At 35.6% G+C, this 144,179-nt stretch overlaps 1 protein-coding gene across 2 annotated transcripts; it reads left to right on the top strand.

Annotated features, from left to right (window-relative positions):
- The first annotated feature begins 55,575 nt into the window (after window positions 1-55,575).
- On the top strand, window positions 55,576-133,668 carry Rspo3 (R-spondin 3). 2 transcript variants are annotated; one of them, XM_077801895.1, is made up of 6 exons: window positions 55,576-56,131; window positions 86,365-86,556; window positions 88,285-88,431; window positions 93,021-93,218; window positions 131,771-131,940; window positions 133,365-133,668. In XM_077801895.1, exons 1-6 carry the CDS (start codon window positions 56,035-56,037, stop codon window positions 133,398-133,400), a joined length of 840 nt encoding a protein of 279 aa, XP_077658021.1. In that variant the 5' UTR covers window positions 55,576-56,034; the 3' UTR covers window positions 133,401-133,668. The 2 variants fall into 2 exon arrangements, with proteins under 2 accessions (XP_077658021.1, XP_026237054.1); XM_026381269.2 differs by having other exon boundaries at window positions 131,771-133,668.
- Window positions 133,669-144,179: the final 10,511 nt, after the last annotated feature.

The raw sequence follows: 144,179 nt of genomic DNA, 5'->3' as shown, positions 1-144,179 counted from the left end.
TGTTTGCTCTTTATTTTATGTTTTATTCCTTCTCAAGTTCTAATATTATTTCCTTTCTCATCTAATTTTTGTTACTTTTGCCATTATTTAAGGATAGGTATTTCAATGATACATTCTCAGTTCTCCTTTGTCTGATAAGGCCCTGCGTAATCTTCAGGACTGTTGAGCTAATGAATTTTACTGTCATGACAGGTTATGGTATGTTACACACTTAAATTTAAGAAGGAAAAATTTATCTAAGTAAACCTGATGTAATTCAACAATTGAAAATTTTCTTCAGCTGGTTATGGAGATTTGAAACTTGAGAATGATAAAAGACACAGCATTGTTGGCTTGGAGGAGGGAGCCAAGTGTCAGAAAATGTAGGTAGCCTATAATAGCTGAGTGTGGTCACTGGCTGACATGAGCAAGAAACACCAACTGCAGTCCTACAACTACAGGAAATTAAATTCTGCAAACAATGTGCTTGGAAGGAGATATTTCCTCAGGACTTCAGACAACACTCAGCTCAGAAACACTTTGATTTTGATACCCTATGTCAACACATTTTAACATCCTAAGCAGAGAGCAAGTTTATTTCAGTCCCAAATTTTTGAGTGTTTTGTGAGGAATGAATGTTGTATTTTGTCAATTTTTTTTAATCTCTTACATGATCACTTTTTCTCTTTCCAAAAGCTAAATAAATCAAAAGTTAAGCTGTCCTAAAACTAGAGTGAATTCTTCTTAGGTCTTCAAAAGTAAGAATGTCTAAACTAAGGCAAGGATCTCCTTATCTTTTACCATTTCCTCAAGTAGCTTAGAAACATACCCATAACCTCTTTTTTGGGCTTCTTTAAACACGTATGAGCATTTGACCCCCTGGCAAGGTAACACTGGTAGGCTTTAAAAGGGACTGGAAAGATAGAGGAGATGGTTCTAATTTGACTATCATCCTCCTTCAGCTTTAAAGCACTGTGATTTAATAAAACGAAAAGCATATGCTAATGAGATTCACAATGAAGTTTGTGAAATAGGCCAAGTAACTGACGTACCATCCCATATGATATGTTTAATGTCATCAACATGTTGCACAATCATGAGTCAAGTCTTGGTCTCTCTAAAATGGGTAAGTGTTTTTGATGCCGAATATAAGAGATGTTTTTAAAGGAATGATCAGAGAGCATGAGCTGCTTTATGAGTGAATTAGTTTTTCTGATGTGGTCTTCAGCAGTAAACTAACTATATATTGAAAATGTGAAGCAAATCATCTTACAGCATGGAAAAATCTCACACAGCAGTTATCTTTGGTAGAGAATTAAATAAAAGATAAAATTAACTTAATGATATATTTTAATCCTCCCACCCCAAATTATCAAATACAATTCAGTTGAAATTAATATTGTGAAATTTAGGTAGTTTTTAATCATAGTATCCTAATAATTATTTTTCATTATACTATATATATATATATATATATATACACACCATAATATTCATTTAATTAAGTTTTACCCTAGTATTCATTTGATTAAGTTTGTCTTTGTCATTATGTGTTTGGGAGAGTTCCAGAGAAATCCTAGTAGAATATTGAAGCCTTATCTGCTCTCTTCATTAACAACAGACTGAATTTTTGTTCTATACATAACTGCCAGCCTAGTCTATCTGAAATGCATCTGTTAAGTTATTGTTGTTTTCCTTGAATCTCTTCAATATGTCCCATTGGGCACAGGATGAAGGCCAGAATAGTTAGTTTTATATCCAAGGCTCTTGAGGATCTCTTACTAAACTACATTTCCTATCTTAACTTTTCAAGTTTGTTTTTCTTTTAAAATTAACAACTCAATTTTAGATAAATTGGAAGAGGCATTGCATCTTTTGAGAACCACATTTTTCACAGATTGGTGCCTTTGATCCACTGTTCTTTCTTCCTGGAGTTCATTTATTTTCCATCATTTTATGACAAAAATCTATCTAGACTGCAGATCCTAGTTCAAATGATATGTCCTTCAAACACTTCCTACCCAGAATTGCCTAAATATTTATTGGATAATTCCCCATCAGCTCACTGGGGCAGAGAACATTTCTGATTTGTCTTCACATTCAGAAGAGAATCTAAAATGAGAATTTCAGGTCATTAAATCCAATCAATGCTGCTATAGGGATATGTGCTTGAATATCTAATACAAGAATTTATGGATTTCTATCTAAATAAACTTATCTCTAGCAATAAATTTTATAAATCCTAAGCAAGACCTGTAAAGGAAAATTATGAAATTCTATTAATAAATAATAAAGAAATCTCTAGTTCTCTGCTAGATGACATAATAGGAATGAATCAGATTTAACCTACCACCTGAAACCACCAAAATGTGAGCAAAGTATATGAAATGATGTTTTAAATACTAAGATCTCAGGCAAAAGAATGATGAAAGGCCAATTTCCTTTTTATCTAAGTATTCTAGCTAGTAAAAACAACCTTATTAGAAAAATCACCATTTTGTGACCCCTACTCCCCCCAGTGAATTAATGGAGTAAGAAGACAATGTCCTTCTCCATCAGGTCTGGTTCTCACAAAATGGATTGATAAATTGAATCTTAATCTAATCTGTCTTCTAAAAATAAAGTACAATTTACAGGAAACACAGAGTACAGAGGAGAATGAGAATATAAAACTGTGCAACTAGAGTATAATCATCAAACTTCAGACGAGGAAACCCTGGAAGATACTTTCTTCAAGGTATAAATTACAAGGTGGAAAAAGAGAAACAGGAAGGCATTAAATGTCAAATAGGCAAATCAACTAATCAGAACTTATATGTATCTTATTTAACAAAACACTAAAAATTAAATGAGTTTTCTGAGACATTTGGACTTTTTATGAAAATATAATTTGTATTTAGATATTTCTATTGTGACCATAGTTATTTTTGTGTGCATGTGTCCTTATCTCTTAATGATTCATAGCGATATTGTTATGAGTAGGAACTATGGATTTTTATTTTAAAATATTAGAGAAAAGAAGAAAATGGGTAAGAGTATGAATAAAACAAGATTGAACTTTGTCTTAGTCCTTTATCCATTGTGGTAACAAAATAACGGAGACTGGGAAATTCTAAAGAAAAAATTTATTTCTCAGAGTTCTCTACACTGGGAAATCTAAGATTATGGCACTGATATCTGGCAAGAGCCTTTATGCCATATCATATTATGGCAGAGACCATCAGATGACATTAGAAGCATTCAAACTCAGGTTTTTCCTCCTCTTCTTAGTACCAAGAAGAGCAAAGTCTACTTAAGATAAAAGTATCTAACTGGGAGGCAGTTATACAGACACATTCCAGCTATACAATCATATCCATAAATGTAAAGATCTCTCAGGGTCTATTCAAAACAAGTACAAATCATAAATCACAAAATTGGTTTTGACAGGCTGTCCTCAAACAATTCATGAACCCGTGGTTACAGAACATAATTTATTATTGGTTAATATATTCTTTAGTATTGCCCAAAGGTGATTACAATAATCCAGTCAGTTCTGGATATAAGCATGAAATTAATCTAAATTTGCTGAAATTATCCCATTCTTTACACTATCTGAAAGAACTTTTGTGATGTTTGAAGAACTTACTATAAGTAAAGCCCTAAGAAATGTGCTAATTCCTCAATAAATACTAGCCATTTTACTTATATTTAAGATGTGATTTCCATAAGTATAAATAATTTTGTTCTTTTTATTCTGATATTATTTACCTTTAACTAAAAAGTTTGTTCCATTTATATTTATTGGGATGACTAAAAATTTATGGTTTATTTTGACATTGTTGTCCTTTTATATACTAATTTTTCTTCTCATTACTCTCCTCTCATTATTGTTTGTATTAGTTACATATTTCATTTCATTTCTATACCCCCCCAGATTTTTAATAGTTACACTAATATTTAACATAAACACATTTGCTTTAGTAATGTCTGCTATTAGTAAATAAGTGTGGAAATAGAAAATTATAAGCCCAAATCTTGCAATTCAGCATTAGTTAAAATTGTAGTCAATTGCATTGAGATTGACCGAAAAAATAATAATTTTAGAGAATATTTCTGTACCAGTTCTCAGAAGGGTATTAAAACTAAAAAGCATTTTCCAGGCAATGTAAAGCTTCTAGTTGAATAAAATCTTTTTATGTTCTATTTTAATATCATAAAATTAAATTTCTAAGTTATTTTTAAAATGAAAAAAGTAAGACATCTTACTATGTTTGCTTGCTATTAACTACAAAGATTTTATCATAGTTTTATGAGAATCTCAGAATGGAAAATGTTATTTGTTTGAAAATCTAATTCATGTTGCCATCATATGTGTTTGGATAAAGCCAACTCTCTTACTTTGGCCAATATGTGTGGCAATATCAAGTCTGGTGTTTTTTGAGTCAAAAATATTACACCAATCTTAACACTACTTGACATGACAAAATAAAAATCCTATCCTACCTCATAAAACTCAGCTTCCCAAATGTTGCCTTTCTAAAACACAAAATAACAAGATGGGAAAAATCAAGTTTATTCTAGTTTGAAATTCAATTTTTTTTCCTCATTGATATCTTTGGCTAATGTAAGCTTATGTGTGTGTGTGTGTGTGTGTGTGTGTGTGTGTATACACACACATATATATATGCAAAACAGACTATTCATGTCGTTTTCTCATCATATAATATCTAACTTGCTGCTTTCTATATTTCTGTTATGAAATGGTTGTAATAATACAGGTTGTAACATCTGACTAGAGCTTCTATTTAGACATTTGATGTCTTTAATTCACATGAAATGAGGAACTACTAAATTTTTAAACAAGAATTACTAAATAAAAATCTTCAAATACATATGGTTCCAGAGTGATATGTTAGTCAGCCATATTCAATTATAATTTGAGTCATTATTACCAAAAATAAAGGAACAATACCCAATACATACTCTAATAGTATGGGCATCTTTGATACAACCCTGCTATATTCTATGAAGCTATTGTATCTTGAAGCATAGTTAACAAAGTCTTTATGTAACTTTTGGTATATTCATATATAAACTTTTTATAATCTTTCTTTGATTAGGCCACATATGTTAACACACACAAACACTGCTTTGGAGCATTTCTCTTCAACTTTATATTAGCTATGCATCTCTGTCTAGGTAATTACCAAATTAATAAATAGCCCTCCTTAACTGTTCATTGGTCACTTTATATCGTTATGTTCTCTCATTCTCTATCTCTGTATATCTCAGAGATAGTTCTTGGCAATGAAACATACTCAATAAATAGGAAATAAAAGAATCTGTCCCTTAAATACTTGTTTTTCTTTTTAAAAACAATTGCCTGTATCACCACTATTCACAATAAATACCTAGTTTAGACACTGAAAACTTGTTCATTATCAGGAAACATTCCTAAGTTAATACCATTAATCACCACCTGGTCCACGTAGTAGCCAAGATGGAGAACTATCTGATTTTGTATATCACCTGGCACCTTTAAAGGTTTTGAATAGTTGGAAATGAAAGTTTTCAATAACAGCAGGAATGGTAAGTAAACCCCAGCAAAATCCAAACTAGGTCTTGGATATCTATACACCTGGACCCTTCTGTCCTGGGTTTAGATCATTCAATGGGTTTTTGAGATATTTGTCTACAGGAAAGAGGACACCAATATCAGAATTCCCAATCTTAAATCTCAAATCTCCCACTTACTGTCTGAACAACTCTAGAAGTTATTTAGCCACCCTATGTCCTCTTTTTCTCTTCTAAAAAATTGGAATGTCCTGTGTGGAACTTCCTAATTGTAATTTTGCACTGAAGATCTTGTGAGGAATAAACAACTCATGTGAAGATTATCACAGTATCTATTCCTTAACCACTGAGTTTTGCTGAGCTAGTTTGTCTTCCTGACTGATGATACTGTTCATTCAGGCAATTTTTCTCCAGTTTAGGTCCTGCTTTCCAGTTTTTTTGGTTTTTGTTTTTCTAGTGGGTTTTTGTTGTTGTTGTTTGTTTGTTTGTTTGGGGTTTTGTTTTGTTTTATTTTGTTTGCTTTGCCTGGTCTAGAGTCTGCCTCAGACCCAGCTGGCCCAGTTCCCTTTATAAGTGCAATGCCTGTCTGAGCATCTCTTCCCCAAAACCTACTTATTTGCCTGAGATTATTTGGTCTACAGTGAAGTTCTTAAATTTTAATTTTTATCAAAATATAATTGATTCTACATTGAAAGCTATTTCTTGACTATAAATATGCCACTTTACTATAAATATACCAATTCTCATTCTCCCATTGCATGTTGAGTTTCTTCAGAAAAAAAGTTCTCAAGTATTTCTCCTGTTCTTTTCTTCTGTTCTGTAGTTATGATTGATAAATAACTATGGGTCAGTAGAACATTGCTTATATGAGGAAAGAGAAAGTTTAAATATTTTAAATAAAATCAGTCCTAAATTCTATGAATGCTGTTTGTCTTTGAACACCTTGAAAATATCTATGAATCTATTAGCACCAAAACCTGCCAAACTTGCCATTGTCTAACTTCCTGTCAAAAGGCCATACTTGTTGCCAATCATAAACCTAATCATCACCTCATAGGATAAGGCAGTCAAATGAACTTATGATACATGACTCGCTTTTAATTCAGGAACAAATAGAAGAAGAATAAATATAATACTTAAACTGAATTGTTTGGGTCTAGTTCCATCTGGTGTGTCCTCTGTTATCTAAGTTAGTGAGTAACTCTATCTTTGTCTTTTTCCCCCCTTCCTGGTAAAAGAGCTTATGTCTTAAACTTTGGAATGATGACAAGAACAGACAATAGCAGAATCAGGTATTTCTCACTCAGATTCCACTGCACATATTCTTAATATATATTTAAATATATTATATATATGGTTTATGTTACATATGTTACTTAGCAAGACAGTCTTTTGTTGATTGGGTTGTTCATTGTCTGCTGGGCACTTGAAATGTCATTTATGGAGATGTGTCACTCTAACAGGTCAGGCTATGGGAATGCACTGATTTGTTACCCTCATTCAAGAAAGACAATATATCCTCCTATATGTTCACTCTCTTCCTATTAACTGCAGCTGGACCAACATATGATTTAAATGGATTGGTTTGTTCCCAAATTGGACATTCTTTTATATATCATGGACCAAAATCTGAAGTCCTATTTCTTTCTGATTTTGTTCACTGCCTTATCCTTTGAGGAGGTGATTAGGTTTATGACTGACAACAAGTACGGCCTTTAGACACAAAGTTAGAAAATGACAAAACTGTCTGCTAGCCTTGCCTTGGTCCTCTCAGAATATACTGTCAACACCTTCAGTACCAGCCACTGGGCAACTAGTTCAGATCTGCTAAGGTCACAATAGTTCCTGTAAGGTCTTTCCGTCTTGCAGGTCTTGCTTTGGAATATAATACGGAGTTTGAGAATATAGATTAATATAGTCTAATATAGACTATTAGAAATTAATATAGTCATAAGATTTTGTGGTGTTGGGAGTGTTTAAGTGTCAGCATTGTGTAGCCAAGGTCTCACATTGCACACATGAAAGATGGAACTTGAAACAAACTTTTAATGATAACTCTTTTAATATCTATGGCTAAGGTCCTATTGTGAAGTGCTCATATTTGGTATTCTGGGTTCCTCCAGGTTCTGTTAGTTTACTACCTACAACTGGAAGATTTTTTTAATTGTTTCATTTTTCTAAAATTACAAAAGGAAATTTGCACTTCTTCCTGGTGAGTTCTCACTACTTCAGGGAAATATTTTTCCTTTAAATTAAGCCTGCTTTAGAAATGCTCAAATCCAGTATTCATAACACATATGCATTCACTCAAAGCATTTTTTACATGTCACTCAAATTATGCAACTCTGAAATACAACCTGAGTCCCACTCTCAAAAAAGGGAGACAACACACAAACTCAATATGACTAGACAACAACATTAAATTCACATAAATACAAAAATAAGATAATATGCTAAATCTGCAATCAAAACAGAGGATTCATTTTCAGGAAACAAACTGAAGAAGGAGTACTAAGTGTTGTACACGTCAATACTGGATAACATGAGAATTCAAGCACTCTGGTGAAGGAATCTATAAAAGGAAGGCAATGAATTATTTGTCATTTGCAACCAAGGAGTGAAATGCAGGCTTCCATGTTACACTTGAAAAAAAATGAAATATTTCATTCATTAATATAAAATTCACCCAAATAAAGTTTTTAAACACAGAAAATTACCACTGGTTTCAGAGTAGCTAGTGATGATATCATTATAAAACACTAGAGGAAATATTTCATTACTTGGTTTGCTGTAGACTACTCAGTACAATCTGACATAGAAAATAATTTTAATCTTGTGAATGTTCTGAAAGTTTAGGTGGTTGCAGATTCTTTATTATGTTAAAATATAACACTAGCAAAAATTTAATTTGGAAATGTAATCCTGGAAATTACATATTAAGTGATACAATAAATAAGTAAGATAAATGTTCCAGTACATGAAACTTAGGCAAGAAAATGAAGCTTTGGGCAAATCATCAGCAGTATCAATCAAATAAACAGAAGGCCCACTGTGGTAAAGCACAACTACTAACATTTTTGTGGACATAGCAACATGAATTGATTAATCTAGCATCACATTACTTCTAAACAGCAGTACTAAATAGCAAATTTTTTCTAATAGCAATAGATAATGACTAAGGACCGATTTTAAAAATAATTGATATTTGAAGAGTTTTCCAAGCTGAAGCTAGTTTAAGCTCTGTTTCAATCTAGGAAAGTAGAAATCCAGAGTTCTCATAGGAGACTGGGGAGAGTTGACATATCTTTGGAAAGTTTGCTAGCCCTTACTTTGACCTACTTGATTTAAGGTGCTACTATTTAAGATATTGATTTCTCAAATCCTACAAAAATTATTGCTTCCACATTCCTCTTAGTAGGTGGCTTTTTGAGGGCTTTCCACCTTAATCTCCATCATTCCTACTACCTACCACCCAAGGAATAATTACTTCATCTCGGTTCCCCCTTGAATCCATCTCTATCATAACAGTATCACACACGGATACATATTAACAGTGAATACATAACGTTGGCAATAGATTGGGAGCAATGATCATTATATCTCTATTATCTTAAATAATTTCTGGCATCTACTAGCCATGCAAAAACCTATTAATAAAGGAAAAAGGAAGTTTAAAGTTACTCTTGAAGGGGTATTAACAGTTCACATACAGTTTATTGAGATTCTTCATAGCATCTTGGATCTTTCTTTTTGTCCCTTAACTCCTTAACGAACTTGTCATTGAATATTTACCAATGTAAGTATTTATTTAATGAGCATTTACCCACATACTGAGATGCATGGGAACCATGATGCTCTACCTTGTACACTGTTGTGAATCTCTAGTTTCTAGGTCCATTTAATAGAAGCTCAATAAATAACTGAATAAAAGAACAAATTCATTAGCAGATGAATTAAAATGGCTTTTAACGACTTAATATTGATTTTTCTTGTTATTAAAATATATGTATGTGTGTGTGTATATAATTATTTAAAATTATAGGATACATTTTAAATTATGTAGGCTGGACCAACTACATAATTTGTGGACAATGAAAATGAAGTTCCTTGTTCATTGAGCAGGAAAAAACTGCCATTAAAATTGCTAAAGTGGAAAGCTTTTTCCTTTATCTGTGGTTTCCTTCTAAAATGTTCTTGGAGTTTTATTTACTATTTATGTGACCCTGAATAAAGAAAAACTAAAATTTTGAATTATCAGCATAAATATTACTTTTCATTTTTATTTTGTACCATGCCAGTTTTAGATGCAAATATAAAAACGTCTAACTTGTTTGCAGAAACATTGAAATAACACCATTTTTATTTTGCAACCCACACATATGTAGGTGTTTTTTTTTCTTCTTAGAACCATTTAAACTGCCCAAACTAATTAACAAATTGTTATTATTATATTTCTTGATACACACGTTGTAACAACACACTCTACCTTCAGCTTACCAGATCAGGAAGGAAAAGGAAAAGAAACTATGGGTTGCCCTCTCCCTCCCTTTCCTTGCAGGATCTCTGTCTTGTTGAACCCTTCACATGTCATGAGTCCAGTGCAATTCTGTATTAATAGGGCATCAAAAAAGCAATGTCCAAGTGGAATGACAAGGACTATGGACACTCATTCTGCTCGTACCTTCTCTGTTCATGTGCACATACATGTTTGTGTTTCACCTACAAGACACAAATCTAAGATAAAATTATTGGGAATTTCAAGACAGTCACATCAGAGCATAAAGCCAAGCATCATGACTGAGAACATTTGTGACCTGCACAGGTCATATGCCCATGAAACCAGCCCTGTAAAGGCTCCCAGTTGCCTGTCACACAACAACTCTATCAATGTAAATAAACCAAGAGATTAAACACAATTGTCTTATAAATGTCACCAGCATCAGAGGGCAAGTGAGTTTTGCCTCAAGTTGGAACTTGATGACTTTGTTTTTATTTTTTATAAGACTTAATTATTTTTGTGTCCAAAAATAATGCTCTCTGGCAGACTGTGGATTCTTCAGCATTTTCCAAAAATCTTGTAAATATGAAGCTTATATATTATTTTTGTCCTAACAATCATAAAATAGGTTCTGTTACATATACATTAAAACCTGAAGTAGAGAAAGTTTTTCTAGATTCAAGATGGCTTCTTTAGTGGATTTATTCATTCATTAGTAGATCTGAATATCCAATTATAAGGTTTTACCCAGTATTTTTTAAAATAAACAGACTAAACAATAGTAGAAAAGATCAGAATATTTTGCATATAGAAAATATATGTATGATTTTGTAAAATTCCTGTTACATGTATACATATACATATAATACATACATGTGTACACACATATATGTACACATGCGTGAATGAACATACTTGGTTGCAAATTAGAATGTTTTTCATATTGTGTCATCATTAAAAAACATACTGTCATAAAAATCTATATTCTCGACTAATGTCTATGGTTTTTAAACTGAGCAAACATCTTTCCATAAGATACACAAATTAATTTCAGAAAAGGAAGAACATATTTACATAAGTCATCCTGACATTTTTAACTAAATATTGCCTTTACAAACTTAGCTTTCTGCAGATGGTTCTATTCTCCATGATTTTTTGATAATCTACCCAGCATTTCTTAACAATTTCAACCTCCACCAAAGACTGAACATTTATAAGCAAAAAAAAAAAAAGGAAATCATTTATTTATTCATTTCTATTATGTGATTCAATTGCCAAAAGAGGTTCTTAAATTATTATAATCAGCCTTCTTCTATAGGTGAGGAAGCTGAAACTCAAAGAATTGAAGCAATTTTCAGAAAGTCACAGATCATATTAGTGGCAAAATAGGGATTGGAACCTATGTTGTTGCTATCAAAGCCCAGCATGTAAATCTCCTGAGGTGTTATAATCTTATAAAAAATGCTGAAAAGATTAAAATTAAAAAGGGAAATAACATAACTGGTGCACAAAAATCAAGGTTTGATTGTGTTACAGTCTAGTGAAATATAATTTAATTTTAGACTCTATTTTCCCACTGAACCATACCGTAACTAATAGGCAATATTCTTTTGTGAATCAGAGCCTCAGCATTTGCGTTTTCTTGTGGTTACATTATAAGAAATAATGTGCAATGTTTTGATTTCTCTGTACCCACAATCTAAGCCATTCAAAAACAACAAAATTCCACAAAAGAGGAGACAAAAATAAATCTTGGAGAATTTTGGAAAGAACAGTATCAACTTTTTATAGCAATCATAAGAAAATCATCTACATTCGTATCAAATATCAGGTTTCCAGCACAGGAAAAGAAAACTGCAGTACCTGCCATTTTAAATTACTCCCTGTCATGTTTTTATTCCTCCTCCTCCCCTGGGATGTTAACGTCTTGAAGAAATATGTGTGCACTCTGAAAATATTTCCTGAAGTCAGTGGATTCCATATGTTCCTAGGGAAACAAATTATTCACTCCGTGGGTCATTCCTGGCGACATTTAGTTCTAATCAGTACATTTAGACCCTATGCACTTTGGATTTTCAGAGCTCTCTTATGTAGTCCTAGACAGAACTCAGACATTTCATTGATTCAAACCTTCCTTTAACCTAAAAGAACACAAAGGAACCTACACATGCACACACTCCCCATCATACACATATGCACATACAAAACATAGACACGCAATATATATCCTTTGTATTTTATATTTTAACTACATTGGACATTGGCATAAGAAAGATAAAACAACTATTTCAAACTATGTAAATGACTGTTTTAAATTCAAAGGCAACATTTTAAATGTAAAAGAAAATTCACTGCATAGCCTTAATTATAGTCAGAGATGATTAGAAAGGGGAGGGATTGTTTTTGTGTTTATTTGTTTGTCCTACAAAAATAAAAATGAAAGAATTGGAGAATTTTGCTTTCCTTGAACAACAACCACCAAAAAATACAATAAGAAAAAACAAAAGTGGTTCTTATACTACTTCCTTTCTTAGATTGCACTATTCTCTTTCTGTTCTCTGAAATATCTTTTAACAATTCTATTTTCTTACTTGATGTTAGAATGTACTCAGATTGTTTCATTGATATTCTTCTGTGTTATATTTAGAAATTTCACTGTTATCCTCATCTTTAATTGCTAACACTATGCTGTAAACTCCTAAATATAGATCTCATTCACTTATACAAATTTGTTGATCAGTAACTATGTGCCAGGAACTTATGTTATTTAGGACAAAATAGTCATGGTCATTACCATTTAACTCACACAGGCTTCCCAGAGCTATGTACTAAATATGCAAATACAACAAACAAGTTAAATAACCAAATGAATAAGAATTAAATGTCAATAGAAATGGAAAGAAACAAGATAGGATAAAAAGTAAGAGAATAAGGTAGAAAAGTCCCTGAGGAAGTGACAAATATTTAAGTTGTGATCAAAAGTAAAAGAAAGACCCAGTGTGGCAAGCATTTAGGAGAACACTGTTCCAGTGTTTCTGGCATGGACCCTCTCACACCTTAATCTCTCCATGAGCTCTGAACACACTCCAACAGTTGACCACTACACAATCCTTTTGCGTAGGCTCTAAATTTCTATAATCTTAAGAGGTATACAACAGAACTCTAATTTCTCACAAAAACACAATTGCTCTGCTTCTCCTCACTGTTGTTTGTCTTGGTCAAAGAACACCACCATTCACCAAAACTAAATATGTCAAAAGTCCTTGCAAGAATCTTCCTTCTTCTTCACACCTTACATTATCCCTTACCAAAACTTGCACATCTCACTCTACACTGCAAGTGTTTACTAAATATTTTTAATTTGAGAATCAACAAACCAATGAGTGGAAATATTTTTGGGTTTCTGACAATTGAGAAAAATTTCTGGGTATCACCAACAAACCTACCTTAATAATACACGTTTTCCTCATTGAGAATGTTAACTTTGACTTTTAAAGGAAATTGACTACTTTTGTTGAATTCATCACAATATTGAAGAACTGTGAATAGAAACAAATTCGTACTTTGTCACCCAATCTTACACAGTCTGAAATCGGGTCTTGCTAAAGGGTCTTGCTAAAGTTTCATTTTTAGTGTGAGAAATAGTGTTTCTGGGAAAGAACATTTGAGAGGGAGAGAGAAAGCAAAAATGTTCTTGCCTCATCTTTTACTACCTAAACATAGACAACTCACAGTTTTATATTCCTGCTCATCTCTCTTCCCTGAAATACTTAACTATAGACATATATGTTAAACTACCTACTCAACATTTCCACATAGATGTCTAACTTCTTAAATATAAATATCCAGAATGAATTCCAAGCCCATCTCCTCTGAAAGTCTACATCTACACTGACAACTATTTTTACCATTATGGTTTCTCAGGACAAAAAATTTGGAGTCTCCTTTCTGGAGGCGTCCACCCCTCCCCTCCCCTCCTCTCCCCTCCCCTCCACCATTCCCACCCTTCCCTCCACCATCCCCTCCCCTCCTCTCCCCTCCCCTCCACCATTCCCACCCTTCCCTCCTCCATCCCCTCTTCTCCTCTTCCCTCCCCTCCCTCCCTCCCCTCCCCTCCTTCCCCTCCCTTCCTCGGCTCCCCTCCCTTCCCCTTCCCTTCCATTCTATCTCTTCCCCTCTCCTTCCTCCCCTCCCCTCTTCCCCTCTCCTTCTCTCTCTCTCTCTCTCTCTCTCTCTCTCTCTCTCTCTCTCTCTCTTTCTCTCTCTCTCTCTCTCTCTCTCTTCCTTTAAATATAACTTTTAGCTACTGAAAAAAAAATTAAAACACATTGGAGTCGCACTTAACTGTTCTCTTTTCCTTATATCCTACATCCAATCCTGTGGAAAATATTTCTAGAATCTGACCAATTATAACAATTCCATCCACCATCCCTTGATCTATCAATATTGCCTCACTTTATAATTATTGCAAAATCTTCCTAAATGTTCTCATTTCCACTTTTTCATCCTTATATTTCCTTGTCCATGCAGAGAAATATTTTTTCTACCACTTTCCAATAGTTCCATCTCAACTGAAGTAATATCTTAAATCCATACAATGGCCTAATGATCCCTCTCTGACCTACCCAGTTACTGCCTGGTTACTGACTATGCATCAACTGGATTTGTACCCCACTTTGGATCTGTACCTCTCCTGATCTAACTCAAGCCTCCATGCTTTGTCAACACTCTCAACTTTTTCACTACACTATCTGGAACTCACAACTTGTTATCTCAATAAATCCAATATTCACCACCTCTTCTCTACTGGTTCCTTCACCATCAAATCCAGCATACTTTGTTTACCCTTTGGTTGATGGCCTTTTCTTCCACTAACAGAGAGGAGGTAGATATTCTCTCTGCCCTTTATTGCCTCTTCTAAGTTCCTCCTTCACACCCATATCACATAGCTACTTTTAAGTACATGCAAACAGACTCTGCTATGTGATAACCTCACCTCCTCACAGATGTTGTTATCATTATGATTATAGTAAGTTCTTAAATGGCAAGGTTGCTTCTTACTCATGGCCACATGACTTGATGAATCTAAAATAGATTTTTTTTCCCCTTAAGTAGGTGCTCAATAATTCTTGTTGGATTGAAGAATTGTAACTTCTTAGTATTTATAACTTTTGTTGAATAAATGAATTCTGTTTTTGTAAGTCAGAGTTTTCTATATCTAACACATTCAAAGCAAGACATGCCTAAGCAAGAGACAAACAACGTACAAAAATCTTTCAATTTTGAAATAAATGTATTTATACACACATACATGCATACACACACACACTCGACAGAGGGACATACCTTTGCCCCACCCAAAAAACACTACTTAGAATTTCTGGAAGACAATTTTGAAAACCGTTCTTGCAGGAGTTGTGGCTGAGAATTCTCTCCACTTCTTACCAGTAGACACAATTTTTATACTCCATTCATGGAGAGATATATGTAGATTATATTTGTAATCTTCTCCTTGAATTAATATTTAGGAAATATAATTCAAGAAGTAGAATTGGAAAAGCCTGCAGATCAGTGACAATTATAGAAAAAATGTTTAGTAAAATGTTTTAAAAGAAAATAATTTAAAATGGATCTACTTTATTTAAAATTGGTTTATATCATACATTTAATGTGATTTGGATATATGAAAAAAGAATTTCCAATCTAGTATTTTTCCTAAGATTGCTGAATACAAAAAGACCAGGAAATATTAGTATGCATTTGATATTGTTAGTTCTTGGCCCATCATGTATATTGTGTCATATGAGTAAGTGCCAGCCAAATAAAGATAACTTAACAATGTAAAAATAATATGACAGCTCTAGAAAGATTATTTAAGGTCACAAAAGAGGTTCAAAATGAATTTTTGTTTGTCAATCTTGGTGTTAATCACAGTGGAATAGCACTAGTTTTACTTAGCTAATCCATGTCTCTTCCATTTTCAGAGAAAACTAAGAAACCACACCTTGTTCTCAGAAAAGATTTAATAACCAAGAACTGAAAAGAGATTGAAATGTCAAGTAATATTTTTCATATTAAAATGAAAAGCACTGGACAAGAGGCAAAAATACTGAGCACTGCTGAATCAACTTATTTAAGTTCTTGTATTAATTTTACCACCAAATTGCTATAGGGAAAATAAAAAACTGTCTTTGTAAAATAAGCCTGTTCTGAATTTTGACAGATTTGTCCAGCCAAATAATAATTAATAATAATAATTAAAGATGAGTGAATCCTTGCTTTGAATGTGTTATACATAAGAACTCTGGCCTACAAAGACAAAAAATAATTCACTCATTCAGCAAAAATAATTTTAATATCAAAACACTGTAATAGGTATTCAAGACTACTACCTAACCCCCCACACCAAAAAAATTATGTCACTCTAGTCCATTGGATTTATGGTCTAATAGAGAAGACATGAACATTCAGAAATCAAAGTGAATATATTTATTAAACATCTTTTGAGTAAATCTCCAAAATCTCTTTTGGAGATTTCTCTGTGGTTTTTTTGTAACTATAAGAAACTTTAAGGAAGAGAGAGAATCTAGCTGGGCTTGAACAATAAATAGAAAAATAATGAAACACAAGAATCATTCTTAGAAGTGTTCTGAAGTGGACAAGATAGTTTTTTTTTTAATCTTAACCACAAGATTTCATATTCATTGCATGTCATGTGATCCATGCAATTTTTAATATATGTTTACCTCAAGCTTTCTGAGTGAGAAATGGGGAAAGTATGATCTTATCTATCTGTTATAATTATAGATATGATCATATAAAATAATAAAAAGTAATGCCTACAGAAGTACTCTGGAAACTGCAAAGAACCTTGAATATTCTCCAGGCACTTTTAGTGTGGAAAAATGATGTAAGTTAAGGTCCAGAGGCACCCACGAGCCCAGTGTAAGGAAGGGGTAGTGCTGACAGTAAAAACTTGAATTTAATTGTTATTAGAGTAACGTGAAATCAAATTAGACAGATCTAACTGGAGTCAAATGATTTTGTTTTCCATCTTAGAAAAACAGTTGGAGTTATTTTAATAAGTAATATAAAAGTAGGCTAAGCAGTTGCTGTTGAGAAAAAAGAGACAAGTCAAAGAACAATGTTTTCCTGCTAAAAAATATGCAGCTTAATGAAGGCAAGAAGAGATTGAATAGTAAATACTGTAAGATTTCAAAAATGATTTGCTAAAGATCTGTGCTGAAATACTGTCTACAGTAATGGGAAGGAAGTAAGTTTGAGAGGTTTGTGATAACAAGATTAACTTGGCTGAATGGCTGCACTAATAAGATCATATATTCCAAGAGGATATCCAAAACATCATACTGTTTTCATGCATGTGAGAACAAAAAATTACTTGAAACTTTTAGGGGAGTTTTATTAGTACATCTTCCACTTCTCTAATGAAATACCTGAAACTGGGTGTTTCAGTATTTGGAAAACGAGAGTCCAAAATTAGGCAACCCCATTGATTTGTCCTCTGGTGAGGGGCCTGCTTGCCCCATCACAACATGGCATCCTGGCAAGGGTACCTGCAAAAGGGAGCAACCACATGCTGAAGCAGAAAGCCCTCAGAGACCAGAAGGGGCAGGTTTGTTCTTTTTCTGACAGTACACTTTCACAGGAACTAACTCACTCCTCAAGACCAGCCTCAATTCTTGCCTAGGGCAGCCTCCCCAGTGACATCATAGCCTGCCTTCCACTCGGCCTCACTTCTTAAAGGTTTCACCACTTCCTTGCATTTCTGAACTAAGGAAAAAGTTTCCAACACCTGAGTCCTCAAGGGAAAAAAATACATCCAAAGGACATTAAGAGTAGAAAGCCTAAGGAGACAGAAAATGAGAAGAGGTCTCAAAATGACAAAATTTGTTTCATCGCATTGATATGCTTAGAAAAATGAAGATAAAGTTTGAGAAAAATAAGAATATTGAAGGAATGAACATAGGATTATAATGGAAATGTTAAGACACTGTGAATTATTTGTGTGAGAAACAGAGGGAAAGGTTATTCCTACATATTAGAGAGTTATTCAGAATAACAATGTTTAAGAAATAAGTGAAGAATGAGAAAAGGGACATAAGCAAAGCTACTGCTTCTCTTTCAGTTATTTTAGTAATTTTAAACTTAATAAGACTATTGAAATAGCAATGATTAATATAAGGAAACTTTTGAATGAATCTTCAAAAGTATTCAGATAACAAATGATAGTACCAATGTCCAGTGAAATGGAAAGCAAAAGAAAAAGAATCAAGGAAGAATTTTTTAAAGAAAGAGGGACTAATTGAAAGAATGAGATCAATGCATTTTTTTGTATTTTTTAGGATATAAAACTTCCTCTTTCTCTCTTTTGTACTATATGATGCACTTTTTTTTGTTTTTCAATGTGGCACATTGAGGCTCAAGGAGGTATTTGAGCACAAATGAATAAATAAATAAATAAATAAATACAGGAATTGCAATTCTTCTTAGAGAATAGACCAAACCTCCAACAGGCACAGGCACCATTGCTGACTGGGGATGTCAGAGGACCTTAGGGAACTTGGTGAGATGGAATTGGACACTTTCAGGAAGGATCAGATATGTAAGTGGGTGGAGAATTAATATTTATTAAATGCTCATTAGACTCCCTCTAGTTACTTTGTGTCTATCTTACTGAGATAGATAGTGTAAAAAGCGAATCCAAAAATCTGACTTCGAAAATGTTCCAAAATATAAAATCTTTTCAGGGTCTACATGATGCCACCAGTGGAAAATTCCACACCTGACCTCATGTGCTGGATCACAATCAAAATGCACAAAAATATTAAAAATATTTTCATTAGAATTTCGTTAAGGCTATGTGTATAAGGAATAAGTGAATCTTTTCTTTAGACTATATCCCATCTCCCAAGATATCTCATTATGTGTATGTAAATATTCTAAAATCTAAAAATTCTGAAATCTGAAACAGTTCTGGTCCCAAGCATTTCAGATAAGAAATATTCAACTTATACAACTCTCACTTTTTTAAAGAGTCCCAAACAAATAATTTTCTAAAAGAAAATGCTAATGTAGCAATGTAGGTATTTATATTTGGATATGAGAAACTCCAAAGCCTATGATATTTCCAATTACATTTTTAAAAATCCTTTTCTCTAAAATAGAGCTATGGGAATAGATGTTCTCTAAATTTTCTTCTAACTCTAACATTCTTCATTGAGTGAGTCCTGTATTGGTGAACTAACTTACTCTTTCATTGCTGGTGAAGTAGTGTTTTTAAATAAGCCTTTAGACCAGTACTAGCAATACCTGCTATTCTCCAAGTTTCTCTGCTTTCTCAACTCCCAAATACCCTATCCTTGCATCACTGTAAAGGAGTATTCTTAATTTCATATATTTGTCATATTTCATTTTGGAAAAAAACATCTTCCTTGTCTGAATATTTACTCATTCTCTGAACAGTAGTAGCAGAATTTAGGCCTTCAATAAGTAATGATCCAGAAAACAATAAATATGCATTGGAAAATTCAGGCAATATGATTCCACTACAGAGGTAAAGAACACCCAAACTGCAGCTTCATGAGTTCTATATTATACAAAAATTTAAAAAAAGAAAGAAAGAAAGAAAGAAAGAAAGAAAGAAAGAAAGAAAGAAAGAGAAAGAATCAAACTACAAAATGATAGGGTTTGAAAAGCCCTTTTTAAAATATTATTTATATATTCTAAATTGTTATATATGGCAGCAGCATGCAATTCAATACATATACAATTCAATACACATATAGAGCACAATTTTTCAAGTCTCTGGTTGTACACAAAGTAGAGTCACACCATTTGTATCTTCATACAGGTACTTAGGGTAATGATGTCCATCTCATTCCACCATTTTTCCTGCCCCCACACCCTCTCCCTTTGCCTCCCTCCCCTTTGCCCTATCTAAAATTCCTCCATTCCTCCCATGTTCCCCTCATTCCCATTATGCATCAGCATCTGCATATCAAAGAAAATATTTGGCCTTTGGTTTGGGGGGACTGGCTAACTTCATTTAGCATAATATTCTCCATCTACTTCCATTTGCCTGCAAATGCCATGTTTTATTCTCTTTTAATGCTGAGTAATATTCCATTGTGTAAATATACAACAGTTTCCCTAATCATTCATCTATAGAAGGGCATCTGAGTTGGTTTTACAATTCAGCTATTGTGAATTGTTCTGCTATAAACATTGATGTGGCTGTGTCCCTGTAGTATGTTGTTTTTAAGTCCTTTGGGTATAAACCAAGGAGAGGGATAGCTGGGTCAAATGGTGGTTTCATTTCAAGTTTTCCAAGGATTCTCTATAGTGCTTTCCAGATTGATTGCACCAATTTGCAGTCCCACCAAAAATGTATGAGTGTGCCTATCTCCCCACATCCTTGCCAACACTTATTGTTGTTTGTATTCTTAATAAATAGCTGTGTCATTCTGACTAAATGAGATGAAATCTTAGAGTAATTTTGATTTACATTTCTCTAACTACTAGAGAGGTTGAACATTTTTATATCCTCTTCTCAGAAGTATCTGTTCAGTTCCTTGGCCCACTTTTTGATTGGGTTATTTGGATTGTTTTTGTTTGTTTGTTTGATGTTAAGATTTTTTGATTGTTGAAAAGCCCTTTTTGAGAATACTCACCAACCCTTGGACTGAAGTAGCCAAGGTAGAGGAACATTAGTCAGAGGATTGAGTAAATGCATGAGTTTGGAAATGAGGCTATCAGGACAAAACCTTGGCTCTTAATATCAATAATTTCAGGTCTTATTCTGAGTCATCTCATCTGTAAAATGGGGATAATTATAGCACAATTATTGAAAGGACTTAATAATTTAATGCATATAAAGCACTTACCATACTGTCTGGCCCAGAGTAATTACTCAATAAGATCTTGTTGCTACTGCTGTTATCTTCACCATTGTCAGCATTTTCCACACCATCATTATTGTCCTTCTTGTTATTCAGGGTTAGTCAGCAGGAACACTGGAACCTGGGACTCATGAGTCCCAATTCAATATTCTTTCACTTTCATATCAGGCACTCTACAGAACTTCAAGTTACTGTCAGTGAACCGGAATGCAACTCAAAAAGTGTCATTTCATGGGGATATCCTTCAACAATGGAAATTCTCTTTCAGTAAAAACCATCATGTATGCACTTACACATCATATATGTACATATATGTACTGACATATATGTACCATCATATATGTACTTACACAGCCCTTAGGACAGTATTATTATCTGCTCTACAGATAGCAGTGTCACAGTGTTGAGATAGTCAGATACACAATCTCTTGGAAGCAAATTGAAATTGATATCTTTTAATCAGTCCAGTTGTTTGTGGCACCAACTCTTCTTCAATTCTCCCACATTCTTCAGATGGTAATAATGAAAGCCTCCATTTCTATAGACTATATGGTTTACAGAAAAATCTTCATGTAAATTCTTCCATTTGACTCTCACAGATTACTATTCAGCAGGCAGAGTATTATTGCACTTACTTTACAAGTGTGGGATATTGAACCTAAGAAGTGTATTAAGAGCAGCTGAACCTATATTCAGACTCCAAATTCTGATTACAAAATTCTGGTTCTAAGTACATATGTGCTCTTCCTACTATAGAAAGCTCCCCTGAGCTTGATTTCTTACATACATAGACAATCCATTATGAAAAAGTCAAAATGATTTTTATTTTCAGATCGGGTCCAAGTGTGAAAGATTTGCTAAGTGAAGTCTTAGAGTGACTGACACATATTAGCATCCTGTGAAATAAGTTAATAGACCTACAGAGATAATCAGTCTGGTCTTCCGGAGGTCATTAGTTGCGTTCCTGCCAGACAGAACTAAACACCTGGGAAGATAGAGCTAGGACTCTTTCCTCAAGTCCTGGCAGTATAGATAGTAAACTTTCTAATAAAAAAGAAACCTGACAGAGCAAGCAAGCAGTGATCATCTTTCTAACTTGTTATCAGGACTTCTGTGCAACATCTGATTCTGCAATCTGTCATTACCCAAAGCCAAGAAAGGAAGAGACAGTGGGAGTCAAATCCCTTGTAGAAAGCAGTGGAGTTGTTGGGGGCTTTGTTCCCTTCTTTGTGCCAAATGGGATGGGACTCTGGCAGCAACACTTTGAATAAATCCTGAAAACAGTTCTAAGGGCCAAGAAATTACTTCATACGGGAGAGGGAGGAAGAGAAGGAGGCGCTGGATCCCTGGGGCAATCAATTTATGTGCTGTGGTATGAGATTTGATTATCTTTATCTGATTTGTATAACTTCAAATGCTATTGGTCACAAAACACCCTGAATTTTTAAGATCTGTGACTCACTTTTTAACCTGGTGACCTGTCTCTACATACTGGTTATGAGTTCAATTTCCTCAAGCAATTCAGCATGAATTAGCTCCATATTCCCTGAGAACATTATCTTGTCTTTTCCTAAGTATCATTGGTTTTCATTCCTGAGTTTTGCAACATTAACTCATTTTCAAACAAGCCAAAATAATAACAGCAGGTTATAGTATAAAAAAAATGTTGAATTTGATATAGTGGGATGTAAATTGAGGTCCTGGTTTTGTCATTAACCAATTGTATGGCATTGATCATGTTATTTTCATCTCCTTGGTGCTCAGTTTTTTTTCTTTGTTCAAAAATGTTTAATTTCTGTCTTTAATACATTTTGAGATTCTACAAATTTCTGACTGCCAAACAATCCACAGGATTTCTCCTAGTGTCAAACTCTGAGGTACTATTTCTAAGTACAGCACGTCTCTTTGCATTCTGATAAAAGAGTGAAAGAATCCAGAATCTCTGAGAAATATAGTTAAGGCCATATTCTCTTCCAATGTGTTTGATCTCTGGTGAATTGAATAATTAGAAAATCAGTGAAGATTTTATGTTTTTGTACCAAACTTGCTTTAATTCATAACTTACAAGAATAAACAGAATCACATGGTAAAATTGAAATATCAAAAAATCAAAATAAGAAAATTATTAATAAAATAGAATATTAAGACCATACAGGGAAATAGAACAAAGACATGTATAGATTGAAAATTCTTATGCAATCACTCACATTGGACTTATGTCAGTCCTCAGACTATGCTTTCTCCAGGCTTAAATATCACAAATTGTTATATGAGAGTATTTTTATGGGTTTTGTTGTTGTTGTTGTTGTTGTTATTTTTATGGTTTTCAAGGTCATGTATTTCAAATATTAGTGGTCTTTTATTATCAAATATCTATATAACTCAAGAAAAGCTTTTCAAAAACCTTCATATTTCTAAGAACCCAAGTAATAGTTGAACTACTTACAATTGGGCAATTTGCATGTCTTATGAAAATAATAAATGTTTCATACCTATTAATACATCTCGTCCATTAGAAAAGTTTCAAATCCATGGCCTGGGTCTTGGTCAAAATCGTTTTCAAAATACACTTCCCAAGTGCATATTACAATTCAATATTTGTCACTATATTGTCAAACCAGAAGATACAAATCAAGTAAAAGCTCAATGGCCATCTGTTGGGAATCTTTATAGAGGATGTTCATGCTTTGGGAAAAGTTTTACTTCTTTTCATAAAAGCTAGTGAAAACAGTGTGAACTTCAACCCTGTGGAGCAGTTTTCAGGCCTGAGATAGAATCCAGGAGCCTGGCTCGTTCAGATTTGTTTTGCAGAGCACCGAACAACAGATACAAGCCAAGCAGCAAAAACACATATAATCCTGGGATTATCAGTCACTATCTGAGGAATATTATTGGGCAGAAGATGTAAGAAACAAAAGTGAAGACATAGACAGGAAATGATACAAAAGGTCAGAAGCTGAAGAGATCACGAAGAGGTCAGAAACTGGAGTAATGAGTAGTGTGTCATGAAATGTTTATGATAGTGCTATATTGTCTGTGAATGGATGAAGCAAGGCTGCTAGAACCATTTGGGGGGTTTTGAACGGTAGGTAGATTGGTCATGTTAGAAGAATATTAGGCTGGATATTATTACCACAGCTATTCAATAGGGACAGGTAGAATCACTTACCAAGAGAAAAAATATCAAACCCTCTTATGTCCTACAGCCTTAAGAGGCCACCATAGTACCACTGTTCTGTCAGAACTATGTAATAAGCTTCTCAGACCACTCGATGACTTAAATGTAGGGTATCTAGAGGAGAGGCATTTTTAAGTGTAGGGTATCTACAGGAGAAGCTTTTTTTTTTAGACTACTGTTTTAATTTTTATTTCTTGTATTATATTCATGTACTCTGAGATATGCTGGAGAAAGGTCACACTGACTCATAAGAATCCATGATGTACATCCCTTCCCAACTTTGTGTCCAATGACATCACATTGGTAGCTGGATATCGACTTTGTTAGGCAGGGAATTTATATTATTACAAAAAAAAATGGCAAATGCCAAAAATCAGGGCTTCTCATTTTTAAAATCAGAGTTTTTTTATGTTTTACTTTTTGGAGAAACAGTTATTAAACTTCTGTCAGCATACCACTCACTAATGAAGAGTTAAATAATTTTTATGCTCTTTAACCCACAAATAACAGTCTAAAAGTGAAAACCATGTAGCTTCCAGTTATGTATGATGGATAGAAGATATGTGTTTATCCTTTCTCCTGTATAAAATCATACACACACACACACACACACACACACACACACACACACCATGGTAAAGGAATAAAAAGGACAAAAGAAAAGGAATAATTAAAGCCAGAAGGAAGATCTCAAAAAACTTCCAAAAATACAAAACAGATGGATGGTAGTAACCTTCCTAGCTGAGTGGAGATGGCAAACTCAACCACACTCAATCTTCCAGGTTGGCATCATTCTGCCGCCTGGAGTCCTACTGATAGTACACTTAATTTAATTCCTTATGAGACAAATTGAACAGATTTGTCTCAGCTTCTGTTGATCAGATTGATTACAGGGGCCATTCAAGTCGCCTACTCATGGGAAAATTAAACAGAAGCCAAACTGGTGTCAAAAACAGGGTTTATATTATTGGAAGATAATTCACAACTGAATTTCTTCCATTTTTTCACATCTGTGAGCAGAGTAATTTTTACAGACTATGATTTAAAAGATATTTGTAAAACAGGGAGCATGGGTATAGACAGACAATGTTTCTTTCTGACCAAAGGAGAGGGCAGTTTGGTTATTGTCCTGTATGGCTACCTTCACAGTAGCCGTTGTAGTTCAGGGGAATGATTACTGCATACGATAAAAGACTCAGGTTCCCTAGTCTCAGGACCTTTACTTTTAATGTGTCACTGTATGTACAGGTATTACCTAACTCCTATTTGCACTGTCTTCTCAGAACTGGAGCATGGGAAACCAGCATGAAAAAATAAATGTTGATAATCTGTCCATTGCTTTTGCTAATAATCCAGTCCTTTGTCTCTGAAACAGGAATCCTACGTCTTTTGCCTGCATCCATGAAACTGACAAACTAATTTGTTAGCTTCCAAGTAGGGCAAAAATCTCCACAAGGATTTTAAAAATAATCAAAAATAGGTTGCTTATAAAAGCTATCATAACAGACTCACCTCTGTTCTTCGAAGTACCTTCAGGAGCTAAGTGATACTTAGACTTACAATAGATGTGAGAGAACTTAAAAGGGCAAACTAATCTATACAAGTGCTACAGGTAATGTTTTTCTATTATATTTTAGATACCAAAACATTGGCCTTCTATAACTACTTTCAAAAACTTCTGCATATCTACTAAAAATAAACTCAGTCATACCTAAAGATACATTGAATACGTTAACTCTATCCTAAACCAGATTTCCCTAGTTGATAGAACTTGGGTTTAGAATTCCTATGCTTTGTCCCCTTTGACTCAGTTTCACATCAGTTATACTGGATCTCTATTCCAATTTGCACTTGGTTTTTATTAATGTCCTTCGGATGTTCAGCAGAGTTGCAAATCTCAAAAGGTAATACTGTAAATCGGGTTGTATGGACATGTTGCTTTTCACTTATCACATCAGCAATACTCAATTCATTTATCCTGGTTAGTACTGTAAGCCTTTTAAAATAAATGTAGAGGGGCTGGGGTTCTGGCTCAGCAGTAGAGCACTTGCCTCACACGTGAGAGGCGCTGGGTTCGATCCTCAGCACCACATAAATAAATAAAAAATAGAGATATTGTGTTCAATTACAACTAAAAAATAAATATTTTTTAAAAATAATAAAATAAATTAAATGTAGAGACCTTGAACCATGCTTATATGGCATTCCTCAAAGGGGTTCTCTGAAATATTTTCAAATCCCTTTTTAAAAGGTTATCAGCATTAAAATTAGCTTGGGGCTGCCATGCCAGAATATAGATGAAGAAAGATGCAGGGAGAGATGATGAAGTATCCTAACACAAAAATATTAGAAAAGAAACTAAATGTAGGGACTCTAGTTAAATATCAGGCAAAGAGGAAAGGAAGCCAATAAATTCAGAGAGTCTGTAAGAGAGGAGGAGACTGAGAGGCAAAGAGGAAGTAACACTGCACGTGGTAGACTGAGACAAGAACCCTAATATTCACCAAGTTTAAAGTATTATGTTTTATCACTTTTGTGTTCAATCAACCTGATCAATACAAATGCACCAGTCTATTCGCTTCAGCAAATCTCCGCCAATACTCAGCAAGCTTCAGCTTAAACACATCATGGAGATGTTTACATTCAGTAGGGAAACTTGAGAATTTTCATCAGGATATACAAAACTTGAGCCTGGAAGTCTGTGGTCTAACAAGTCCTCCCACTCAAAAGCAAAAGCATTATTGAGAAGAGGCTGCTTAAGCAGGGACAAAAAGAACTGAGTCATTTCAGAGACAAAGGGAAATGGCACACCCTTCCAAACCAATCCATGTAATGCATCAAACCATCCTCCCGGCCACACCAAATTAGCCAAGACCAGATTTATATACTCACTTGACTCAGTGTCACAGAAAAAAGGAAATTGTTTATTTCAATAACTGCATACTAGAATTTGTGGTCATGGTATTATTCCGGGCTTCAAAATAGTATGATTATTACTATCAATAGAATTTTTTTCCTAGAATTTATGATATTTTAAATTGTAATTTTCTTTTTAGTTTATAGTATTTCCTTCTGTATTGTTTATGCTAGGAAAGTCATTGATCATCTTCTATATTTAAATCAGTGTTCTCCGCAAGGCATACAAAGAGAATGAGTAACATAAAATTTCTGCCCTAAAGGAGCTCAGAGTGGGCAGTTATCTTTGGAAACAGACCATCACAGAAGCAAATAGATATTACCACTCCAGAAAAAAATATTTAGGTTGTTAGTTGGTTTAGTTTGCCATATTTATTAAGTGATTTGACCAACCTATCAGCATAAATGACATTTTATAAATATGTATGTTCATGTATAATAAGTATACAATTGCTACATGTATAGTAAATATATAATTACTACTATTCTTTTACAAGGTTGAAAGTAAAGCAAAATTACAAGTGGCTAAATTCATTCCTGTCATTCACTGTTATTAAATTATAAACTTACAGACATATAAGAACTATACTGGACTAAAAATTAATAGTAATAATAACTTGTGGTTTTTCTATAACTACTATAATCCTCTTCTCCAGTCATGCATCTACTTGGTCACTCACTTCCGCCTATGCAAAGAAGCTGCTAAGTCAATCTCATTATGAATCCATTGTCATCATGAGATTAGCATTTTTTTAAAAAGTCTATCCAAGTAAAATTTCAACAGTATGGCCAGTGTAGAAGGTTAATAATAGATGTTGAAGACCTGTCCTTGCAGTCATCACAAAACATCTGACAGTCATGTGATTTCTTTATTGTTGGGGTGTATCCTTAAGATAGCCATCTCTGTTGCTCACAAGATGGTTATTACACTGAGATATCAGGCCATAGACAAAACTGTGACTAAGAAATATACATCAGAGCTATATAGGTAGTCTTGGCAACATGAATACAAATGGAAAGATCCTATCTAGAAGACAGTAGACTTTTTTTCAGACAGTAAAGCCACTTTATGTTCATTCATATATGATCTGTACTTAATATTGGGAGCATTCTGAGATGGGAAAACAATGAGTAAGTGAAATCTAAATATAAGGAACAAATTTTCATAAATATTGCAAATTTTATCTCTTCCAAACTTATTTCACAAAAGCTAAGACACCCAGTCTTCAGTCAAATTAAGGTCACTGATCCCTTTTTAAGATCACTGATCCCTTTACCCATCTTTTCTTCCCTTGAATGTTAACGACCCCACCCCACATGCATTGTTTCAGTTGCTGCTCTGCATAGCCTACACCTCTGTAGTCCAACACTTATGTTGTTTTTGACAATTCCAAGTACCTGGTCTTTTTGCAGTATCTAGAAAACCTCCAAACTTGTTTAATGAGAGAGAGAGAGAGAGAGAGAGAGAGAGAGAGAGAGAGAGAGAGAGGGAGAGAGACTGACTCTCAAGCATCTGCTATTAATACTGAGGAATAAGGAGAAAATCCTTTATTTTGAAAGTTGTTACCTACAAATTTAAGGGTTCTGGTTTCTGGTCTCAACTGTGCCTGGTTTTTGTCCCCCACCCTCACCCTCCTTTGCTCATGTTAGCCATTCCAAATCTTTGCAACTTGCCTTGAGCTCTGTGTTCAGTCCCACCTGTCACTTTCCAGAAGATGAGTCTTCCTAACCACCTCCCTACCTTGTTTTTGTCTGTGCATACACAGCAAGCTTTCTGAAATGTGAACCTTCCCTCCATCTGGTTTGTTACTACTACTCTGGAGTAGTCAGTTATCATTTCTTCTGGATTATTTTAATTTTCTACTGATCCACCTACCTATATTCTTGCCTTTTCCTGGCATCTGTCCCTTCATATGCAACATATCCATTCATTATTGCTGGTAACTCCCAAACCCATATCTCTTACCCTGACTGATCTTCTAAATTACAGGTCCGTCATTGTAGTTACCTCCTGAATATCTCCAAATGGACATGCTGCAGACTCCACATGTCCAATATATCAAAATCTGAAAATTTTAATTTCCTGCACTAGAACCTACTCCACCTCTGCACTAAGTTATTGAATCAATAGTGCAAGTTGGAATCTGTTAGTCATTGTAGGCTTTTTCCTCTTATTCATCAATCTCTCCTAGATATCATGCATAATTACTAAGTACATCTATTTTATTTTCCAAATATCTATTGTATATCCTATTCTCCTCCAAAATCTCCTCTTTCCAATGTCCAAATCTTCATCACTTTGGGTTAAGTTTGTTAATAAAACCTACTACACATCATGGCTTTCTCAAGCTCAGTGCCTATTGGTGTATCTTTCCTGGCAACACCAGAGCAATACTTCTGAAATGTATATACATGACTCAGTTAAAAAAAAAAAAAAACAAAGGCTGGAAGTCTCTGATAAACTTCTTGCTGATCATCGTCAATTTAAAACTGAAAAAAATGGGACTGGTAATTAAAACTGGCAGGAAACTAACACCACAATTTAGAAAACATTTAGAAATAATTCTCAATAATGCACTCAACGGTACTACCAGAATCCAAATAATCCTGCCCACCAGAAAGAAAATGCCAGGACTTGCATTTGTTGAGCACTTAACACATGTCAAGGAATGTACATATTAGGTAGAAAATGAATTCATCACAAATTATTGGATCAAAAATGAATGATTAAGAGGGTAATACACTATATCCCTGGTGTCAGATACTGGGTTTGGGATCAGACTGAAGCTTTCTCTCACATTCACTTCTCCACCCCACCATTAGGACCTTCCTATCCATCTCTTGTCTAAGTCTGCAAACTGTTGCAAACAAGGTATAAATAGAGTATGAATGATGAGGTCACATTTATTTCTAAAAGCTATACTTCTTCAAGTGAGTCATTAGAGTTATAGGTAGATACAAGGTTTGTGGAAGAAGGGAATATTGAAGATTGTAGTATTTAATGTACTCATGTGCTCAAAATTACTTACAGCAGGCAATGTCATGTAAGAGTAGATTACATCTTAAATAGTGACACTAAACAGCTGCAGACAGTAAATATTGGGGACAACTCTGCACCAACCAATGATTATAGTTATGAGTCTGGGAATTGGAATTAATCATCACTAAATGAAATAAATTCTGAAGGCAAAGGGAAACACATACAGACAGTGCATTGCCAAACATCAAAAATAGATACAAAGAAAAAGAAAAAAAAATCTTGAGCTCTGAAAAAATAAGTAATGTCAATGTGAGGAATGTTACATCGAATTAAATGTCCAATGAAAGAGATAGAACTTTGAAAAAACAATGTTTCAAATGTAAACATTTGGTATCTTAATTAGGACACAAGAAGTTACAACATTTATGAAACAGAAGAGAAAGCCATAAAATGAGATGAAAATCCAGCAGAATCACCAAAAAGGAGATATAGATGAAATGAGGGAGGATTTCTTTCTTAAGTTACACTGCTTTAAAAGACTTAAAATACACATCAGAGAGCATAAATGACATCTGTAACCCTGGAGGAATTCAAACTAATGATGCAGTGGACATGCTTGAAATATTCTCACAAAATACTGTGGAAAAGAAAAGAAGTAAATGCTAGATATGTAGGAGAGGTAATGAAGATCTAATAAGCAATGACAGTTGACAGAGACATCTTTCAAAGAACATTACAAACATTTGCATGTTTGAATTCCTAGATAATGCATGCTTTTATTTACAGATATGGCAGCTGAGTAGAAAAAAGTACAATGGGTAGTAACCCAAGGTCACAAAGCTGGTAGAGAAAGAGAAGATTGCAAACTAGGTCAGTGAACTTCACAGTCTGCTCCACGACTATGCTGTAATGTCCCTCACAAAGAACTTCTAGGGGAAAAAAAGGAAAAAAGGAGAGAGAGAGAGAGAGAGAGAGAGAGAGAGAGAGAGAGAGAGGATTTAACTGAAAGGATTTGAAAAGTAAAATCAAATCAAATATCAGAATAAATCCATAAAAATAAACAACTATTTTTTGTTTATATTTAATATTTTTAATATTATTTTTAATATTAATATTTTATATTTAATATTTTTACATGATGAAAATAAAGGAAAACAATAGCTTACATAAGCTTTCTTTCTGCAATAATAATTGGCAAAAGCAATTGAGAGAAACTTTTTGACCCAATAATTTAATATTCAGCCAAGTTATTATTCATCCAAGAAGACAACTAAAAAACATTCTTAAATATTCAAGGGCTCAGAAATATATCACACTGAAACATTTATGAAGAAAAGAAATATACTCAAAAATGTTTGAATTATACAGTTAAGTGGGAAAGTAGGTTGTAAATTAATAAGTATTAAAATATTACATTTTACCCCATGAATATGTCGAATTATCATTTGTCTCTTAAGAACTTAAAAAATAAAACAACAGGTAGTAAGATATTTAAAAAGTACATTTGTATAATATAAAAATATGCAGAGAAAATATCTACAAAGCTACATGCCAAAACATCATTAAGTATGAAAATTTCTGGTTTTGCTTTTCTAATTTGGCTTGTTTTGTTCTTATGTTTTTCTAGGAACTAAGAATTAGTCAAGCCCAGAAATTTAAAAATTATGATAAGGGTTGAACTCTATTAAGCATAGAACTAAATTTAAATACTCATTTGATAATAAAACTGAGTGAGAAAAACATAAAAATTATTGCTGTTATGTGCTACAAATGACCTCATATAACAATAAATTTCCAAAAATCAGTACATCAAATAATACAAAAGGCTAAAGAGAGTAAAATATTCTCATGTATTTTATCATTCATTCATGTGAGCCCAAAGATACCATAAGGAAAGAGTAAAAATGGGTATTTTTAGATGTTTTAGTACTCAGTAAACTTAGAAAGCTGTTTGTTCTTCTCAGTTAAGGAAATACAAATTAAAACAATAAATGAAATGTCATTTTCACAGATGAACTTAGCACTATGTAAAGATTTATAATATTCAGTGCTCCTAGAAGTGTAGCTGAAATTGATCACAGAAAAAAAAATGCGAATTTAAAAGATATAGAACTTGGAGCTTCCGGTAAAACAAATGTTAACATTATTCTCAGCAATATTATTTATAGTATTTCTGTCCCAGAAGATATTTAAACATAGGTACATGAAGCATTAAAAAATATTTATTGCAGCCTTATTTGTATTGGAAATTACTGAAAACATATATTTTAAAGGAAATGGATTAAATCAGTCTGGTACATCCTCATGGTACCATCTTGGTAATCCGTAGTGTGGAATGCTGTGTTTAGAGGCAGGAGAGCACTCTGTTGTTATAGGGCAGTCTCCAAAATCCATAGCTTCCTGAAGAAATCAAATTGCATGAAAAGGCATACATGATTATTCCATTTATAGAAAAACTCCTCAAAGCAAAATGATATGTATTATTATCTCTTCTAAATATATGAGAACATATATTAAACATCTTGAGTAAGGGAATGAAGAAAAGAGAAAAGGAGAGCTATTTTTTTAAATTTCTACATTTTTATAATTCTAAATGGGATTCATTTAAAAATAAATCAATATTTGTCAAATTTTAACTTTCCTAGAAGGCAGAAACTAAGGTAAAGCTTGTATCTTCATCCTTTATACAGGGTGGTGGCAGGTTGGAAAGAAGATGTGCAGTACTAGTGCAGTAAGTAAGAAAAATAACAAACGAAAGCCAAGGAGAACAAAAACAACATGGAGTGGTATAGAATTGGCAAAGTGGTAGGTGGAAACATAGTGAGGGGCATATCATAGCAGGTCAGAAGGAACATCTGTAATTTGGAACAGTTGGTCAGGTTCAGATGGAGAGCGGGCTAGAAAATCAGCTCTCTCTCATGTCAAATTCCTCATTGGTCAACTATTTCTCACAAGTTAACTCCCTTGAACTTCTGGGTTGTGTTAATCATCCCCTCTGAATAGTATTTGGGAAAGGCATATCTCATGCCTGACGTTCAGTGCTCATCTGAATGTACAACGAGTGGAAAGAGAATTTTCAGATTTTCAGATAAGTAGAGCCCAATTTAGATTATGCCACAAATCTCTCTTCACCAGCCCACCTTCTTGCCAGGCAGCCTGAGACAGAAAGTAATATTTGGGATAACTGCACAGTAATACAGACAAAGATCTCCACTGAGCAAATGGCCAAGACCCGAGAAAGCAAGTGGGGCCAAATGAATTGAGGAAAATACATAAATGTTTAATTCTATAATGTGTTTATTAAATTATGTAAATGTAGTAATTGTAGAAATAAAAAATGAAAAACTAAATGAGCAAAAGTTACTAATTTATATTCTCTGTTCAATAATAAGGGAAAAAAGAAACGAAATCTATTTTGAGGGGAGGGGTTGACAGGGGCACTTGACCGCTGAGCCACATCCCCAGCCCAATTTTGTATTTTATTTATAAACAGGGTCTCACTGAGTTGCTTAGTGCCTTGCTTTTGCTGAGGCAGGCTTTGAACTCTTGATATTCCTGACTCAATCTCACAAGACCCTGGGATTACAGGCCAGGCCCAGCATTAAATCATTTGTGTGTGTGTGTGTGTGTGTGTGTTTGTGTGTGTGTGTGTGTGTGGGTGTGTGTGTGTGGTTCTGGAGATTGAACCCAGGGCCTTGTGCATGCAAGTCAAGCACTCTACCAACTGAGCTATATCCCCAGCCACTAAATCATTTTTTATCACTAGTAGAATTCAAAAATGATACTTAATTATCGTATTCCTAGACAAGTTTAAGCTAAAATATAATTCCTAACAGAAATAAAGAGATGGAAAACAAGCATAAAAATTAAGTATGAAACAAAGAACCAGAAAGAAAGATCACACATTTCCAATATGTCCAGTGGTTAACATCCCACAAGGAGACAAGAAGACATAGATAGTACTAAAACAAGATAAGACCCAAATAAGAAGTCCTCATCAATTCTTACTCATCTCAGTGCACAAAGATGTTACCCTTCATCTAAGGCAAGGTATCTCTAGTCTTGAATAGAGAACCCCCAAATGCAAAGGTGAATATGAATGAATATTCTTAGAGTCTATATATAAAATCTGATGACAAGAGTTGAGCAATTTGGAAGCCTGAATTCAAAGGCCTCATGAAATAATTTGTAATGACACCCAAGTTATCCACAGTAGTAGAATAATTTATCTATTACTTTGATATCCAGCATAAAGAAATAAAAAGTATAATTTTCATAATCACAGAGAGCACATATTTTTTTGGTGCGGTAGAGAGAGGAAAAGTAGAGAAAGAATGCAAACACTTATTTTTGTGAAAAAGATCCTTCTGAAACTTCGACTCTTTGTGTTTTTGCTTGTTTGTTGTTTGTTTTGTTTTGTTTTATTCTGTTTTACATATCTTGGCACAGGACTGAACACAAATATAAAGGCAACAAAAGAAAACTACCAATAATCACACAAGTAAAACTTAAGAGCATTTGCTATGATAAATCCAAGTTCCTTATTTTCTGCACTTCAGTCCCCAATGTAGTTTTTTTCTTTTTCTCCAATTTTTTCCCCTCTATTTTGACATTACTATAAATGAAATAGGTTTTCCTCTCTATAATGAGTTTTCTAAAATTAATATTTAAATGTTTGAGGGCTGAGGATGTGGCTCAAGCGGTAGCACACTCGCCTGACATGTGCACAGCACTGGGTTTGATCCTCAGCACCACATACAAATAAATATGTAGTGTCCGCCAAAAACTAAAAAATAAATATTAAAAAATTCTCTCTCTTTCTCTCTCTCTCTCTTTAAAAAAATATTTAAATGTTTGAGATAATTATTGCAATATAGAAATATACATCTGCTCTCCACGTCCATACCATTTAACCTTAAGAAATTTTTCAGTTAAAATAAGATATTTAATTCTTTGGTTTATCTACTTCTATTCTTAGTAAGAATCATACCCAGGAACATACACAATATGAGGAACACAAACCATACTCTTGCCATAAAGATAGAAAATGCTATCAGAAACATGTTTGAGGCTGTAAGTAGCCCACAGTTTACTATGAAGATTGATTTTATGGCACTAATTTTTTCCTGCAGAAATGATATTAGTGCTACACTTATGTGTGTTTGTAAAAACATAGAGTAGCCATGGTATGTTCAGTTCTAGATTCTAAAAATAATTTTGTGACATAACCACCTCTCTTTGAAGATATTCAAACATTAGCATCATCGGTTTTAATATTAGGAGCTCCGAAAAAGATTAGAGATCATCACAAACACACACATTAACTGGTCAGTTTTTCCATACTTTCCAGGCATTAAAAAGAAAAGATTGACAGAAGAGGGGCAGGAAGAAAGTAGGGAAGGATGGAAGAAGGGGAAAAGGGAAGGAAAGGAGGAGGGAAGAAAGAAAAAAAATGGAGGGAGACACAGTCTTAAAATCCTGAAATCTAAGCTACCATGGTCTGAATGCCTGTGCTCCTCTAACATTCCTCTCTGAAACCTGCCCCTTAGGTCTTGTATCAGGAGGTGACTGAGTCACAAAGCCTTCACTCTCATGAGTGGGGTTAGGTCTCTTCTGAAACCCAACTAAAGGAGCTTCTCTTTCCTTTAGCATGTGAGAACACAGCAAGAAGTCCCCAGCTATGAAGAGCCATCTTGATCTTAGACTTGTAGACACTGGGGGAAAAAATTGTTTTTTGTAAATTAACCTATCCAAGGTATTTTGCTTTAGCAGCCCAAACAGACTCTACATTGAACATAGGTCAATTCTATGATAACGTCATAGGATCTGGCATTTCACTAATTTTGGCCATAGAGATGTTACATTTTACCATCACTTACATCATTTTTCAATAGCAAAAACAACCAGCACGTAATTAAAGTTAATTCTAAAACCAAAAGAAAGGACTGATATCAACCATGTTCTAAGGACTGACAATACTCAAAATGTTTCTCCATAATTTAAAAGCACAACTCAAGCTATGAAAAGAAGACAAAAACACTAAGGCCACAAAATCAGAGATGTTGCTAATTATTTTTATTTTGAAATTCTGTTCAGGTAAAAATAGGTTTTGTTTTCTGTCACATCTTTAATCTGATTTTATTTGGAAGCATCCTCATTCTACAACAGAGAACTAAAAATTAACCTGGCCAATTACTGATTATAAAGTTTCTCCTATTTCTAGATACTGCACATCCTACACTGCTCAGTGTAATGCGACCCCCCAAATAGTATCTGAATATGCATCCAAGGGGCACAGCAAAAATGCAGGCTACCCTGACCCCCAATCCTAGGTCACTCTTGAACATGACATTCATCCCTCTCTAATCCAATATTTCTATCTGGCCTTTGACACCAATCTCCTCAATGTTTCAGACTCTGTGATTGGTCAGTAACCCTAGTCCTCTGTATTACCAGTAGGGTTTATTTTCAGATATATCTGTAGATGACAATTAAATGTGGCCACCCCAAGTTTTCCTACCCAGCATCCCAGAAGAGGTACAAAGGCCTCAACATAAGAAAAGTAAGCAACACGAATGTAATTCAATTGTCAGCCTGGAGCTGAACTGAGAGGTAAGGAAGCCATACCTAAGTTGAAGAAATTCAGCATGAAGTAGGAGGGAAGAACTTGCCCACACCCATTGATGAAGCCATACACATTCATAACATGATACTATGTAGGGAATGACCTGTATAAAAGATTCATCCATACCACTTGACATTTATCATTAGGGATTTAAGTTTTTACAGCCACTAGGAAAGTGGCTCCCAGAGTGTGGGATACCTTAGAGAAGAGAAATGGCAGCCAACTGGAAAAAAAAGGCAGAAGAGCGAAAATAAAGGATGAAGAGTTCAGGATGGAAGAGGCCTCTGAGAGAATATGTAACTGGAAGCTTAAAACAACAATGAACTCCACATATGTCCACACATGTCACTTTTTTCCCTAGGTAAAATTTTATATGGTGGTTAAGGGAAAAAGAATAGTAAGAAAAAAATCAAATAAAATATGTATTGTGAACCTACTATATAAATCTGGGTAACTATGGGTTGTGAGGAAGGAACAAAAAGCATAAATGAAAGTAAGGAAGACAGAAAGAAGGAAAAATAACAAAATATACAACAATAACTAGGAAACTGTTGAACAAAGTCCTAATACACGTCTTATACCAATGTGGGCATGTCTGATTCCACATGCATCTTTATTTGGAGATTTCATTCTTTTTATGATACAAAAATAAATTAGTAGCTTATGGGAAAAAATGCTGACCACTCCTCACCTCCAAGGATTATAGAAGATTTGTGAACATTTTATGCAATTCTTTTTTTTTAAAGTATGCACTCACAGTCTGCTTCTGATACATATCAACTTCCAGTCACCAAAGAACACTGAAGCTATATGAGTTCTTAGAAATAAGCATGTAAACTACAATTTTTAAAAAAAAAAACATATACCAAGTATTTTTTCCTCCTTCAATTCCTATGGAGAAAATTTCCTAAAACCAACTCCTCAGAAACTTAGGCATTATGGAGCCTGAGGAGTTGAAATTAGTGATCTCACTAAAACGAACTCTATGCCTACTTTAACAATTTTTCAAAAGTTAAGTTTCTTTTTTTTAAAAAAAAAGTATCCTTTCATTCATTTTGTCAGCTTTTATGGCACATATTCTTGAGCACATCATATTACTTAAAATTGAGAATATAAAGATTAGATCACTTGATCCCTGGATTTAAGGAACTTGAACATTTGTTAAAAGATTAAGACATGTCAAAAAAAAAAAAAAAGCCTGTAACACAAGGCAGGATTTGATAGTGTCAAAAAGAGAAAAATTTTGCTTGAGACTTTGGGTCCATTCCTGAGTATTAAAAAGAGAAAGACAAAAGGAAAAAAATACAAATTGAAGTGAAATTTAGAAGAAGCAGAAATCATGCCCATCATGTTGAGAAGGAACAATGATTTTTTTTTTCACAGATCACATACACCTCAGTTGAGGAGCACGTAGGATGTCTACAAGTGTCAATAGAAGTTGAAGGAATTTCAAGTGAAAGAAGTAGTACAATAAAAGAAATAAATATTGGAAATGCACAGGAGGTATTTGGGGAGTATACATGCAGTCCGATTTTGTGTATGTAGTGTTGGCACAAAGATATTAAGAATGAAATGACAGACAACCAAACTTTTTCTAACAGATTCTGGTTCATACCCAGATTTTCAAGACATGTTTTTATACAAGTAAACAACTATCTGCTGTAAAAATAATATAAAATTTAGACCTGTGACCGTCTAACTCAACTTTTCATTTAAGCAGAATTGAAAAGCTGAATTTCCAAGGGGTTAAGTGGTTTGTCTAAGTTCAAACAGCTACTTATTGACACCCCTAATTGACAATTCTATAATTGGAGTTTGTTATTCCTGTTGGGGAGGAAGGATTTTTCCTGGCCCTGAGTGTGCAACCTTTCCCCCTCTCCTCATTCATGCCAAATTGTGCACTGGTACATGTGCTGACCCTAGTGGGCTGTGACCAGAGAAGAGAGATTTTCTCTGTAAGATATTCACCCAAGAGCTCAGTGTCTTCCTTGGTCTCATTAGCTTCACGTTCTAACCAAGGACTGGGGGTTTATTAACTAAGAGGGTCAAAACAGATTGCTACCAAGAGAAGGAACTCATAAAAAGAACCAACAGTACTTGAAATGCATCAAACATAACTTTCTTAGATTTGACTCCCTCTAGAGTATGTTGAAGGAAAAGACTTGATCCAATAAATTCTTTTTTCAATACACATTTTAAAACATGGAAAGTTCAATCTTCAAAGCAACCCGCCTCCCAAGAAATAACTATAAGAGAAAAAAAGTCAAAACAACTCAGAGTATTTCCATGGATGGATCTCAAATGTTTCTGTTGCATAGACTACTGATTTATATCTCTAACTTATTCAGTTACTGGTGCCAGAACCAAAGATCTCTAAGGTCAAGTCATTAAATACTGCCTCTATGATTTAAAGTGTTAAAATTCCAAATTCACAGTAATCGCTTTAGTACAAGGCAGATAGTTTCTTTTAATGAGCTTACATTTAATAAATGCTATCAAATCAAATCAACCAAACACTAAGCCTTTATTTCTATAATTTAATGTTCACTAAACCAATTCAATGAGATTCAGTCTTTCATACTTAAAATGAATAGATATCTTAAAATGAATAGATATTCATTTGCAAATGTTTAATGTTCCTTTAGGGCAAGATATATATATATATATATATATATATATATATATATATATATATATATTCCATATTGCAAAAAACAAAAAGAAAGAAAAAAAAGAATAATATTAGGGTTTTATTTACTTCTAAAATTTTAACATTTGAACATATTTAAGAGTTATTTAATTTGCTTTGCATTTTTAATCTCAGGTAGACTTATTCAATATAAACATTTCCTCAATTTGTACCAATTATACAGAAGTAGTATGAAATCCTTCATTGAAATAACACTCACTCTAGGGTTATCAAGTTTCATCAGATCATTTTTAACTTCCCATTCTAGTAGGAACACTATAGGTAGAAAAGAAAGTCAAAATGACTCATTATTTTTAATGGACATATTTTTATGAATAACAATATTTTATGTATATATTTATGGATATAGATACTTTAGTGAGTTCGGTTTGATGGGAATTGCCATCATATGTTGATAAATTCAAATATCCTGTTATTTTAGTACTGACAACCCCCAACTTTAAATACTTACATAAAGAAACTTGGAGATAATATAAGAAACCATCAAATTTTAATGTGAACAATATCTTAACATGTATCCGAATTTAGTCAGGAATTCTTCTACTATGTAGAAAACCACATTTCATTTTTGGCAAAATGACCACTTACATCATGTTTTTCTCAGTAATGTTCCTCCCAGTAAAGAAAATTCTTGTTAGGCCTTGAGACCCCAGCTATTAGTTGATTAGCAAAATAATTTGACTTGTCCACAAATACTAATAATTAACTTGATTGATTCATATTCATTAAAGGAGTAAAGAAAAGTCATGCTGTGGGAAACTGTAATGGATTGGTTATTTATTTGAACACCATTGTGTGTGAGGAGTTCATTTTGACTTCCTTGAATACTGGGAAGCAGATAATTGCTCACCTTCTGTAGAACTGAGGGAAAATCTCCAGTTTTTCACAAGTTGCAAAATAGAATGACTAATCCTCATAATATTGTATTACACAGTCATGCAATGATTCCTGATATCAATAGACAGTTTCCCATTCCACAGACTGGACTCACTTGACTTACTGTTTATTTAAGTGACACTTGTTTAAAATGCTTGGTGCTTCTTATCCCTTTGAGTCACACACTAGTCTGGGAGCCTCTGGTCTGACACTTTTAGCACTTCATTAATTACTGACTGTAGCAAAGTCCTGCTGTTTTGCAACTCCCCTCCCTTTGTTGGGAAATCAGGACCCTTTGCTAGAAGGAGAAGGCAGACCAATGTTATCAGCCAAATGTCCAGTTTGGATGTTAATTACAAAGGTGCTCATTATCTTAGGGTCTTGTAATTCCTCTAGATATTCACACAAGATAAGATAACTCATTGTGTTCCTGAAGTTCTCTTAAGTTCAGCAAGGGAAATTCAGGAAGAATTTTCTTTCTTTCTTTCTTTCTTTCTTTCTTTCTTTCTTTCTTTCTTTCTTTCTTTCTTTCTTTCTTTCTTTCCTTCCTTCCTTCCTTCCTTCCTTCCTTCCTTCCTTCTTTTTTTCCTATTGTATTTTCCTTCAACTAACTAATATTGAGAGAAAGTAAATAATTGTTAAAGTCATATAGCACAAATTTGTGATAAAACAGAAAGTAGCCCCCTGTTACATGGCACTTTCCATGTAACATAGCATCCATAGGCAGCACAGCACTCTCAACTTCTTCAGTATGTCCTATCTGAATTTCTTATTTGGTTCTCAATCCATGCTTTGCTCCATTATTGTTCTTTTTTGTGCATACAAGTCCTGACCTCCAACCAACCACTCCCTAAATTTTTAAACCCTTTAGAAACAGGCACTGTATTCTCTAGTATCTTCTCTTTGTAGCCCCTAACAGAGTGTTCCACATACTTCTGATATGTAAATACTTAAGATACTACTACAAATACTATATATATATATATATATATATATATATATATATACACACAAATAATTCTATACAGCAAAGTACAATTTTGAAAAGAAGACATTTTTAAACAAAATCTAACATAATCATTTGAAGAATCACTCTGTCAAATCAACCTGGTATTCTATGTTGAGATGGCTATTATACAGATGTAATAAATATAATCCTTGTAAGTCTTAGAAATGTATTATTGGTCTTTGTGTCATATATACCAATAAAAAATACACATTTTTGAAATAAGTATTCCTCAATCTGAGGATCACATAAAAATGTAAGGAATCCAAAACGTAGCTTTGCACCAGTCTGAAGAACATGTTCTTATTCCCTTCTCACTGAATCATAAGACTATTAACTATTAATCATAAGACATTAACTATTCTGATGACTTTTCCCTCTTCCCCACAAACTCTGGTTATCTTCTCTGAAATGTAACCTTTCAGCACCAAACCTTTCCCAAACAGAGATTTAGAGTTGTTGAGAATCATTCACTGATCTAGGTACAGCAACAGCTCTTGATAATGATAAAGTGGTGTCAGCTGATTGGAGACCCACCTCCACCTCTGCCCCATTCTATTGGATGTTTTGGGACCTATATCTCATCCCACATTCTCTCTTTTCCATGTTTGTCTCCCTGCTTTGTGAATCTACTTTCTCTTATCACCTGATGAAGGATGTAAGGATACAGATAAAAATTAGTTCCCCCAAGGTCACCAGATGAAAGGAATGGAATCTGAACCATCTGTTAAATATGCAGAAGGACAACTCTCTCCTTTAAAAATTCTGATTTCTGATTCAGTAGACCCTATTCCTAAACTATGGAATATTTTTTTTAAAAAACAAGGGCTTTAGGTGATTCTTATCTTTAGGCCCATTTGGAAAAGAATAGAGCAGCTAGTCTCAACCCAAGGGCACCCTAGAATCTCCTGGGCAGTGTTTAAATCATGATGATACCAGCTTTTGATTTAAATGTGTTGAAATTCAATCTATTCATTGGTATCTTTAAAGGCTCTCACAGATGATTGTATCAGGAAGCAGCTTTTCCAACCTTAGTGTGCATACAAATCACTTGGAAAAACGTTAAAATGGTGGGGTAGATTGTGATTTAGAAGTTCTGGGGTGAGACATGAAAGTCTGCATTTCTAACAAGTTCCTAGGTGATGTTGGTGCTGTTGCTCTGAGGATACCCTAAGCACCAGGCCTATTGAGCTGAATATACTTGGGAATGAAACCAGAGCTAGAGCTGGTATCCATTCACCCACCCTTCTCAACACACACACACACACACACACACACACACACAATTTATGTGTTTTAGATTCCAGTGATGAGTAAGATGCACAACATGGAAGAGAAGATTAAGAATAACTTCCAACCTACTCAGAAGGAAAAACGATTAGGTATATGGATGCCAGGACATGCCATAGTGCCTGAGCTCTCAGGAATTGCTGCAGAACACAAGGCTGAACATTCTGAAGGGACAGCTGACACTGGCCATTCAACTGGCCTTAGAGGAGGGAATATGAATTCCTACATAAGTTTTTCCCTTGAACAGAAATATCTTCAACACTTGCACTGCTCAATTCCTGTATCATGAGATTTAGACTTCATTTGCTTCAAAAGCTGGCTTAACACTCAAGTCTTCAAAAACCAGTATCTTATTCAAACTGGCCTTGTTCTTAGTTATCTATAGTCTAAGAGAGTGACTTTTTTTCCAGTAATAAGAAAAGTTATTCTCACTACACTTAATACATCGTGCTTATTGTCCACAAAGTAGGCACTCAGCATGCTCACTGATTGGCAGCGAGGAAGTAGAATTAAAGTGACTTTTATACATTACAGCAATTTGAAAATAAATGAATGGATTTCAGCAGAACAAAAATAGAATAATAATGTAAACACATGGCCTTATTTGAGGGGTTTATGTTTTCCTTAAGTATGACTGAAAAATAAAATTGGGATCAGTTTGTACAGAAAATTCATATGGAATTCTTTAGTTATAAAAACAAATATGGGTTTCAGTTACAAAGTAAATGCAGAAATGTTAGGTCTTCTTTTTAGTATATTCAAAACTCACCTGACCATAGACTTTGAAAATAAGAAGTGTAGCTAAGTCAGTGAGAAATTATTAAAAGAACAAGAATTAAAATGTTTAACCAAAAGAAAATGGCTACATTTATAGTTGTTTAAAACTTTTTGAAGATTTCTTAGTTTGAAATAATGATGAAGGTGAAGGACAAGGCCAAACAAAGGTACATACTAAAGGAATGTTAAATAAATGTGAATCAATGAATGGACTGATTAATAAAATAACTGTTTTCATTCAGGGATATGGACTGATGAAAAGGATTTCTAAAACAGATTGAGGGATAAAACTCTGAATGCTTAATGCACAGTATTCAGAATTCTGGTGTGTTTAACAGTGTCCCAGCTGTACCAAGGAAAGAGTTTTAGCCTCAACCTTGCCAGGACAGCCTTGGCCATTTATTCTTTCACTTCTCAGTTTTCCATATTCAAAATAAAAATAATCTACACTGGATGAGCTCTGCTAGTACTTCCAGTTCCAGAATTCTTGACTTCTGCAAATCCAACTAAACTAGAGCCTCCCTTAAACTTGAATGTTTTACCAGTTTCTAGGCAGATATTCCAGCTTGCTTTTGAAATTTCAGTTCAGTGCAGAAACCTTATGCTGTCCTGACTTGCCATTCGAGGACAATGAAATTTGCTTTCTATTTTTAAAAGCTTATGAAAAAGACTTGTAATTCCTTCTCTGCAAAGTCTTTAAGAACAGCATACACTTTTGTCTCTCAAGGATGCTTAAATGTTTCCTTACCTCAAGGTCAGGTGGAAAATAGGTTTCCTTATTGTGTTCCAGTTCCCATCCACTGGCGGGGACTGCATGAAACACTTGTAGGAATGATTTGAAAGCCTCCTAGGATCTGGTGATGCAGAGTGCCAAGACTGCCTCAATAATGTGCACTGCTGAAGTAGGGATACAGCACCACACTCAAATATTGGACAAGTGTGAAAATTTTAATTAAAAGATCCAACAAGGACTCTTCAAGTTCTTTGAAATATATGTATCTCAACCTGGTTTTAAAGATAATTTCTGAGATTTGTATGTGCTCTGTTCCAGAAAACTTGTGTGTTAGAAGCTCAGTCCCTAGTGAGGCTGGATTAGATGGCATAAAGCCTTTAAGAGGTGGGACCTGGTGGGAGATCCTTAGGTCACTGAGAAAGCTGACCTCAGAAGAGATTAAGATACATTTTGTAGGCGCCCTGAGCTCCCTGTACAGTGACAGTGAATTATTTTAAAAGCACGCCTGGTTCATCAATCACTCTGGAAATGTGATCTTTCCCTCTTGCTCATTACTACCATGTACAATGAGGTCCTCACCAGAGCTGAGCTAAAAAAAAAAAAAAAAAAAAAAAAAAACTCTCTTGTTTTTATAAAGGTGATTACCTAAGGTATTTCATTATAGTAATGAAAAATGGACTAGCATAGAAAAATCAATATTGAACAAAGAACAGAAAATGAAAGAGTCCATTTAACTTTTAAGTGCCTATTAATTCAGCAACAGCAAATATATCTTATTTCAGTGGACTCAGCTGCTCCATCATTCAGTCATTTTTGCCCATTCTCAATGAGGTCCTTTTGAATTTCTTCTGTAAATTATCCATTACTTGTCTCTTTGACACTTTGATAGAAATTACCTTATTTTTAATGTCTTTTTTATTCCCTTTCTGATCTGAACAAATGTCTTGATTTATACATGCTAGAAACTACTCTGACTGAAGGACTCAGAATCTGACTTAAGGGAGATCTCAGTTGCTCAATAACTACAAAGATGAGTTTCTCATTCACAGATCAGGAGGGGAGTGGGAATGAGAAATCTGTGCACTGTGGTTACTCAGGGACCTCAGGTAAAGGAGGTTTCATTCTGTCGTGTACTTCCTTGGTCACAAAGGCACTAGACAGAGAGTGTGGTGAATTCAAATCTGATTCTTCAAACTTTTATCTGGAAATGACTAGTACCATTTCTGCTCTCATTTCTCTCCATTTATATATACCAGGCCTAACCTTAAAGGGGGTGAGAAGGCACAGGAGATGCAATCTCTATACGTGTCCAGAAAGCAGCATGAAGAGAGACAGAACTATGTGCTAAACAGCTCTGTGGCTGCCACACAATGTCATGCCAGGGCCAGCATTACAGGGAAACTCCTTTGGTTACTTTTCATTCATACTTAAGTGCTAAACAAAATGTTTCTGGTCTCCAAGGAAATTTACTCTTAAAAAAATTATATTTATTCCCGCCAACAAAGGGATGAATTTATCTCATCCTCTGACCTTTGGTTCTTTATACACATTTTACACAATGCCCTAAATGTGTAAATCCCATCTCTTGTGTAATTCCATATGAATGATCAGCCATCAAGAAATTAGAAGCCAGCAGGGTGGCACATGCCTCTAATCCCAGTGGCTCAGGAGGCTAAGACAGGAGAATCACGTGTTCAAATCAAGCCTCAATAATGGCAAGGTGCTAAGCAACGCAGTGAGACCCTGTCTCTAATAAAATACAAAATAGGTCTGGAGATGTGACTCCATGGTTGAGTGCCCCTGAGTTCAATCCCTACTACTAAAAAATAAATAAATAAATGAGAGAGAGAGAGAGAGAGAGAGAGAGAGAGAGAGAGAGAGATTAGATTCTGCTTTCTTTGTCCTACATTCTCACTCTCCTCCCTCCAGAAGGGTTCTCCATTTCTTCTTCCCTAGGCAAGGATCTCTTTTAAATTTTGATTCCTAGATAACCGGTTTTCAGTGAAACTGTCTATTTAGACTCATAACTTTGCTAGTATATAAAAAGAAAATTTGACATTAAAAATATCTTACTTTTCTCAACAGATCCATTGCAACAATACTATTACTAGGGATTGAAGGAAGACAGCTTTGAGACTTCAAAGCAACACAATGAAATTGCAGTCTAAGATGCCCTTTCCTCCAAAAATCAATGGCCTTAATTCAATGGGTAATTATACACAATCTTTTTTTTTCTGGGAATGAAAAACGCATCTGTTTAACATTTTGAAAACTACTATCTTCAAATTAAACAATGTGGAATATTAAACTTTGGGGTATAAGTTAATATATTTTTCACTAGTTGGGGTAATCCTTAAATTAGAATGTAACATACATACTAGCATCTAATCATATAATTCTCTATTGCCATTGAGGATCCCCCAAGGAAGCTGATCATGGCAGAGAAAATCCTTTCATATAATCATTACTACTAACTACCTATAACAGCATCAATTTTGATAATAATTACTTTAAAGCAGAAAATGGATGAAGAGCAAAAATGATATTCTGTGTTTTTCCTCACCTCCTTGTGTTCAAGTGTACTTATTTTCAATCATTACTGAATATTCTGGATAATTTTTCTTCATTCCTATCTCATCGGATATGTCAAAGCTCAGGTGAATCTCTCAGGGATTTTAAAATTATTTTTAGAATAATTCATTGTGTAATATTGTATACAATCTCCATCTATGTTTAAGAGATTGTAAAAAGGTGTTAAATTAAACTTTTCTGTTAATGCTTCCTAAGGCCATCTTTAAAACACTTGTTTCATCCTTGAAACAGTCACACCTTCTCTTGTGTTTCTGCTTTTTCTGGTAGCTTCTGTTTCTGCCCTCATCTTTGCATCTCCCATACTTACTCAGCATCCTTATAAGACACAGCTATTCCACACATTCACATTCAGAGTACCCTGCACAGATCATGCCTTCTTCCCTTGCCAAATATCAGAAATAAAGAAGAAAACAATCTATTAAAATAACTCACTAGCTCTTAAGTTTCTTAGTCGTATTTGTTTTAAAATAAACTTTGAGGGTTTTGAATGGTACACATACTGATATGAAAACATTCATTAACTAGAACAAATAGGAGAAAAATACCAATACACATGCACTCACAGAGACAGAAAAGAAAACCAAGCTGCATATTAATATAATTATTCGATAGAGAAATCTTCAAGGTATTACTTATTGGAATCTAGGTTGAACCTCAATTTCTCAATATTACACTATGTTTCAATCTATTCCTGCTGCTATAACAAGCTACTTTAGACTGGGTAACTTTGAAACAACAGAATCTTATTACATATAGTTCTGGAGGATGAGAAGTCCAAGATGAAAACATCAACTGAGTCAGTATCTGGTGAGGATTTGCTCTTTGCTTCAAAGTTGGCACCATCTTGCTATACTCTCCCATAGTAGAAGGGGCAGGGGTATTTCTTAAAGCCTCTTTCATAAGGGAACTAATTGAATTTGTGAAGGCCATATCCTTATGACTTAATCACCTTCCAAAAGCCCCACTTCTTAGTACTATCACATTGGGGGTTCAGTTTCAATACAAGAATTTGGTGGGGACATGTTCAATCCATAGCATTGTGTGTCTTACTCCACAAAATGTCCAAGACTGGATAATTTATAAAGAAGAGAGATTTATTATGACTTATTGTCCTAGAGTTATAAGAGCATGGCCTTTACATCTTTCAGGCTTCTGCTAATGGCTCTATACTGCATCATATCAATCTTAACAGACAAAAAGAAGAATTCCTTTCAATGAGAAGAATTCTTAATTGTAGCTACAAACCTTGAGGAATGCTGCCTGAGTTCTTACCATAAGAGAAAGAAAGGAAATAACAAGTTAAAGTTACCTTTCTATGAGGGAAACCCTTGTGCTTTCCTCAAGATGAAAATGACACAAAGATCTTTCTCTATAAGTTCCAAATCAAAATTGTTTTTACTTATGAACCTAAAGCCAAACTGTGTCCCAGAAGTGGCCTGGAGCATTAATAGTTTGATATTCTGAGGTTTTAAGTCTAGTATTGAAAACCCAGTTTGGAGGAAGAACTAACTAATCTAGAACCAAACACTCTATAGGTGGTCCAATAGGGCATATAATACCTCAGTTTTGCTTTCTTGTTTTAATTCAGTGTCAATTTACAATTGGTTGAAGGGCAATTCAAAATCTTGACTTCATACAGAAATCAGTAATCTACTCATTGGTTCTGCGGTAGATTAAAAGTAGACAACAATTCTTTGCAGCCCTTCCTATCAAAAGATGAGGTTTATTGGGTAAACCATGGAATCTGAACCAGCCCCGTCACTTGCTTTGACCTACAAAATGCAGTATAAGTGACACTGGAGGACTTCCCAAATACTTCTCACTGGAGCAATCCTGCCTGTAAATAAAGAACATTGAGCCAAATATCAGGACCACCAGCCAATCAGAGCTTTTACTCTTCCTCATGATGACTTGAAGTTCCCCATACGTGAGACATAACCTACAGTACAATATGAAATCAAAATGGGTTTTTAGAAAGAACAGACCCTATTGTGGAAGAGAAGGAAAGGAATTTGAACCAGCCCTTTATCACTAATATGTGAGCAAGGGTTAAGTTTCAGAGTAGGGAACTTTTAGGGTGGGGAGGGCCAGTGTGCCAAATGGATGAGACTCAGCAGGGGACTTCTGATAAGCTTGGATGCACAAAACCCCTCTGGGGAGAACATGTCCTGAAGGAACACAAGAAAGTATGGAGAGAGCTTTAGCAGGTGAGTGGGAATAGCCAGACCCCTGGGAAGGCCAGTCCTCATTTCTTTGTTAGTTACTCCAAATCTCTTCAAACACTTTCAAGAAATAGGAGAAACAAAATAGCATTTTTTTCTCATATGAGAGGAATCTGCCCACAGAGTAGCTACAGTAAAGTGGTCCAATCATTAACCTACACAGACCTCCACATGGGTGTCAGCCATTAACAACACTCCCACATGGTCAACACAGCCACAATGAACTGTTGGGAGGACAAGGAGGCTGATAATACTTCTGGGATAGGGCTGCCTCTTAAGCAAGCAGGCAGCCAGCTGCAACCAGCCACCTCCACCAAACACCACAAAAGAGGAGTTTCCCCCTCCACCTCTGAACCAGGGCCCACCTCAAGCACAGGAAGGAATCTGAACCCTTCTTTATCCTCATGAGTACTTACCATTAGTACCTCAAACATTGCACATCTTAGACAAAAAGTTCCCCTTTCCTCACCACCCTCCCATATTGTCCCTCTTTCCTCTTCCTTTATCATCAGCATATCCCTTATCACATGGAAGCTTTAATGGTTTATGTAGAGAGAAGTTTTGTTGTCTTGGTTTTAAATATGACTCTTGGAGAGAGAGTTCTTAAAACCTGTTGTTGAGTATGTCCTTATGTGCTTTTATATGTTATTTTATTTCCATCATAAGCAAAGGGTTTTTTGTTTGTTTGTTTTGGTACCAGGGATTGAACCAAAAAAGCAATATCCCAGCCCTTTTTTAAATATTTCATTTAGAGACAGAGTCTCACTGAATTGCTTAGGACCTTGTTAAATTGCTGAGGCTGGTTTTGAACTCATGATCCTCCCACCTCAGCCTCCTGAGCCACTTGGATTATAGGTGTGCACTACCATGCCTGGCAAAAGGCATGGCTTTTAATCCAAGCACCAATTCAATCCATAAAGTCATCCCCTCAATATTCTTGCCTTATAAGCTTTACATAAAACACTGCCTTTGTGTCTGTACTGGAGTCACCCATAGAAGACACTGTCAACAAATATTCATGGGGATAAATGGATGTCTGATTGACCTCAGATACCACTTTGTTCCCTTTCCAATGAGGTACCCTTACTAGCTTGCGGATTACGCAAGAATCATTTTAGACATAGCTGGAAAAAAACAGTGACCTAGTCAAAACATGCCTTAAAATCAACGTCCGCTTTCACTTTTGCTACTGCTGTTTCCTGACTACCTTGCTCTTTCTTTTCCTGTTTGTCTCCTTGTTTCTGATTGCCTGGCTGTAACTTTGAACTTTGCTTCATTTCTTGTCATTCTCATTCTAGTTCTTCACTCTGGTTTAACCAATGACCTGGCTCTGATGTCTGTTGTGTGTCTGCTTCCTTATTTTATAAGCCTTCTCGCCTGCCCAACCTGACCCCCAACTCACTTTTAATCAGCCAACTCACTTTTAATAAGCATGCATTCTGCTGAAAAGGCAGGATGACATGGTAGTAAAAGCACTAGCTTTAAATCAGACCACCTCATTTCAAGTTGCAGCTGATGCTTCTGTGTACTTAGAGATGCAGCAAATATTTTTGGAAGATACTTCTATAAAATGACTATTTTTAATGGTGCAGATAGGGTAAAAAAAATCAATAGGAGGTGTTGAGGCATCTCTGGACTAGTTATAGTATGAAACTATTTTTATTGCTAGGCCCAAAGATTCGGGGAAGATAAATGATGGTATTGAAATCTATTTGAGAGCTAGAGCTATGGAAAGAGCATTGCTTCACACAGCCATAGTATCCCAGGGATACAGACACTTCCAGAATGATGCCAAAGCAGGAAGGGAGCAGCATCATTCTTTTCTCCCACGCTCTGATTTTCTGCATATACCCCCTCTGGCTGAACTTAACAGGAAACCAGAGGAAGGGAGCTCTGGTGACTTAGTCCATTGCAATCAACATCCTGAAGAACAAGGAAGGCAGAGAAAATACATCTTGGGGAATATAAACTATCCAGAATACTTACTACATAAGCTTAAGCAAGTGACTTTACCTTTCTGGCTTCAGTTATCCTATTGAAGACACAATGTGTTTTGAAGCTATTTTGAGGTAACACATGCAAATGAAAATGCAAAAATGGTTCATTAGTATTCTCTCAGTTGAATATTCTACATCATAAAATACTTCATTCCTCTGATAGTCATTCCTCAATCTGAAGATGTGACCACAGTCATTCTAGCTTTATTGCTGATCTTCGAAGGGTATTCTGGGACAAAAGAGACTGGATATAAATCCTTATAAATATGATATGAATAGAAAAAACAAAAAGTACTTTTATTTCTGAACTTTTATTCTGAAAAAGTAAGGAATACCATGAAATGAAAATAAAGGCCCTTACTCAATAAAGTTCATGTTCCTCCCTCACCTATGATTCCTGAAAACAAACTGAAATAAGTGCTATTTCCATGAGACATAGAAGTCCTTTACCCTACTTTCTCTAGGAGTCTGCCCAGAATCCAGGGCTTAACATTTGTTCTTCCTTGTTATCCCAAAGTCTACAGACATCTAGATGGATTAAACTAGTCCTGGATTTATCTTTACTGGGCTAGAGTCATCTAGGATTCTTGTAATGGGTTAGGCATTTCCAGAAAATCAACGCATTTAAAAGGAAATTTCTAAATCTGGACCTATTCAATTAAACACAACTCCGTAAGTGAAAGCTGTGATGTCACACAACTAGAAATAGCTTTGACATTTACAATTACAAGTCTCTCTTTCTTTTTTTGCAGATATTGCCATTATTTTCAGAGCTAACAGGGGCTTGGAAAATCACTTAGTTGAATTTGCTCATTTTTCAGATGGAGAAACCTGGTACACAATAATAACACAGAATGAGGACTCACCATGATCCCCAGATTCTTAATCCAGTGCCCTCTTACTGCAACACATATCCTCTAAACATTAAAGCTCTTTAATAATGCAAAACTTTCTGAGTTTAGATTTTTTATAGTGAGTACTATTGAATATTCACTTTTAAAGTGATCCCAGCAGTTAACTGTTTTGTGAAAGAAAGAAATTTTAAAACAGGCATGCAATTCTGTAAATGCCCCATAACTTCATAAATGGGAGGAAGAACATTTTTTCTTGTTTGAGAGAAAGTGATCTACCTTGGGTCTTGATCTTCTCATTTTCTTAATGCTTTGTAGATATTGAATCACTTTTAAATGGCTATAATCATTGTAACACCTTTCTTTCTCTAAAAATATTAGTTGTCCTTTGTCTACCAATTTCAATAGCTTTGAAATACTGCTGTCTGCTCTGGGTTTCAGAGATGACTTCTAGCTACAAAAGTAACACAGAGCCAGCCAGCACCTTATTTGACTTACACATTCAAATGACTCCAGATCTGAGCAACTGGAGAGCTGAGCATTTTCAGAATGTGCATATTAGCTCTGTGGTATAATGACTGATGTCAGCCCCAACTTTGCCAAACATCTCTCATCACTATTAGTTATATCCCATTCCAAACTATTGGGCTTGCTCTCTGTTTCTGGAGCTCAACCTCTTCTACATATTTGCTGTATGGATTCAACAATATGAGAATCATTTTTCTTTCCTTAAAGTGCCACTGCTGCAATGGATAAAAATAACTTGTTACTGTTGTCACTGCCTTTTGGGGGGAGGAGGTAGAAGAGATATGAGAAATTGTATTAATTAGTTTGCATATGTTTAACCCTCTATTTTTATCCAAAACTGTTTGATTCTCCTGGCCTGAGTCTCTTAGATTCTTGGGAATCAAAAATTTCTGGGACTTATTTTTTTAGAGAAAACTAAGAAGCAATTGTCTAACTCCATGCTTAGCCTATCTCTTTTAATTTGCTTTAGGTTTGAACTCTGAAATCCACTACCAGCCACAGGCTTTCCTGAGTGTTGTTTATTGAAGGAAAAAAAATAGGTACTATGCTGGACAAAATAAACCATGGCATGCCTTATGTAAGATCTTAGAGCAGTTAAGGGAATGCAAGACAGCCAGACGAGTAAACACACTTTTAACAGTAAGGTAACATAGATCAGGCAAAAAGTTATTCTAAGGCATAGCATCAAGAAAGAAAGAATACTGAAACATTTATTTAATGTTTTCCTTATGTTTCCTCTGAAGAGTGCTTACTCTTTGACAAGTTATTCCTGCCCATTGCATCTAGCACTTCTTTTCTGGGATGGCTCAAGAACTGGAGCTTCTCTCTGGGTTTGTTTATTTATTTGCACTGCCATTCCTGTTCTCATCCGAGCTAACATATGTCTGCCCAACACACAGTGAGAAGTGGCTTCATGGTTTTTTCCCTGAAGTTTTTCACTAAATTGCATTTTTACATCCCTTTTGCAATCTCATCCCTTCCGGCTCAAGTATCCAGGATTAGAAAGACTGTCTCTGGAGTCTTTTTCAAAGGGAGCCTCCCATAGCCTTTAAATCCCCCACATTTTATGGTGCAGATATTCAAGATCTGAGGTATTAAGCAAGAAGGAAAGCAAAGCTGATGGGGACAGGCACAGAAAAATAGAGTGGCTTCTTTTCTAGATAATCATTATTGGGATTGTCTGGTTATCTGTAACTTTTCTGGTTCAAAGTGATAAACTCAGTCATTTACAACTAGACATTATGCAACAGATGGGGGTGGCTATGTGCATGTGTTCATGCTCACTGTGCATTCACAGGCTGTCCAGAAAGACAGTCCCACCACAGAAAGAGGAATGTTGTACATGGAAGTTTTTCAAAATAAGGCAAAAATCATACCAATAGGGTTACTGCCCTCATAATACCAACACTAAAGAAAATTATACCTACTGTTAGAATTCCAATACAAGTCTGCAAAAGAATAAATGACATTCAAGTAAGGAATTAGCATCAAAAGGCCAGTCTAAGCTTCTAATTTTCATAACCTTAAAAAGAATGAATTATTTCCAGTTCCCTTCCATTTGCATCCAGGCCATTACCCTCCTCAATCTTCCTTTTGGGGTATTTAACAAATAACTACTAAAGCATTCCAGAGGCATAGAAAAACCCGGGAGCATTGCAAGTTTGCAAAATGGGACAGATATGGCTAATAACCTTTGTTTCTCCTCTGCAAATTGAAAGCAATCTTGCAAGTCTTGTTTGTTTTCCAGGAAGATTTGGGCGATTTTCAAAACCTAAATTATTGGAGCATAAGAATCTGTAAGGTATCTATGAATCTGGCGGATTTTTTTTTTTCCAGAGTGGCCTCCCAGAAGTTTGGTCCCGTCTAAAGCTGCAGCGCTAAAGACTGCAGTTCTTCAGGTATTCTATTACATATACATAGATCAGTTTTATATTAAAAAACGCTTTGGGGGGTTGCGATCTTCAACTAAATACTTCTTCAGTAACTACTGAAAGCTCCTGGGCTTATGCTACTGGAGAAAAGAGATGGGAAGCTCAACGTTGACTAACAGCTAGGGTTCACACCGCCTAGAAGCGCCAGCCCTTGGTTCTCCCACCTTTCTGGGGGCCAGGCAACCTCGTTCTTTCCTGCTAGGAGCCCCCACTTGCGCTCGAATAGAAAGTCATGGAACTTCTCCTTCTCCCCTAAGACAGGGGAAATCTTTCCATATATTATTCCCAGTAACCCAGTTGAGAAACCGAAATGCCAACAGATCTCACAAGAACCTTGGGAGACAGAGGGAGGGAGGGAGAGAGGGAGAGGGAGCAAGACCGAGCGCGCGCCAGAGTCTAACGAGGGCGAGCTGACTACTGAAGGAATTGCCTGAGGGGAGGAGGAATCTTCCAGAGCCACAGTAAAGGGTCGGTTTGGAAGAAAGCCGCAGCACAATAGCATTCCCAAACGGACGGTCCTGAGCGCTTACACCTCTGAGTTCTCCCCCTTCCGAGCAGGTAAACCACAGCCAAGCAGACCCGCAGAGCCCTTTGAGTTCCCTCCGATCACTCGACAGACGTCCAACCGCAGCTACTTTTATTGAAAGAAAGGAAGGAAGGAAAGCAACTGAGGAGGAGAGGCTAAGGAGAACTGGGAAGGAGTCCGCAGCCAGAAACCCTCCAGCTATCTACCAAAGGGGCGAGGGGCGGGCCGCCAGGAAGCAGTCGAGGGTGAGGTGGGGGTTCAGTGGCGCAGGGGAGAATGGCCACAGAGAGCAGGGTTAGCCCAGCCTGAGACCCCGAAATCTGCTGGACTGGGGAGGTGGGGGTGGGGGACTCCCGCCCGCTGGACCCTCGGCACCAATACCCCCAGTGCCAGGGCGCCCACCTCTCCCTGCTGGAGCTGCCTTTCTGAAGGGCTCTTGTCCGCAAGCAGGGCCTCCCCCAAGTCCCTCCCCTATCCCATCCAGCCCGGGTTCTCCAGCCGTCTTTGCAGTGTCCAGAGATGCTCCTCCGCAGACCCAGGACCCCTTAGGCGCCTCTTCCCTTCCCTCTGCCAAATCGCAACGCCTGTACTTTTCCAGCTCCCTCTTTCCCTCTTGAAATTGAAAGTTATTGAGGTCGCTCAGGGTTGTTGCTCCAGCAGTTTCCTTCCCCGCCCCCGAGCTCCCCCCCCCCGCCCCCTGCAGCCATCCCCCTGTCTCCCCCTCCTACCCCTCCTTCCCCTGCTGCCCCCTCCCTCCCCCTCTCCCCCCTCCCTTCCCCTCCTCCCCTATGGGGTGCTCCCCGGAGCCCAGCCCAACACTGGAGCGGCTCCTGCTCGCGAACGCCAGAAGCAGCTCGGGGTCTCTCCGCCGCCCCTTGGCCATGGCCACAGTGCCGACGGCGTCCGCTCCCCTGCGTTCCCGGGGCCCCAGCCGCTGCCGCAGCCGCCGCAGCCTCTGAGCCCTAGGGGCCGCCTTCGCCGCCGCTGCTCGCCCGGATCCCGCCCGCGGCCGCAGCCGCCGCGCACCATGCTACCTGCGGCCGCCGGGGCGGCTCCTGGAACCTTCGCTTGCGGCGATGACAGCCACCCCAGCAGAGCCGTCAGTGTTGGGTGTTCGGACAATTTGAAAGTACAATAGTTGGTTTCCCCGTCCACCCGCCCCGCTTCGCTTGCCATCACAGCACGCCTTTTGGAACTGAGTGGAGAAGTCCCGCTGCTTGGGTTCTCGCTCGCTCGCTCTCCATATAGATACGCCTAACACCTACATGTACTTTTAAAACATTAAATATAATTAACAATCAAAAGAAAAAGGAGGAAAAAGAAGGGAAACATTACTGGGTTACTATGCACTTGCGACTGATTTCTTGGTTTTTTATCATTTTGAACTTTATGGAATACATCGGCAGCCAAAACGCCTCCCGGGGAAGGCGCCAGCGAAGAAGTAAGTGCAGGGGTTTTTACGCATTTGCTCCCTTCTGCCGCGTTCACCTGTCGGGTCGCTTTGCCTGTCCTGAGTTCTGCTCCCAGAGTTAACAATTCTCCCACCATACACCCCACGCCTCCCAAAGGAGACGATATAGTTTGGGCTCTGGGGACATTGACGAAGCTCCTCTCTTAGCATCCTGGAAGATGCTGGAGTTGGGCAGACCGAGCGCTAGTGTGGCTCCCGCCCACTAACAACTTAAGGTTCTGGGAAAGTTTCATCCTTCTTTAGACTGGCCCAAAGGATTTGTGTGTTATCTTATGAGGCTCCCATGGAGGCTTCGCGCCCCAAGCCTTTGGGAGCCCGGCCTGCAGAATACCCTTGGCAGCTGAACAAACGCCAGGAAAGGCGCGGCCGCGGCACTGGCTCACCTTGCATGGTCGCCTGGAGCGGGAAGACCTTGACTGGGTCCCCAGGCTGCGCTCGGGTAGTGAAGCGCCCCCCAGGAAGGCCAGGAACTAGCTAGAGAGCGGCTGAGTTGCCGCTCTAGTGGAGCAGGCATAGGGAGTTCACGAGTTTGTTTGCAGAAATGACCGAAGTCCCACGCCTGGGGGTCTGAACACAGGGCAACCCCAGAGATGCGGGTTTCCATTTACTCTCTTGTCACCTGTGAGCGCTTTAGCCATCTCAGACTCTTTCATGTGGGTCCCCTGAGACAGAAACATGTTGAGGATGGGGTTCCCCCTATAGACTCGAGCTCGCCTTCTCGCTGCCCCTTCTTCAGTTATTTAGGAACTGGTCTGTGATGGCTTCATAAAACAGTGCCCTAGGTGGGAATAAAAGGGTATCCCCCTAGGGCAGTCTCAACCAAAGTTGATCCTTCTGAAAGGTGGCGTCTTCCAGAGGTATGGACAGATGTGAGGATGAGGTTTGCATCTTACTCCTGGGGTCGCCCCGCGTGCGCGCTGTTCTGCTGTCTGTGCCTACGTGGGGAGTTCCTTCGCAGATCAGTAGAGGCAAGGGCAACTTGGGCTCCATCATTGGGGGCGCTGGTGGGAAAGGGGAGGGAAAAAATTTGTCAGGGGGTTCTCGTGGCTCAGAGAGCGATGCTATTGCCTTGGCAGCTCGGACCTCCGCGGCTGCGCAGCCTAAGATCCGTGCGGTGCCTGGTTCCCCGGGGCGGATCCCTCCCCAGCGTCCAGCTGGTGAAGCTCCTTGGGGCTGACTTAGGGGCAGCGCGTTGGACACAACACCCGCTTGTGTGAGATGGAAATTTAGTAATCGCTTCTCGGCCGCTGTTTGTCTCTGCCCTGCCCATGGGCATGAGGGTCCCCTGAAAGCTCCCTTTGTACCACTAGCCTCGGCCAGACAAGGTTTGATTCACCTGAAAATTGCCTTTAAAAAACGTGGCTGGGCCCTAGCGCCAGGGGCTCCGGCCTGGCTTCATCGCCTCTAGGATCGCGAAGCAGGGTGCAGGAGGTTCTAAACTAAACATGTCAGGGCATCCGATTTATTATTCTTGGCCTCTTAATGGTTTGTGTTCTTCGCAACTCTCCCACCCACTCTTTTTGCTCAGGCTGTGCAGCAGCCTCGCGGAAGGAGCCGTCCCTGGACTCAGTGGACCCCTTTTGGTCCTTGAACGGTCTCCCCACAGGGTCGTCTCAGGGAATTGAGTTGTACAGTGAGTGGGGAAACCGAGGATGGACTGAAGCTCAGCCTTTCTCTTTCCATCCTTTCTTACAATAGGTGCCTATTGGGTACTCACAGCCTGTTCCCTCCTTCACCCCACGGGGGACGCCCTCCCCCCAAATCGGGAGCTACACACTTGCTGGGGTAGGGCAAGGTCCTGTCAGTGTCACTGGCGTCTTCTTCGTTTGCGGGTTTGGAGCCCGAGTTTCTGAAAGCTTGTTGTCCATTAGTCCCCATCTTCCCAAACGAGTACCACCATGGGGTAGGAATCCGAGGCGGGGTGAGACAGTGCACCTTTAGGCTTGGACTAAAGGAAGATTGAGGAGTTGGAAAGGCAAGTTGATTTTCGACCCGCCTTAATCTTCTCAAGGCCGAGTCAAAACTCCCTCTGGTTGTGTTGTCGGAATGAAAGAGGGAATGGGTGGATCTGGATTGAAATCTCAGTGATTTGTGGGAGTGGGTCTGGGAGAGAGCTCTGCAGGCGACGCTCCTTGCACCTTCGCACTTAAGTCTGCGTTTGCGGCTTGGTTTGCTAGTGCAATGCTGGGAGAGGAGCGACCCCTTGCGTCCTCTGAGAAGACAGACGAGACTTTTGGCAGGTGCAGCAAAACTCAAGAGAATGGGAAAGGAGTAGAGAATAGAAAGATCCTTTTTGAATGCCCAGAAACTCAAAGTCAAATTACACATTCACAAACGCATGTGGATCAATTCTTTGGAAATCTCTCTTGTGGTGGGGGGGATAAAAAATTTAATAAGAACTAGGAAGAGGTGTTTAAAATTAAAAACAAGTTGGTATCAAATCTATTTTCTATTTTTCTTCAACAGGACTAAAATACTAAAGTGGATATTTAAAGTATCCTTTTTTTTTGCCTTGTAGATAAATAGTTTCAGTTTCCTAAACTTCCTACTAATGGCTTAAAACCATTACTAAAAATAGAGATAGAAAATAAAGGTGTAATAATTGTTTTCCAAAGTTTTTTTTTTTAATGGTTTCTTCATTGTTGAGTTAGCAGAGTTCTTGTAAGTAAAGACATTCCCTTGCAGTGTTAAACGCTGAAGGATCTAAAGAACCATGGGTTATCTCAGAAATAGCAGACAGAGCCATGTCAGCATTCTCCTGTTTCACTTAAACAACCATTACTCAGTTATCTATACTTTGTTACAGACTAGTGATCCTAGTTGTTTCAAATGGTGTTTCCTCTTATAAAATAAACAGGTTTTAAAACAGGAGTCTTGTATCTTGCAAATATTTATGTAACTATGGTTAATAAATGAGCAATAACATTTTATCTATTTTGATTGATATATAGTTCCTAACTGAATTTATTCAAGATAAAAATTAAATGCAATTCCTATTCAAAAATCCCCTTATAGCAATGTTTTTAGAGATAAGCATTAGCTTTAAGTACAGGATGCTCAATCAAGAACCCTGAATTCAGCTTTTGACTCATTTCAAATTTTGCCTTTGCAGCTTGGTAGTGCCAACTTTGGAATTCCAGGTTGTGTGCTAAGAAAAATAAAAATAAAAAATATCTTTTCCATAATAATAATAATTGTAATCCCTTACTGTTACACCACATTTTCATTTGCATGATATGCTTGGGTTTCAGAATAGTCACTTGAAGTATAGAAGCAGGTTTTGATCTTCCTATTTTACAGATCTCCTCAGTCATAGGGTCAGTAAGCAGAACTTCTTTCGGTCATGGGCCTCAATTATTCATACAATTTATACTATATGCTGATCCATGTCATGGAGAAGATATCAGGAATAAGTAAGATATTTGATTCTCTCCAGATTATCACTTTCCCAATATGTTTGAGAAATAAGCTGTTCGGCTTGACTGGGAATTTTTGAATTGATATTAGTGTGTATTATACAAGATGACCATTGTCAAAGAATTAACTATCTAAAGTGACAGTGAAATTTGCTAAATATAATATAATATAATATAATTTACTTATCCAGAAGACATTGTGGGATATTACTGGGTCAGAAGACTATTGTTAGAAGCATCAAATACCAGTTAATATCCATTTTATTTATTACCATTTATTCATTGGGTTTTAATTGTTCAGATTCCAGATAAATGCAATTTTTGAAAAACCATTGTGTACATAATACAATACACCCTATTGCAGAGTCTATAAAACTTTTAATGTTTTTCATAAAGAAGACTGGAAAAAACGAAACAAGAAAATAATATTAATAGTTATAAAATTTAAAAATGGACTTACTGGAATATACCGGTCATTGCTAATGACACTTTTTCAGATACGAAATTATTCTTTGAGATTCTGATATGTGCTTAGCAATCATATTGCTAATCTTGGAAAATAACAAGTTATCTGATAAAACAAAAAAAATCTTTCACTCTACTATACATTTTATAATATTAATATTAAATGAAAGGTTGGTTTGAATATTGACTATGAAATTTCTTTTTCTACCTATCAACAATTTTCACCAGTCTAACCTGTTTTTGAGAAAAGGATTTACAGATTGAGACATGAACAAAATTTTCTGGAGAGAGTGTATTCTGTAACATATCATGTGGTATCCATTTAAATCAAAGACAAATTCAAATTCGCAAACAGTAGTGACAACATCTAAATACAAGCAAAAAACATTTATCTTTGTGAAACTAATTTAATCATCATTACATTTTCAAGCTTGTTTCCTAAAATATCCTGTTGTTATATTATTTTAATTCATTGTTTATTACTTCAGTAAGATTTTTATTAAGTACATTAGAAACAGTAATTTTGAAATGCTGTCATTTTAGCCCCAAGTTGTTGAAATAATTAAGAATATAGGAATGGGTGTAAAAATGATTTAATGTGATTATTTAAATATTCCTTTAATCAAGAAATATGAACAGTATTTCAACTTATAAGTAGATAAGCTTTGCTAAATCCTTTCTCCTTTAAAGATTTCCCTGGTATTTAGTGTTCTACAAATTAGGTCCCCAGAAAGCAATGAATAGAAATTACAACCTGTAGTAAAATTTGATTTTCAAGTTATTATAAGAAAACTCTTGCTATGCTACTACAAAATGAGTTTATTAGTCACTTGATCATTTTAGATTATTTAAATCTGCACAGAGTTCTCCAGATTGCTACTAAATATCTAAAATATTTTCTAGTTAAATGCCAGATCTTTTTTAGATGCAGTGGATTTTTCGAATCCTAGATAATATAGAGTTTTTAATATGTTGAGTTGAGATGGAAAGATTTCTTTGCAATTATCATAATGAACTACAAAAAAATAAAACTATTATAGATATGATGATTTATTAAATAATCTTTTCCCTTTCATCTCTATCCAGAAGTATCATTTTAGACATTGTCATGGCCTTTCTCTTCTCAGTTCCTCACTATTTAATCACACATCACATCCCTACCTCCAAAAATATCCTTTTCCAAGTAGTGAATTCTTGAAATGCCAGGACAGTGGATATTGTATTTCATGAAATGTAAGAATCAACTTTGGTTATCATTAGGAAAACATCATTCAGTTTTGAGAGCATGGTAAGGATCAGGCAAGACAGTGTTGAAATTGTATTTTTGACTTGGTTATGACTATTTATTCTCCTACTAGTACATTGTACACTGGCATTCTTTCAAAAATGATAATTTGAAGAAATGTTATGTCATAAATTATATATTTGGGGGTATTGCTTTAGATTTTGAGAGGAAAATATAGATTTTTTCTTTGTTGTGAATTTTTCTCAAGGATTAACATGATTGGGTTGTCTTAAAATTTACCATCTGTTGGGGAACCTGGTAAATTTGAAATGTTTTGCTATTATTTTTTAATAAAGGGCTGGGTATGTAGCTCAGTGATAGATCACTTACCTGGTATGCACAAAGCTCTGGGTTCAATCCCCAGTTCCACCAAATAAGTATATATAATACATGAAGTATAAAATATACATTTGTGAAAAGTGCTGCCTATATTTTTCTGTTTATTTAATTTATCCCTTTAGATCTTTCCATTCAGGAATATTACTAACATTCTAATGAAAGTTGTCACTCAAGCAATACTAAAAATAATGGAATGTTCCATTTTCCAATGTCAGGGATTGTGGGGTTACTGAAAATGCTAAATGCATAGGTGTCATTGAATGCTAAGAAATCCCATTCTGTGCTCCCAAAGTTTCAACAATGTATAACTTTAAACAAAATGCCTGTAGTATTTTCACATAAGTAAAGTTTGATTAGTTTAAAATTTCATTTTTAAAAATATAGTTGCAGTGTCTCTTATCTGATAAGAGCATTTCTGCCTTTGTCATCTTGGCAAGGGAGCTGGTTACCATCTGTTGTTACTAAAATTCTTTTGGAATTTTTTAAAGGAAAATTCAAAGGTACTAAAGAATATGATTGCTCAATTAAGTAGATTTAATAGTTTGTAACTGTCTTTATATTTCATGCAAAAGTTCATATACTCTCCAAGCATTGCCTTATTAGTGTTCAATCTGAATCAATAATTTCATGAATGGCAAGTATCCTATGTTCATGAAAAAAACTGAGACCTGAGAAGGAGAATCTCCAGTTTAAGTGCGGAAGCAGAAACTGAAAAACTGAAACCTGGGTTCTAGACCCAGCTCTGTTACCAATATTAGATAACACAGGCAAGTCCCATTACTACCCCAGATACATTTCTTCTATGGAAAAATGAGGAAGTTGGTAAAAAAAATTTAGATCTACAGCATCCACTAGTCGTCTCAACTTTGAATCTTTTGGTATGAGAACATAAGTCATGACTAGTAAGCTAAATAATCATTCTAAGCTTACTTGTTCTATTCAACTAAATTAAGCTAATAAAACTGTAAATATGAGCTATAATTTACTATTAGTAAATTTATCCCATAAGGTTTATCATGTAAATATTAACTAATGGGCAACTTTTTGAACTGAAGAATGCATTAATTATGATATGCCTCATCCATCAGTTTATAGTGTCCGAAAACCATAGCTGAAGCATCAGTCAGTAGTCTATGGCAGGTTCATAGACTTAGGATCATAGGGAGCTGATTATAAATACCAACTAGAGTAATGCTTCAGAGCTCCTGTATCATGGCAGGCTTTCAAAGGTGACTCATGTTGACAAGGGAGAGCTAATTCTGACAGTCCAGGTTTAAGGCAAAAAGTTCTATGCTAACTGAAGGTGAGAGTATATATAGCAGATAATTTATTTTGATCAAATCAATAGTTCTGGGCAATTAATTGGATGTGACAGGGAAAGAAACGGAAAGTCATATTTGGCTTTCCACATACCTTGGAATATAAAGACATAGGTGTTGGTTAATGGAAAAATGATAGACAAACACAAATACAGGCAAGTAGGGGAAGCAGATTTGACAGAAAACTTATTTTTTTTTTTGAACTATCTTCACTTTGAGGAACCTATAAGACATTTAGGGAGTCTGAACCAGTCTCAGAGAGCATCAAGGGCTGAAGTCAAGAGCTTCAGAGTCATTCACATAAAGGGGATAGTTGGACATGTGAGATAAGATATCATGATGCCTTCTTTATTGTTATCAGAATGTTTGCATTGCTGACATTGAGTTCGTGGTTGTGTAAATTGATTACATTAAAACACACTGTACAATTTAAATGGTTTAATACATTCTCAACTGCAATTCCTCATTTTCATAGTACTGTCTTTATTATATAAGATAATGGTCACTGGCATCATGAGCTGCAGTTGTCAGTGGCCACATCTTGAACTTGAAGATTATACTTGGAAGCGCCATTACCTGAGGGACTATGTTACTTTGCCACAGAGCATCAGGAGACTTGGAAAACTTTATGGAAATAAAAGATAAGTTTCTGTAGGATGTAAAAATGATTTTAGAACCATTCCATTTAGACTTGGCATCTATTTATAACAGTAGCATTCTACTTTCAAGCAGCTTTCTCTACGAAGTGTGCTGTTTTAAAAACAGAGAATCTCAGGATGGGATAAAACTTGCGGGAATCTAGTCCCTCTACACAGTGCAACATCCCCCACTGAGGAATCGTCCAGCCTCAGTAATAACCAGGCCTGGGCTTCCTTTTTCCTTCATTTCATTTCCAGGCTTCTGTATAGGAAGAAGTCTGTTACCCTAGTCTTCCAAGTACCTGGCATGTCATGGACTAGGCTTACTTACTTTCCAACAGCTTTCTAAAATCTATACATAATAATGAAATATACTGTATTCACTCCCAAAAATTGTCCCCAGAAAACTAGCTGGTAAGCATATTTATAATTATACCCCAATACAAAGCACATTCCTAAAAGTGGTAAAACAACCCCCATTTTATAACCACATAACACAAACCACTACCACACAATGTAAAATAACAATTTGTGAACTGCTTATTTTAGAACACTGTTTTCTTAACATATGCTCAATAAGTCAGTAAGAAAAATCAGTAGTTTCTGACTAATTCTGTTCTCTATCATACAAAGCAACCTTAAAGTTACAAACACTGTCATCTTGACAAAGCTGGCCTATAATCAGACAGAGTGAAAGTCATATTTGACCAATAAGTGACAAACTAATATGTCAAAGCGTGTTAAGTGCCTCATGGTAAACTATAGCTTCATAGCTCCCAGAATCACTGTTATATTCCTGTATGTTTTATCTTAATATACATGTATACTTTTTTAAAGTATTCTGATAACAATTTTTATTTAAAGAGCTTCCATGTTTTAGTCACCTAAGAGGTGCTAACCCTTTAGGTCATGTTTTTGAAAAAACAATCTTATTTAGTCTTCATACACACCCTGGAGGAATGTTTTTGAATGGTCTCACCTTAGTCCACTGTGCAATAAAGATGTGAGAATCTGGATTCTAGTCTAGTCTGGCTCCAAAGCCCACATCTGAATTGCCAACTCAACTTTTGGGGCCACCATAGGGCCTTTTCTCAAACCTTACATTATTTTTCCTTTCTTTTACCCACTTTTCTTTGGTCATTGTCTCTTATTTCACACAAGACAAACCACAAATCTTTTTTAAACACTAATTGTGTGGGTGGCTTCTGGTATTCCAGTATTGTTACCTACATCTCTTTATTTTCTCTACCCTTTATCCTCCTTTCCTTAAACTTGCCCTATAATGTTCTTAAGAATTAAAAAGTTGCTGGTCTTTTTCATAAGAAGCAATAGGATTGCACGGTTTATTTGAAATATTCTGAAATTATTCTTCCCAAGTATGATATACATGTCCAAAGAAGATTACCCTAGGCATGAGGATGTGGGCAAAGTCTATAATTTTATAGTTAAATATCAAAATCTTTACAACCACAATAGATATTTCACTGCCTACATTTTGTTATCCAGAAAAGTTATATTTATGATGTTTCATAAAATGTGTTGTTATTATTCATTTTTACCACAAGCAGCATTAATAGTAACCTCCACTCTTTAATTTTTTTCTTTATGGGTCTTGGTCCAGTAAATTCTCAATGCTGAGTTCACATTAGAATCACCTGGAAATCTTTTTAAAAACAAACCAATACCCAGACCCCATCATTGATGAAATAAATCAATCCCTGGGGACGGGACTTAGATATCCTTATTTTTTAAAGTAGTTCTGGTGATACTAAAGCAGAACTGAGACTGGGAAATATCACCAGACCCTTAATTCAAGAATAACTACTGCAGTTGAGCAACTGTTGAAAACAATGCCAGTTTTTATGGGCTTGACGGACAAAATAAACTTGTGCGGAGTGTGTGATAAGAAATGAGCTATGTATCATTTGAGCAAACACTAGTTGGAAATATAAAGCAATCTGATAATGCTCTATTTTTAACCAAGAGTATTGATAAACTTGAGGCACTGACTTGTGCAGATAGAACTACCTGATAGAGACTTATCTCAAAGAGTCTGAGTAAAGTGTGGGCAGTGACATGATAGTGCATTTCATAGGTATTGGCTTCCTGGAATACCAGCACTGGCTCATGGGTGAGTGCTTGCTCCTGGGCTCTGCTATGGTAGGGGAGAGAACAAAGAAGGCTACTGTACACGATGGGTACCAGCCTTACAGCTATACTCAACCTTTTTTTAAAACTACACAATAAACAGCTGTTTTTTGTTTGTTTGTGTGTTTGTTTTATGTCTAACCACTTAATTGGTCATGGGCCCTAGTATCCTCCTTGTTATTAGGAAAATCCTAATGGTTAAATGACTGCCTACCAAGAAATAAACATCCTTTTCTTTTTTATGGTTTCTACAATTCCTAACTAACTTTAGATTGACTACTGGTGATCAGTAAAACTACTATAAATAGCATAGTTTTAAGCTCTAACTTAATGGATAAAGCTTTGTGGTAGTAAAAAAAAAAAAAAAAAAAAAAAAACCTACTGTTTTTTACTTCACTCCTAATGTGCTCTTCTTTGAGTAGTTATCTTCATTAAATCTTGTTGTTTATTCTTTTCTCGTCCATGAAAAATTTTCAAACCTTGCCATAAATCGGGAAAAGCTCCATGAAAAACTGAGGTGGAAGTCTGGGCTTCCTGTCAGATTTAATTCTGCTTGCTAAAGGGGCTCTTTGGGAAAATCTGGGTTCCAGTGAGTCACTAGGCCAAATCCCAATAACCACAATTGCCAAAAGTAATTAGAATGAGCAAAGCCAGGCTTCTTGGGAGGAGGGTCATCATAGCGTGCTTGAGCCATTGCTCCATGGTTAGAACTCCTTACTAGTCCCTAATGATTGGGAGAAATCATGAGTTACAGAGAGCAGGAAATCCACAAGAAAACAATGGTTTTTTTCACCTAGGTTTTTTTCTCGATATGTCATTCATCCCAAGCTTGCAAAAGATATAAACCTGCCATTATTTTTTTTTTTTTTTTTTTTTTTTTTTTTTATTTTATTTTTTTTTTTATTGGTCGTTCATAACATTACATAGTTCTTAATACATCATATTACATGGTTGATTCACATGGATTATGAACTCCCGCTTTTACCCCGTATACAAATTGCTGTATCACATCAGTTTCCCTTCCATTGATTGACATATTGCCTTTCTAGTGTCTGATGTATTCTGCTGTCTGTCCTATTCTCTACTAACCCCCCTCCCCTCCCCTCGCCTCCCCTCCCCTCCCCTTTTCTCTCTCTACCCCTTCTACTGTAAATCATTTCTTCCATTTGTATTATCTTGTCTTACCCCTCCTTTCCTCTTATATGACATTTTTTATAACCCTGAGGATCGCCTTCCATTTCCATGCACTTTCCCTTCTCACTCCCTTTCCCTCCCACCTCTCATCCCTGTTTAATGTAAATCTTCTCTCAAGCTCTTCGTCCCTACCCTGTCCTTGTTCACTCTCCTTATATCAAAGGAGTCATTTGGAATTTGTTTTTTAAAGATTGACTAGCTTCACTTAGCATAATCTGCTCTAATGCCATCCATTTCCCTCCAAATTCTATGATTTTGTCATTTTTAATGCAGATAAACCTGCCATTATTACATGCACAGTTCATGTCACCATCCTCTTATAAACCACCTGTCTGCCTGCAGTGGTGCAAACCCCACAGTGAGAACTTGTGCCACCCTCACACATTCTCCTGCCTTCATGAGCAGATAGAAAGAACCCCAGGAATGTAGTCAAAGTCTTCCCCAAAGCATTAACTGACAAGGAGAAAAAGGGAAGGGAACAGATCCTTATAAACATTCTCAGGTCAATTTAGATACAATTATGGAAGGAACTTGGCAATAAGAAGATGGCAGTGCATTACACCAAGGCAAGAGCTCTAAAGTCCCCAGAATGAAGGCCAAGAGTGAACTCACAATGAAACATTCTTAAAAATTAAAAAAAAAATTCTAAACTCACTTTCACTTCAAATAATACCTTTTAGAAGCATGGTACTGGAAGAGGCTAAATAGAAATTATCAAAAAAATAAGTGGAGTTACCATTTTAAACTTTCATTATATGACAAAATTGGAAAACAGTTTACTCCTTTCATAGGAACATATTCAAAAAGCACATGTGTCTGTTGTGTAATAACCTCATTTGATAGATCTTTGATTAGCAAAGACACAAAGCTCCTGCTAGTCAATATCCTTAAAATTTCAAATTCCTTTATTATTCAGAATGACTTCTGTATATTGTCATATTACTCAAGCTTAGACTACTAGTTCTATTTATAGACATGGATGAGTCACGTTGCTTAATTTAATATACAGAGTGTTATGATTTAGCTATGAGGTGTCCCCCAAAATCTCATGTGCAAGACAATGTGAGAAAGTTTAGAGGTGAAATGATTGGGGTATGAGAGCCTTAACCCAATTAGTCCATTAATCCGCAGATAAGGATTACCTGGGCAGTAACTGTAGGCAGATGGGGTGTGACTGGAGGAGGTAAGTCACTGGGGACATGCCTTTGGGGTCTATATTTTTGTCCCTGGTGAGCTGAGCTCTCTCTGCTTCCTGTTTTCCATGTCCTGAGCTAATAATTTTCTTCACTATGCCCTTCCGCCATGATGTTTTGCTTCACCTTGGGCCCGGAGCAGTGAGTTGGTCATCTGTGGACTAAGACCTCTGAAACCCCAAATGAGATTTTCCTCCTTTACATTATTCACATCAGGTCTTTTGGTCACAGTGATGAAAAGGCTGACTGAAACAGAGAGGAAGTCAAAATCCTTTCCTGGCCAACTTTTTCTGGCAACTAGCAATATCCATTATCATGTGGTAAATAAACCCTGACCTCATGCATTGTGCACAAACCTAATAGTTATAGTGATTTGCTTATTATTATGATGGAGAGTACAGAAAAATAACACATTTGATTTCTTTAGTTTTGAGTTCGAAATAATATAAAAATAAAGCAGTGGCACATACCAGTAATCCCAGCAACTCAAGAGGCTGAAGCAGGAAGAATTGCAAGTATGGGGCTACCCTCAGCAACTTAGTGACACGCTGTCTCAAAAGACAAAATAAAAAGGACTGGGGTTAGCTGTGCATTGTGGTGCAAACCTGTAATCCCAGTGGCTTGAGAGGCTGAGGCAGGAGGATTGCAAGTTCAAAGCCAGCCTCAGCAATTTAGTGAGGCCTAAGCAACGTAGCAACCTGTCTCTAATTCAAAAGTGAAAGGGCTGGGGATATGGCTCAGTAGTTAAGCAACCCCCTCAGTAAATCTCTGAGCAAAAAGAAAAAAAAAGGTACTGGGAATGTAACTCAGTGGTAAAGGACTCCTGGTTTCAATCCCTACTACAAATCATCATCATCATCATCATCATCATCATCATTATCATGAAATGGAAGAATCAATTTTTTTTTAATTTGGCTGTGTAACATTTTGACTTGTTTACTTGCACTCTTATCTTTTGGTGCTATGTAGTTTCTGCCATTAAACAAAATATACAGACAAAAGTTGCTTGGCTACAAACTAGTTGAGCACATATTAGGCAGCTGAATATTTCTTACAGAATATAGCTTTATTTCTCAATTTAAGATAATGTTTTTGATCCAGAATCTAAAAGGACTCTCATTACTTATTTGTTAAGAAGAAATAAGACCCAATATTGTATCTTTAGGCCCTTTGACCTGAATTCACAATTTCATGCCATCCTTAAATTGATAACTCTTATTTATACAAAGCCTGAATACAACTTAAAAGAGCTTTTTCACATAGGGGAAAAAAAATGTCTCAATTGTATCCAGAGCTTGATGGAGATCCAAGTTTTATAAGAGATCAGTAGGATTTTCTCAGAGACCATTTAGGTTTACAGGATCATGTAGGTGCACACTTACCCCTAGAACAATTGCTAGCATTTGTCATTATACCCATTATCAAGCCTCAAGGATCCAGCCCCTGATTCATATGTATTTTCAGACCTGTGGGCATCATGTGCCCATATGTCAGTCTAATTTATAAAAGAGAGAATTCCAGTAAGAGGAGCTCCAAACCATTTCAGGCCACCACTACCATCTTCAAACATCCATGTGGACACCCAATGGACAGTCCAGGAATTCATTTAAAACTGTCTATGTCTGAATTTAATATATCACTCATGCTATAAATGGATGTTTGCGATCCCAGAAACCTTCATGTAAAAATTTTTAGCCAAGCTACTTAATTCATAGACTGTTGGGCAGAAGCACTATATTCATGAGATAAGAGCATGTTTCAAATGAAAATTGCCAAGATTTTCCAGTGCAGGATATTTTCTTCATCCTTCCTAGCCCAAACTTACTTCCTCATCCACTCCCTAAATTCTCAACTACTGCTAAGATGAGTTGAACAGTTTTAATTTTAGAATCCAAAGAAAAAATAAACACACAGACAGCTGAGTTAATTTATAAAACACTGCTGCATTTATCTTAGCATTTATCTTGGCAGATTTCAGTTCTCTCCCCAGTGTACAACTCTTGTATGCTGACTGCATTTAGCACTCAAAGAAGGAACAAGTCATTCTATGTATTAAACACTTTGAGAGCCATCACACAGAATAAGTTTGATGTTTCTTCACACTTTTGGTACAAGTTTCTTTTCTTATTGATAATTTATTCACCGAGTCTCTGAAACTTGCATAATACCCTTTCTTTAAACCTGAAGCAAAGAGAGTCATTTTTACAAGAGCAATAAACTAAAGTGGCTGTTCAAATACTTTACTTGAATTGCACTGCACACTGAAGTACCTTTTTTGTTAATACAAACCTTTCATATTCTAACAGGCAGCTCCCTGAAATTCTAGGGCTGCTTAAAATTATATGACCAGAACCCCCCCCCCCACCGCCCCTCCCACATACACCAGCCCTCTACTTCTGGGAGTAGGCCAGCAAATTTGCAGGATTCATTCTGACAACTGTTCTGGTGTAAATATTTAGAGAAACCCTTTCCATTAGAGATTAAACAAAGTGTAAGTAACTGTTTCTAAATGATAGATCTTATTAATGTTTGCAACAGCAGACCTTATGCTATCTGAGGCATAGACTTTGATACTGTACACTGGAGAAAAGATTAAAGGCAAAATAATTAAGACAGAAATTAGAATGGACTTATATAATTTGAATGGCAAAGTGTACAGAATGTAGAGAAAATGAGTTCATTTATATTTAAAATAGGAAAACAGTAATTACTTGTGTTTAAAAGAGGGTGGGGTCAATTACAAATCTTCTTATCACTCTGCAAGTTCAAATGCAGACCTTATCTATTTTTCCATATGATCACCAAAGTAAAATCAATCACATATCTGAGATCTGATCTAAGTCCTGGTTTGTGTATTATTTAAGAACTATTAAAAGACACAATGATTAAGCTCTAATGTTGATATCAAATATCACTTGTTAAAACAATGTGGCATCCTAGGCCTTGGGAAGTAAAAGCTTACCAATGTTCCCTTTCTATGTTTCCCATTTGCACAGCATTTTCAAGTGTTTATTATATAGAATCATCCCTTAGTATCCACAGGGGATTGGTTCCAGGTCCCATCTCAGATGACACAATCCTCAAATGCTCAGATCCCTTATGTAGTTGGCATCACATTTCCATTTAACCTACTCACAGCCAACTGTATACTTAAATCATCTGTAGGTTACTTAGACCTAATACTATGTAAATGTCATGTAAATAGTTATGCTATGGTTTTAGGGGAAAATGACAAAGGAAAAACAAGTTTAGTAAAACACAAATTTAAAAATTTAAAAATGTATTTGTGTTTGTACTAAACTTATTGAAGGCATGGATGTAGAACCCATGGATATAAAGAGCCAACTATACTAGGGGAAAACAGCAAAGCAATTTAAAGTGGCATTTTATATTAATTCTACAATATTAACGATTCCTGGGATACCTGACTGGAAAAAGGTATATATCCTTTACACAAGTTATTTTCTCCTTCCCTTGATGATCTAAGGCTACACAAAAATATTAACAGTTATAAATTTATTTATTTATTTATTAGTATTTGGGATTGAACTCAGGGGTGCTTTACCACTAAGCTAAGTCCCTGTCCTTTTTCGGGGACAGAGGCAGGGGACTCTATCTAAGTTGCTAAGGCTGGCCTCAAATTTGTGATACTCTTGCTTTAGCCTCCCGAGTCACTGGGATTGTAGGCATTTGTCATAGCACCAGACACAAGCTATGAATTTTAATTCGACTTACTTGTTGACAGATCAAAATCTAAGATCCCTCATTGGTATCTATGGTGTTTTCTTCTTTATGAAGTAAGTTTTCTTTTTTAAACTTTGCATTAAGATTTTTTTTTTCTTTAAGAAAGCATTTTAGAAAAAAAATAAAGATGCTATGTCCATAACATTGAAACATCTCAGAGGGATTTTACTCCTTGTTTTGCCTCAGACATAACAAATATAATTCACTACTGAGTTTCCAATTGATTCCCACTCGCATCCTGTATATATATTCAACAAAGAAAACACTAAAGAGCGACCTTTGGGATAGAATGGAAATTTCATAAACTTCATTGCAGGAGACTCACATATTTTGAACTACCTTCTTGAGTTTAGACTATTGTGAGAGAAATCACACGTTAGAAGCCAGGGAGATTGATTTCTAGTTTATACCCTGCTGTGCACTTGAGGCAAACCATTTAGTCTGTGATTCCGTTGCATCCACTATCAAGTGGCAGGCCCACTCTTTAATTTATCTGAAGGCAGGAAAGTGACCTTGAGGTCCCTCCACCAGTAAGATCAACAGACTTTCCCTTTTCCTTCTTCGAACATGCTCTACCTTAAGTTGTCTGTCATAACTTCAAGAATGTGGAGTTAGGGCTTGAGTTCAAACATGTAAGTTTCCTTTGGTAGTTTCTCAGAATATTTAGACAATATTCAAGAAGCTAACATGTGAAAAAGAAATCTTGTTCAGAATACAACAGACACTAATATGGCAGTATGTATAACCAATGTGATCCTGCAATTTGTACACGTGGAAAAAATAAGAATTCATACCCCATTTAAATCAAATGTATGATATATGATATGTCAAGATCATTGTAATGTTTTGAGCAACTAATACAAAAAAAAAAAAAAACAGAAATCTTGTTGGGGGAAGAATTTGGGGAAAGAAATGGCAACTGAACTTAGGCCTGACTAAAACACCATAAATTTGTTAATTCATTGAACAGCTATTTTAATGTTATGGGATTACAAAAGTGAGCAAAACAAACCTGGAATCTGCCCATGTGACATTGCACAGTAGTTAAAATAGAAAAGATGAAACCATAATTAAAAAGCAATATTTGGCTAAAGGTAAATTAGAACACTTAGATACCATTTCTAAGCTATTAATACTTCCCTGTTAGATTCCTTCAAATAAAATTAGAAATTCATTAAATAATTTACAATGAATCTAATTCATACCCACATTTTTTTCCCCCTCTGGAAAACAAAGATACTAGAGACCATTGTGGGCAGGAAGCTGGAAAGTGAACGGAAGATCAACAGAAAACACTGAAATTTATTAGGCCTCCCAGTATTTTCTTGTCAAAAGATTTATGACCAATGAACAGGAGTCATCACTTAGCATGACGTTTGTGACAATCATAGGAAGTATGCTATGCATACTGTAAACGTAGTTGGCATTGTTAGGTAAAGCTTGTAATGGAGTGGCATAGTTTGGCTGAGTGAATTTCCATTTTTGGCACATTGATTAATTTCTATAGCTGAACTTTCACACTAGTTCATTAACTGGAATTAGTTTTACTAAACAAACACTAAAATATTGTATGTTTAAAAATAGTGCATTTTTGTTCATCTCTCTGCCGCATTTCTCAAACCTTTTATGGTAACCCTTGACCACTACATGGAACGTACAGTCCAATCCACTTAAAGTATCAGTTTGGCAAACATATGTCAACAAGTTATTTGGATTTCTTTTGTTAGTTGTTGAGGATCTTTTCTAACATTCGTTGAGAACTTAGAAGATGTCAGTGGCCCAAAATCCAGTGTCTTGAAAATAAGTTGATTTAATTTTTTTTTTTTTGGTATGTCATCACTAACTTGTGAAGGGAATTTTAGTAAAGAGAGCAAGTATTAGCAGTTTTTACAAGTGTTACTTCGAGTAACCCTCACAACAATTACTGTGATATATTGTTAGCCATTTATTTTATACTTGAAGAAAATGGCTGAAAAGGGTTAAGGAACATATCAAAATGATATGACATGGATATAATGGTAGACCTAAAATCTACACCCAGATCTTCTGACTGAACACAGAGCCCTTTCTGTGACACTACTTTTCACTCAGTCTGTGAAAGAAAATGCCTACAGGGTGTTTACATGAAGGAGATTTCTCTCTCTGCAGTAGAGATGGAACTATTACCTCATTGGACAAAAAGTGAGGTTGAGAGAAGGAGTTAACAAACTGTGCTAATTGACAGAGTGGTTAATTGGGAAGAGCAATGAGCTTTTAAACTCTTTTTAAAGCAGAAGCTCAATACGATCATCATTTGTTCCTAAAAGGTTCATCTGGTTGCTAAATGTTAAAGTACTAATAGTAGTAGAAGTACATAGATATGAAATCTATTCAAAAAGGAGATAAAATCCATGGGAAAGGCTGATGGCAGATGGGGATGAAGAGGGATTCTAGATTTTTGGCTTCATCAACTGGATGGTGCCATTTTTCTGAAACAAAATATTACAGAATACACTATAAATAGCAGCACTTATTTAAGATATACAATATGTTTTAATAGCTAGGAAGAGTTTTGGAAATGATGTCTGCAGCCTAAGCCCCTTGGGTTACTGAAGCCAAACAAGAGAGGCTAAAGAGGTAAGTAACTTGGTTGATGTCACATTGCATCAGAGCCAAGAGTAGAAAAGAGTCTGTGGCCATTGTGTCGCACATAAGGCCACACAGCAAATGGTTCCAAAAACAGACATTCCTGAGAAGTGTTCTGTGGGTTTTCTGGCAATCTGATTTTATGTTTGTTTAATTAATGAGTTTTTCAAAGAAAATTATCTGTTCATTGGCTAAGGATTTATTTCACAATCTCTTTATTTCCTTACTGCAAGAGTTGTCAAGCCTTAAAAAGTTCCAGTAACCTGTTGACCTAATAACCTCAGATGACTCATGAAAGGGCACCATTTTAAAAAACAAGCCAATTGTTTTGCTCTCATCAAATACCATTATTAGTTTTCTCTTCTTACTATTCTTAGTAAAAAGGGAGCTTCAGATCTGGCTCCAAGTAGTTACATAAAGTATCATCATTTATGTCCATTATTAACAATAATCAATATAGTTTATATCAATATAGTTTTGTGCAGTATAGAGAGACATTCTCATTGTCCTCTTATTTAATTTTTTCAACACCTCTTTGAAATGAACAGAGTAACTTTTACTGTAATCATTTTATAGTTAAAGCTCTACGATATTATGCCTTTTGTGTAGCATCAAAGACTAGTGGGTGGCAGAATAGCCCCCTACAAGTCCTGGTAGGATGATATTTGTTTTGCTTTTCTATAAACTCCGTGGTCTTTCCTGCACTGCCACAATCCACATGTATTTCCACTGAAGTGCCTATTGTTAGTAGAATTTCTTTGGATTTGACTGTGAAGGCTTGAAGGTTAGGGAAACTCTTTGTTGTGGATGAGAGTCTTACTAGCTGACAGCTGAGTTGGCAAATTCTTAAGGACCTGTCCCATTTCAGTTCCCCTGGAGCTCATCTTGGGGAGGAAGTGAGGAGGCAAGAGCACCCAGCACTGTTGGACCAGCTGCTCTAAGGAAGAAGTGTTCCATGTGGAACTAGAACTTCCTAAGAGGTTGAGTGTCTATATAAGGGGAATTTTTAAAAATAAATTATATGGATGTCTCCCAAATATCAGGATATTTGTTATTATAGACACAATCAAGTAGATGATTCTGGGGAAATCAGTTTGAAGTAGATCCCTCCAAAGCTTTATAATTTTACCATCTGAGCACTAACTAACTTCAGGCTCAAATCTGAAAGCTGACAGGGTTAAGAAAGAGCAAGTTCCATGATTATATTCCCCATCCTCCCAAATATTATTTATGTATTCCTATCTAAAGAATTTTGTTCATAACACTTCACCTCTTTTCCCCTTTTCCTTTATATAAGTTCCTCTTTTTCCTTAAAGTCCCATAAACTATTCCTAACTGCTCTCTGTAGTTTTCACATAACCATTGGTAATTGCTCCTACTTAAAAAAAATCTGTTGTATTAAATTTCTTGTCTATATATTTATGGTCTTTGGAATTTCAAAAGATTATTTTACTAACTCCATTGTAGGCTTCTTGAGTCAGAAACAATGTTTTGTTTCTCAGTATAATCAGTCCCTAGAAGATTGCCTCCAGCAAACACTTATTTATGAAGATGGTGATGATATGATGCTGAGAGTGTGGTATTTATGTCACCTGCATCAAATTCAAGTGTAGTGCTCCTTATAAGTATAACTAAACTGCCATCTCCATTCCCAAATCAACATTCTTGGAGTGGAACCTATGCATGTGCATTTTGAATAAGCACTACAGGTCCTTCTTCCATGCAGTGAAGTTCTGTAGCCACAAGCACAGACCTTTGGTCCTCTGCATTGTACTAGTAGCATTTCTATGTCATGTCTTTCAGTCTGTTTAAGTACATGTTTGTTTTCAGTAAGTTGCCAGAGTTCCTAAGACTTCTTACCCAGAATGTTGTGTGAGGTCACCAGGGATTCCCGTTACAGTTTATATCTGTGGTCCTTGGAAAGTAGCTTCTTTCTCAGACTGTGAGTTTCTGGCTCTCCAAGTTATCAAATCTCCTATTGTACAAAGAAGCATCAGCACCTGCCCTCTTTCCAGTTTTCTTGCTGAGTGGTTTCTCAGACTTATTATTGGTAAATCTGCCAGCTACCTTGAATATGGATGGAGGTAACACAGGATGTATTTAGTGCCTCTTGAGTAAAACGAAATTTCCTATACCTATTGATTTTGAATGCATGCCTGTGAAGATGCTGGTGCTTTACAGTGTCTTCCTGGATCCACTCATTAATCCTCTATATTACCTAGATGCTCCCATGTTCGATATGGGAAAGGCTTGCTTCAAAAAGGCTAAGCAACTTTTGTCTAAATAAATAATCAGATTGTGAACACCTTGAAACAAATCATTAGAGGTGTTCATCTTTGTAGGTTTACTAGCTGATGGTGTCTGGATGCTGAACAATTTAATTTTTTTTTAAACTAGTAGCTGGAAGAAGAGATAAACGTTGGCAATTTATCAGGATAAATCTCAAAACTGGGATTCAAAACAGACTGTGCATGAGTCCAGAGCCAGTGCCTCACTACCCTGTCCCTGTGCTCCTTTGAGAAGTGTGCAGGGCTCACTTCTGAACGAGGTGGCAGTGCAGCAAGCTGTGCACATATCATAAAAATTCATCAGACCCACAAAGGTGCATGTGTATTTCTCTTCTGTTAGTAATTTTATGAGAAAAATTCACTATTTTCTCTGCTCAGGACTTTAGATGCAGCACATAAAGCTGGATTTTTTAAAACGGTATACCAACTATTTGTACATCTTCTTGTGCCTGTTAAAATACCACAAGGCTTCTCCTGCTGTTTGCTTATGCTAAGGCTCCAGCCATCAGATATGCTACTTTAACATGCTATGTGGCAGGAAGATCCAAGTTTATTCACAATAAAACAAAGCAGAGTTTGTTTTTTAGCACAAACTGAAGTTTGTTTCACTTAAGAATGTGAAGTTAATAGTTATGGACTCACCCACGCAGATTCATTACCATTAAACTATCACATTTTCTGTTTGTGTTGATTTCTAATTATTTCTCCCCTTAAAAAAAAAAAAAAAGGAATGGCTCTTTTAGCCAGACCAGAGCACATAATGATTCCCACTGTTGGATGAACACTGTTGGATCTGTCTCATGAAAAACGCTGTTATTACCACCCACTAACTCATCAACAGGTCCTGGCTCTCTACAGACCTGGGTCTCCATTACCCCTCTCCACCCCCTCTTGTCCTCTATTCACCTCCACTTGGGAACATGGCCACTTGGAGAAGGGGAAGCTTTCCCTGCCTTAGCAACAGCTAGAGATGCTGATTCAGTACCTTACATTTTAACACGTAGCAGAATGCATTAACTTTATGATAGTTTCTATTTGTGGTTTAGGGGGGGACTTTATTTTTAATCCTGCAAAAGTTTTGTTACAGTCTTTATAGCAGTATCAACTATAGCTGCCTGGTTGGTTACAGGAAAACTAATATGGGTTTTCACTACTTCTCAAGGGTCCATTTTGAAATTACTCTGTGGATTATTAATTCATTTAATGAATAAAAGAACATAATGTTGAAATTGTTTTTTAAAAAGATTATATTAAAAGTGAAAGCCATAACATTATTGCTTTGTTACTGATATTTCATATACATTGCTAATGGCAAGAGTTTAGAAAAATGCAAGAAAAGATGATGTGCAAGATTGTAATTTTTAAACTTTTTATCCTTTCTTTGTTCTTATGACTGCTTACATATTTCATAACTTTACCATTTCTCTTCCTCTACCCCACCCCCACATACCCTCCAATAAAAGAGCAGTGAAAATTTAAAACCCAAAGCAGACTAAAATTACTGCTGGTGGGAGATGGGGAGGGACAAAGGAGAAATGAACTGTTCCCAAGAACGAAGAGCATGTACATGGATGCACAGTCTCTTCAAAGGTTGGGATCTGAATGTAAATTCTCATGTTTGTTACTAATTAGAACATTCTCCTCTAATATAAAAATTAATAATAGAACATATTTTCATGGAATACAACATGCTGGTTCTGTTCCAAGACTCATGAAATTAACAAAAATTAAAGTGAATAACTGTATCAGGCCACATGGGTTCTTTTCCTTCCTTTTGAGATTTACTTAGAAATGCAGAGTGTAAATAGACTGAGACTATTCACTTCCCTCTGGAAGGGCCTTTAGGATCAGGCTCTGCCCTTCTCTAACTTTATGTCATATCACTCACATCTCTACAGCCTCATGATTTCCTCATGATAGTGGTGAGCCTCAGGCCTGGTTCTTTCCCACAGTCTTAAAAATCATTGCACTTGTTGGTTCTGCATCCATCTCCATCTTTTGTTTCTAGTCTTGATCCTACAGCATGTGATGAGGCAAAATAAAGCCCTTGCCCACCACGTTCACATCTAGCTACCAAGTATTCATCATATCTTAGATTTCAGGAATTCTACAGCTAACATCATTTACTGGGCATTTTTGCAATATTTTGAGCTGACTTGATTCAAGTAAAAAGAAAAGATGGTTGCTATTTAATGCTAGGTTTGTCTTATTGCTGTGGTTTTATTTTAAAGTATCTATAGAATACAAATATTAGACTCCTTTAGGAAATTATTATTTAGTAAGTGAAAAGGGAAGATTTACCAAGTTCTCAAAGAAATCACTTCCATTATAAATAATGTGTTTCCCCACATAATAATGGTGGAGCACCAACTGGACTGTATTCAGCAGCTGTTGAGTATGTTCCTCTCTAAGACTTAGGAATTCTAAGTTTCACTGGTGTAAAAACAAAATTTCAGATTAGAGATTGATTCAGTGGGACCAAAACATACAGCACAAACTATTATCCTGTTATAGTTCAATTAAAGTCTGTACTATTGACTTTGATAATAGGCCAAATAATATGCATAGGTGTATGTGTGCATGGGTGTGCATGTGCATGTCTGTTACATATATGCTTCCATATCACATATATACAATCACATATGCATATATATGTCATGTAAATAATAGGTGAATTTTAATTCATTTAAAGATTAAGACATTGGTTTATTAAACCATTAAACCATCAAGCAATAAACAGTATTTCAAAAATATCAAGATGTATATATGTTTAGATGCATAAACATATATCTCTTTCAAAAATTATTAATAGATAATAACTATGGAGGACTATGAGTAAACCTCGATTCATGCAGTTTCATAGCTTGGGAATGCCAAAAGAGGGTTGAATCCCAAAAAGTAATTATATTTATTCAGAAAACTTTTGTACATATCTTGCTTTCTATACCTAACTTCTCCTAATTGTTTAAATGGCTCTGGAGACCTGTTCATTGTCAGTTCTACTTTGAAAGCTTTTTAACTTATAAATAAATTTTTAAAAATTGACTTTCAATATTTTCTTATTTGACACAACAGAATCTGAAGGGGACTGCCAAGTAATTCAAATTTTTAACATAAGATTTTTCTAAAAGTGGATGTTGCCAAGCATTCCATAAGGACCATGAAACATCTTAACTGTAGCATTACACTAAACTTAAATATGGTTCAGTAACAATAAAGTTCTCAGATATGGTAGAAATGTGTTGTTCTAACTTGGGCAAGAAAAAAATTACCACATTTTCTCTAGGTCAATGTATTATTCAACTAAATGACCTTTAGAAAATTTTCATAATTTCATTTTGAATGATTTATTTCATAATTAAACATCTTCAAATTATAAGTGACTTGGAATTTGATTCTTTTACCAGAAGGCTATAGGCACAGCCTACATAAAATAAGTTATTATAGATACTTTCTCTTAAGTATTTATTGACTTAACATCTTGATTATTTTTAAAAAGCACAGATACCATATTTTACCACATAATCAATACAGATTTTATATCAAATATTTTTGCAAAAAAGTGGAGTGCAACCATAGTAAACTTTTAAACTTTTAAAATTTTGCTAGTATTGCTAAAATCATTTATTACTAAACTCTCTTTGGTACAGATTAAGGTGCACAGAATACTTGTGAATATATATCAAAACCAAATAGCCCAAATCATTTCTTAATGACAGTTTACTGAACATTTTTCTGCTCTGGGGTGGGGGGAGCTAATACATTAGTTGTCATTGATTTGTGCATTATAATCAAAATAGTACACTTAAGAAAATTCACTTCTGTGCTGCAAAGTATGGACTTAGAAAATTTAACCTTTTGTATTAGAAGATTCTATACCACTATTGCTATTATTGGTTTCCTTATCTGACAAACTAGCTGTGTCAGCTTTCAGAAATATACTGACAATGCATGAGTGCTGAGAGCTCTAGGCTTAAGCTTCCAAGAAGACAAAGACTTCCATAGGCCACTAGTGAATTCATTGCTGCTATCTTTGCCTTCTAAGCCATGTGTTGAAATGTGCCATGGGACAATACCGTGATGCAAAGCTAAAGACCAATTTTTGGACTGATATAACAACTCTGGTGAAATACAGTAGCTTATTTTTTTCTAATTTTTAAATTTGTTGTTGTTGTGGTTGTAGATGGACATGATACCTTTATTTTATTCAAACCCAGTGTCTCACACTTGAGAGGCAAGCACTCTATCACCGACTTACCACCTCAGCCCTATTTTTTTCTATTTATTGCCTTCATTCATTAAAGATAGAGTGTCTCTGGTTTCAATCTCCAGTAAAACAATAATAATAATAATAATAATAATAATAATTATTATTATTATTATTATTTATCAAGAACCTATTCAATAAATAGCTACGCTGTGTAGAAACTGGGAATCATCATGAAACTTAACAGGAAATTATTAAAGCAATCATATTCCTGCCCTCAAGAAACTTATGTTCATTGTGAAGATCCTTGTAAAAGGAGAATTACCTGGAGAAAAGGACAAATGTAAAATATAACTGTGGAATTCCAACGCTATCTTTTACCTACCCTGACTCATAAGGCTTCTGCACACAGGAAAGAAATTAGTAAATGTGAAAACAAGAATTCTTTCAGAAGACTTTGCATAAGTTTTATGCTGTTTTTGGTTTAAAATAACTTTTATCACATTTGTTACTATAAATTTTTAATTATATAAATTATGAAATCAATAAACCACTTCTTTATTTAGAACTCCCTTTGAATTCAATCAAACCTGTCTTATAAGCCTAATTTATCAAATTTGGTATTTTTTTAAATCCTCTAGCCACAAATAAAGTACCATCAGAGGTAACTAGAAGCATAAAATAATGGATTATTCCACATAGAAATATACAATAGATAGTGGTACATTTTCAGTTGAGCTTTAGAAAGGCATTAGAGTAAGACAAATCTTAGGAGCTTGCACTTAAATTATTAAAGAAGGAGAACTTAGTTTTCAATATTGTAATTGGTTTGATATATCATAAACACTGAAAATTAGTAACATGGTATATTTACCAAAAGCCCTGGTACCCTCTAAAATTCTATGTTCTGGGGCTGGGGTTGTAGCTCAATGGTGGAATGCTTGCCTAACATGCATGAGGCTCTAGGTTCAATTCTCAGCATCAAACAACAAAACTGAAAACACTTGATGCTCTGAATATCACAGTTGAATTAACTCTCATGCCAATAGTAAGTTCCTTAGGAACTGTTTCATCGTTATTTATCACAAGTTGAAGGTTATCAAGGAGATAGTAGGAAGGCTTGTTTAAAAGCTAGAGAAACTGAAGTCATTTAACTCAGGAGTGTTGACAATTTAGACACTGCAAATAGTTTTTAAATTATGCATTAATATATACCCTTTTCATACACTTAACCCTCATAAATAGGTTGAGAAAAGATATTTACCTCTTTCTTAATTTTAAGAAAGGCATACTAATTTTACTGTGTAAAATCTTAAGATCCCAATTTAAATTTCCTGTGAATTTGTCCATTTCCCACTCATATCTATCCCTGTTGCACATCTGAAGTTTATTTGTATTTAGAGAAATAAGTACCAGATATCAAAGATATGTGTTTTAGCCCTTGATCTAAACTCAATATTAATTCAGTGATTTGTAGTATTTCTTTGAGTCCTATTTTAGGGTTTAAAAATAAGTAATTATGATAGCTCCAACTTACTTATATACATCATAGGACAGTTGCCACAGTTAATTTAGTTTTTTAATGAGATGCTTTATTTGAAATTGGTATAGAAATGTAAAGTATTATTAAAATCTGTTTATAATACATCTTTTCTCTTACCAAATGTTGTTTATTTGGAATTGTCTTTTTTTTCCCTACCATTTATCAATGTTCTCCACTTTCAGAACATCTTTAATTAAATAGCCAACACCAGACACTCCCATGTATGTCTCCAGTAACCACCCCAAAGTAAGCTCCATTCCTGAAAATTAGTGACTTTAAATGATATTTATATTTTCTGACCTCTTTATTCTACACACTGTGTCCTAATCTTCCCCGTGCAGGTTTTATTCACCTGGTAGCTCCTCCCCTCTCTATTCACTGGTGAGAACTAAAAGCTTCCCAAATCCCCTTTCTTGTTCAGGCCACATTTATTTGGTTGCCATATTTGATTGATTCTATCTCCTAAATATCCTTAAAACATGCATATCTTTCTCACCATATTATACTGTTTCATCCATATAAGCTACTGTCTGTTTTTTACCCTGAACACTACATTATTCATCTCCCAGTTTCCAGGACTCCCATGCTACTAGGAGAATTCCTTTTGAACAGAAAACTGATGTATCACCCATTGGATTGAAATCCCTATGTCTACAGGATAATTTCTTTGGCACAGCCAACAAAGCATTCCATAATTTAGATCTACTCTCTACCAATCTTTCTGATAGTCCTCATTTTTCCATAACCCACTACTTATGCACCACTTGGATTGAACTCATGCCAGTCTCCTCGGTTTGGGTGATTGTGGTGTTTCCTCCCCTGGCCCCACAGGACCATTTATGTACTGGTAAACTCCAACTCACTTTCTAAAATTGAGTTCAAGCATTAGATATTCCATGAAATCTCCCCTTGCTTTCCACCACCAAGATCTACATTGCTTATATAAAATACAGTAGAAAAATATTGCTTGGGAAAAGAAATTTACAAATAAAAATGAAGTTATTATTAGAATAGGAATTATGAAGAGGCACAACAAAGTAAAATTCTATTTTCCATTTTAGGATCACAAGATTTTATGGCTGAAAAAGCTGTTACAGTCAATCCAGACCAAAGTTTTCTGTGGTTTCCATATAAAAAGTAAAAGCTCTTGACTTAAGACGAAGTTTGGGAAATTTGTATCTAGTTGTGTAATACAGACTGTATAATTTGAGTGATCCTTATACAGCATTCAAGAAAGCAGTCACTACAGAATTCAACCATAAAAAAATAGGATCATAGAATCTGGACTTTATAATCTCAATTTCTCTTATGTCCACAGCCAGCATTGAAGCTTTTTTGAAGAAATAAAGTTTGTCTTCATTTCATATTCAAAGTTCACTGCCCCCATTGAAAGTTCGCTAACAAGAAATAAACAAATTTTCCTGGCAAGTTGGGACAACTGGGTCTTCCTTGATTTTTCAAAAGTATTTTTTCAAAAACCTTTGTCTTCATAGGCAAACTATTAAAAAGACAGGTGAAAAGATTTACTGCAGCACAGTGTCAACTGGGGTACATTTCATCAGTAAAAGGCTCAGGAAAAAAAGAGAATTGAGTGAGGTATTTTCAACATACCTCATAATTTCAATGGATACTGGTTTCAATCATGACCCATACAGAGATCCTCCTAAGAACTTTCCAAACACCCCAAACCCAATTTTTTTAAAAAGTGAAATTTATTTTAAGGAATCCCAGTATTTGAGGTTTTGATATGTAAATTATGCTGATACTGACAACTGATCTATTTAAATTTATACTATAATTGACAAACGTTTCAAGATATATAAATTTGCAAATGTGTTTTCTTTTAAGCAGCTGCATTTCAGAAATAAGGACATGCTGGCATGGACCAACCTGATCCGTCTTCCCTGAACCCAGAGCCACTTAGTGCCTGGGAACTTGAGGCAGTTCTATTTCAAGTGAGGTCCACTTTTCCATAGGCAATTCTTTTCGAAGAAGGGTTGCGGGTTTTTACTGACACCTCTCATTTCTTGAAATGAATTCTGATATATTCTGAACACAGAGCTCTCTTGACCCTTTCCTTTCTTAGGGTGTTTCCCTGCTTAAAATATGTACACATTTTCTGTAAGTCTCCAATGCTGAGTTACTGGCATGAAAAATGACCCTGTTACTTGGAAAGCAGTTTTCACTTACAAGTCCCCGGGGCCCTATAATGTCTAAGCCTTCTGTGCCACTTTATATGATTGCCCCACCCTGCAGAAGAGCATAGACAGGAAAAGCAGACTTCCCTTCCCCCCACACTTTTCCTCAGTTTATTTACAAAACGTCTTGGAATGAGAATGAGCTGTTTGTGGTTCCTGTGGCTGATTCCAGGATGGCTTCTTACAGGCAGAGGATGCTGGTCAACCAAATGACCTCTGTGTAGCTCACCCATGCACCCCTATGTAAGGTTCTTTGATCTTATGGGTACCCCTACTAGGTAAGTCTGAAGCTCTTTGTTTTATAAGAAAGAATTTAGTAACCAAATATTACTGAATACAGACTAATAACAGCATGGCCTCTCAGAGCTATACCTTCCTTTTCCAACAAAGGAAGTCAGAAATATGTGGAGATACCTTCAATTCCTGTTCATCAACCTTTGTTTCTCAAAGGAACATTTTTTTTCCCTTCTAGCATTCTGAAATGACAAAAAAAAAAAAAACGCTATTCATCTTATATTTGAATAGAGAATATTTTAGCAGGGGAAATCATCCCAAACCCTGGTCACAAGGAAGACACCCCTTAGGCAGCAGTTTCTACCACATCACACACAGTTAATAGTCATAAGAAGGTTAAAGTGGGGATGACCTGAGGTAAACATCAATCTCCCCAGATGTGTATTCATATTTTCTCTAAATTAATAATGGACACTCTTACATGAGTGATTCTTTGAAACCTGGGAATACGTGTAGCCATATTCTTAGGACAGACTTGTCTATCCTCAGCATATACGATTTTTACTTCAGTATGCAGAAAACGAGGGCACAGAAATTGTAAGACTGTCCCAAATATACAATACTGAGAATAAATTACCATAAGCACTTGCATATGGCCCTCATGGAAATACTAGTAATATTAAATTTACAGCATTGTATCAATTTGTGTTGGCAATTATTAAACCCACTTGAGAAGAAATATTTCAAGAAAGCATTGGAAGGTGGTGAGTAGCTAACATAGTTTCAGAATCAATTTGCACTGAATCAAAGAGTAAAATTGTGTTCTCTAATATACCATAGTTGAAAATAAATATCTTAGAACTTAGTATCCTTTCTCAAACCCTAGTGTGTGTAGTTATATTACTGAAGAAATTAAAGAAATGTGCTTATCACCTACCATATAAATGAAAAACTAAAGCCATGTGTATTAATTTCAATTCACATGTGAGCATAAAATTGCCAGTCCCTAATTTCCAGAGAAACTAATTCAGTAAGGATATTTTACATATAGTCCCTAATTTCCCAAGGAACTAACTAGTAAGGGTATTTTGCATATGTATTCTACAGATTGTTCAAGCCAAATGCATTGCTATTTTTCAAATGCACAAATTTTATGAATTTTGAAATTAAAGGCAACATATGTGTTAAAAGGAATATCATATCCCACTGAAAAAAAAAAAAGGTCGGAAAAAAATTCTGCCTCATTCAACCATTACCACCAAATTGAAAGCTAGGGAAAGAAATGTAAACACTACCAGAAAATGTCATGCAACTTCTATGTTTATAAGTTAACCTTTGTTTTTGTCTTTCTTCATTTGTCTCCCCAGTGCATCCTAATGTCAGTCAAGGCTGCCAAGGAGGCTGTGCAACGTGTTCAGATTACAATGGATGTTTGTCATGTAAGCCCAGACTATTTTTTGTTCTGGAAAGAATTGGCATGAAGCAGATAGGAGTGTGTCTCTCTTCATGTCCAAGTGGATATTATGGAACTCGATATCCAGATATAAATAAGTGTACAAGTAAGTGCCTACACAACATTATATTTTTATCTCATCCTTGGGGACTTTTTCAGATTGAAATCGCTTCTAATATATCTGTGATAGTGTTAAGTAAATAGTGTTTACCTGATGATTAGGCTAAACCATACTTAAATTTAGCAAGATAAAGCAAAAATCATGTGGTTTTCTTTTAATTGAAAAGCTAAGACTGAGAACATGTTTATTACTTATTGAACCTATGGAAAAGTACTGTAAGCATCAATACCATCTTAGTTCCCGTGACCATCAAAAACTCCAAGTATTTAATTACTTGAATCATTGTAGCTTTTTAGGCTACCAAAGGATTTGAGTGTAGCAACTCAAACATTTATTTCATCCATTGGATATATTCTCTTCTGGACCCAGGGAGTCTGCACTCCACACTGAACCCAAGTGAACTTTCAAAACTGTAAATTAGGAAATACCATATAGCTCTCTATCTGTCCCTCCACGATCATCTCCTAGGACTCCCTCTCTACCATGTTGCACCAGCCTCATCTGGTCTCCTAACAAGGCCTTCCTACCACCAGCCTTTGTAATTACTGTTGTATGCTGGCTCTTCTGGAAATTTGGAAAGATCTTTGCCTGCCTTTGCATGGCTAGCTCTCCCATTTCATCTGGGATTCTTCTCACACGTCAGAGCAGTGTTCCCTGACCATCTTCCCAGAGAGGTATTCCATGACCATCTTGTTCAAAATAATCAGCCTTTCCCTTTGTCAGTTATTTCCCAGTTATTTTTCTTCCCTTTTCTTTTGTGGTTGTTTTGTTGTTTTTTCAGAGTGCTTTTCACTGAAAAATGAAATCAAACTGCCTGGTTTAGAAAAACAATTCACCTCTCTGGTTCTCAGCTAATTACATAACCTTTTGAGCTTCAAGCACCTTATCTGTAAAATGGGAATCATCATAGGGACTTCCTTGTTGGGTTGTTTTAAAGTTTAACTAACTTAATATTATAAAATTCTCTTGATAATCCTGGCTTATAGGATTACTACAAGAAGGGTCAATTTGTTGTTTTTATTATATTTCCTCCCAGAATGCAAGCTTTGTGCAGTCTGAATCTTTTTTCTCATGTGAATTGCTATCAACCAATATCTAGAATAATCCCTGGCATACACTGCAAATCAAATATTTGTTGAGTGAATAAGAACAGTACAAGAGAGTATCTCAGTATAGTTTGTAAAAGTTCTAATGAGACATCTTCACTATGGTTTAATACAAATAGATACTTGTCCTGTAACCAGTTTTGGCAATATATATGTACAAGTTGAGTATCCCTTATCTGAGTTGCCTGGAACCAGAAGTGTTTCAGAATTTGAAGTTTTTTACATTTTAGAATATTTATGTAGTTTTTACTGGTTGAGCATCCCAAATTCAGACATTTGAAATCAGAAATATTTTGAGTGTCACATTGGTGTGGTGCTAAAAAAAAAAGTGTCCTATTTCAGAGCATTTGGGGTTTTAGACATTAGGAAAGGGAATACTCATCCTATATAATCAAAACATTTCATTAGGTAATTAGTACATGTTATTAAATCAACAACTGATATAGGTCAACTAAATGACTATAGAGGAATCTTTAACTCATTTTAGCAAAATAAATTTGAACCCCAAGTGTGTGTTTGATACAAAATTGCCTGTGTATGGAAAAATGGTCCAACAATAGTTATGAAAAGATCATGAAAGCATATTTCTCTTTTTTTTATTTTTCAGAGTGCAAGGCTGACTGCGATACGTGTTTCAACAAAAATTTCTGCACAAAGTGTAAAAGTGGATTTTACTTACACCTTGGAAAGTGCCTTGACAATTGCCCAGAAGGGTTGGAAGCCAACAACCATACCATGGAGTGCATCAGTATTGGTGAGGAGGACTTCTGAAATTTAGAATGGATGAGAAACACCTCACATGATAGTCATTCTCTATGAAGGTGCTTCTCAAAGTCCAGTCTCACAAGAGCCTCAACAATTGTCTCTTAAGAGGCTCTCACCATCCTTCTTTACAAAGATCCTATTCTAAAGATGCTCTCATAGCATTATCTAGCCTGTATCACAGTAACATTTTTCATCCAATGAGTGCTCCATTATTTCTTAAGGACTGTTTGTATGTTTCAACTATTCTGAACACTGTAGATTTATTTTGCATCATTACCTAATGAAGTTTTACTTAGAATTAGTCTCTGTATCTTGAAGTAATTAAAGCAATGATTTCACAAAACACCTAGGTCTAATCTCAACCAATAACCAAAGTTATTTTACAAGGAGGGAATATTTTCTCTTGATAAGTCCATTAATGCTTCAATGTTCTGCTTGCACAGGTATTCAGAAAGAAAAAAAAAGAAATATTTTGGACTTACTCAAACTAACAAAAGGAGAGAGTCCCGGGATCTGATAAACTGCAGGCTGAGTTTCCTAAAGGGGAGGTCCCTGAGACAAGTTGTTTGTCTAAATAACAGATCACTGTCAGGCTATATTTTCCCTCTTTTAAATGTTGTGCAGCTACTTGAGCTATGAGTTTTATGAACACTTGGGGAGCAGATGCTAAACCAAATGAGAAAACAGCATAGGAAAGCTCAAAATCCCCTGGGCAAGAACTGCAAGAACCTTTGATGCTGCACTGAGGTTGGCATGTGCACACAACAGCCCTCCTGATTCAGTACAAGATAGTCTCCAGGACAGCCATGGGGCCACAGCACAGACCCTTCAGAATTTAAGTGTTGGAACAGTAAATATAAGGTGGTGATTTAACCATTTCAGGTCCTCCATAAAATTTTTATTTCTGAACAATGGTTTGGGTAGAATGAAACAAATAGATGATATTTTAAAGGTAACCTCAGAAGCATCTGGAAAATAACAGTCCTGGACCAGTTCATGACTCTTTCTGATTACGTTTTTTTCTTCTCAATAAAAACTCAGAAAAACAGCTTAGGAAAGGGTAAAAGATACATGAGAAAGCACTTCAAGTTGATCTCTTTACAGGACCTGAGGGCTGACGATTAGAGGTAATCAGTTCCAAACTTGGAATAAAAAAAAAAAATGGGAACACGCTTGTGGAATATTCAAGGATAGAAATTCAAGATGAATTACTGAGTTTGTGGGATTTATTTACCCAGAAAAAAGGACCCACATTGAAATTTTCTTAGTGATTGAAGGTGTAGCACTCTGTGTTCAGATGTTATTTATATTAAAGGTATTAAAAGCTTTCTTATCCGAAAGAGCATTTAACATTTGGTACTGTTGGGTTAGCCTTTAATGTTTCCTAGTTTTATTCTACCAGTAAAACTGGATTATTTTTTAACACAAATTTAGGAGGTTTATATTTTAAAATAGGTACTAGCAGTCTAAAGGCCACTTAACTTCATTTAGCTCATTTACCAGGTACAAAGGACCTAGGACACAATAGTAGTGCAAACCAGAGACTTTATTTCAGGGTTGGCTCTTGTTTGTCCATAAGGGCTGTCTCCCATCAGGTGCCATCTGGCCTATCGGCGCCACACATATCGGCTTGCCCCAGAATTTCAGGAAAGAAAATGACCTACTTCACCATGCAGAAGAATATGAAAGCCTATTCCCCTAACAACCATGAAAAATAGGACCCAGAGAGCTGAAATCTTAACCCCCAGGCCATATTGCATGTTGTCAGGGCTATACTTAGTACATTAACCTTAGCTCCCCACTGGCTACCCAACAAAATATGTCTTTCCCTTTGCTAAAAATATAAAAATTGTATCTTTGGCTTCCTACCTAGATTTCAAATTGAGTGGAAAGGTCAAAATCAAAGAAAACACTGCCCTGATGTGGAACTGGAGTCTTTTGCCATCACATACGTATTCCCCGTGGTTTCAGGTCAAAATAAGCATAAACATCCACTGAACCCAATTTTATAAGAGGACATATTCTTTCCAGTTGGTGCTCAGTTATTAGCTTTCTTTCTTCACTGTCATTCTGTCATCCTCATTGGAGAAGGGATCTTGCTCTAGTAGTCACAGATGGAAGAAGATGTCCTTGTTAGATTTTCTGTGGAACCATCTAATTGATCAGCAAGAACTGAGCAAAACCAAAATGGTATTGCAAGACCAATAATGGTAGGACATCCAGTTAAATTTTCCTCCCAATTTTCCTCCCCTTCACTGTTACCCAAGACTAATGGTCAATTTCAACATAACTAGTACCAGGGGAAGGCAGCTCATTATTGTTTTTGAGACACTTGCTTCATTAGTGAATAGCTAGAGATTTCCAATGTTGAGATTGTTCTTATTACAGAAGATAGAAGAAACACAGAAACTGAGTAATTTTCTGCTTTTTTTAAAAAACTATCTCTTAACCAAGTATTGCTCTAGTTCTCCATTGTTCATTTAGTAACCTGACTATAAGCTTTTTGTTATCTTTAGCATTTCCTCCAAAATTTCCATTTTTTCTGGATGCTAATATAGTTTATTCTACTATTTCTATGGGAAAAAAAAGTGATTCTCCTCTCCTGGCATTTTAATTCTCTTGTCTTATTAGAGCTTTTTTAATACCTAACCTCATTAGTTTGAATGTACTTCTTCTTCCAATGTAATTGTCAAAGGGTGTCATTACAATTTCACTTTCAGCACCATTCACTTTCTGACTATAGACCAATACTTACCCATGTTGTAATTTTTTAAATCTGGTTTTTTGAAGGCTAAATACACATTTTTCTTTACCATTTTTTCTACTATGAAATAACACCCAGGTCTGGTCATTTCTGCATTAGACAGTGTTTCCTAATGTAGTCCTCTTAATTATGGCATTAAATGAATACTAGACAAAATTAGAGCTCACAATCTTTCTAATTTTTTTACTTTCATTTTGGACATATTTTTATTTTATGTATTAAAGATCCGCTACTTTTTCAATGGTTAAGTTTGAGATAGGATGCTGGAAGATAATGTTCATAACTGGAAAATGATTATGATGTTATTAATGGTTGTTCTATTCTTTAACCATAATTATGTTGGTTAATTGATCATGAAGACTATTTTGAAAGTGGTTCACTAAAGCTCAAGATCACAGAAACTTAAATTCAAGTATCTAGTGCGTAATCACTTTTATTTAACTCTGTGTTATATTCAGGTATTGAAAGGTACTGAAAAAGCCTGAGAGAAATGTATGATGGATGGATTTAAATTTATAATATACTTACGTTATGTTTCTTTTTGTATGTGTGTGTCTGTGTGCGTATGTGTGCACCCATGCGTGTGTACAATGCTGGGGCATTCTACTGCTGAACTATACCTCACACCTGCTTTAAATTTTATTTTGAGACAGGGTATTGTTAATTTGCCCAGACTGGCCTTGAACCTGCAACCCTCTTGCCTCAGCTTTCAAAGTAGTGTCACCATGCCCAACAAGGTCATGTGTCTTGAGGTTGTTATCAAAGAGCATTCTGCTCTAAAATAAGGATTCATTAAGACAGAAGAGTTTTCTAGGAAACTTGGCATGGGTTGTATCATGGGAAAGTGTTGCTGTTGGAAGCTGTGTCACTTGTTATTAAGTTAGGAAGTTCAGTGGTTATAAATATAAGAAGAGAAGTTTTCAAATGTTTCTTTTTTGTTGGAAGTACAAATATCTGTTCTAAAACTTGGGAAAGTCATTATTGAAAAGACATGAATACTGCATACAGAAAAAGGAAACAAATCTCTAAAACCTTAAGAAAAGGTAACTCAATTTCTCTTAGGGATCACTCAGTCAAGTTCATTCTAGAAGCAGGTTATCAATTGAAGTAATCCCAGAATTCCCTTATAATAGATGTTGCTATGCTGAACCATACCCAGTAATAAATGGCAATATTTAAGGGCTTTTCTGCACAGAAGTAAGAAAGGCTGTGAATGTAGGCCAAAGACCTGGATTCATTTGCTGCTTAATCATTCTATTGTACAGAAGTTTTCAAAGGCTATTCTTAGTATCTACAAATCAGCATCACCTGTATTGTTAGGAAAGCAAATTCACAGCCCCATGCTGGACAACTGAATCAGAAACCCAAGCTGTGGGGTCCAGCATTCTGTGTTTTAGCAGACCCTTAGGTAATTCTGATGCATATTGAAGTTTGAAAATCAATTCTCTAGCAAATAATCACATCTTCTCTCAAGTTCTGGTCAGAATCAATAGATAATTGTAGGGGTTCTCTGGAAATTATAAAGCATTGATCAGTTGTGATGAACTGTATTATTGCCTGAGTTAATCAAATCTAGAGCAAATGTAAATCCAATGTAAGAATGAATTTACCTAATAATTATGAAAAAAACCTGAAAGCATTCTATTTCTGCTTCTTCCATTCTCTGATTTATACTTAAGTCATCTTACCCAACTTTGATCTTCAGGTTTTATCCTCAAAATTTGGGCAAGTATTGAGGGAAGCAAATCTTTCTTATTTAACAATCATGACAGTGTTGTAAGCCAACTGAGACTGTTTTTGTTGTTCTGTTTCAGTGCACTGTGAGGCCAGTGAATGGAGCCCTTGGAGTCCATGCATGAAGAAAGGAAAAACATGTGGCTTCAAAAGAGGGACTGAAACACGGGTCCGAGAAATAATACAGCATCCTTCAGCCAAGGGTAACCTGTGTCCACCTACGAGTGAGACAAGAAAGTGTACAGTGCAAAGAAAGAAGTGTCAGAAGGGAGAACGAGGTACAGTCATACAAAATGTGCTTGTTTGAATTCTCATAATTTGATGCATATCTTGCTTTATGCATTAAGTATTTCTTAGGAAATATTTGGCCATGTTACTCATGTCTAAAATCCTACAGTGTGTACAAGCAAAGAATATGTTTACCCTACATTATAGAATATAGGTCTGATAATTTTAAAAACTGGAGCCTAATCTCAGAACATTATGCTACTATAAAAGTGTGCTAACTGAATTGTGATGCATGAGTTTATATTATAAGCATCTGAGCAATTATTTTTTCTATGATCCACCTTCTTAGTGCCTAGAAGACTTTTTAAAAGTCTTATAACACAAGCTCTGATTCCATTTTGTGTAATACTATGGCAAAGAGACAACACCAACTTAGTCCTTTCCTCCTTGCATACAAATCAAAGTTGTGTAATTAGGTAGCAAATTTTTGTGACAAAACAAATATATATTTAGTTGTGGATAGACCTTTATTTTATTTATTTATATGTGGTGCTGAGACTCGAATACAGAGCCTCACACATGCTAGGCAAGCTCTCTACCACTGAGCTGCAACCCCAGCTCTAAATGTATACACACACACACACACACACACACACACACACACACACACACACACACATTACCTCTGAATTAAATGACCCAAGTCTGTATTTTATGAGTTTAGCACAATCATTAATGATGCTCTATTCCTTGGGGGGGGGTTGGTTGTCTGTTTGATTTTTCCATGTTACACTAACTCTAAATACTAGATTATAAAATCTATTAGATATTTATTAACCATGCACGGACTTGTTCTGAAATCTTATGAGTTCCAAGGAAAAATATACTATATATTATGATTCTTGAGAGTGAATAAACTTCCATTTAGAAGAACCACAATTGTTGACCTTTAAAATATCATTTTCCTGACTTTCTCACTCATGAACATAGCACCACTTCCTACAAATATGTTATGTAGCTTTGAGTAACTATTGGTAGTTTTCTGGTGACCCTGTGAATGAGCCTCTCAAGTAATTGCTTTTTGTAAGGAGTAGTCTGCCTCTGGATTGAACTTCCTAAGTTTTTTCATGCATTCTTTCAGCATATTTTGTTAAATTCTCACTTCATGGCCATACATAGTACTAGCTGTAGGGATTCCTATCTAAATAGAATACTGTCAGAGCATTTTGTCTCTGAGAGTATACTCAAAGTCGTGTGAAGGGTTGAGATATTTGAACAGATGATCACAAAACCATGTACTACAGGAATTTATATGTATGTGAACTAAGTTTAATGGAGCACAGTGAAGGGCTCTGTGCACACATGAGCATTGTTCATATAAAAAAGATTTGGAGTCACCTGTGCATTTCAAAGCACTTTTCATTATACCAACACAAAATGGCCATCATCAGAAAGTATAATCTATTGTTACCATTACATCAAGTAGTTAATGTGATAATATTCTTGAACACATGGGTTATTCTAAAAAGAACTTCAAACTTTTGTAAATTTGTAAGAAGTTTTGATTAAAATTTAGATTCGGGAATAGAAATTGGCTAGTGAGGGGCTGGGATTGTGGCTCAGTGGCAGAACACTTGCCTAGCATGTGTCAGGCACTGGGTTTGATCCTCAGCACCATACATAAATAAATAAAATAAGTAAATAAAGATACATCTACAACTAAAAAATATTTTTTAAAAAAGAAGACAAAGAAGAAGAAATTGGCTAGTGAAAAAGGTCTTTCTGGCATTTGTTACCAATTAATCTAAAACATCTTAGATTTTAAAAGTTGGATTTGGAAATCAAATATTTCATCACTGTACTATGCGTATGCTCCCATAGCCCTATGTTTACTTATGTTTACTAAATTTTCTTGAAATTTAATGACTTACAGGTGGTCTTTGCTCATATCATTCTTTCCACAAGACTCTACAGTACTAATCAGTATTAGTATACTTTACTTTTAAAATTTAAGGAAAGTTTATCCAATTGAAAAAAATCAAAGTAAGACACTAGGAACATTTTATTTCCTTTATTTAAGAATGTGGTCTTCTAATATATTTTGCTGGCACTTGATCTAAACATTAACATTAAAAATGTCAGTTCTTAAAATGAGTAACTGATAAGATAAATAATGCCACAAGGCATTTGAAATAGTAACCTGTGACATAAGACTTGGCTTAAAATTTCCCTCTGATTGCCTCGGAGGATACAGTGACATTTTACATTGACAAGAGAATTTATACAATTAGAAAAAATTCAGTCATTTTATTCCTTTTCAAATTTAATAATGCATAGACTATTCAGTAGAAAATATGGACCACTTATAATTAAACTCTAGATCTAGCTTCACTTTTACTTACTCTTCATTCATCTTTCAATGTTTTCTTTAGAACTATTTCAAGTAGTTCAGGAACAAATCTGTTTCTCCCTTCATTCACTACTTCCCTAACCTTATACCTTTCTTTCCATGAGGTTTACTTGTCAAATATTCTATATGAACACAGAGAAACCAAATAGATAAGTAATTATGACCTCTGGACATCCCACAATTTTAACTATATAAAGCATACCATCAAGACAATAACAAAAACAATCATGCAAGTCCTCATTTAGGGTTTGATATAAATTTATGTTACATATACAATATAATAAAACACTTAGTTATCATCTTGAATTTATCATCTTAGTGGTAAGAACCACAAATATGCATAGAAGGAAGAATATTATCAGGCCAAATAAAGTAAAAGACTAATTTCTTTTTAATTTTTATACCATCTGATGTTTCTTATTTTAATTAGAGTAAGCATTAGAAACCTTTAGGTAATTTAAAAGATAAACATAACAAAATAATAAAGACATGATCTCTCCTACCACTAAAATATCTTATTATTTGAATTCTCCTAAATACCAATAAGAGTCATAAAACAGGAACATTCGTTTAGTGAGTAAACTAAAAGGTAAGGTTTTTATTATAAAATTTAGCCTAAAATTTTAAACTTACCTCTATGATCCCTGCCCAAGAAGTTAACAATAGACAGAGGTAGATAACTCATTTGGACTAGGTATGGAGCATGTGTTCAGGATTTTTTGTGCTGTGTTGTAATTGCCAAAGGCAGAGTCCCTAGAGAAGAGTGATAAGAACCAGAAATGACTTTCCCAAATGTGCACAAAGAAGTTGAATAGAAGAAAATAGTTTCTAGTAACAGAATGGCTTATCCTAGTCCGTGAGATGTTTTTCAATTAATACGTGTTGTTGAAAAGATAAGTTGCAAAATCTTGTACACAGTTTTCTTTCCTATCTCTCTTCTGTTGTTGAGGATAGATGTAGTAAGTGAATGCAAGGAGATAAATGTAATTTGCATAGTTCCAACTCAAAGTTTTAATAAAAATAAAATAAGTAAGTGTACTGTTTTAAACATATTTAGATATATTTCCTCTTTACCTAACATGATATCTTTATCAGGCTTATTCATCAATTACTAGCCCAAATAAAAAAAATTAAACTTAACTGAATTATATTTGAAATACCAAAAATATGTGAGATATATTTGAAGAGACCACATAAACCAACATGTAGACAAGTACTATATAGGCATTAAAATAATATATTGAAATGGAAGAAAAGAAGGAGAAAGTATACTTTCAATGGTTATCAATTTATAATTATTGACTTTTTCAACATATGGGATATAACCATCTCAGATAGAAGTGAAACCAGGAGGTGCGTGTATGCCTGCATTTGATGCAAAAGTGTGTTTGTATGTGTGATGGAGGTGGAAGGAGAGTTAGTAATTTTTAACTTATTTTATCATTCCTCTAATTTACTGAAGAGAATTTCCTACAGATGATTTTTAGTGCAGTTTATCAGGAATGAAGGAAATTCTATTCATGACTAACTCATGAAGAAGATCCTCATTAATTACAGGTAGTGGGTGATCTTGAAATTGAAAGAAGAGAGAAGAGTCATGGGAAAAATGCAGTTGGGATCTGCCTTTTTGGTAAAAAATATGACGTAGTTTTAGTCCTATCTTAGTTAGAAAAGGAGTACATTAAAATAGAAGTAAATAAAATGTCCAAGGAAACAATTACAGAAATTATTGTATAGATTTAATATACTATAGGTTGCTTTGTGTACCTCCCCAAAATTAAGTATAATAATTCTATTGGTTATTACATGAAAGAAAGGTCTTACATGCTAACTTATAATATCAGTATTATAAATATGCATTATTATGATGGTATATTTAAAATTACAACAATATCAGTTTTTTAAAATCTAACAAAAAACAACAGTGAATCTGTTTTGTTTCTAGGTTTGCTTCTTTGTCATTTAGTTTGCTTCCTAAATTTTTATAACTACTCCAATGACTTATAGTTGAATTTACTACAGGAAGGAATTAGATTAACTAGTAATTCAATTGAAAACAAGGTACATGGCCAAGATTTCCAGAACAACTCATCAAAAGCCAAATAGATGGTTTTATTCATTGAAAATTGTAGGATGCCAACTGGTTTGAAGAACTTAGACTTTGCCCTTTACTAGTTCTCATCCTCATGGAAGGCCAACTGGACTAAAGACACTCATTCTGTTTAAGCACTGAAGGATGAAACTTTCTGCTCCTTCCTTACACCTGTTATTAAACTGAAGCCTTGACACAGGTAAAAGAAATGTCAATAAAATATAGAGCTCAGATAAAATGGCACTAGAGACTATGGTTCTCAACCAGGGATGACTTTGCTCTCAGGAAAAATTATTAACTGCTAAAAGTACCAAGAATAAGAAACTGTGGTATAAACTCAACAATTTCTTTTATATATTCCTTGGGTTGTTTGGATTCTGGAGAAGACCACTTGCCACCAATAAAAACCTGCACTTCATAGGAAGAGATGTTAACTAGGACAAAATGGTGGGACAGAGGCAGAAGTTTTACCTCACAATATGAATATAATAATCAATTTTACTAAAACTTAATAATATTTTAATTTAAAATATTCCTGTATTACATAAAAATATACAGCTATGCTTAAAACCCTCATGAAAGGCTTTACATTGTAAATAACAACCTTCATTCTTAGAGAACCATTCCTTAATGCAAATATATGTGTTACTTCTTAAAAACCAAGCCCAATTTTTCATTTAATGTCCTCAGTGGAGAGGACTCCTAGTTGTTTCAACCCTACTTATCTTTCTCTTCACCAAAATTCATTATATAACTATAGCCATCTCTTGTTTCATAATTCTCTCTTATTGAGTAGAACCATATGCAGCTGCCTCTTTTACTAAGACATAATATTTGTGTATCTTCATGAGGTTCATTATAATTTGATACATGTGTACATGGTATAAAGATTGAATCAGGTAATAAGCATGTCCATCTCTTTAAACATGAACCATTTTACTTGTTGGGAATTTCATACTCTTCTGATCATTTTAGCATATCTATCATAAATTGTTTTAACCAATACTAATCCTACTGTGCTATAGAAAGTAAAACTAATTCCTCTGCTCTGTGTTTTGTTGCCTTCTCATTTAACTTCCTTCTTCCCTCCTCCCCACTACCTTTCCCAGTCACTAATTACCACTGTTCTACTCAATTGTTCTATAAGTTTGACTTTATATGCAACTGACTTTTTGGGTAGGTCTTAAATGGTCTAAATATTAGCATAATTCAGCATAATACTTTAAAATTTAATCTCTAAATTTTTCAAATATGAGAACTAGACCTAGAGTATGCAGTTGGGATCTACCTTTTTGGTAAAAAATGAGGTAGTTTTATTCCCATCTTAGATTGTTACAGATTGAAAGATTACAGTTTATATGTGCTAAAACCTATTTTAAATATTAGATCTTTAATAATAACACAAGTGTCCTATTGTCTTTGAAAGAATGTAGGTATTATTGATCTGTAAAGAGTCCCATAAAAAAATCACCTTATCCTCGATCCTTTTCAGATATATTCACATCTGGCTCATTCTTTGTCTTACTTGAGTTTTTCTGCTTACCCATATTACACAACTCTTACTCCTTTTCTTTCCTAACCACTCCAATTTAATCACTGAAACATTAAATCAGCTTAAAAACTTCCTGGATATGTATCAGAATTTAATATACATGTAGATAAACGCATCTATAATTTTAGCAATAGGCCCCAGCCTCTCATTGCTTCCTTTGATATTAGCATCTCTAAGGCAGGATCTGTGTAAGGATTATCTGGTGTCCGGTTGTGAGGGTTTGGTTGGTGAAGACCAAACCAAAATCCTTTATATGTATATGTGTCATAATGAAGCAGAAGGACTGCAGTCATCCCTGGATGGATATTTAAAAAAAAAGTGAATGACAGTAACTAGGTTTCTTGCCTCTAACATATTTTATAACCCCATTGTATATTATTAAACTTCTCAGTGTTATAGAAAAAAAAAACTCTGTAGAAAATCATAAGCTTTTTATTTCACTCTTTGTAATCCTGTGTATGACTATCAATTTTCATATCTCAACCAGCAATTATTGCTTGTTTATAAGTAAGACCATGTTTGTATCATCCCATTTTATAGGCTCCCTAAGATTTGGGGGATATGACTAATGATGATCAGAATTCATGGTGTCTGTTATTAATGGTGGGAAATTCATGAGTGTTATTGTTACTCATATAATCCCTTCCTTCCTATAGTGGTAGAAAAATTATTTGTAGACTTTCCCTACTATAATGGTATGGCCCCCAAACAACAATAATCTTGCCATTGTTTAGATCTTGTGTGGGAAGGTTGTTTCCATTGCCTTTTGCTGTACAACAATTAAACTTAAAACACAGAAACTGGACTGGGGCTGGGTCTCAGCAGTAGTACACTTGCCTGGCATGTGTGAGGCACTGGGTTCAATTCTCAGCATCGCATACAAATAAATAAAATAAAGATCTATCAACAACTAAAAGAATAAAAACATTAAAAAAATAAGGACTTAACAATCTGTGACTAGGCGAGGTAGGCTGAGATCCACAGAGCAATTCTGATCTCTGCTCCCTCGTGTGGTTGGATGACTGAGGACTGAGGAAGCTGGACCATGTTTCTATCAAGATGCTGAGAGGGTCTTCAGGGTTCTAAGTGGGAGAGCAGAAGTGTTTTTTCTTGAGGCTAAACTTAGAACTGGCATGCTTTTACTTCAAAGCCTTCTGTTAGCTTATGCCAGTGGCAAAACCAGTCCTGATTCAGGAGGTGAAGAAATAGGTTGCACCTGTTGGCAGGAGAAGCTGGGACAGTGTTTTCCAAGGTGCTAGGCATGCTCGGGAAACAGATGAGAATTGCAACCTTTCTGCAATCTACCATAAAGGTCTTTCTCTTGTTTGCAGTTTGATTAATATGATTGCTCAATCTTTCCACTATCTCTTACTTTTGGAGTTAAATGTTTCTTCCTTTGTAAACACACAGTCAGTGATTGATACAGAAGATGTACAGAATACCATTTCTATTGTACTTTCCAATTTGTAAAGGGCAGAATGAGAAGAAAAATATAAATAAGAGACCAAGAGACATTCATCCACTCAACACATATTTATTAAAGCACCAGTTGTGGGATACCGTTTTAGGTGCTGAAGAAGTAACAGAGAACAAGAAAGACAAAGCTCTCCTTCACCATGGGTCTTATATTCTAGATGTTAGTACCGTGGTTTATGTTATTCCACAAATTAATAACCACTGATGATCAGCTTGCTTGCAGCAACTACCTATATTGACAGATTTCATCTTCAGATTCAAGGTGGAAGTAGCTGTCGCCTTCATTAAGAGTTTGCTGACACATTTACAAAGACCTTTTTTATGCTGGCAAAAGCAAAATATTTTTGCCTATGTTTTGTTTTGGTCTCAAGGAAAATATATGCATTTTTTTTTCCTGTAACCACCATGTTGATGTGCTACAATGGGTTTGTAAGAGGCCTATGTGGGGTTAAAGGTACAGCCTGTGGCTCTGGAATAGAGCTGAGTTAACTGGACCTTTGGAGAAATGACCCCAAGACCTTGGCTTCATTTGCAGCCTGTTCTAGCCAACAGTGTTCCCTGCCAATTAGGAGTGTTCCCTAGAGAGAGACTCCAGAGAGCTTCAGCATAAATTTAAATGCTGGACCCCCAAATATGGTTTCCAAAAGGGCCTTCTTGTGCTTTGCTAATTACAAAGTAAACATTTCTCAGCAAAAAGACACTTCCTTCTTTCATGCTCCTATCCTCCTTCCCACATCCCTAAGACAGTCACTCCTTGAAACTGCTGGTGTTGCTGAAACCTCTTTGGCAAAGGAGCCACCCCGCATTTGACAACACAAAAGAATTATTTTCCCGTAGATCATTATCTTGTTCTCTTTTCTTCTACTCCAGCAGCTTCATGGAAGCCTTTACAGGCTAACTTTGTAGATGTTACTGTCTGAAAGAAAGGATTGGATACCTAGTTCTTGGGCTTCCCAGGAGGTGTGACCAAGCAAAAAAGAAGGTTATCATGAAGTTCTGTGACACCATTGAAAGAATCATTCTCCTCATACTTGGTTATGTAAAAATCAATTGTATCTTTTTGGACATTGCAAATGAGAATGTAGCCTTCAAATGGTTTGATTATTTTACATTGGTGCCAAACTAGACTCCAAATAGACCAAGTATGTGTTTTACTGGTGGACAGATTCAATTGTAGTTTCTAGCTATTTTTAATGTGACAAAATGTATATAGAAGGGGAATTGTTACTCCTCTATGTTTGCATTCTCTTCCACAAATTCTTCTCTATTTCACTCCCTATTAGTGCCTTTTACCTTTTATTCAAAACACCCATTTCTCAAGGTTCTACATGGGAAATACTTTATATTTTCTTTGTGATTCTTAGTTTCTCTTAAAAAATTACATGATATCTGAAATAATTACCATAATAGAAAAATAATGTTGTCAGTGTTTATACCCCATTGATAGTTCTTTTCATCAAGCTCAGATTGCTTTAAGTGCACAAAGGATTAGATCCATCTTCTCTTTCTTTCTCACCATTTCAACACAGCCTGCCTCCTTTTCTCTTTGTTTATGTATCTGTTCTTCCCTGATGTAGGGCTTCTCTCCAATTAGGAGGAAACCTGACTCTGAGCACTCCAAGTCTATAACTACACTAGTCTCAACTTAAAAGGGTAGTGTCCTCCCACTCTTTCAGTGTTCATTCATTCAATTGCATGAAGATTCTAATTGACTGAGCTTGTATCACATGTTCACCCCATGAACCTGTTGCTGGTGGGGAACTAGAGTACTGCAGTTAGTCTGCCTAGGTTACATTCCTACAGTTGAAACTATGAGCAATTGTGATTGGTGATTCTACTTAGAAATAAGGGTGTAGTGGCAAAGAAGAAGCTCTAAATTTACCCAGTGTAGAAACATGCTTTTCTGTAAGATATTCCTGTCTAGTATTAATTATTAAAAATAATGTAAGTAAGGAGGAATATCTAAATGTTTTTCAATTTAATTTAGACTAGAACATGCATGTCCAACATAATGTTAATATTTTAAGTAATTTTTTCCAATATCTCTGAATTTTCTAGAAACTTTCTTATAGGAGTAGGAGTAAACTGGCTTTAATTGAAAGTAAAAAGAATTCACTACTCCTGTGGCTTCTGGGACTGATTTGTGCAGGCTTAAGTAAAGTTATGACCATTTCCATTTGTAGCTGCTGAGTTCTGTGTGAAATGCACCAGTGTGGGTAATGACCTTTGACTTGGTTATGCACTAGACCACTGGAACTTTAAGATTAACTCAAACCCAATTACTGAACTCTTGTGTTTATATTATGCATGCACCATCAGGTCATAACTCTGGTCTCTGTGAGCCCAAGCTGCCATCATTGAAACATATGCCTTACAAAGAATTGTTTTGTTTATTTGTTTTTTTTTCTGCTAGAAGAGACTGTTTTTCCTATTTTTGCAAAGAGTCAAATTTAGTGACTGGTTCAAGGGGTGGACATGTGACCCAAGCCCAATTACATTTTATGTGTCAAGATAGCACACACACATATTAAAATGAGATATTTCTTTTACATTTGTATTACACGAAATCTTACATCTGGAAACACAATGACACTTCACTTTTTTGAATAATGTTGCATTTTAGATAAGAAAATAGTATACTAAACTCATTCTTGGGAGATACAAATAATTGCTTATTTCAAAACTAAAGCAGATATAAAAAATGTGCTTACTTAGCATTAGAAGTTATTGTCAAATTAATTTAACTGTGAACAAAAAGTATTGTCTTATTTAACAAATAATAAGCTCGTTTGTCATAATGAAATTAGTAGAATGTTTATTTTTTAAGTAATTATTTTATGAAATATGTATATATGATAGGGAAATATCCCTCAGATGTTTACATTTGCTGACTGTGTTCTCCAGCCCACACCAAAATTATACAGAGATTTTGTCTTATTTAAAATTTGATTCATTTCAACAGCCAAGATACCATTTACAAAAGTATTACATGGGCAAGCCTGTAATAGACATTTGTGTTAAGTGTTACTTTTAAATGTGTAAGAGAAGGGAGTTTTTATATTTAATTTTGCCCCTCAGCCCTATGGCTTCCTACCATGTTATATACCCCTAAGTTCCTCTTCTCTCACCCTGTTATCCTTTCTCCTTCCCTGCATATTTCCTTAATTTTAAATAAGAATTACCTGTGTTTATAGAATCATAATTTCTTCTCACATTCATAATCTTCAAAAAAATATGTTTAATATTTTCAATGTCAGGCCTAGTGAACTTGAAGTAATTATAAATTCTAACTTCAAATGGGTCTCAAACGTTGAATAAATAAAGCAAAAGGTATCAGTATTTTATTTTATTTTTTGGTACTGAGGATTGAACCCGGAGATGCCTAGAGCAGATGTCAACATTTTAAATATTAATGTATTCTGCCATATTATTTTTCAAAAATGTTTTAACAGTTAACACTTGACAAAAACAGAAATGTCTGGTTCCTTATATCCTTACTAGCACTGAATGTTATCAATCCTTTAAATTCTTGCCAATCTATCAGATTAAAAAATTACATTCTATTGTTTTAATAATAGACATTTTCTTGATTATTAATGAGGATAATTATGTGTTTGGTGGCTATTTGGATTTCCATAGATGCCTATGTATAAACAGTGCCCATTGTTTTGCCCTTTGTTCTAATTTTTGTAATGTGCGAACAGTTGTAGGAACTCTTTGTTATAGTAAGAACATTGATGTTGGGTCATTTGTTACAGCAAACATTTTTCTTATTTTATTTAGCTACATTTATAATGGGTTTTATATACATTTTAAGTAATTGTATTTCCTAGGCAATGCTGATTTTTTAATTTACTAAATACTATAATCTTTTATGTATGAGTGCGTGTTCAATCAGCAAACATTTCTTGAGCAGCAACTGTGTGTTAAACATAGTGCCAGGCACACTAGTGTAAATGGATTTGTCTATATATATGATGATCCATACACACTTATAAGGGATGTATGTCTTGCCCTATACCCTTCATAAACTTATTTCCACCTCTGTTGCTGTAATTAAGAAGTCTTATGATATAGTTAATCTTATTCTAGATTTTGGCTTCTTGTAGTAATAGCAACATTCAAGAAACGAGAGCAAGAGTTCAAAAGGTACCTTTTAAGACTCATTGGTCTTTTAAAATTTTATTTCTTTTTATATTAAATGACACTAAAAAGTTTAAATGATGGGCCAGGGTTGTGGCTCTGTGGTAGAGTGCTTGCCTAGCATGTGTGAGGTATTGGGTTTGATCCCCAGCACCACATAAAAATAAATAAAGGTATTATGTCCATCTACAACTAAGAGAGAGAGAGAGAGAGAGAGAGAGAGAGAGAGAGAGAGAGATACAGAGATCCATTTAAAAAAAGAGATAGTTTAAGTGACTTCTCAAATGACCTTAACACAAGGCTGGTAGCGACAGAAGAAGGAAGAAAAATTAGCCTAGTACATTACAGTTTCCACTATAACACGCTGCTTTATAGACACAGTATTTAATGTAGTCTTGTTTAATTTTTTGTATGAATTATGTTGATGTTGTTAATTGGATTTGTAGAGCTATTTAATTGGTAGAGATATTTAATAGTGTATCACTAAACCAACTTTTATGACTATATACTCAAAAGAATTGAAAGATATTTGTATACTCATCTTCATAGAAGTAGTATTCCCAATAGCCAAAAGTTGGAATCAACTCAAGTGTTCATTAATGGATGACTAGATAAACAAATATGAAACATCATTATCTTAAAAATAAGGAAATTCTGACACATCTGAAAACATGAATAAAACTCAGACATTATGTTAAGTATAATAAGCCAATTCCCAAAAGACATGATTGTATGATTCCACTTATATGAGGTACCAAGAGTAGCAAATTCATTGAAGCAGAATGTAAATTGGTGGCTACCAGGGGTTAGGGAAAGGGAACCGAAAGTTCTTGTTTAATAGATAGTTTCAATTTTACGAGATGAAGAGTTCTGAAAATGGATGGTGGTGATGGTGACATGACAGTGTGAATGTTTGGTTTTTTTGTGGGTTTTTTTTTGTACCGGGGATTAAACCCATAGGCACTTGACCACTGAGCCACATCCCAACCCTATTTTGTATTTTATTTAGAGACAGGGTCTCACTGAGTTGCTCAACACCTTGCTTATGCTGAGGCTGGCTTTGAACTCTTGATCCTCCTGCCTTAGCCTCCTGAGTTTCTGGGATTACAGGCGTGTGCCACCATGCCCAGCTAATGTGTATGTTCTTAATGCCACTAAACTGTATACTTAAAAATGGCTAAGACTGTTATATGCTTTACTCCATTAAAGCAATAAAAGATAAAACAAGTGCTTATATAGAAGTAAGTTCTAACCAACCAACCAATAGCTCTATGCTGAAATAATATATTGAAAAACATTGAACAGTGTGGTTTCTAAATCTTTTTTGTTTTATTATATTTCTAGTAAAATCTGAATTTGACTTTCCTCTGGACCTATTGCTACAGAAAAGCAAAATATTTTTTTTTCTTAGGAAAATTGCTTAAATCTCGGAAGGGAAAAATGTGTCACTGTGCTTCCCAGGGCACTGAGCAGAGGTTATTTCAGATGTCTTAGAGTCCATTCTGCTGTAACTGTAGTGTGTTGTACAGTGGCAGGACGTGAGCTGCTGTGAAAAGTAGCTCTCTCAGGATAGGCTAATATTCTAGGCTTTGTGTTTATTTGGTTTTGGGTCTTCTCCTCAAGTTTATATTCATTTATGCAAACTTATAGGAAATGACCCTTCCACATTTGTCATCTAAAGCATGAAAACTGTGGAAAACCGATGAAATTTTGTAACACTCCTAACACATATATCAATCAATCACATGAACTTATCTTATAGTAATGTTTAATGTGTGGTGCTATATCATTTTGAGCATCTCATTATTTGTTCCATGGAATATGCTGGCATTATAGTTTTTACAGAATTTCTGTCATCCGTCCCTCCTGTTTTGATTGCTAAATACATAATCTAAAACATTAGGTTGCAAACTGGCCTTAAATTGCTTAGGGCCTTAGGAGAACTACTCTGAACACTTTTTACATAAATTCTAAGAAGGTCAGATTTAGAAAAATCTCAGCTGCTGGACTTGGATCCCATGAGCTACTGACCATTTTTAATTAATATTAATAAATGGCAGATGACAGATGTTTATTGCTTAACTAAAAATATGTGTGCAATACTAAAAACGTTTTTTAAAGTTAGTTTAATACCAAAGATGTGAATATATGTATTGGAATGTTGAAAAGAACAAAGCTGCCAGCATGTGAGACACAATACTTTAACTGCAAACACGTAAATTTATAAAGGAAATATAGCAGTATTTTTATTTTATCATATTCAATAGTAGATTGCCACAAAACTCTATTTCTTTAAACTAACATCCCTGTTTTAAAGTCTACATCTCTCTAGAGAAGAGGCTAATGAATCATTTTATAAATGTGTATGTATTGTGTATCTGTTTTACACATATAAACACATTTGTAGCTGCTGAGTTCTATGTAAAATGCCCATATATGTACACATTTATCTATTAATCTCAAAATATGAAACAAAACTGTTTAACATACAGTTTTCAACAGAAACTTTAAAAAATAATATGCACTTGCTAAATTAGGTTTAAATCCTAAATGTTACCATTGACAAGCATTTATTCACCTCTGTACACTAAACAGTACATGGTAGTTCTGTTAGCTGGTTATATAATTCTGGGAACCTGATAAGACATTTAAAGTAAAAATGAAATAGCTATTCCAGGGCCTGTAAAATGGTTTCCCAGGGAAAATTCACATGGATTCAAAATCATGCAGTAAAATAAAAGGTGGGAAAATAATTTGCTGGTGTCATCATTGTTCAACCATATCCCTTAACTATAATCATATTCATTAACATAGATTCTTTCCAATTGCTTATTTAAGTCTTGGCAATTTGTGTAGGTATCTCAGTCCTTTAAATATTCCAGACATGTATGCAAGACCATTATCAGTCCCCTTTCAAAGATGAGGAAATCGAAGTTTTGTGTATGAGTTGTTGACTTAAAAACACAAAGTTAGTGGTAGACATTGGACTAAAATCCAGACCTGACTCTGTCCAGTATGATTTCAAATAACTGAGGCTGAAAAGAAGACATAATATCTTATGAATGTCAGTGCATAATTAGGCGAAGCAGACATAACTAGAACCTGGATCTTTTCCCACATGCTTAGGATTACCATTTATTTGCGTCTGTCTGCTCTTTTTGAACTATACCTATCACACATGCCGGTGAACATTAACCTTTATTTCTTATTGTTATTAGTGCTGATAAAATTGAAAACATTACATTTCTACCACAAATTTGCTTAGTCTTTCTGTTTTACAACCATTCTGTTGTTCAGAAAAACAAACTTGAACTTAATAAACAAATTAACCAGTAATTCGCCTTTTGCCTTGAATCATGCTAGTGTTCAAAAGCCAGAGAATTTTCATAAATTACCAATATCATAGTCAAGTGCAGTAAATGGGTGCATTGGCAATATCATGTTGTCTAAACAAAGACACTGTCAGTGACCTTCAGGCTGTAAATATTTTGTGCAATTTTTACAGAGCTTTGCTTAACTATAAGTCCTAATAAAAATCCGCATCTGCTGTTTTAAAAGGTTATGAAGGTTAATAATGCATCCAGCTACTATTAAGCAACATTGAAGAAATGAAGTAAAATTTACTAAAATGTGTATTCAAAAGTGGGAATTTTCTACTCAAATTAGAAGCATATATGGACTCCTAAATGTTATGTGAATCAGTGGACATGCCAAACATGGAGCAAAGTTCTCACCCCAGGAGGCTTCTCAGCATGAAGTAAACCCTGAGTGGGTAGAGTTCCAAGAAAGAACACAATGTGCATGTGCAAATGGAGCAGATGCAGCATGACTTTTGGGTTGTTCTCTGGGAACACACCACTGTATGGAAAAATCACATGCTGCTCTCAATTGCTGTAGACATCTGCTGAAGGCACGAGAGATTGAGGCTTGGGAAATGATGCAAAATTTCTCCTAGAATATCATAGCTTAATGTTGGAAACAAGGGAAACTGGCATTGAGAGAGTAAGCTATTTATATGCAAAAAAATATATTTTCCTTCAGTAGTATTATTTATATTTATAGCCTTTAGGTTGTCAAACACCAGTTCATTTCTAATGCCATATATATTTGTGATATTTTGCTTTAGGAAAGGCTTACAAATTTAAAGAGCATTTTAAATACTTTTTAGACATGAAATTGAGCTCAGAAAATAGGCTTAATAGCAAATTAGTCAGAAACACATGGATATGTTTCCTTTAAATTATATACAGATTTTCAGAATTAAAATGTGGTAAAAACCTACTAGTGGTCTATTAAGCTTTCTAAACCACTTGAAATATAATTATAGATTTGCACATTCAAGCTTGGCCTAATAGAAATAAGAACAAAGTTGTGGTTGCTATTTCAACATTGCCTATGTATTTTTTCATAAATACTTCATTTAGTATAGTTTTAAAACAGTAGCTATGTTTCCATCAGAAGACCAAGAAGTGTGAAGAAATCATTAAAAAAAATGGAATGTGAGAAATCAGGGTAATAGATACATTTTTTTTAAAAAAACTGCTTCTATACTAGGTTTTATTTTGTTGCCATGGTCTAATAGCAACAAAATAATACCTTTGAGGGTTAACCTCACTTCCACTATATTCTCTAGAGCCATTAGAAAAAAACTAATCTTGCTCCATTTTGCTCAGTTTAAGTATATAAGTCTGCACAGATACTTAATAAAATCAGTAGAAGTATTATGCAGGGAGCCATAGAGCTGGAAACATAGTCACCAATGCTCAAAAACACTTGATGCTCACCTCATTCTTTCATATTGAATAATCCAACATATGCACTTCCCCAAAATAAGTTACTGATTTGTCAGGTGGGAGTGGGAGATATTCCTATATCTTCCCGTTAAGCTCCCTTATTTTTGGTTTTCCCATTTGTTTTGCTTTGTTCATTTGTTTAACTTAGAACATAGACTTCCTTTATTGAAGACAGAGACCCAACACACATTATTTAGTTATTATTTTGAGAAGAGTATGTATGCATCTTCCTGACTATTACAAAACACAGAAAATGGGCAATTCCATTTTTTTTAGGCTGAATTACATAAAATGTTTAAAAGACACACTTGTGGGGCTGGGGTTGTGGCTCAGTGGTAGAGTACTTGCCTAGCATGTGTGAGACACTGGGTTTGATCCTCAGCACCACATATAAATAAATAAAGGTCCATAAACAACTAATAAAATATTTTTTTAAAAAAAGACACACTTGTACCACTTTCTAGGAGTGCCTTGGCAAGTCTTTCACTGCCAGGTGAAAGTTGGGTAGGTGACAGCTCCAGTTACCAAATAATACTATCTGGATAACATGATTTTTTTTTAATAAGTACTAAAAAAAAATCATGGTTTTTAATCATTTAAGTACCCTTAAAACAATTATTTGTTTAAACTATAATCTGTGTAACAAATTCTTTTTTTTTCCTGACAATCTTGCAAACATCAATTTTAACACAATTGCCAGAGTCCCTTCTAAATCATCAATTCCAAATTCATGAACTTTAGCTAATTTTGTTATTATCCAGCCTGATTTTTGCATGTCTCAATCTGAAAGCAAGGAAGAATAGATCAAACCTGGATATAATACTGGTTTACCAAATTCCCAGTTTTGTAAGTGGAAGCATGGTAAGCTGTTTACTCATAAGCATTTAATATTCATCATAAAAATAATCTCTTATTATTTTAAAACACAAAGTACTCATCTGAACATGAGATGCTGTTGGATGCTCTGTAATGTTAAACAGATCCAGACATAAAGACAAAAGCAAATTCCAGAGTATTTTTGCAGCCATGAGACAACCATAAAAAGAGGTTTGTGACCCCAGTTTTACCTTAACATTGTTTTTAGCATTTCATATTTAATTACAGTAGATTACTCACCAATAAAATAAATATAGATTTATGAGATACTTTTAATGTTCTTAAAACAAATGACAACCACCCAAGAGGAGCCTCACCAAACCTGAGGTTGTCCAGATTGCATTGGCTAAGATCAAGTGGAAGATCATTCATCTCCAGGGTCACGCAATTAATCGCAGAGTGGGAGTTACAGCAGTGACTAAGCAGAAAAGGAAGTCAGAGTACTGGCCTGTAACAGAAGGGGTGGGAGCTCCAACATCAAGGAACTTGCTATTTCCTTTTTTGTGAATAGACCTAAAATACTCACTTCTTCTTATTGGTTCCTTTGGATCCTAAAATCCCATTTATAAACAGGTATGGAGAGTAACCTTTTAAAAGAGCCCCATGGGTTTTGATGTGGAGAAAGAAAAAAAAAAAAGGCACTTTATCTCAGGTGTCATCAGAAAGTAATTTAAGATCCATTTAGGATAATCCAGGGTTTGTACAATGAAAAAGCTCAAGATAAACTTTAAAGAAGAAATATTCTACTCTAGGGTTTGTGCATTTACTTAACTTCAAAATAAAAGTCAGAGTGCTCTTCATTTGACTCAGGTGGTACCTGCTCCAAACTACTGAAGAAAGTGTTGCCTGCCATTCCTTGTAGATTAAGTTACACTCTTGATAGTCCTTATGATTCTGTGTGCAGAAAATTGATTTTCAATAAATACTATCTGTTTTTCCCCCCACTATACTGAGATTCTCAAATCTTACATTTTAAGCCAAGAGTTCTTTTGAACTTGTTTCTTCCCTAGTGTTAGGTCTTCCTCTATAACTAGAGAGATTCTGACCCAAGAATAGCCTGCCTTTGGGACTTTTATTGTAATGTGCCATGGCTGATGGCTCCTGAAAGCGACTGCTAAATCTAAAGCTCACTTCAAAGTTCCCACTGGGCATTTTGCTCATTCCTTGGGAATTTAAAAGAATAACAACCAACAAATCATCAAAAACTATAACATGTTACCCAATTCTTGACAAAAAGCCAATGAGACTAAAATCTGCTTGAATGTCATAAATGTGAATTCCTAGTCTTTTAAGTTACCGGAGTGTACCAAGCATTTGCCAGTTGCAGTTCTATATCTCAGCTGTACAGAAGAGGCACATTTATCTGGTTGCCATCAACTGTGAGGTTCTGACTCCTGGAAACCAACTGGTCATCTACACAGGCATGAGCTACATATTTGACCCTCAGACAGCAGAGGGTGGTGCCCCGGTCGGAAAAAAACATAGATCCAAGTGTAATCTGGAATAGATTTGAGGTTGGCACCAGATGTTCCAAGCCAGTAATAAGTGCTGATCACAAGAACTTCTTTCTGTATTCAGAATTTGTGATAAGGTATAAGCACAGTGTGTCACGTACTATAGGGGTCAACAGTAAGAACAGAGAAAAACAAGAATTGAAGTTTTGAAAAATGTCAATTGAAAAGATTTATGTCTACTTTCTCTCTTTTTATAGCATGAGTAAAAGAGTTGAAAGACAAAGGAGGAAAGGACTAGCAAGAAGCCAAACTTTTGTTTTACACATGTGTTTGTTTTTCCTCAAAAGTCAATTGTAAATGCTATCCAGAGATGGGAGTCAGAGAGAGCCAAATAGTGGACTTACAAATTTCTCTCTTTTTTTATTTTTGGAGTTCTATTGTGATTTCAAAAAGAGAATGGCAAAATAACTTTTATCACATTAGTATTGGCTTTATAATCTGTGGGATATAGTCCTGCTTTGATTCATTTCTATTTTAGAAATGAGTGTGGAAATGAGCCTCATGTTCATTAAATACTAATAGGTATCTTTGGCTGCATGTCAGTGGCTGTGCATCCAACTGAAAGGATGATTGATTATAAAAAGTTAAAATATTGAAATGTTCTAATTATATTTCCTTGTGTATATTTTTAAATAATATGTTATGTATTGTAGTTGACAGGGGAAAACATCTTACATTTTGGGGGCTAGACAGCACCCAGTAACATCACAGACAACTCAGATTCTCTAAGCTCTACACACAAGCTTCCTAATTACTAAAACAGGATATACGTCTTACAGCAGCTTTAACACCAGTTCTATTTTTTCATAATCATGAAAATAAATGACAACTGAATGACTGAATTTGGGATGAAATAGTTTTAGGTGCCTCTTCAAAGTTTTTCCTAAAATAATTGGGAGTCTGGCAAATAAAAATCTTATTCATGCTACAAATATGCTTGGTAATAAGTCAGGATACCTAGTGGAATAAATATCAATTTTCAAAGAAAAACATGGTAGGCTAAGAACCATGATATGAATTTATTGCCTTGTAGTGAACTTTTACAAATGAAATCAATAAAAATATATGGATATTTAAAATACACATATATTCTTCTAGGTCTGTACTTAGCTTTTTATATTACACTTCAAAAGTATGAAAATATTGCTGAGAAAGGAGCATCTGTGTCTTTTCACGTATAACTTTTCTTGATTATTTCTAGGAAGGCAGACTAAACATGCAGCTCTGACATAGTGCAGCATCCCATGTTGATTCCTGGCTAACTCAGAAGCCTTCATCAACTGAAAAAAGTCTCTGAAAAGGGCACAACTTTCTAATCTCAGGAGGTTCTGATAGGAAGAACTGAAGCAGTGAACACTGAGAGTAGTGAAAACTCTGGGATAAATTCCCCATAGTTCTGTAACCACACTGGTGTGGGCGATGGGGGAAGGCATAATTTCATTCTTAAGGAATCTCCCTGTTTTCACATTCTTTCATTTGTCTTAAAGCTGATCTTGCAGTTGATATAGTCCAGATGAATTTCTGCTTAATAGGAATTCTTGTTCACAAATTGACATGAAAAGATATCCACCATATATGGCAAAATAAGGCAGAGAGTACCCAAGTGTGCTACACTACCTTGTTCACAATTTAATACTCAATCAGATCATTTTGCTTCTCCTAAAAATTAGATTGAGCATAGAGGTATGAACTGGTAATTATAAAAATCAGGATATTGCTTTTTTTCTAATATTTAGCTTCCATTGATTTATGATTTTCCATTTGATCATCAGTAAATTCCATTTCTCCAAATTTACTGGAACAAAGTTTGCAAAAAGGAAAGTAAGGCTTTTTTGTTCTAATAGTGTGTGTACACAAGTTAGGTGGTGTTCATCACCAAGATGATCTTATATAGTTTGCTCTCGAGCATGGGAATAATGGGACAGTTGTCTCTAAAACCACTTTTGGCATATGTGAACTGAAATATGAGAAACCCACCACAAAGTTGGGATTGTGTTCATTTTCTACTGTAGTCATAAATGATCAAAAACATAGTGTTTTAAACATCACAGATTTATTATCTAACAGTTCTGTAGGCCAGGAGTCCCAACCAGATTTTACCAGGCTAAAATCAAGATGGCAGCAGGTTATGTTTCTGCAGGTTCTAGTGAGAAACTTGCTTTTTCCAGATTTTAAGGTCTGCCCATATTTCTTGGCTCATGGTCCCTTCTTCCACCTTCAAAGCCAGACCTAGTAGATTGACTCCTTTTCACATGGTACCTCTCTGAACCTTCCTTCTGCCTCCTCTCCTTTTGAAAACTTATCTAAATAAATAGATAGTTCATTTCTGAAAAATTTCAGATAACCTCTCCATTGCAAGATCAGCCTACTCTCCATTCTTAATTCCCTCTTGTCCTGTATTGTAACATATTCACAAGCTCCTGTGACTAAGGCATGGGTATTTTGGGAGGCTATTATCTGTAGAGGTTGTTATTATTTTATAGGACTGTTTCAGAAAAAAAAAAAGGTCATGTTTCTTAGAAATTTGAAGGGGTCTCAATTTGCATAATATTTTTTTAATGGACCCTGGGTAAGAATGATTACCAAGACAAGGATAAACATTAACTGGCATTGCTCATTTTTTTGAAGTGGATGCTTATAGTAAATTTCTTCTGAATCTGCCCAGCTCTTTTATTACTGTTTATTCTCTATTTTTCACTGACTTTTAAAGGAAAGTTAATTTTTCTTGTAACATAGTGTATAAAAATGTGACTAAATTTTACATTGCTGACTTATACATAATGTTCCGTGTGTAACAGTCAGAAGTCAAACTGAAGCCTAGAAATTTTGGAAGCTAACTGTGATGGTACCATGAGTGAGCCTTGCAACCTCCTGCTCCCAGCTGGTATGATGCATTGATACCATACCTCATATAAAATCATTTCGTTTACTGTATCATAACATAACTGAAAGCAAGTATTCCCTTACCACGAATGACATCAAGAGACAAAGAAATATAATTATATCAATGAGAAAGTAAAGCCCATTAAATGACTTGTACTACTAGAAAATTTGTTTTTAATGAATAGAATGATTTCATTGTATTATTATTTAAGCCTTGTGATACACCACTCATCTTGCTTTGCATGAGTCTGGTGTGGAACATTGTCTGTCCATTCTTTTATTTGATTTTTATGTATAGGAAACTACTCCATGCTAGGTGTAGAGTAGCTACTATACGCCAGGAACTGTACTAGATACTAGAAGTGAAAACAAGAAAGATGTACCAGTATGTGCAAGACTCATTTGGAAGTTCATAATTTCATGGGAAAGTTGAGTGTAGACAAAGGCAGAATAGATTAATGTGTCCTCAGGAGACAGAGGAGGTAAATTATTATTGGATCTTGAAGGCCAAGTAGAATTTTTCCAGCTAAAGAAGGGGAGAGGAACTTTCCATTGAGAATCATCATTCACCAAGGCATAAAAGCAGGAAAGAGCAAGATGAAGTTAAATAATAGTGAGATATATACTGTGGCTGAAGCAAAAATAAGTTTCTAAAAGAGATAATGCTCTGTAAAATAGGGTGGAAAATACTTGGAATCACACACAGGCACACACACATACACATATACACATAAAACCAGTGATCTAGTTTTTGCAAAAATACATTCTGGATATTAGAGATGCTTTAACTAAATGAGGACAGATGAAAAGACTCATTTAAAAGAGATGCAAGAGGTAAAATGTTTTATAATTTCCTAAGGCAGGTAGACTTGAGTGGGCTCTTTTACCAGAAGTCTAAAGGGAATTAAATTCTCCTGCTGAGATTTTACTGGAGGCAGATAAAGGCTGATGTCTGTTCAAAGGTGGCTTGCTTTATTCATTCAGCTGTTTTGTAGTTTCCTAGAGACCAATATTAAATTAAATAATAATTTAAATAATTCTCTATATTTCCTAGTACTTATATATCACTGGTTTCTAACACCTACCCCAAATTAAGAGAACAATAAGAATTTATCAATTCTATCTTACAGATGAAGCAACAGAAACACAAAGGGTGCTTTACTTAAGGTCAAATTACTGACAAAAAAAATATAACTAGTTTAAAATGCAATGCACAGTTACTGATATCTCTTTCAGATTTTTTAAAATTTAATGCCATGCTTTTTAAAAAAATATTTATTTTTTAGTTATAGGTGAACACAATATCTTTATTTTATTTTTATGTGGTGCTGAGGATTAAACCCAGAGACTCACGCATGGTAGGCGAGTGCTCTACCTCTGAGCCACCACCCCAGCCCCAATGCCATGCTTTTTTAGGAACACATTTTAAAAGATGAAGTCTTGAGGGTTTAAGTAATATCCCCAAAGATAGATGATAACTAAATGGCTTGGCAGAAAATTAGATTCAGATTTTTCTAAATTCACAGTCGAGGGTTATAACAGCTCTATTTTACTTTATCCCTCCTTACCTGCTGGAGAATGATCAGGGAAGATCTGATAAAGAGGCAGCCTTCAAAATGTACCTTAAATGGGCGATTTTCAATAGCTAAAAGTAGTATAGTAAAATATATGAATCCTTTAACCCATGTATAAATAAAGTTAAATACATTAGCCTAGATAGATAAAGGATACAACTTCTTTCCAGCTATTATAAGCAGTGGTGCAAAAATCAGAAGTCATTCAGTGATGTCTGAAATATTTGCTAATATTTTAGAAGCCACTGTATCATGTTCTGTTTTTTATGGCAGATGCACACACCCACACCCAAACTGTTCCTACTCAGCAGGTCTGCCCAGGAAACATTTTGTACTTAATTCCTCAAGTCTTCTGCAGCTTAAAACATTCTACAGAGTTTGTTGGGCCCAAAGATGTGTTTGGTTAAGTTTGCACAAGGTATAATGAAGAAGAAAGGATTATTTCTTCTTTCCCCCAAAACCCCAGCATTGCAGAGGAACAAGTCTACAAATCTTACTTCCACTCTCCTTCAATAATTTTATTCCCTAATCTTTTTAATCATATCCGGACTAGTACCTTTTCTCACAAAAATTCTCTGCCATAAGGGATGGGCTTACATACAATCCTCTTTTCTACAATAACATGGTCTTAAGGCACAGATGGAAGCTGTTCACTTTGCTCAGAAAATAAAAACAAAAACATGGCTTATCAAAACCTATTATCCTTTTAAAACTATATTTGTCTATTTTATTCAGCCCTCTTATTCCCAAGATCATTTTATTTGGTTCTTAGATACTTCAGTTAAACAACAAATACTCCATTTTTTTTTCTGGAAATCGCATAAGATGCGGTTTATTCCTTCAGATATTGTCACATTTTCTTTAGTTCTCAGCTTATTTGCTTCAGTTTTTCCCTGGACTTTCTCTCTCTTCATTGACTGCATTACACATGCCATCTGCTGCCCTTGCTGCATCCTCTACATGGAAGTTTCATCCTATCCAATAGTCCTTTGTTTTGGGGGCATTCCACTGAAAGCAAAATTCAATGGATTACAGCAAAAGCCACAGTCATTCAAAACTCAAGGGGAAGTCAGGCTTCTGAGACTATGTAGTGCCACTTCAAAGGAGTATACAAAAGCCCCAAGATTGGGGCAAGATGAGCCAGGATCATATTTCAGGACTTTAAAAGAAGACTACATTCCCAACTCCACCAAATAAAGCATCATTTATGCTGCTATAGAAGATAATTCAAGAAAGAAAAAGTTGTTTTGGCATCTTTCAGCTTCTCACAATCGCCCAAAGTCCCTGCCTCTCCTCCTCCCTTTCCCCTTTCTATTGCTCTGACTCTTTTTTCCCAAACCATCTCAGACACTTTTTTCTTAGGCCACTGTTTCCCAGTTCTTGGCTGGGAGATGGACTCTGGCCCATGCCCCCAAGCTCAGGAACACTGAGAGCTTTCAAATCCCTGAGTCTTCCCTTTCTCAGACTAGAAGAGAGTAGAATCCCCTATCATCTTTCTGTTGCAACCTGGATTCTAAGCCTCTTCTTGACACAGCCTTAGGGTACTTTAGAGTTACTCATCGCTATCACTGACTTGGTCCCAAGATACTATACTAGATTATGACAGGCCAGAATGATTTACCTAAAACTAAATCTCTGGATTGGGCTGTAGCCACTTGAAGTCAATCTTGGAAAATAACTGGCTGAAGACTTCATAATAATAAATGGGGCTTATTAAGACAAGTTGTTTGGGACACTGGGTAATCAAAGAATATTTGCATAGGAAACAGTAAGACCAAAACTTTCTATGCTTGTTTTTAACTCTCCCCCAAATTGAGTAGTAGCCATGACATCAAAAAAGGGGACATTATTTATCTTTTTCTTTAGTGTAGTCAACATATATTTATTGAGTAGCTATTGTATGAAGGTTTTTGCCAAATAGAAAATTGGAGCTACCATAAATTTTTGAGTCACAGTGGTAGTATGTACCAAGGAATCAAGCATATGTGCTTTATAAGCATCCCCTTGTGCATAAAATCATGCAAATAGGCCAGGAACCCACTGCCAGAAGCTGCAATTACTGTCCATCTATCCTACCCCTAAATGACCTGTCCTGTGACTTGTATTTCCTTTTTCAATATTTTAATAGATGACTTGTAATTAACGTTTAATTTCTGTAAGGAGTAAGCCCATTGTATTTACAACTGTTATTTTATTATGCAGTAATTCATAATAATATGAAAATATAGGAAGTAAGTTTAATATCTCCTTGACACATGACAAAAAAATATAGATTTTAATTTAGCAAACACATATTGCAATTCCCAGAGGTTGTCAAAACAATGGGAAATACCCTAGTTAGTCATAAGAAAGTACCAGGGAAATTGGACTCCTAAGGATAATGTCAATCAAGTTGGGAGGGAAAGACCTCATATAGGTTGAGTATACAAAGAATGAAAGTAATTCCTTTATTTCTTTTGAATCAATCAGATGCTTATTGGAGGGCAATATTTCATTTTCCTGAAATATTGTGAAGGTTTGTAGAGAAAAATAAAGAGGAGGGCTGGGGATATAGTTCATTTGGTAGAGTGCTTGCCTTGTATGCACAAGGCCCTGGGGTTCAATCCCCAGCACTGCAAAAAAAAAAAAAAAAAGAAAAAAAGAAAAAGAAAGAAAAAAGAAAATAAAGAGGGTACATGTTAATTTAGTTTATGGAAAAAATGACTGATAAAAAGATAAAAGTCATATAACCTAGAGAAATCCCATCATTCAAATCCTCAAATTTCTGAAGCACTCTTCAAAAAAGGACACATTTCCTTTTAGGGTTATTAAAAATTAAATTGGAAAATAGTCTGTCTTGGAATTCATATTTTAAAATTCACACCAAAAATAAGAACAATTTTCCATCTGTGGTAAGAAAGGACCTATGAATAAATATGTGCAAATACACACACACACACACACACACACATACATTTGTTGCACATGTGTCTATTCTTCCAACTCTCCCTCAATCCAACATTCATAAATACAGTGATAGACAAAGTATGGTGAAAACCTGTAAATGTGATATAGTAAAATCTTACTAATCTTCCTTAACTACATGGGGGATAGTTCTAAATTAGTGAACATCCAACTGCTAAAATATTTTAAAGAAATTGAGGCACTTGTGTTGCACTCAAGTATGTGTACCCCTATTGATGAAGAAATACAAGGAGCCCTCTTGCTGATATGGAAATGAATATGGGAAGTATTTCTAATTTAGAGAAGATATTTGTCTCATCCCATAGAAAGGAAGAAAAAGTAGATGAAACTATCTGCATTATCTGTTATTGGTGAAATATGCCCCTTATGACTTTATTTACATTAGGAATAAAACTAAAGTATTAAGAACTTTAATGAGACTGAGTAAAGTTTTCTTGGTGGTTTGTTTGTCTGTGATGCTTGGGATTGAACTCAGGTCCTCGTGCATGCCACACAGGTTTCCTATCACTGAGGTACATCCCCACTCATGTTTTTCAAGCTAGTTATAGTAATGGTTTGAAATGGTGTGCAGTAAAGGAAAAGAAAAAAATACTGATGCAAAGCAAAAAGCATTTTAAATTGTGTTGGAGGTACATTTATAAATTAGCTTCACATAGGTAGTCAATATATAGCTAGAAACATTAAAAACTGCTACAAAAGTGTGAATATCTTTAGCTAAAATACCATAGAACAGCACACTAAATTAGATAATTGACTTAGTAATTGTTTCTCTCCTTGTGATTAGAGTTACATTATTTTTCCCCATAGAAGAATAAAATGCCCTCCCCAAAAGAGTGGGCTGTGGTCAAATGAGAATTATACAGCAGAATCAACTAGTGTATAAAATGATGAAAGACAGTGGAGTAACATCAAGGTTTCTTGTATGGTCAGTTATTGCAAACATGTCAGCAAGTGTGAGGCCAATCCCTCTTGTCAATACAACTGAGCAGATAATTTGGGTAAGGGAAGAAGTACAGTACAGTCAAACATGGCTATCAACACTTTCTTTTCTGTCTCAGAAGACCAAAATTCTGAAACAAATTCTTGGAGCAAATGGAAATTTATCCAAATGAAAATCAAATGATAAATGCCCAGAGAATATTCTTTCTTTGGAATTGTTTCAGTTCTTCAATTTACCCAGCTGGAATGAATTTTCAAGTAGCATTCTGTTCAGCCTTTTGAAATGAAGGCCTTTCCTGCTAATTGGAAAGCTATATTTCATCAAAGATGAAGACAATGCTCTTGGCTTAGTGATTCTCTTTAAAAAAAAAAAAAAAAAAAAACAATGAAAGAGCTTTTCTTTTGGTGGACATTAACCATGAGGATATTCCAGAACAGCCATTTCAAGCAAAGAAAAATAGGGAAACTCAAATATCATTTTTACTCTAAAACATGAAAAGTCAATGTACTTCCTCATGAGAGGAACATGTACAGATAAAAGAAAAAAATTTAAAACACTTTAACCTTTAGAATCAAATATTGATACAATTTCATTTTCTGATTTTCTGAGGTATGTGCATTAGAAAAGTCAACAAATTTAAGCACTTTTGTTTTCTTTTTACAATACTAGAGATCGAACCTAGGGGAATTTTACCACTGAGCTATATTCCCCAGCTCCTTTTATTTTTTTCATTTGAGAAAGGGTGTTGCTAAAGTGCTGAGGTTGGCCTTGAACTTGCCATCCTCTTGGTTCAGCCTCAGAACAACTGGAATTCCAGTGGTGTACCACTGAACCCCAACAAAATTATGTGATTTTTATTGTTACTTGAGTACAGTTATTGAATATGTGCATGAGAGTCAACTCAGAAAAATTTAGAGCAAGAAAATTAAAATTCACAGTAGCAAATTCTTTAGAAAATTTATATTTTCAAAGCAATCTATACTGTAAGCAGCACTTTCAACTTAGTTGTTGTGTAGTGATATATTAAATAAAGTGGTTACATTTAAATTTTGAACCAAAACAACATTAAGCAAACTACTTCATCATAAAGTGAAAAGTTTTTTTAAAGTAATTAATTATAGTCCATTAATAAAGAGAAAAATTTTCCAGATTTCTCAAAGGGATCACTGGTATGATTATTATGTATTCTGGTTTATAGGAAAACTCATAGGTGATAATATTTATGCACTTTCAGTCTGGCAATATGTGTATGATAGGAATTTTCAAAGAGGTCCTTTCACTGGTTTTTGTTGTTTAACCTACTGAGAGAATTTTCTAAAGTGTAATATGATAAAAAAAAAATATTGTCATGTTTCTGTATCCATAGTTCCACATTCAAGAGTTCAACCAACTTGGTGGCTGAAAATATTTGGGAAAAAATTTATTTCTACTGAACTATACAGACTTGTTTTCTTGTCATTATTCCTTAAATAATGTAGCATACAAACTATTGACATGGCATTTGCATTGTATTAGGTATTATAGGTAATCTAGAGATGATGTAAAGTATATGGCAGGATGTGCATAGGTTATATATAAATACTATGCCATTTTATATGAGACACTGGAACTTCCAGGGATTTTGGTGTTCATGGAGGTCCTGTAACCCACCCCCATGGATACCGAGAGACATTTGTATTTGTCATAAACATTCCATAGGTTCACAGTATTCTCTAGGTTGAGATACTAAGTGTAAGCTAAAGCCAGAATGGGTGGTGTGAAGGAGACTGAGTAGAATATGTGTGTTACAAAGAAAGATGAGCACGTCTGTTCATTTTTGAGACAGTTACTAATACTGTAAGAAGATACAGTCCAAATGGGAAGTTTTTGTTTTGTTTTGTTGCAGTATGAGGGATTGAATCCAGAGGTGTTTTACCACTGAGCTACATCCCAGCCCTTTTTATTTTTTATTTTGAGACAGGGTCACATTAAGCTGCCCAAGCTAGTCTTGAATTTGTGAACCTCCTGCTTCAGCCTCCCTAGTCACTAGGAGGGCTCCAAATGAAAATTCTGAGTAGGACACTTGACAGTGTTCCCAAATACATTTTTAAGGCCTTTGAAATATTAGAACTCAGCCATAGCATTCTCTAAGTTTCTGAAGATAAGCAGTAAAATCCCCACATTTTAAGTTTATAAATAGTATGTGAAACAATCTAAATATTCTCTGCAGGGTCACTTTTTAGGGAATAATAATATTCACTTTATAAGGTAGTCAGAATTTCCTGGCAAAAGAACAAAAATTGGATTGTAACACACTCTTTTACATCAAGTGAGAATCAGAATAAATTTACATGTTTATCCAATAGATAGTATTGTTTGAGATCCAATATTTAGTTCGAAATGTGTTAAGCAAAAGTGTTTAGATAAAGAAATTTTCAACATGTAAAGTAATGGGATTTCAACATGTAAATTAATCTGATTCTGTTTCCAAGTTGTTTGATCTAACCTAATTTGGTGGATAGAATTTAAAAGTTAAGAACTTTTACACCAAAAAAAGAAACATTGAAATTGCTTATTTTTAATCAACTTTTAAATGTAAAGTAGTTATTCAAGAGAAATAATCCCATATTAAAGAATGATAAATTTAAAATGTTTATTTAACATAAATTGCTATACTATTGTTGGGTTTTTAAAATATTACACAATAAGTGCAGGACACCCTATACTTTTAAAATTAAGTACATTTTAAATATTGTAAATAGCTTTAAAAAATCTTTGGGAACTTTCTCCAGTATGTATTTTTAATTGTTTTTAAGACTGATTACTTACTGAAGGAAGACATACTAGTATGCAATATTCATTATCTTTAAAAGTTACTTCTGGACTCCAATGTCCCTTTTTAATGCAAACAATGATCCAGCCTTGGGTTCACAGCAGGGGAAGTCAAGAGGTGGGAGGGAGTTTATTGGGTGAAAGGGTCATAGAAACTTGTCAGTCCATAGAGACAAAATTAAAAATTTCTGAGCATGGGGGTAAAAACTGCAAAAAATTTCCCAAAAAAACAATACAAAGCAAACCTATTGCTTAAAGCAGACAATAAAACTAGAGATTCTAAAAAAAAATGTGATTTTATTAACATTTATGATGTTTGCTGTAAGATGAAATGATTCATAATAGGACTACATTCAAAACTCAATGGGATTTTTAAAGCAAAGATCTGCATAGTTCATTTCCTCATTTTTGGTATTAAGTATGACAGAATATAAAAACATTTGATAATTTCATTGGGGTTTCAAAAAATGCAATGATAGCTTAATGATAAAATAATGTTTCTAAATTAGATGTAAATGATATTTTATACAGTAGTCTCTCCTCTTATCCAAGGTTTCACTTCCTGTGGTCTGTTATCCACAGTCAATTACAATCCAAATATATTAAATGAAAAAGTCCAGAAGTAAACAAATTCTGGGCCATGCTAAGCAGCATGATGGAGTCTCACTGTGTCCTGCTCCAAACACTCAGGACATGAATCATCCTTTTGCCCAACATATTCATGTTTTTTTAAGTTTCTTTTATCCACACCTGCCTGCCAGTCTGTTAAGCTACCCTCTCAGGGACCCTGATATGCAGTGTTTGTGTTCCCATACTGGTCTCACACTGCATCAGGATACTGTCATTCACCTCACTCCATCTCTGGATACATCATCTTACATCACAAGGAGGGTTAGCACAATACAGTGAAACAACTGGAAGAAGAGACAGAGGCCACATTCATGAAACTTTGTTATTATTATATTGTTATAACTCTTCTATTATTGTTAATCTGTGCTTAATTAACAAGTTAAACTTCCTCCTGGTAAGGTAAACAACAGAAAACCATCCTATTTGTAGGATTTTATATAGGGTTCAGTACATGGTTTCAGACATCCCCTGGGAGTCTCGAAACACATTCCCTGCAGAGAAGTAGAGACTGCTGTATTAATAAATTCAAAATTAAATGTATATTGTACCTCTATGAGTTAGGAGGAATAAAAATACTAAAAAATAATTATATTTATAGCATTGAAAAATAAAAGGAAAGAGAGGGAGGTAACTAAATAAGGTAACAAAATATCTATTCCAAAATGCCCTCAGGTTCTGATAACCAACTTGCTGCCCAGGAAATTCAAATTTTAAGAGGTTGTATAAGTTGGCTGCAAACCTTGAATTTTAGAAAACTCTCTGTTTTCTTGGGGCTGGGACTGTGGCTCAGTGGTAGAGCGCTCACCTAGCACATGTGAGGCCCTGGGTTCCATCCTCAGCACCACATTAAATAAATAAGTAAATAAATAAATATTGTGTCCAACTACAACGAAAAAATAAATATTAAAAAAAAAAGTCCACATCTGGACAATTGCCTTGCCTCACTTTTTCTACTCAGTGTAACTTGAGTGTGAAATAAAACAAGGATGAGTATCATATGCTCTGTTGAGAAATACCACAGAAGCAGAAGGGGACCTTGGTTAAGAGCCCCAATTTCCTCATTGGCAAAATGGGGGTAAGATTAGAGCTTATAGACATAGCACTCTTACTTAGAAATGTGTCTGGCATATAGAAGTGTTCCATCAAATTTTAGTGATTATTATTCTTACTGTTTTAAGAAACAGACTACCAAAGTCATCTTCACCTTGATTAGTGCAGCAGGATCCTAATTGGGGGCTGAGTACTCAGAAAAGAGAAATGTAATAACCTAACCTAGAAAGACTTAGACCAAAGAAGGCTTCCTTGAAGAGGTGATGTGGCCAGAGAATTAAACACTGAGTCTGAGTTAGGACAAAGGATTCTAGAGACTATATTCTAATTAAATGTAGCAAACAGATATCATCAGTTGATATAATGGTGGAGGAAGTGCAGGGAGCCTAGGAAGAGAAGTGTGATGGCAGCAGAGTGGTTGAGGAAGCAAGTGGGTGACAGGTTACCCTGGACATGAAAGCCATGCTAAGAAGCTTAGGTTTAACTCTCTTCCTTGTAAAATGTACATTCAGTGTTTTATAATAAGTGTCCTCTCATTTCTGAATTCCCAGAATAACATGATATAAATAGATGGCATCTCTTAAATTGACTTTTTTTTCCCCAAATGGTGGCAAAATACAACTCCAATCTTAACATATTTTAATGATCAGATCTATCTTTGCAAAAAATAAGTTCAAGATAATGTCCTAATTAACAACTTGTAGGAGAATATATAATAAGTTGAATATTTACTTTTTTTTTCTGGTACCAGGGATTGCACTCAGGGGACTTAACCACTGATTAACTTCCTCAGCACCCTCCCCCCCACTTTTTTAAGACAGATTCTTGCTAAATTGCTCAGAGCCTCTCTAAGTTGCTGAGATTGGCTTTGAACTTGCAATCCTGATGCCTCAACCTCCCAAGTAGCTGGGATTACAGGTGTGGACTACCACACCAGGAGAATTATTGATCTTCAAATAATTAATCAAAAACATCTTAGAAGTCAAATAGAAAACAATAGAATTTAATCACATACAAAGTAAGAGAAAAATAATTCAGGTAGCCATAAATTCCAATTGGGAGAAATGAAGTGTTTGCCTATTTTAAAAAGAAAGAAAGAAAGAAAGAAAGAAAGAAAGAAAGAAAGAAAGAAAGAAAGAAAGAAAGAAAGAAAGAAAGAAAGAAAGAAAGAAAGAAAGAAAGAGAGGGAGGGAGGGAGGGAGGGAGGGAGGGAGGGAGGGAGGGAGGGAGGGAGGGAAGGGAGGAGAAGGAGACATTTAATCTTTGATATTTTTACTACATTTCTTAGAATTATGGCAAAGGGTGTATCTATTTTATTTAAAAAAAAAGCAAACAGAAAAAGAGCAAAAAGTTTGGATATGTTTCTCAAGTCAAAATGCTTGGTAATAATATAACTGAGAAGGACATTTGGCCTTGATGACTTTCAGCTGTGTCTTTCACCACTGGGTCAGGCTGTCCTGTGTTTATATAGCGCACAGTTCAAAAACCTTTAAATATGTATCTACATAACAGATCATCATTGCTATTTTTAAAAAATAATACTGTAGTAAATCACTTCTCTTGCAACTTTTCTACAGTGATATATTAATTAAAAAGAACGACTGTTCAAATTTTTATCCTGTCTATATAAAAACCAAGGCCAGCTCCATATTTAAAAATCATCAGATGAATCCCTTTCCCCACCATTTGTGCTTTTTGGAAGGCTGAAAGCCATGAACTTCCAATTGAATTTCATTTTACAAGTAAAAGACAGAAAGAAAATTTTTCTCTTAAATTGGATATTTATTTGAATGGTTGGAGTCATAGAATCATTCAGTCCTCAGTCTAGAATGTGGGATACATTTTTAGCTTTGGGGAAAAAATCATAACCTAGTTTAGCTTGGGAAGTGTAACCGCTTAAAGCTCATCGGCTCCCCTTAGTGACACTTTGTAGGAACTTCACAAAAACTATGGACAGATCATTTCTAAACATCACTAACTCACATTCATAATTTAAGTCATTCTTGATAAATGAATTAGATTTCTCATTCTATGGAAGGCATCCCTTTTATTAATAACCATGGTATGTTTAAAAGGATATTGAAAATTTTCTAAGGTTTGTATTTCCACTTGGAATTTAAATATATCTTCGGAAAAATAATTCAGGATCATTTTCTTATCTCTTGTTATTTTTATATGTTTATTCTTTTGTGCTCATATTTGCATTTTAACAGAAAATTGGTAAAGAAAAATTCTGCAAGGATTTTCATATCATAACTGGGTGCCTATTCAAATGTACCTAATTAGAAAAGTTTCCCTAAAAATTAGTGAGGATAGTAAATCAAATTTACTATCCATTAGGAAAATATCCACTTGGAAAAGTAATTCAAATGAGTAACCATGTAATTTGAAATAAACTTTAATTGTATCTATTCAAGGAAAATGGGTATTAGTATTGTTCTACAAATATAGTTCTTAATGTGAATACAATCAGAACAAACTGAAACTAACAAATCACAATCTCCAAGGAATCGTATTTTTAAGTCATATCTGTTTGGAACCTGGTCTTTAAAAGATCTTAGAAAGTGCTTTTATAAAAGCTTGTATTAATTCAATAATTTCAGGGGCTGGGGTTGTGGCTCAGCGGTAGAGTGCTTGCCTAGCATATTCGAGGCCCTGGGTTCAATCCTCAGCACCACATAAAATAAACAAATAAAAAAGGTACTGTGTTCAACTACAACTAAAAAAATTTTAAAAAATAGAATAATTTCAAAGGCTCAAAAATGTCTATTATCCATTCACTTATGTAATGGTAGTGTACAACATAAATAATAATGATGTCATTGTCTGCACAGAGATTTTAGCTACTCTTTCAAAAGTGAAGGCTCAAATATAAATATCAGCCCCTGAAAATATTCTCTCAATGGATTCATATAACTTAGATCAGTTTTCTGTAAAGGAAACAAAGTCACATATTAGCATATTCCATTGGTCTTTTATAAACCATCAAAATTCTGTCCTGCTCTCAGATTCTGATATTTTCCCTTCTCCAGTGCCATTGATTCTCAGGAAAAATTCCCAACTTGGCAATTGAGCCCTGTATATCTTTCCAGGCCTCTCGGTAATATCCTATATATAGACTCTGATCAAATGGAGGAAGTCTACTTCCAGTGCTCCAGAATACACTGTCCTTGCATGCCTTCATGCTGTTATATTGTTCACTGCCTGGATTGCCCTTCTACTTTATTAATCTGAAAACTCATGACATGTTTTTAAAGCTCAACTAGAATATCATCTCACCCTTTTCAGTCTCTGTTGGAAGAGTTTAATGCTCTCCCTCCACCTTGTGTTCCAAATAGATATTTTGCCTGTCTCTATTTTGGCATTGGTGTGTGACTAATGTGTTGATCTCAATATCTCATTTGTATCTCCAGGTTTTAGCATATTTTTGGCATGAAATAGGGGCTAAATTCATGTTTATATAATGAGTTAATAATTTCAGCTTTCATTTGTCTGATGATTAGTAGTTCAGGCACATATTCATCAACTGTTCTACAAACACCTCATTTAATTCTTACAAAGTTTAGCAGGTAATAATGATTATTCATAGTTGAAATATCAGTTCATCCTGAGAAATATCAAAAACTTGCCAAAGGTCACCCAACTATTGGTGGCAGACTTAGAATTTGAACACAGTGTTTTTCTGACTCTAAAGACAGTGTTCTTAAATCTTACATCATAGTGTTTCCCTACAAGGACTGTCTTAGTCCATTTGCTGATGCTATAACAGAATATCATAGGCTGGGTAAGTTATAAAGAATAGAAGATTACTTGATTCATGGTTCTGGAGGAGGAGGAATTCAAGAGCATGGCACCAGCATCTGATGAAGATCTTCTTGTGGGAACTAGGAAACTACATCACAACATGATGGAAAGACAAAAGAGTATGTGTAAGACGAAATTGATGAAACTCATCCTTTTTATCAGAAACTCATTCCTAAAAAACCCAGTCCCATAACAGTAGTAATCTATTCATGAGGACAGAGTCCTTGTCACCCTCATGATTAGAACACCAAGGAGAGATGAACATTCTGTTATGCATTGTATAACTGCACAATCCAGTTCAGGCACGCATGTGTCTGTGCATTCTACACACATAGTTTCAAAACATGTACATGGTGGATTTTTTATTACTGGAAGGCTTAATTTGCAGAAATGTTTTTTTAAGTCATAGAATAACTATTAACCACATCAATGAAAAGTCATCAAGTCACAAAAATAGAAAAAGAAGTCTCCTTTAATGAAAACCTTACAAAATCACCCTAAATCGCACATGATTTTTAATGGACTACAGTCACTCTTTTGCATTTCTATTTTATTTCTTGGATAGGAGGAAAATATATTATTTATGCAGAGGGGTAGTTAGTATTTCCAACCACTAACACATGGTCTGTAAAAAAAATAATAATAATCCCATTTTTCTATTGCACAATCACCCTCTCTTGGGCAGCAAAAGTGTACAATGTGTTAGTTTCCTGTTACTTCACCAGATCCTCCCCTTTCACTCACTGCCCAGACTAAATAGTTTTTCCTTGGGTAATAAAGCTATAATAGTGAGTTTCAAGATACTTCCAAAAATGTTTCTGCCTGTCTTAAGAAATAATCATATCAGCTTGCTAATAAACAGAAATGCTCTGCAAGTTGAACATATTGTCAAGAGTGGCTAAAAAAACATATAAAACAATCTGTAACCAAGAAAGAAACAATATATTTCTTAAGTTTCTAAAACACTATGGTTGGGATCACAGCTGCAAGATGTTGGATCATCATCAAGAGAACAATGTCAAACACTGAACTTCTGGATAATTTCCATAAAAATAACATTTTGTTTAGGGTCAGTAATTTTTATGAAACTTTGGAATGATTTTCATTCACAGATTTTTCAGAGCTGAACTTGAACACCTCCAAAATATGCTTCAAAATGGAAATATTATGTAATCCAACCTTTGCCGCATCTCTTTCTGAAAACCAAGTACCTCCTATGAAAACTAGCATTTCTCTTTTTCAGTTTGTGTAGCTTTATAAAGTTTAAATTATGCTGTATATTCAGGAAGTAATTTTGCTTTAAATTTACTCTCCAATTTTCTCTGTTTAGTTCAAGACCATGTTCAAGTCAAATATGTAGTCATTAAATCTAGCATGAAAAAGAGGCTCTGGATTCTGTTGGTAGATAGAAATCTCACCAACATAGCAATATTCTTTACAGTGAAAAGAATAATAGAAATGACAAATTTGTGGATAAGTAGTTCCACTTAGAAGTGATAATTGCCTCTAATATTTTTGTTGATCTCTATATACCTCAAATAATATTATATTTGCTTTACCCCTATCTGAATTCTCATTTTTATTAACTATTCTAGAGTTCAAAATGTAGAGATGTGTTATGTTGAGCCCAACAAGAAAAGTTTTCATAAAAGTAATTGGAAGGTTTTGTAAATATAATCTCCTGACAAAGCTAGTTATGGCATAAAATCATTAATCTAAGGAGACTATTGGCCTAGGATATGTATGCAATATTAATAATACTGCTCCCTAGGACTTGGTAACCAGACCTCAGAAAAAGAAGGGCCAAACCACTGAATTCAATATTTGCAGTCAGTTTCAGAACATGAAAATTCTTTGGTTCTCTCATGCAAATAATTTTTCCAAAATAACTAGTCCAGAGTCACTTATTGTAGACAGACTGATTTTAAATTTTACATGTCCCCGTGTACAAGGCTACACATTCAGAATTTGTTGCACATTGAGGGATACTTGGTTCCTAGTTTCCATTTACTATAATACTGAATTGAGTATAAGTAATTTCTCCTTGGTATATATGTGTTAGTGAATGTTACTAAAACCATTCCACTGTTGATTAAACATATAAAATGTTTGCATAATGGAACTTTAGTTAACTCACTTTTTAGAAAGAAATGAAAACAATACATCTAATTTGGTGTCAGGCTCATATAATTTGATTAAATTGCTGTCTGTAAAATTCTCAGAGGTTTTATAATGTCAGTGGAATAAAATTCGTTCTTCACCCTGGTGCCATGTTGGCTACAATATGTCTTCCCACATGAAAAAGGACTGTTTGTCCCTCTTGTGAAAAATACCTCACAATCTGAATCTGAATAAATAAATCTATGCTTCAAATCCAGTTCAACGTCCAGAGTCTCCATGGAATCCAGTATATATCCAATAAATACCTACTTATTTGTTCAATAGAAATAAAAAAAAAATCCCTGCCCTTTTAGCCTATACCACAGGATTATTGAAAAGTTATCTATAGCACCCTAACACATAAAGAAATTGAAATATAAATTGATTTCAAAATACAGATATTTGTGTTAATAAAAAGTACAATTTATCCTGTACTCATCACGAATTATTTCCATATTTGTTATGATAATCAATTCTCTTCCTGGAGGGCTTGCAAATATCTTGTCAGATTGCAAATATGTAAATGTTACTTGAAAAATTCTGAATACAAAATGATACCTTAAAGAGGAGCTAGATAAAATATTTATATTAGTAAATATTTTAGATGGTAAGAAATATATTTGAAATTTTCTATTTATTAACTATACATAAGTAATATGTTAAATAAACCTCAAACCTATAGGAATAGAATTCTGCAGCGTTCAAACTAGTTGTGTCATTATATTGTATATGCATTTCATGTTTACATTGTTGGGAATATTGCAAGGACTTAAAAAATATTTGAATGAAGGATGTAAAGAGTAAATATTTGCTATCAATGGGTATGATATGCCATGCTCAAGTGAAACATGAGACATTTTTTAAAACCTTAGAAAAACCTAGTGGAACATAATTGAACATAATTTTTAAAGGAGTGTCCTTTTATTTCAGGGAAAAAAGGAAGAGAGAGGAAAAGGAAAAAACTTAATAAAGAAGAAAGTAAGGAAGCTCTCCCTGACAACAAAGGTCTGGAATCCAGTAGAGAAACCCCAGAACAACGAGAAAACAAAGACAAACCACAGCAGAAGAAGCGAAAAGTTCAAGAAAAGACACAGAAATCGGTATCAGTCAGCACAGTACACTAGATGGTCCAATGAGATTATTGTAGACTCATGATGCTGCTATCTCAGCCAGATGCCCAGGACAGGTGTTCTAGCCATTAGAACAACAATGGACTACATATCTGTTATTGCTCTGTCTAAACAACATTGCAAATAGTTGCTATATTCTTCATATGAGCATAGTTAACAACAAAGAGCCAAAAGTTCAAAGAAGGAATACTTATGAATGGTTATCTTACATGCTTCTAAGCATTTTTAAAACACAAGAAAATTTTGTCTGTTATTATCAATAAGTTATCATTAATGTAATGATGATATCTGGAGAAGAAGCCTCTTTTCCCTATAAAAATATTTTTGGAGCTATTGTTTTAAGAAGCAGAAGATAATTCTGAAAATTCAAAGATGCCATATCCCTTGAAAACAAAGAAAAGATCAGGGGGAGAAAAACAATGTTCTAAGACAATGTGTTTTTTTGTTGTTGTTCAGGAAATCTAGAGAATGCTCACTCAGTATTAGGGCCTGGCATTTGGAATCATAGGATCTATCATCACAGAAACAACTGTTTTAAGATTACTTCTATTGTCCGCATCCTATACTTCTGCAAGAAACATGAGAGTGCATACCAGAGATAAATATACTGTATGGGATTGGAGGAAGGCAAAATGTGGAAGAAATATAGAACTGGAGATTACTTTTTTGCTCTCCCAAACTGTGAAGGGTTGTGATCTCCTGGAACAGGTCTCCAATCTGTGTCAGCACTGTGTGGTTTAGCCTCTGCTACCCCTTGGATTATATAAGTCTGTAAACATGTGCCTGTAACTTTCTTCCAAAAACAAAATCATACTTATTAGAAGAAAACTCTGATGTCATAGAAAACAAAAAAAAAATAGAGCAAGGAGAATATGACACGTTTGCAAAGTCATGTGTTTTCTTTCTCTCTCAATGAGGGAAAAATGATTTTATTACCTGCTTAATGGTTCACCTGGAACTAAAAGGGATACTACTTTCTAACAAGGTGTATCTAGTAGAGGAGAAAGCCACCACAATAAATATATTTGTTCATAGTTTTTAAAGTTTAGTTCACTTTGTTTTATCGTTGGTTTTATTGAGTCATTGTTACTTGAGAATTCTGCCAAATCAGAGAAACTGTGACCTGCGTAATCCAAAGCATATAATGTTTCTCAATGTTTTCTCTTTGCATCCATCTTTATCTGAGCCAGTGGAGACTTACTGACAGGGTATTAGGAGATATTTATTCAATTTTTCTTTCTTAATAAACCAACACAATTAGTTTTGGCCACATGAGCCTACCAAAATGGTCTCACTGCTCCCTCTTCTTTGCCTAGAAATGAGCATCTTTTCCTACATGTTGTTTTTCTCTTGCATCTTCAGTGTTTAACCTTTTCTTCTCCATATTTTCTCAGTCTGTGGATCTCTTTTGGGACTTGATTTCACCCTAGCTGAAGGCTTCACCAGTGTTTCACAGAGGACCAGCCAAGCCAGTCCAGGAGGAGGCCTCTGAGAGTATGCACCACAGAATCTCATGACCCTTAGGCTCCCTGCTGTAATGGAAGGACATACAGCTGCCCTGTCCACCATGCTTCCTAGCTCTCTCAAACATGTCTACTTTCTGAAGAATTGCAATGAATCTGCTTCTGTCTCTCTCTCTCTCTGGGCCCTGTTCTCCATCAACTGCACTGCTCATGTGGACTGCTGGGCTTAATTGGTTTTCCGATTCTAAGATATAAAACTTGAAAATGATGTATTCCTGCTTCTTACTCTGGTCCTTCTTTCTTTGTCCACACAACATAATTATTTCAACTACTTTAAACTACTGTTTCCAATGTAAAAAGTAATTCTAATATTATCTTCAACTAAGTTTACGCTGCCAAGGGAAACAAACATTATCCAGCAGAATTATGTTAGGTGGAAGCTTTGTCTCCATGTTTTAAAACTTTTGGATGGTATCAAACACCATCTTTGTGCTTGAGAATAAGTAGCCAGATTGCTTTTGCATCTCTTTCTGTGTTTCTCATTGTCCTTATTCTTTCAACATGCACTTATTGGGAAGGTCTTTATCTGCATATGCAATCCTGGGGAAGGGGCGGATCAGGATATAACAATGGTGGCAAAGGACTAACATGACTTCCCATATGGTCCTCCAGACCATGAGAGATCTAAATTCTTCATACAAAACTTAAGTAAAAATACCAAGGAAAAAGAAATGAAAACTAACATTGATCTACATACACTGGGTGAAGACAAAGACAACGTTAATTTTAGCTATAATTCTCAATCTACCCTAATAGATGCTTAGGCACATGGAATCATATGATATACAAATTAGAAACCCTCAAAACAGTAAAAACTCATTAGCAGCTTTCCGATAAAGTTCCCATACAAATCACATTTTTTATGAGAACACGTATTGATACAATGAGAAATGAGACAAATCAGCAACAAAAATTTATGAGTGTCTGATCCAGGCCCCTGACCTGGTCATCAAATTCTGCTTTGTAACCAGAGGGTGGCCTCTGTTCTACCATCAGAAGATTTATGTTGAAGTCCCAGGTGTGTAACCATTGGTAAGTCACATAACTTCTCTGGGTCCACATTTCTCATGTGCAATATCAAAGAGTGGGGCAGGAAATGATCATTGTAGTCCCAGGGAAGAGAACATTTGACCTTTGTCAGATTTCAGGTTAATGCCCCTCATAAGTCCTCAGTAGTAACAGTGTCCTTTGGAAATTCTCCTAACCCTACTTCTCAAAGTGGAAAGGTACAGACTGTCAGAGAATAAAGATTGAACACTGCTGCTCTGATGTTATCGAGTTATAAGTGGTTCATGTTAATGGTAATAAAAATATAGGAATAGAAAAACATAGGTAGGGAACAGTACACATAAATACAGCTAATGCCAAGAGGGGGCAGATCCCCACAAATCAAGATGATAAAGAAAATGAGAAGACTCAAGTTAAACAGTCTATGTGAATGCTAGAATAGTGCTACTAACCGGTTGTAATATGTGTGACCTTGGCAAGTTGTGTGTCTCTCAGAGTCTCCTTCTTCATCTGCAAAATTGAAGTGGTGATGCTTCTCACAAGGTTGTAATGAAAACTGAAAGTTTCATCATTCAATAGAATAACAACTATTCCATAGACAAATAAATAAAAAGATGTAACCACTAATTCCACAAGTCATGCATATAAATTAATTTTATTTCCTGAATAATGATATGTGATTATATCCATATAAATGAACACATGTGATCATTTCCAAGAACATAGATAAGAATCATGGAAAAGAAATGAGTAATAGCAACTCACAGATAAATCCCAGTTTACAATTTGTTTTGGATCTTCTTAAAATTAAAATATTACTTATTCTTAAGAATCTGCACTTTTATAAATGGACATAGTAAAGATACTCTATCTTTCCCATGGATATATTTTAATAGCAAATGAAATGACTAGAATCTTTCTCAACACAACTGTACCTGTTACTTCAAAATAGAGGGAAAGTCTTCTATCAAAGGCTAAGTTGTAATTCAAAGGGAGTTTTTATCTGGAGTCTGATAGTCACTAAAATAAGAAGATTAAATAAACCTGGTGGTCAGATCAATTGAGAATTTTCCCGTTTTGAGTATTTTATCTCACTAACTTAGTAGATCATAAACATTTAATTCCCAGGTATTTTAGTAAAAAGAAGCAAAACAAATGGCTAGATATCCTTTATGCTAGCCAATCGCCCTTTTACCAAGCTTTGTTACATAATTACATCAAGAGCCATCTGAAGAGGTTACTGATATCCTTGTTTTATAAATGAGGAAACTGAGACACAGAGAAGTACCCAAAGTCACAACTACCAACCAGTGAGCCTGGAAGTCCCACTGAGGGCCGGCCAATTCCCAAGCCTGTGTTTCTTTCCAGTCATCATATCCCTTAAAATATGCATTGTTAGTTCAAAGATGACCTATGGCATTACATATTAAAGTGCTTTCCCATGATCTGGAATAATAACCTCATGAAGCAGGCTGAGAAAACAATCTTAGAGGCCTCAACCCAGCATAAGACTTAGCCCTGAACCTGAACCTGAAACGTGCCCACTAATGTATTTGGGTATAGATTTGTGTAAGTGTATGGGTGACAGTTTCCAGGAGCCTGTGAATGAGTTGGAGCCCAGGATTGGAAGGGACACAAATGCACTGGTAGGTAAGAAGAATAAATAAGAAAAATGAGATTTGTGTGCCATTAGAGAAAATCCAAAGTTCACACCATGGAATCTAACCCTTGGAAAATCTTGGATTTCTGTAGCCCTTTACAATTATGGAAAAACCCTCAATTCAGTTTTCTTCCAGTACGCAAACAAGGTATTCACCAGCAGTGTCCCATTCAGAATTACAATGATCTGAAAAGAAGCAGTAACACATCTCTTCACTTTTGGAATTGACTGAAGCTACTTCCTTCATACCATGCCTCACTTTCTCAAAGCTACTTTCAGACATTTAATATCAGGAGTTTAGTTGTTAACATCTTTTTTCACCCATCCTGTCTCTCAAATAACTCAGAGGCCAACATACACATCACATAAATAGTTAAAAAAAGGAAAGTGAAAAGAAAGGGAAGGAAGGAGAAAGGGAGGGAGGGAGAAAGAAAGGGGAGGAGGGAGAAATGGAGGAAAAAGGAAGGAAAACAGAAAAAAGGAGCAGGAGGGACAAACCCCCCAAAATAGTAATTAATTTTACATTAAAATACAATTGTAGAAGAAACTCCATGAGTAGCAATATTCCACTAACTGCAAAATCAACAAATGAAAATTTCAGAAGGCAAAATTACATGACTATAAAGTAATCTAACATATAAACAGTTTGCAAAATGCTTATACTGCCATTATCTATAGTTGTGTGGAATGAAAATTGTTCAAAACAATGTTGAAACAATCCAAGACTGAATCATCTACTAAAGATTAAGTTTTAAACACAGTTAATTGGAAAATACATATTAGAAAAGTTTTTAAACATATCTGAATACTAATTTTAATTACCAAAATGTTCTTGACAATTGAGGTTTAACTGAGGCATTAGCTTTTGTGCTTATTAATATCAGTTAAAATTTTAGTTAATAACTCCTTATTTCTGTCAAAAATAGATTCCAAGTAAGAGTTAGACTTTAAAACCAACTATTTAAGAATTTTAGAAACATCTTCAGAATAAAATCTAAAATAACTCTGCATTAAAAATGCTTTGAAATTGCAGAGTATAATAAATACATAAGCTATTATTTTCACTATCCAGTTGCTATCTACTATAAGAAATTGTGTTTCTTTTCCCATTCCTCACACTCTGACTTTATTGGAGATTTTAGCCTTAGAGGATATTATTCAAATCCTTCCCCAAAAGAAATCAATGGAAGTAGTAATACCTGTGGCAACCACATGTTTGGGCATGCAACCTTTCTTCTGGTATATTTCTTCTGTAGCTGCTGGCATTGGAGCTACATCAAAGATGCCCCTGAGAAAAAATTTCACCCTGTAAATATTACATATTTCATCTTGTATATTTACTTGGTAAATATACCCAAACATAATAAAATAAGCTACTACTAAATCTTGAGTCCTAATCTGGAGATATCTTTGTGTCAGTTAACGCTACCATCTATACCTGTTCCCCCTGGACCATGCACGCTCCTGGTTGGTCCCAGTTACCCAAAAGGTACGAAATTCTGCACCAGCTCAGTCAACTATCTGGCCATGATGATCTCAGGTTTATAAAAAGAAAAAGAAATTCTGTTTCCCAAAAAAATGAAATCCTTCCTTTTATCCTTTTACTGTTAAAGTAAAGCTCATTATTTAACAGCCATGTACAGTCTGTCCTAGAGAATGCCATGCCAAAAAAAAAAAAGAAGAAGAAGAAGGAGGAGGAGGAGGAGGAGGAGGAGGAGGAAAGAAAGGAAGGAAGGAAGGAAGGAAGGAAGGAAGGAGTGAGGGGGAGGGGGAGGGAGGGAGGGGGAGGGAGGGAGGGGGAGGGGGAGGGAGGAAGGGAAGGAAGGAAGGAAGGGAGAGAGAGAGAGAGACAGACAGACAGACAGACATGCCTTGGGGCTCTGAATTATTCATGGCAGCTATAGGATCATCCTGGTCTTTAATGCCTCCCTGCTTTGCTCCTAAACTTTGCTGATTTATGTTTTTTTTGTTATTGTTGTTGACTAGTTAGGGAAAGGAAAAAAAAACTCATGACATAAAAATTATGGGAATAAATTGGTGAAGATATATTTAATAAGTTCCTCTACCCTTAATATAGAACCAAGGAAAGACTATTGTTTGTAATTTTTAAAGAGTTAATTTAGATTCCCCACAGCGGACACTCCACCAAGGCAGTCAGCGGCCACCATCCGGTAAAGCTGAAGGATACACCGCCACTCTCCCACAGACTAGGGGGAAACTAGAGACACCTGACTTCCAACCCCTCCTCCCAGTAGCAGCCAAAACGAAACCTGGCTAGCCAGCTCTGGGGGAGGGGCAAGCAGAAAAAATCAAAGTGATAGAGTGCCCGGGATCCCAACAGCCAGCAGCAGGACCCTGGAGATCCAGGCCGACTGACTCGTGCGGCCTGCCCCGAGGCTACAGAAGGCATGGCGCCGCAGAGAAGTGATTAATTAGCAAGCAGGGAGATTAGAGACTGCCATTAGGTGGAATCCCGCCAGCCAAGCCCACACTGATCCTTGGGCCGAGCACGGGATCTCAGAAGGGGAAGGAAGCGGTACAGTCCCATCCCCCACAGCGGACACTCCACCGAGGCAGTCAGCGGCCACCATCCGGTAAAGCTGAAGGATACACCACCAAACTCCCACAGAGTGCAGCATCAAAACAGGTTTGTGTCAATCAGCTCACCCCCCAGACATCGGGAATTCGCATAAAATCTCTCCTAGGCTTGCCGGGAGAGGGAGTATCAAGCTGAGCCTCCATAAAGACTAGGGGGAAACTAGAGACACCTGACCTCCAACCCCTCCTCCCAGTAGCAGCCAAAAGGAAACCTGGCTAGCCAGCGCTGGGGGAGGGGCAAGCAGAAAAAATCAAAGTGATCCTCCTTCCTGTGGAGCACAGATAACTCAAGGAGAATAGGAAGATGGCGGCGAAGGGAGTGCATCACCCCAGGGCGCTGCATCACTAAGTGGGAGAAAGACGATGCAAAACGGCTGAAGGATATCTTTGGGAAGTTCCAGTGAAATTGAGGTGCTCCAGAATCTAGTGGACAGATTTCCATCGTGAGAAGTTCGGCTCTGAGAGCTCCATTTCCCCACACGGAGGGTCGCATAGCCTGACAGGCGATCGCCCGGAGGCTGGAGTCTGTGGCGCGTGCCCGGGAGCGGCAGGGTGCCGGAGCGGGGGAACAGCGATACGGATCCGGGGGGGCTCCCGCCAGTGGTACATCGGAGCCCTTAGTGCTGAGTTCCGGCTTTGAAACAGAGGAGAGAAGCGGCCCAGTTTGGTTCCAGACACCGGTCGGACCACAGTGGAGGACAGCAGCCGCCATTTCGGAGAGATGATGTAATCATCCCCGTGTTCTACTGATCTCAGCCCATTCAACTATGGAACAGGTGATATCAGGCTGGTATTTGCCTGCGTCTAGCAGACAGATTTCTTGCTCAGGCTCGGGGCGGGGGTCCTTGTGGAGAATACTCCTAGAGGCGTGTGCTGGGCAAGGCATGCGCCAGGCACTGAGCAGCTGGATTCTGGTTCCCGGGGCTAACCTGGCCCAGGTCTGAGGAAACTGCGGAGACTGCCGGTGGAGGCCAGCTCCAAGTGGAGCGTGCGCTGAGCTTGGGGCGACTGGGTTCTGACTCCCGGAACAGTTTTGGCCTGGGGCTGGGGAACCCGTGGGGTCACTCCCTGGAGCCAGCTCCCAGCGGAGAGTGTATCGGAATCGGAGAGGCGGGGTTCCGGCTACCTAAGCTGCTTTGGCCCAAGGCTAGGGAACCGGCGGTGACTGCTTCTCAATCAGGGTCCGGCGGGGTGCTGTAGGGGCAGAGTGGAGCTTTCACCTGAGCCCAGAGCAGACCAAGTGACCCGCCAGCGTGGTACCATGACACCCCAAATGCAGCTGGGGCTGAAGAGAGCAGCCGCCCACGCCTAGAATAGGACCAGCAATTCCGTGGCGCGGTAGCCAAGTAACCTCATTTGGAGTAGAGGCTGTGCAGAGCTGACATCCGAGCAAGCAGGGCAGGCAGACCTGCCGCCAACTGGCAAGACAGGGCAGGTAGCTTGCCAGCGTGGTGGGCACTTAACACCGAGGCAGTCGCGTCACACTGGTTGGAGTGGGGGTGGAGCAGGGTCGCCGCCCGGGTCCGGAGGGGGCTCAGCGACCCGTTGGAGAGGTAGTCAGGTAACCCCATTGGGAGTGGGGGCTGTGCAGAACTGCGACCCACCGGCCTAGGGGTCTGCCAGCGTGGTAGACTCGTCACACCAATTGGAGTGGGGGCCCAGCAGAGCCGCCACCCACATCTAGATCAGGACCAACGACCCCAGGGCGTGGTAGTTACGTTACCACAATTGGAGTGGGGGCAGAGCAAAGCCACCACCCGTGCCCGCAGCGGGGGCAGACCTGCGACCGATCAGCGGGGTAGACAGACCACCATAATTAGAGGAGGAGCACAGCCAATACCCGCCCTGCAAGGGAGACTTCCCAACTATACAAGAGCAACATAAATAAATAGGGGGTAAATTTCAAAAACACAACAGTTGCACCTAGCAGAAAGAAACGCGAGCAGTATGAAAAGACAAGGAAAGAAAGGACCACAAGCAATGCAGGTCAACTCAACTTTAGAAGATGTAATAGCTGCAACAGATGGAATGTCAGATAAAGAGATCAGGATTTATATGCTTCAGATGATATGGAGTCTCAAGGAAGACATGAGACAGCAAAATCAGACAATGAAAGATCACATTGACAAACAAATCCAGGAAGTAAAAGATCAATTTCACAGGGAGATAGAGGTAATAAAAAACAAACAAATAGAAATTCTAGAAATGCAGGAAACAATAAACCAACTTAAAAACTCAATTGAGAATACTACCAGCAGAGTAGATCACTTAGAAGAGAGAACATCAGACAATGAAGACAAAGTATTTCAACTGGAAAAGAACATAGACAGCTCAGCAAGTCTGCTAAGGAACCATGAGCAGAACATCCAAGAATTATGGGATAATATCAAAAGACCAAATTTAAGAGTCAGTGGGATACAGGAAGGCACAGAGCTCCAAACCAAAGGAATAAAAAGTCTATTCAGTGAAATAATACGAGAAAACTTCCCAGACTTGAAGAATGAGACAGATTCCCAAATCCTAGAAGCCTACAGGACGCCGAATGTGCAAAATCATAAGAGATCCACACCTAGACACATTATAATGAAAATGTCCAACATACAGAATAAGGAGAGAATTTTAAAAGCTGCAAGAGAAAGAAAGCAGATTACATTTAGGGGTAAACCAATCAGGATAACAGCTGATCTCTCAACACAGACTCTGAAAGCTAGAAGATCCTGGAATAACATATTTCAAACACTGAAAGACAAGAGAAAGAAAAACAATTAAGAAAATAGCAACAGTAAGTCTTCCTCTATTAAGAATTACTTCAAACATAAATAGATTAAACTTTCTAATCAAAATACACAGAGTGACTGAATAGACTTTTAAAAAAATCTAACTATTTTCAGCTTTCTTTAGACCTAAGGACACAGAGGCTAAAAGCAAAGAAATGAAAAAGTGAATTCCATGCAAATTTTAGAATAAAGAAAGCAGTGGTTGTGGTTGTAACAATTAAGAAAAAAATATACTTTAAGGAAAAATGTCTCAAGTGATTAAGAAGGATAAAATATTAAAACTGTACAACAAAGGAAAAAATAGGAATGTGAAGAGAGAACCTATAGAAGGGAGAAAATCCTTGCTAGTTATTCTTACAGAGGATAAACATGTAGAGGATATAAAGAATTCAAAAAACTTAACACCCAAAAATCCAGTTAAAGAATGGGCTAATTAATTAAACAGACATTTCTCAGAAAAAGAAATAGAAATGGCCAATACATATATGAAAAAAATGTTTAACAGCATTAACAATTAAGGAAATGCAAATCAAAACTACACTGAGATTTCACCTCCCACCAGTCAGAATGGCAGTCATCAGAATACAAGCAATAATAAATGCTGGAGAGGATGTGGAGAAAAAGAAACACTTATCCTACTGGTGGCATTATAAATTATCACAACCACTATGGAAATCAGTATGAATGTTCCTTAAAAGGCTAGGCATGAAACCACTGTAAGACCCATGTATACTACTTCCCAGTATCTATGCTGAAAAACTAAAATGATCATACTACCATGATACATGTATACCTATATTTTATAGCAGCACAATTCACAATAGCCAAACTATGGGAGCAGACTAGTTGTCCATCAATGGATGAATGGATAAAGAAAATGTGGTAGTATATATAAATGGAGTTTTATTCAGTTTTGAAGAAAAATAAAATTATGTCAATTGCAGGAAAATGGATGGAACTTGAGAACATTAAGCAAAATAAGCCAAACTCAGAAGGTCAAGGGTCTTATGTTTTCTCTGATATGTGAAAGCTAGAGAGAAGAAAGAGAAAGAAATGTGAGGGGACAGGGAACTTATGAAAATCAAAGGGAGAGCAGTAGAGGAAAGAGACCAAGGGTTAGGAGGAGGGAACAGTGGTAGGGAATGATATTGAATAATTTATACAGTTACATTGTGTGCATGTATGAATATATAACAACAAATCCCTTCATTATGTACAACTACAATGCACCAATAAAAAATGTGAGAAGAAAATAAAGGAAGGCATCATATAATTGTATTATTATCTTTCATATTATATATTATTTATATATTATCATATCTTTCATCAGAAAGATATAATAAATTATAAATATAAAAGCATCCAAGATCAGAGCAACTAAATACATAAACATTGACAGAATTGGAGAAATAAGCAATAGTGCAGTAATAGTAGAAGATATCAATCCCTACTTTCAATGATAGATCGACTATCCAGACCAAAAATCAATAGGGGAACAACAGATTTAAGCAACACTATAGATAAAAGGTATACACACACACACACACACACACACACACACAGAATATGCCACCCAACAACAACAGAATGAACATTTTTTCAAGCACATGTAGAACATTCTTTAGAATAAAGCCTATATCAGGTAAACAAGTTTATAAATTTAAAAAAATTTAAATTAGTCCAGAATCTTTTCTAACCACAATAGACTAAAATGAGAAATTAATAATGAAAGTTGGAAAATTAATAAGTATGTGGAAATTAAACAATACATTCTTAAAGAGTCAATGAGTCAAAAAAGAACTAAAAAAGGAAATCAGAACCTATCATGAAACAAATGAGTCTTGAGAAAGATCATCATAGTTAGAGGCAGTATACAAACTGATTTCAAAACACACTTCACAGCTATATTAATTATGGGAATATATTGCTGGAATAAAGCAAACATTAAAAACTAATGAAAGAGAACAGAGGGCACAAAAATAATCCTCTTTAAAAGGTCTACTGATCTTCCACAAATGTCAAAATATACACAATAGCGAAAGGATAGTCTACAAATGTGTTGGGAAAACTGAATATCCATGTGCAAAAAATAAAAGAAATTAGACCCTTATTTCATACCATTGCTATGGTTTAAATATGGTTTGGGTATTACATGCCCCCCACCCTGTCTCCCACAGATTCATATTCTAGAAGTTCGTCTCCAGTGTGGTAGTGCTAGAAGGCAGTGGAATCTTTAAGAGGTGGAGCCTAATGGGAGGTAATTAGGTCATGTGCAACACCATCATGAATGTATTAATGCTGTCCCATGGGTGTTCTATCCCTTACGCAACCAGATTATTATTTTGAGTCTGAGTTGTTATAAAGCAGGAGTGCCCCATGTTCTTGGCCTCTTCTGTATGAGGCTGCTTCCCTTTCTGCTTCTCTGTCATATTGTGACACAACCAGGGCACCCTCATCAAAATGTTGGCAACAGGCTGCTCATACTCTCCAGAATCCTGAGCCAAATAAACCTCCATATGAGTTATCCAATCATAAGTATTTCGTTATAACAAAATGGACCAAGACACCCACACACAAAAATAAACTCAAATTAGATTAAAGATTCAAAACTAAAATATGAAACTATAAAATTCCTAGAAGAAA

The sequence above is a fragment of the Urocitellus parryii genome, chromosome 8, assembly GCF_045843805.1.
Source record: "Urocitellus parryii isolate mUroPar1 chromosome 8, mUroPar1.hap1, whole genome shotgun sequence".
Taxonomy (NCBI): domain Eukaryota; kingdom Metazoa; phylum Chordata; class Mammalia; order Rodentia; family Sciuridae; genus Urocitellus; species Urocitellus parryii.
The sequence above is the reverse complement of the archived record's forward strand: the minus strand, read 5'-3'. Positions and strand labels throughout refer to the sequence as shown.

Excerpts from the sequence above, each read along its gene's own strand:
- Rspo3 (XM_077801895.1), top strand. The coding sequence starts at position 56,035 with ATGCACTTGCGACTGATTTCTTGGTTTTTTATCATTTTGAACTTTATG. Across the intron at positions 56,132-86,364 it reads GGGAAGGCGCCAGCGAAGAA|TGCATCCTAATGTCAGTCAA; the intron begins GTAAGTGCAGGG and ends TTGTCTCCCCAG. Across the intron at positions 93,219-131,770 it reads GTGTCAGAAGGGAGAACGAG|GGAAAAAAGGAAGAGAGAGG; the intron begins GTACAGTCATAC and ends CTTTTATTTCAG.